This window comes from Falco biarmicus, chromosome 8 (assembly GCF_023638135.1).
Source record: "Falco biarmicus isolate bFalBia1 chromosome 8, bFalBia1.pri, whole genome shotgun sequence".
In the NCBI taxonomy this organism is placed as follows: Eukaryota; Metazoa; Chordata; class Aves; order Falconiformes; family Falconidae; genus Falco; species Falco biarmicus.
The window spans coordinates 61065493-61205964 of NC_079295.1; the positions used below are offsets into that span (position 1 = coordinate 61065493).

The 140472-nt window shown below is 43.9% G+C and overlaps 5 protein-coding genes and 2 long non-coding RNA genes across 12 annotated transcripts; 3 read left to right on the forward strand and 4 right to left on the reverse strand.

The window, feature by feature from the left end:
• Positions 1 to 4781: 4781 nt before the first annotated feature.
• On the reverse strand, positions 4782 to 8350 carry WNT8A (Wnt family member 8A). The gene is made up of 6 exons (XM_056350542.1): positions 8280 to 8350; positions 8155 to 8188; positions 7803 to 7941; positions 6713 to 6838; positions 6447 to 6589; positions 4782 to 5420 (listed from the first exon to the last, which is right to left on the reverse strand). Exons 1-6 carry the CDS (start codon positions 8348 to 8350, stop codon positions 4860 to 4862), a joined length of 1074 nt encoding a protein of 357 aa, XP_056206517.1. The 3' UTR covers positions 4782 to 4859.
• LOC130154452 (uncharacterized) lies at positions 6846 to 16030 on the forward strand. Its single transcript, XR_008823743.1, has 3 exons — positions 6846 to 6961; positions 7183 to 8452; positions 14101 to 16030. It is a non-coding gene; the product is annotated as an uncharacterized LOC130154452 (long non-coding RNA).
• A 7001-nt stretch (positions 16031 to 23031) lies between these two features.
• Positions 23032 to 25452, reverse strand: LOC130153957 (thymosin beta-12-like). Of its 2 annotated transcripts, none has more exons than XM_056349465.1 (3): positions 25386 to 25452; positions 24383 to 24490; positions 23032 to 23366 (listed from the first exon to the last, which is right to left on the reverse strand). In XM_056349465.1, the coding sequence occupies exons 2-3, from the start codon at positions 24480 to 24482 to the stop codon at positions 23329 to 23331; spliced, it is 138 nt and encodes a 45-aa protein (XP_056205440.1). In that variant the 5' UTR covers positions 24483 to 24490; positions 25386 to 25452; the 3' UTR covers positions 23032 to 23328. The 2 variants fall into 2 exon arrangements, with proteins under 2 accessions (XP_056205440.1, XP_056205439.1); XM_056349464.1 differs by lacking the exon at positions 25386 to 25452 and adding an exon at positions 24967 to 25351.
• Positions 25453 to 35561: 10109 nt separating this feature from the next.
• Positions 35562 to 86681, forward strand: FAM13B (family with sequence similarity 13 member B). Of its 5 annotated transcripts, none has more exons than XM_056349101.1 (25): positions 35562 to 35832; positions 46705 to 46871; positions 47855 to 48046; positions 48498 to 48710; positions 52593 to 52770; positions 53381 to 53525; positions 56122 to 56279; positions 62743 to 62784; positions 63798 to 63953; positions 65921 to 66056; positions 66299 to 66322; positions 69870 to 69940; positions 70689 to 70743; positions 71184 to 71331; positions 73870 to 73935; positions 75005 to 75215; positions 77061 to 77190; positions 77663 to 77744; positions 78021 to 78250; positions 78606 to 78689; positions 79863 to 79958; positions 82252 to 82335; positions 82453 to 82625; positions 83059 to 83160; positions 84314 to 86681. In XM_056349101.1, the coding sequence occupies exons 3-25, from the start codon at positions 47890 to 47892 to the stop codon at positions 84435 to 84437; spliced, it is 2865 nt and encodes a 954-aa protein (XP_056205076.1). In that variant the 5' UTR covers positions 35562 to 35832; positions 46705 to 46871; positions 47855 to 47889; the 3' UTR covers positions 84438 to 86681. The 5 variants fall into 5 exon arrangements, with proteins under 5 accessions (XP_056205076.1, XP_056205077.1, XP_056205080.1 ...); XM_056349102.1 differs by having other exon boundaries at positions 69873 to 69940; XM_056349105.1 differs by lacking the exon at positions 79863 to 79958.
• Positions 86682 to 89472: 2791 nt separating this feature from the next.
• On the reverse strand, positions 89473 to 101347 carry PKD2L2 (polycystin 2 like 2, transient receptor potential cation channel). The gene is made up of 14 exons (XM_056349392.1): positions 101034 to 101347; positions 100595 to 100696; positions 100110 to 100243; positions 98697 to 98953; positions 97707 to 97928; positions 96880 to 97108; positions 96156 to 96332; positions 94470 to 94648; positions 93113 to 93233; positions 92367 to 92468; positions 91145 to 91221; positions 90983 to 91034; positions 90093 to 90214; positions 89473 to 89649 (listed from the first exon to the last, which is right to left on the reverse strand). The coding sequence occupies exons 1-14, from the start codon at positions 101089 to 101091 to the stop codon at positions 89532 to 89534; spliced, it is 1950 nt and encodes a 649-aa protein (XP_056205367.1). The 5' UTR covers positions 101092 to 101347; the 3' UTR covers positions 89473 to 89531.
• Positions 101348 to 102262: 915 nt separating this feature from the next.
• Positions 102263 to 116051, reverse strand: MYOT (myotilin). The gene is made up of 9 exons (XM_056350566.1): positions 115885 to 116051; positions 111263 to 111413; positions 108725 to 108826; positions 106628 to 106677; positions 105919 to 106051; positions 104559 to 104766; positions 103925 to 104090; positions 103277 to 103410; positions 102263 to 102860 (listed from the first exon to the last, which is right to left on the reverse strand). The coding sequence occupies exons 2-9, from the start codon at positions 111398 to 111400 to the stop codon at positions 102688 to 102690; spliced, it is 1104 nt and encodes a 367-aa protein (XP_056206541.1). The 5' UTR covers positions 111401 to 111413; positions 115885 to 116051; the 3' UTR covers positions 102263 to 102687.
• Positions 102660 to 106756, forward strand: LOC130154470 (uncharacterized). Its single transcript, XR_008823751.1, has 3 exons — positions 102660 to 102749; positions 103973 to 104072; positions 106644 to 106756. It is a non-coding gene; the product is annotated as an uncharacterized LOC130154470 (long non-coding RNA).
• Positions 116052 to 140472: the final 24421 nt, after the last annotated feature.

Here is a 140472-nt window from a genome sequence, read left to right on the forward strand (position 1 = left end):
GACGGTGATGAATTCTCTGTCAGATCCATCCTTGCACTCCCTTCTGGGAGGGGGAGCAACAGCACGGATCCGATTTCTGTGCTGGGTGACACCCTCTGCCCGTACTGGTGGGTCTGTGCCCGGACCGATGGGCACACCAGCCTGCCTCCGTGCGCTGGGGCTGCCCCGAGGGCACGTGGTCCACCCCGATGGATGGCAGGCTGGTGTGGCACATGCCTGAACTTTGCCTTTCCTCCACGCAGGGATGGAGCCGACCCAGCCAACACCACACATGGGGTTGTACCCGTGTTCCTGCCTGCAGGAAGCTTGTGGGCTCGGCTGGGGCTGTTACCGTGGTCTGAATATCCCAGCACTGATCTTCTGAGACCCTGTTAGCTGAGCAGGCGCCTCTGACGTAAACCTGCCCTGGTCTGTGGTAACGCTATAGCTGGACTATGCTATTCCTTCCTCTAGATGTTTCCCTTTCTCATTAAAACTGGAATATAAACCAGACCTTTCCCGCAACCAAGGCACAGCCGCACTGCCGGGCCGGTGGTGGTAAGCCTCTGCAAAGCCAGCAGCGATTTCGGGCCAGTTCCACAGCTGTCCCGCAGGTTCCCACTGCAGAGGTGACTCTGGCCCTGGCAATGGCTGGGCACCATGAACAGCACCTCTGGCACCGCCGGATGAATAGTGAACGCTGTACCACTTATCTAAAGGATGACGCACCTACGTTTAGTTAAAAGTCAGGAATTGTCCAAGGACCCTTATTGCCACACGACGGATGTACAGACCGCTAAGTCCTCTGGGTCGGTTGTCTTTAGAAGGGACATTTGGTCTTAGATTCCTGTTGTACATGCAACGTGGCGAAGATGAAGACTTTAAACATGGCCGTTAAGGAATAGAGCCTGCGCAGAGGTAACTCCTCAAGGACATTGCGCAGGCACGAGATATGTAAATGAATTCTCAGAATTTTAATGAATATGTAAATGATTTATTGGAAAACTAATGAATAGGTATGAGTAGCTTGTATGAAGGGGGGACTGAAAAGTCCCCTCGGTGTGCGTGACTTTGGTGGAGCGATCCCCCATGCACCCAGCGCTGCCGAATAAAGATAACCTGCGCTCACTCGAATATTGGCGACTGATTCTTTAAATCACGGATCAGCCATGAAGGTGCTGCTCCAGGACTCTCCAAGCAGCTCCACAACCCTGCCTGATGAAGCTGTGCCTGGTGGGGGGTGCCCGCCCCAGGGCACCCCAGCACCCCCGCCAGTGCCCCAGGGCACCCCAGCCAGTGCCCAGCACTGAGAGGAGCCTTCGGCCCCAAAGAGGAGAAGCAGCATCGACAGCCCTTCGGGGGCAGGCAGCAGGGTTTTGGTTTGAGTTCATACAGTACCTGGGCCAGATTAAGATTTTTACTCTGTTTTGGTAATTAGGATCATTACTATCACTGTGGGATGGCAGGCAGGTTCCTCCCCAAGGCATCCTAGGGCCAGTCCATCCCTTCCTCCAAGCACGCCGTGAGTTACAGGTGCTTGGGATCAGCGTCCCCAGCTGGAGTTAACTGTGGGTGCTCATGAGCGAATACTTTCAGGTTTGAAGACATCAGCAGTCCCTTCAAATGCTCCTTGGCTGTGGGTAAAGAACCAGCCTTTACAAACCAGAAGATGACAGGATTTTGCTCTGCTCTGCATGTTGTTATTTATTTTGAAAGCTGCTGTGTGAGGGTTTGCTGCCCAGGTAAAATCACTGCTGAAACGATGAAATCAGCCCGATGGGCTGTGTCCCGCAGGCAGCCTCGGGGTCTGTTACCCTGTGCCACCCTGGGCACGTGGCGTTTCAGTGTGTGGTGTTGCAGAAACCCAGTACCAGCGGGCAGGGGTGTAGGGGCTCTGACAGTGTCATGATGGATTAAGATGATCCTGAATTTCCATTGTTTTGTAGTGAATGTAGTGAGAATTGATGACTGTTGTATCCAAGCAACAAGGGGAAGGATGAGAAAGCTTCAGCTTCTCCAAGACCGTAATATCTCTGGCAAGGTGCATCTCTAAGCCGTAGAGTTAGACATTTGTTCAGACATGGTATTATCTCTGTGAGCTACAAAAAGAGGATGGGAATTTTTATCATGGGATGGTACATAACTTTCTCTTGAGTTTGCTTCAATTTGCATTTGGTCTCTGGCTTTTGCATATGCTCGTTGCCTTAGTCTGGGGGGCAGAAATGTAAATGGATTAAAAAAAGCAATTAGACAAATTCAGAGAAGAACAGTTCATCTCCAGCATTTAAATGCAATGCAGTGGATACGTGCACTGGCTCAGCAAGCCTCTGGCTGCAGGTTGGTGGGAACGGGAGGGTTCATTTGGAAGACAATCGGTCTTGGCCACAGCATCTCTGCTCCTTTCTACAGCCCCGTTTCCCCAGGACAGAGTCTGTGTGGGACAGAGATCTGGTCTGGTACCACAGGCACCTGCAAACCTGTCGCTTCTTGGTTTCTGCAGTAATGTTAGTTTGAAAAGATGCTCTAGAGAGATGTGTAAAATGATACACAGCGTGCCCTGAATGTGCCGGCTCGCAGGGAGTCCTCATCTTGCAGGGTTTGCCTGTGCATTTTATTAACCCTGCTATTGGCATATGGCGCGATGTTTTTTATGTGTGCCTGGGAGTTAGCCTGGTGAAATACTATTTCCCTCCTCCAAGTGCACATCAGTAGCAACTGTCCTGTGCTCTGTGTGTCCTCGCTTTGTGGCTCTGTGGGATCTTGGCAGCTCCAAAGGCAGCCCAGGCATGGGGCTGATGCTGCTGGGGGCAGCAGCAGACTGGGCAAGGACAGCAGGCAGCACAAAAGTAGAGCCTGGGTTTTTTAGTGCAGACAAGCCGGCCACTGCACAAGATGCAGGCAAGGGGTTTTGTCTGTGTTTATTGTTTCTAGTTCAGCCTAAATTTTGGTGGGTTGCAAGTGCTGTTGTGGCAACACTGTGCAAAAATCATGGGGTTTTTTGCTTTGGTGGTGTGGGCTATTAGTTGTGGAAATTTTGGAAGTAGCTGTTCCCACGGCAGCAAAAAAGGCCCCCAAGCTGACGGCCCACTGACATAGCCCTTTGAGCTTTAACGAAACTGCGCTTTGCAAAAATAAATGCATCAAAGTCAGCTGTGCTTCCTGACTTGTGTGTTTTACACCTTGAGCTTCCTGATTTGGCTCGAGCGTGTGTCGAGGCTGTGTTTGCACTAGGAGCCATAGGGATACCCGGATAAAATAGCATCAAAGCATTTGTAGTGTGGGCGCAATATGCTGGCAGAGCTGTAGTTTTTTGGTTTGGGTTTTTTCTATTTTTACTTGTCTTTCCTCCTCTTCCCCTGGCTGGAAAGCAAACCTGGTAGAGCATCCTTTGCCCTGGCACCACGGGCACGGGCAGCGGCACACCCTGACTCCCTTGGGAGCAGCGCTGTGGCTCGAAGGAGCAATCCGAGCTGAAGTACAGCCCTGTGGAGGCCAGGAGAAGAGCAGGACCCGGCCAGGATGGCAGCAGCCAGTGCGTGTCCCCTCCTGCCCTCCCCGCCGTGGTGTGGGTCTATTTGCACCCGGAGCAGCAGGGAACCAGCAGACACATTCACAACTCTCCCCAAGTTTTCTCTCCTGTCCCCAGTTCAAAGGGCTTCTCTCGTGCCTCTGAGAATTTTGCAGTGAGTGCTGATGCTTTCCACATCAAAGCGGGGCAGCCTCGCATTGTCTGGGGGATGTCGGGTCTGAGCAAATTAAAGAGGCATTGGGAGCTTCAGAATCGGCTTTAGCCAGGCAGTGCCTGCATACTCAGCACTTGAGAACGGTTAGATATTACGGTGATAGGTATTAAAGGGAACCCTCCGGGGGCTGAAGGCTGGAGCCAACTTCTATTGAAGTCTACGAGAACAACCTCGCTGGCTTCAGTGGCTTTTGGGTTAATGATGAGAAATCTTGGAAATGCTGGGTTTTACAAAGAAGGGGATATTTTTGCACCTAAAGTCTGCTAGGAAGACAGAAAGGAAAAAGCCAATCCTTTTAATTCTGGTGTTTATTGCAAAATACAGTCCAAAAATCTAACTCTTTAGGGATACCTTCAAAATACATAAAGAAAACAGATTGTGCTAAGCAATAATACAACTTATTAAAAAAAATCATTAGGCATAAAGAATTCAGAATTCTTTATCTGCTAATTTGAAAAAAAGAAAAAAGTATAAGAATTGCAAACTGCTTAATTTCATCCAGTACAAATATGTGAAGCTACTGTCTACTGGGGGCAGGGGCTCTGGTACCAAAATACAAAATTTAAAAAGGGGGAGATGGGGAAATGAAATCTGTAAACACTGGCTGTAAACTTATCAAAGCCCTCAAAAGGCTGCAGTCATCGTGGTACACACCAGGACAGTGCAAAACCTCCTCTCACATCAGAAAGTGCATTAATTTTCCATTAGAAACGATGCCAAGCGGCTGCTGTGCATGAATGCCTGGGCTGGGGCTGCCGGGATGGAGCTGCCCCCCAGGACCCGCTTTCGCCCATGGTGCCCGTCCCCACCTTGCCGGCCTGGGGCTGAGCCCCACCGCTGGCCTTGGTGACCCACTGGCGGTGGCACGCGGGGCTGAGCCCACCTAAAAAGTGAAATTCTCTGCCCGATACATAGATAAAGTGACTCCCACCCAGAAAGAAGCTACTGGTAAGTTTTGAGGAAAACCCATGGAAGCAAGAAGGACGGTGGTCCCTCAGCGCCCGCACCTCGTGCTCCCTAACCTCACAGCATCCCTGCGCACTGTCCCGCTCCCCAGGGATGCTCCTGCCCAGCTCCGCTGGCAGCTGCCGAGCGTGGGGCCACCAAAGCGTCCTCCTCGGGCACCACGGCTGCTCTCTATCTCTTATGGCCCTTGTTCCTCTGCTTGATGTGGTTGGGAGCTGCGGTGTCGCGGCGGGAGCAGAAGTGCTTGGCCACCAGCTGCCGGCACTGCTCGCACCGCACCGTGCAGCACCAGTGGAACTTGCAGTTGCAGCTGGCCACCACCTCCGTCCTCCTCTCCTCTACTCGGAGGCCGCACTCGGTGCACAGCCGCCGGCAGCTCCTCTTCTCCCACTGCGAGAGGTTCTTGCCGGTCTGCAGGCACTCGCGGCCCTCGGTGCCGTGGTGGCCCAGGCTGGCGTTCCTCGTGCAGTAGTCGGGAGAGTCCTCCAGGAAGACGAGCTCCGTGGCGTGGACGTGGTTGAAGGTCTCTGCTGTGACCCCGCGGCTGTCAGCGCTGTTGCCAGCTCTCATCCGTCTCTTGTCCATCTCCAGCTTGTGGGCTTGGTCGTATTTTATCTTCAGGTAGTTCCCGATCTCACGAAACTCGGCAAGCTGAAGCCAGCAGGTCTGGATGCTGCAGCTGCCCGACACCCCGTGGCACTTGCAGGCTCGCTTCATCGTGGCTTTCACAGCCTGGGTGGAAAATGTGGTGAAATTAGGAGCAGCAGAGCATCATCTTTTAAATCTCAAAATCAGGCTCTATGGCACCCCTAATTTGGAGGGCAATGGGTCAGAAGTAGCTTGTGCTCTGCTTGACCTCAGGTCCTTTCAAGACAGGAGCTGATGCTCTTATTTCAGTTCCTGGAAAACATCTGTCCCTTTTCACTAATTTTAAAGGACAGAGATAATGAGTGGGCACAAACTATTGTCTCTAACCCTCTCAGGAGCTCTTTCTCCAGGCCAGGAAAAAAGCATCCCTGTCAGGTCATGCCCTTCTCATTCTGCTCACCTCCCTTGTTGCAGCATCAACCCATCATCCCTCTCAGAGGTTTCATTCAAAATGTGTGAAGCTGTTTCGGAATAATCATACCCAACCTCTCTGCATCTCCTCCAGGCCAAGCACTTCACAGATATTATCTACCTATCTCCCTCTGGTATTTATAAGGTCCCAAATCGCTGGTATCTATGTGAGATTAAGCCCTGACACACCCTATGAGATAGGTATGTTAAGTGTCGGGGTGTTTTTACAGAGGAGGTTTGGCGAGATGCTGAGTGCCTCCGCCAGCCCAGGCGGGGAGTGGGGGGTGAGTCTGGCAGCTGGCTTGTGAGCCTGGCCAGCTCACACCTGGCTTCCCTGGCCAAATGGCTTGGAAATGCATATCGCAAGAAAATAATGTGGTTCTTGCTTTGTTTTACAGAGCAGCCAAGCACTAGGTGAGTATAAACCCCATGCGTTTCTGAGTAAGTGGTGCGTGCTAGCAGTCAAGTGCATTACACGCAGCTGCAGCAGCTGGGAGTGGGAACAACTCTTAGTGCCGTTCCTTGTCATCAGGTTTAGGGCCAAATTCTGGCTGTATTTTGTCCCCCATGCAAATATTCCAGGGCTGAGATTGTCACCGAGGGCTGGAGATGGGGACCTCAACAGCCCACCGGACTCTCAGATTTTTGTTTTCAACAGACGCTATTATTATTATTATTATTATTATTATTATTACTTACGAGTCTCCCAACTTCGTTGTTGTGCAGGTTAATCAGCGCACGGGTGTCATGTCCTGTTTCCAAAGCATCCACAAAGAGCTTGGAAATCCTTTCCCCAAACTCCACGTTGTCGCTGCATCCTCCCCAGACCCAGCCTCGGCCACCTGCAAGACAGATGCACGCTAGGCGCAGAACTGCCCCGTCGGGCCAAATTCTGCCCTGAGATCCAGGGGGCTGCGTGTGGGGATGGGGAGGCGATGTCAGCCCATCTAGAGATGGCAGCTCACCGACGCGGCCGTTCCTGGAGTCGTCGCAGCCGCAGCTCTCGAAGTCCCCCATGCTGCAGTTCCTGGTGAGGGTGTACATGACGCCGGCCGAGCTGATGGCGTGGACAAAGGATGTTTCCCGGGTAGCTGGGGAAAGGGGAAAAAAAGCTGTCACATGCAAACATAGACATCGGTCCTGATTTATTGGGAATGAAGATCTACTCTGCAAAGGTGTGAGAAAGCAAAAGACCCCACCAGTTTGTGCAAAAGGTAAGGTGCTACAGAAATTAAATGTGCATAACTGGAGTCTTTTCAGGCTTCAGTGTCAAAGGTTTCAGCAATTTGACATAATATTATGCATGTGCCCATGCACGGGATGGAGTTTCTTAGGAGTAGGATCCTAAGGCGATGTCCCAGCCCTGCTCTGGCCAAGGCCAGTTACCACTCCCCTCACCTGGTGCTCAGCTCCTCTCTGTCCTTTCCTGCTCTAGGGGTATGTTCCTGCTTTGATCTTGCCTGCTGGGGATAATCGTCACTGATCTCATTTCAGTCGGTCGGTTGTTGAACCTGCGCTAACAGCTGCCTGCACCCACGCTTCTAAGGTAGTTTCTTTTTTGCCTTTCCTAACAGATTCAAATAGAGATGCTGCTCTCGGGGAAAAAAAGAGATGTCTGCTTGTTGAAGCAGATTTGAAATAGACCCACAACTTTCTTAGGAAGACAGTTTCTTTGTGCACATCCCTGGTTTCACCCTCGGTCTCTCCTGTGCTTCTCCCAGCTGCGAGCTCAGGTGCCTCTGGCATCACGCTCCCTGGGATGCCGCACACAAAGGGACAGGAGCAAGCCCAGGGAGCGGCACCGTGGGCAGGACCCAGCATGGATAGAGATCCAGAGAGAGCCTGCCATTCCTAGAAAAACGTTAGTGCTATTTATTACACCAATTAATACAGATAGAGGAAAACCAGCCCTGATTTTTAGGACACTAAAGCTCTTCTCCATCAATCAGTTCAATTAGCAGCACCAGCTCTCTCCGGAGTGCATCCCGGCTCGTACCCGACGGCATCCCGGGATGGGACGGGGATGCTGGTGCTGGCAGGTAAAGGCACACTCACCGCTGCGGAGCCGGTTGTGGGTGGAGAGCTGCAGGGCGCTCTCGGGGCAGTTCCAGCGCTCCCATCCGAACTGGAACTTGCACTCCTCCATCCCGCTGTGCGCCCCGGCCGCCACGCTGCTGGAGTATGTCAGGTAAGCCTGGCACAGAAACAGCGGGGTTGAAACCCACAGCGTTTTACCATTTATCAGTGAAAACAAACATAAAAGGGCTGCGAGTCCTTTCCCCTCATAACTCAGCAGGACTTGGAGCCGATATGCTCTGGCAAGTCTGGTTCCTTGGAAAAATACTATTTCCCATTCGCAAAACAAAATTGCTCTACTTAAATTCCTGACAGTCTGCGTGTTAATTACCTTAGGTCCTGTCATCAGAAAGTTATTCACAGACCTGAAATGGAGAAAAGAAAATGAATTGCAGAGTTTATCACAGGTTGAAGAGCATCCCTAAAAGATGCCCTTTCCACTGAGTTGGACCCTACCATGCTGCTGCGTGGAGAACGGCACTGTAGACCCCCGTGATGGAGAGGATGAGGAAGGTGCTTCTCTTCATGGCTGTCACAAGGAGCTGGGTTGGATCCTTTTGCTGATCCGTAGCTCTCCACACTGCAGGTCCCCGAGTGAGCAGGGCCGCCTCCCTCTGCTCCTTCCCAAGGTGAGCTGTCGGGATGGAGGGAAGCTGCAGGAACCTACAACCCTGATATTTATAAGGTGAAGTTGTGAATAGTCAAAACCCCCCATTCATTTGCTACCCAATGACTTAATGTGATAAAAAAGCTCCCGCTCCAATGGGTGGCAAGGAACCGCCTAAGGTTGCACTTCAAAAGGCGGCGCGGTGTCCCTGGGAGCGGGATGGTCTGAAGGAGAACAAACTTCCCTAACAATGGGACACTTTTAACTCTCTTCTCCACCACTGGCCATCCCTTTCTCTTGGCCCCAAGTCCGCTTGCCTCCTCCTTTTCATTCTCTGCTTGCCAGCGGAGGCTCAGTCCCTGCGTCCCTTCGAAATAACAAGCTGATGCATTTCTATAGTTCCCTTGCTATCTGCCCGCTCCCTCCTACGAGAACTCCCTGAGGAGTTTTAACAAGTGTTCTGTAAAGATCTATAGGGGATAGACCTCCCAGGCCTTCTTGATTTGAAGAGATGCATTTAATGGTGGGACTTTTTCCCCTTCTTGCCTTTTTACGATGAAAGTTTCTGCATTTCCATCCTGATAACAGCGTGCACAGTTCGGGAGTGTTTGGAAATTTCTCTAATTTACGCGGCTGCAGCTTGGGAACACTGTGTGAATCATTTATGTGGTTTGCTGCATGCTCCAACGCTGTAATTAGGGGAACGGTTTTCTGGGGTTAGCAATTTCCCTATGGTGAAGGCTGCTGCAGCAAAAGCACGGCTGCTCGCTGGCTCTGCAGGCAGAAGCGCTGCCCATACCCCCTGAGCAGAGCGAGGGGCCTCCACCGCTGCTGAGCCATCACCTCTGCTCAGGAAAGGAAAATCCTTATCAGAGGAAACCAAAAAAAGCCTCTTAATAGTTACGGCCAGTGTCATTAGGGGCTGTAAGGAGCCTTAGTGCTGCAGATGGAGCAACAGCGAGGTGGTGTTTGTGGAAACCTCACGGTCTGTTTTCCTGTGGCTGGATGGTCCCAGCCAGGGGCTGGCTCACCCTGGGCAGGGGTCCTGCCCGCTGAGCGGGGCGCAGTGGGTGCTTAGCCTGAAAGCAGTGCCGTGCTGTGCCGTGCCAGCAGTGCCGAGCAGTCCCCCGGCTCTGCCAGGCATTGCTCTGTGGTGCAGAGGTGCAGCAGCTGCCCGGTGTTTCAGCATCTGCTGGCTCCGTGGCAGGGCAGAGGTGCTGCCTTCCTCCTCCTCCTCCTCCTCCTCTCGGTGCTCCGGCTGACCCCTGGGTACAGCTGTCTCCTGCTGTTAATTGCCGCTGCTGCAAGGGCGCTCACGAAGGGGCTGCCAACGTGAGGTTCAGGAGCATGGGGCTGCACTGCACGCGGCACCTGGGGGTCTGCGCCGCCAGGAAAAGGGGCACAGGGTGATAAACCCCATCTTTGCACCCGGCTGAGCCAGCGGCACTGCGGTCCGGCAGGAGGTTGCACTTGAAACACATTTGTGAAGGGCTTTGCTGTCTTGCCATGAGATGCATGAGAGCACTGCGATGCCAGCAGCCTGCCCTGTGGTTTCCCACCTCGCCGCGCTGGACAGCTGAGGTGCGGGTCCCAGGACCTGGGGACTGTCACTGCTCTCCCTCCTGGCCGGGAGCAGGCAGAGGAGCTCCTTGCTGCTCCTGCCTGCAGAGAGCACAGGGGCTCTCCCTGTCCTGCTGCACACACCAGCGAGCGAGAGGAGAGCCCTCTCCTTCCAGACCCTGCCAAAGGGAAACCTGGAGTCAGCTGGGCAAAGCCACAAACAACTGTTTGCAGCCAGAGGATTAAAATTGCAGATCGGTTGAAAAGCAGGGATGCAAAATACCTTCCAAGTGAGCACAAAGTTGGTGTGGCCCCGCCAGCATGGCAAAACCCTCTGTGAGTCAGCATTTTAATCGTTACCATCCCGAACAGATCCTACTTGTTAGAGCTGTCAAAGAACAATTACTGGGAATAAAGTCTTTCCCATGTGTCAGTGAAGTTCATTGATTAAAGCTCATGCATATGGTTTGGAAATCTGCTGTGCATTTTCTATATGCTCAGGTAATTTTGGGGTTTGTGTCTGGCTGTCCCTGGGGGCATATCGATGGTTTTTAGTTGGTTTTTTTTTTTTTTTCTTGTCTGAGAGAGAGCTCGTACAGCTAAAAAAAATGTTGGCGTGTCTGCTATGTCAGTTCACACATGATATTCCTATCACACGCCAGAAGAATAACAGCGTCTCTGGGCGTGAAGCTCTGCTGCGAGCAGGCGCTGCAGTTGGCAGGATCACACAGCTATTTGCCTGGGCTATTAAAAATGTCCTTTCCAATTAAAGTCACAGGGATCTTAAAAGTCACTTTTAACGTTGTCACTTACGCTAGTTGTCAGCAAACAAACCAGCGTGCTGGGACAAGCCTTCCCATGCTGCTGCAGTTTTTATCTGCATTTACAGCTCGGTCCTGGTGAGCGGGAGCCAGAGCTTCTGTGGGGTCACCCAGCCCAGCAGGTTGATGGGACTGCAACGATCCCAGTGGTACTGCTCCTGGACTTTCCCACCTTAGGCAAAAGCAGGCTTTGGTCTCGCTGTGTTAATAAATCTTGCACTTATAGAGCGCTTCATGTAACATCCTTGCAGTAAAAGGGATTAAATGTAGCTGTCTGTTTGCAGTTGGGTAAACTGAGGCACGGAGACGGGTGGTATTGAGCTCTCAGGGTAGATCAGTGGCAGAGCTGGACTGGGTGTAGCTGTTTGGAGGTTGATTTCGGTGCTTTGCTCTGGGCATTGCTGGGCGTGTGTGGGCGAAGCCCAGCCGGGCTCCGGAGGGCTGCAGGGCTGGGTGCTCCCCCATCACCCATGAGAAAATCCTGCTGGTCCCAGCCTGGGTCACCTGAGCCGTAGGTCCCATCTGTGAAACGATGCCGAAGGAGTTTCTCTTTGGTTTACCTACCGCCTAGAAACTTGCCTTTGGTTCGGTTTTGGATAGGGGAAAAAAACCCCAAAACATCTGAAAGGAAAATTCTGTTGAATTTACCTGGTTATGCAGAAAATGGAGTGTCAGTCGTTCCGGCAGCCTCGGACCTCGAGGCGCGGTGGCACCGCCGGAGCCTGCGCTGTCTCCATGCTCTGGTGCGGGGCAGGCTGTTGGGAAAGCCGTGTCCTGAATGTCAGCCAGAGCCCCTTGGCTTCACTGACAAAATGTCGATGCTTTGTGTCTTATTTTCTTGCTACGTGACCAAACAGCCAGTGCTTTTCATGAGATGATCGAAATCCTAAAATATTTTGGGATCTGCTCCAAGTCAAGAGGCAGTAAGAGCAGATACAGCCCCATGCACCCAAAAAACCCTCTTCACATTAGAATATGGATTGAAGGGAAGGCAGACATAGGATAAATCAGTTTATATAAGTGCCACACACCGCCCGGCGGCAGGTCCTGCAGGGATGGGGTCAGAGCTTGTCGGGGCAGCAAGCCCGTGGCTGTGGACAACAGGAACATAAAGCACAGACCACTTGCTAAATTGCCCTCGGCAGGCGACACATTCAGACCCCTAGCGTCAAATCCTGCACTCTGGCTTCATTACAATAGAAATCCACCTGGGTAATTAGAAAGCCACCCCCTCACTGGCGAGGTGGAGGGTGTTTTATGGTGCTCTCCCGCACCGCTCGCCCTGGGAAGCCGCCCGAGCTCCCCGCAGGTGATGCCGTGTCCTTGATCTGCGCGCGGCCAGCTGCTCAGCGAAGGGGGACGTGTCCCTTGGCTTCAAAATACTCCGTCATGGAGGACTGCAGCCATGGGGCAATCCTCCTCCACGCTCAGCTGTAAGTAGGAATTGGTAGGATTTTTTTTTTTTTAGTCTTCCCGATTTTCTTGAATTGGGGAAAATATGTCCCTGTTGCTCCGCCTGCCGCATGGTCCTCGTGGGCTGCTGCGGTTCCCGGTGGGAGCAAACACCAGCAGGACCTGAGCCCTGGACCCAGCAACACTGGTGGGGGTTTTGCCTGTATAATGAATATGTTTGGATTAATGAATGGTAATTGAGGATGGAGGTGAAACTGAAATCAGGTTTTACGCCACACCTATCCCACGGGCTTAGTCCTCTTCACTCCTCTTTTGGCACATAGAAGCGGCCTGACGTTCACTGAAAACAAAGTTAAAACATCCACCAGTGCCAGCTCAGGGTGTGCTTCCCTAGAGAGAAAATGATGCCGGGGAGTTCCTGTCTCCTGCCCCCCACAGCACTCCGTTCCCCCTCAGCTGCACCGATGCAACCAGCTTTTCTGCCTTACTTTTAATCCTGGCTCCCGACACAGCCCACGTGCAGTGTGAGGGGGCGAGCAGTGAACTTCGTTGGAGGGGCCAGGATCCAGCAAGTCCAAGGTAAGAGGCTCTGCTCCCGAAGGGAACACATCCTGGACTAGAATACGGGACCTCCGGATGCCCAAAACCAGGACCACAGGAAGCTCCAGGCTGCACAGTTTGGGAAAAATCTTGCGTTTGGAACCAAATTCTGATTTTTCCAGCCACAGACTGGCTGGGGACATGGATGCATCCCAACAAGGGCTGTCAGGGTGGTTCTGGAAGAGCGTAATGTCCCGATGGGAGTTGTTGAAATGGCCCCAGCGCGTTGCAGAGCTCTTGGGCCTGTGTTGGGTTTAGGCGAGACACGAGCTGATGGAGCAGATGAGGGAGGAAACGGTCATTTTTCCACCAGTGAAAGGCTGAAGGGGTAGATTTAACGTGCTGAGCTGGTCGAGCGCGGCTGTGCCATGGTGGGGGGACAGGCTGAGGGACGGGTCGGGGTCCTTCCAGCCTGACCCACTGCTCCTCCATCCTCGGGGGCAGCGGCGCGGGGGTCGCCCTGCCAGCAGCACTGCCCATCCTCTGGGCATCGCTGCTTGCTGACCTGTGGGCTCCCACGCGGCACTGCCAGCCCTGCCGTGCTGCAGCCGGCCCCTGGCCCCGGGCCATGGAGCCCAGCGGTTCCTCTGGCCGGGAGGGCTGCTTGTTGGTGAGGGGCGAGCCGGGGGGCTGCAGCCCCTGGCCAAATTGTCTGCGGGAGGCTGCAGGCACCGCTGCGCCGGAGGCGGGGGGCGAGCTGCGCGCCTGCTGGAGAAGAAGCTGGCGTGAGCGTTGGAGGCAGCAGCCTCGGCCTGGGAGCCAAGCCTGGACATCGCTCACGGGAAGAGCAGGGCTGTTTCACTTGCAAGAAGATAAAGGGCATTTCTTCCTCTTCCTTCCCCCTGGTTTTGCATTGCGTGCTCTAAAGTTGGATTTTCCCGCTATCTTCGCGCTCCAGTGACTTCCCCACTCCCCTCCTAAGCCTCTGTCTCCCTGTCCTCACCCGCTTCCAGGCTCCCGAAGGCAGCTCCCCTGCCCTCCCAGCGTGGGGGCAATGAGCAGACCAGCCTGCAGAGTCAAACGTCTCAATACAAGCTCTGGCACATCCCTCGGCCGAGCCACAGGCAGCGGCATCCCCTCTGTGCTGGGGGGGGGTGTCCTGTCTCCTGCCCCATATGCTCCCGGCCCTTCCAGTGGAGCAAAACTTCTCCTTGCTAAGCATCCACCCCTGGAAAAGGGCTGTTGTGGGGCTGTTGTGGGGCTGTCGTGGGCTGTTCGTCCATCCTGGCTGGGTTTCCGAAATCCCAGTGATTGCTCCGTGCCTCTGTCTCCACAGCATCCAAAAATGATGCAAAGCTACTTTTGGGCAATGACATGTCCGTACTTGGTCCTGCCACATCTTGAGCTTCCACAACAAGCGGGTCAGAGTGAAACACCCATGTGCAGATCGACCTTCAGATCCCAGTGGCTCCGAGAGGACTCAGCTGCCCGGTCAGCCCCAGAGAGGCATCTCCATGACCCGATCTGCCTCACCTCACCTGCCTCCTTCAGGTGTGTCCTTCAAAGCCTACGGGGCTGTTCACACAGCAGCATTATAAAGTAGGGACAAGTGTTTTGTTTTTCTCTCCTTCTTTAGAGGAAGTGTCATGCAAAGCGGTGTTAGTGCAGCGGGTAGTTACTGCCTGGGCATCAGCATGAGGGGAACGCATCTTTGTCCTGGCAATGCGTCACCTCAGCAGATAAAAGCCTGTCCAGGAAGAGATGGGGCACTTGATATGGAGGAAAATTATCACCTCCTTCTTAATCATTCCCGGCCAAACTCAAGTTAAATTAACTGATTACAACCTGGCTCATGTGGTGCTCCCCAGCCTTCCCCGGTGTGGTTCCTGGCACTATCCCTTCACGGCTGTGGTTCGGTCACTCCTCCTCTCCCCCATCCCCTTCGTGTCATGGGGGACAGATTAGGGCCAAAGTTCTTCATTTCTGAGCTGGAGGATACGTGTGTACCCAGTGCTGGCTGTGTCTGCAAACCGAGTGAGGGAGGTTTTGAGACTCTCAGAAGAAAATGGTGATTTAAGCTACAAATATTTTCTTAATTTTTTTTTTTTTTGGACAGAGGCAATTCTGAGTGTAGAAAGCTGAGGCTTCCTTTGGGGGATCCTGCACTGGAGAGCAACCTTGAAAGTTCTTTGAGTCTTGGTGGGAGAAGCAAAGTGAGGAGAAAACTTGCTTCGACACCTGCTTTGCCCCATGAAGGCGGTGGGGAACCCGCACTGTGCGGGGGCTCGCTCCCCCCGTGCTGCCCGCTGCGGCTGCGGCACTTTGCCTTCCTCCCCTCCAGGGAAGCTCGTCTTGCCTCGCCTGTCTTTTCACAGGTCTCGAGCCGCATTTTTCCATTTCTTAATTGAGAAATTAAGTGGAGCATTGATGTCATGTTCGTATATAGGCTTTAATCAGCCTGTGGATGAAGGTAACGCTATGCATTTATTAATCTCTGATGTGGAAGGGGACATCTCCAGTACTACCTGAGTTCAGAGTAAGGTGACAACTTGTGGCAAGGTCTCTGGCTTCACTAAACCAGTTTTAGGCCTTTACTGTTTGGTTTAAAGTTGACATGGTGCGAATCTGTAAGGTGGGGATCTGACTCATAGATCCAGCTTGTCAGCATCCTCCAGGCATGGAGACCTGTTAGGACCCTCTGTGGGATGAATTTTTCCCAATGACACCCTTTGAAAACAGATTTCCTTGATCATATTCACTCTCTAAATCCCAGATCAGCTCTGAAAACACTGAGAGGCAGTTTTGGAGGGAGCTTTGCCCAGCCCCACTGAGGATGAAAACAGGACGTTTTGCATCCGTAAATTCAGAGATGGTGGAAACGGAGCAGAACCAACAGCGCCGGGATCAAACACAACGGTGCAGCGTAGCAGGAGCAGAGGGTGCAGTAGCCGGGGGGGGGGGATGCCGGGGTGATGTCCTGGGGTGATGTCCCGGGGCAGTGTCCCCCACAGGCTGGTGACAAAGCTCCCCCCTGTGGGACGTCCTCGCACCGCACACCCATCCCAGCCCATCCCAGCACGGTTCCTGGTGGCAGAGGCGGGCTGGGACACCACCGGCGCTCAGGTGGCTGGTGGGTGCGGATGGATGGGACAGGCTTGCAAAGTCCCCCCACCCGAGCAGCTCAAGTGGCAGCCAGGATAACAGCCGCCCAGCCATCCCGCCTGCCAGGACAACCTCCAGTGATCTGATGCTCATTGCTCAGGTTGGCTGGCCTATCTTGGGTTTTTTAAGCTGTATTAAAAAAAAAAAAGAAAAATAAAATTGTATTGTGGCTCTCTGGTTATTCTGGCTGTGCTTGGAACAACAAGGAGCAGTATTTTTGCAAAATGTTCTTCCAGGGACAGGAAGTCTTGTCTGCCCACAGCTTTTGGGAAATAACGGAGACGGTATTCAGGGACTCTGCATTGCAACGGGCTTCTGCTGCCTGCGTGAGCGGGAGGGCGGCTGCTCAGGCATCGCTCCCAATTCACACGTGGTGGAACCAAAGTGTAACGAGATGATGAGACTGGCTCAAGGCGAGAGGCTTGGCACACAGGTTTCCTAAATCCTGCCTGGATCACCTCCCTGCCAGCCCCCCTTGCTTAAATCCCCCCTTGGTGCAGTCAGCAGCGTTAATATGCATTAACCGTGGGGCAAGCTGGGTGCTGCTGGTCCTGAGCACTGGCAGGTCTGGCTGGAGGCACCTGGTGTCTGTGGGGAAACCCAGCCCTGCTCCCATTGCTGCTTTGGTTCCTACTTGGCTTCTGCAGGATTTCGCAGTGCCTGGGGGGTTCATCTCAAGGCTCAGAACCCCTCCCCAGGGACCCAGTGCACACTGATACAGAGACCAAGGTTGCCGATGGGTGTTGCTGGTCAGCGTATTTACCTCAGCGTGACAGAGAGAAATAGCATCCCTGCCATTTGAGCTTGGCTCTGGGATTTACATTTTTTTTGCCCATTCTGAAAACCGAGTGCTATTTTTGGTTAAGCTCTTTTATTTCCACCTTGGTCATGCACCACTGAATGCTTCAGACATAAAGTTTAGAAAAGCAGGTAAGTTAAAGCTCTATTAGTCCTTTGTACAGCTAGAAAATAGATGAAGCTGGGGTCAGCGCCGTAAGGAGCCAGCGCTCACATCGGGGCAGCTCCTGTCTGAAATAATCTTCCATTCTCTATTGTGAACAAGGAGGCAGATTCCCGCGGCTGATACAGCCAAACCAGTGTCCTGACGCTTCCAACTCCCCGTATATTCATGAAACACATTAAAAGAGAAGTAAAATTAAATTGGAGCCCCAGCCGTGCACATTGCGCTTGGGATGATAAAGCGGTGATAATGAAACGGTGCCGGAGGTATGTTAAAACAGGGATGCGATGATATTCAGCTGGGTGCATTAAGAGAAGCGATGCTAGCGCGGACCCAAGCAGGGTGGCACATCCCTGGGAGGCAGCCCCGTGCTGTGCCATGCCGTGCTGTGCCACGCAGCCCGGGGCTGGCCCGTGGCAGGGGGATGCCTGGGCAGGACCGTGTTTCCCGTGCCATCATGACAAATCCCCACTCACTCACACAGGGAGCGGTTTCCTCCAGGTTTTCCCCTCTCTGAAGCCCTCCGTAGAGCAAACACCTCCCTTTTTTTCTGCAGCCGGGATGTGGGGAGCACTGGGTGGGCAAGAGCTGTTCTGCAGTGGCACCCGCAGCCCGCCCGTACCCAGGCTAATATGATTTTAGCTGCCGCTGTCTCAATCTGGGTTAAAGCCACCAAAGTCATTAGTGTTACTGGGGATGTCAATGTCTGCCAGTGTGGGACAAACTGCAGCTGGCACAGAAGTTGACACCTTCTCCCTCCAAACGCCCTCACTCCTTGCCACCCTTGCTGGTACCAGGTGAGGTCCGTGATGGAGCTGGTGCACGGTGGTTGATGGCCAGAGCTGGCACGAAGCAGTGCTGTGGGCTCCGGTTACCCAGCTCCCACTGACACAGGAGCCTGGACCAGACAGAATTAAAACGGGCCAAATCAGGAGGAGCGATGGGGAGGCTGGAGCTATTATAAAGCCGTTATGGAGCTACCACAGCTCTCTTAGCTCTTGCTACCCCTTCTCCCTGGAGAGAAGGATCCCAGGAGCGATGCTGCTGCCCTGGAACATCCCTGCTGCCTCCATACCCTGCCCTTGGGCTCAGCCCCAAGAAGCTAAACCTTCAGCCAAGGCGTCTCATGGCCGATTTCCTCACCGCTAAATGAAACATGTGATATAGGACCTGCACATGTGTTTCTTTAACACTTTGAGGTGCTGACTCGGGTGCTAGCAGGGATGGGGGAACCAGCCATGGTCCCGAGTGACCTGGGGTAGCTCCCATGATGAGACAGAAAAAGAAAAGCCCAATTCTCTTCTCTGAGGAGGAGAATTATTTCCAGCATCACGAGAAAACAAAGCAGACCAAGAGGGATTATTTTCCCCAAACAAGATGCTGTTTGAAAACACCCACTTGGAGTCACACATCATTTTTTTCCTCCCTGCTTGTTGCAGCTTTGCCAAATCAAAAAATTTTGATACTGAGTTAGCCTCTAAATTCACGAGGCCAGCTTAAAATTCCTGAGATTGCTGTTTCATTTTGAAAAATCTCATTCTTTTCATTCAGTGCCTACTGCTGGAGCCCTAAAGGACCCCATTTTCACAGGCCTCTGATTACAGCAGCTAGAAACCCTCTTTTGCTCTCCCCTCCACCTCCTTTTTTCCTGCTTCCCCATCGATTGAATGAATTCTGGAGCAGGGCCTCGAAGCAAACACAAAGAGAGATTTGCAGTTGATGGTAGGAGCTGTCAAGAGCTGTTGTCAGCACAGCGTACAAGATGTGCGTGAACCATCCCCAGCAACTGTTCCTTCCCAAGCCAGCTCTTCTGACAAGACAGAAAGCACACGAGGCCGCCTTTGCCGGCACAGATACCCACCACAGAAGATGCAATGAGAGCTTACCCTGCTGTCAATTTGAGCGGCGTTGGGTTTGAGCTGGAGAAACACCCCCGCACATGCACACACCTGCTCCCACATACTCTGGCTCAGCCCCAACCATCCCCGTGCCGCGTTTCACGTTCCAGGCTCAGTGGGTTTTGCTGCTGGGACATGTCTCGGTGCCCAGGATCAGGCTGGGACGGCCGGAGTTTGCCGGGGACCCACGGAGCCGCTGGGTGGGAGCAGGTGGAGTGGCCGGGGCCGGCTGCCCGTGCTTGGGCGCCGGGAGGACACAGCAGCTTTGTTTGCCCGTGTGCGGTGTGGGAGGCTCCCCCAGCTCGGCACCAGAAGGTTGGTGCTTTTTCAAAGGCTATTTATTGTTTTCACCCTGTGTTTTTGGAAAAAGAAGGGGTGAGCTGAGCAGAGGCACAGAGCCACCCCAGCTTCTTCTGCCTCCAGTTGCAGCTGCACTCCCGGCCCCCGACCTCCCCCATCCCGCACGGCTGCGGGTCAGACCCCCGATCCTGCTGAGTCCTTGGGCCCCCACGTCTCCCCCTTGGTTTTTCCCCCGTTCTCTCAGCAGGAGAGGTCTCTGCTGTGTCAGGAGCAACGCCGATGGCAGAGCGAGAACACAGAGGTGTTTTCTCAAAGCTGAGAATTCTCCAGCCTTGGCCTTGCATGGGCATCTCAGCTTTCGCTGTGGGAAACCAGCCACCCGGCCAAAGCCGATTGCCCTCATCGCTGCAGAGCTGGACCTAAAGATTCGCTGTGAGATGCCTCAGCAGCCAGGGGGCTGATGACCCAAACAAGAGAGAACTCCCAAATATGTTTGAATAAAAACCCCACATGTGCTCTGGGACTCGGTCTGTGGTACCCGAGCCAGGGTTGGCAGGATCTCCAGGGGGTTTTAGTTGGGCTCCACCTGAGATGCAACAGAGATGTGCCCTTTTCTTAGGAGAGCTACGTTCAGGGTTTGCCCTCCCTGGCTTTCACTGTTATCAAATGCCTGCCTAACGAGATTTATTAAATCAACTAACTTCTATATAACACCGACAGGAATGCAGATTTCCCCTGCTCAGCCAGGGCTCACCGTGGCTGTGCAGAGCAATTAGAGGTGACTCACAGGGGCAGGCAAACTTTGCTGGGATCCCGAGGGGGCTGGCTCTGTCCCTGGGATGCAAGGAGCAAGATTGGCTTCGTGGTGATGCCAAGAAAGCAGGTGTTTATCTGCATGTAATGATTTTTTTGCTGTAACTGGATTAGCATGGAAACTGTTTTCCTTTGGGGGAATTGCAAGGTAGCATCTCATTATGTAAAGGATCCGAACAGCAAAGGGCTGTTGCTAATTGGCAAAAATACTTAAGTTTCCCACCTGAAGCTGGTTGAGTTTGCTGATGAAGTTGTCTGCAGCTCAGCTGCCCAGCAGCACGGAGGCTAGGGAAGGGCCCAAGCTCCTGCCGTGGGTGGCTATGGGCAAGCCCCAGTGCTGGAGGATGCTCCCCCCAGGAGTGAAGGTCAGGAGCAGGTTGACACCCAGAGGCTGTTCCCAAGGTGTGGGTAAGGTGTTTGGCTTGTCTCGTAGCTCCCGTCCAATGGCAGGAACAGATATTTCCTTGGGATGGTGACTAGAATGATGAAAATTCACTGTCTTAGCCTTAAATGATGAGCAATTTCCTGGTCTGTGCCCTCAGCTCGCCCTGCAGATAAGGGCTGTAATGCTCTTGGACTGAGATAACGGGCAGCCAGACCCAGCCCTGCTCTTGCCAAATTTGAACCTTGTGATCCAGTTCCTGGGCTGAAGTGGTTTTGCACAGCAGCGGAGAGTGATGCTTCTCAAATGGGGGTACTGTAGCTACACATCTTTAACTTTAAGCCTCTCTTAACTGCTAATGGTGAAAGAAAGTCTCCAACCCCTGCTGCAAAGCCGTGTTCCACCTGGGGCAGGTGGGGAGATCTGGACTTTAACCTTGAGGAGTTTTTCCTGGTGTGCTCTGCTGTAGCTTGACAGCTTTTGCAGCCTGACCCAGGGGTGGGGAACTCAGCTAAGGTTTCTGTTGTCTACACAGCCTTTCCAGCGGGGCGAGACACGAATAAAAGGACTGAGGCTTTGGGTTTATGGTGTCAGGCTTTAAATGCAAACAGCTCATCAGGAGGGGCTCTGAGCCAAGGGCTTGGACAAATCTGGTATCTCCAGAGCTGTAGACAGTGCTCTGGTCTCTAGCGTGGATCCTTAGGGCTGCATTACTAATCCTTTGTATCCGTGCAAACACGACAGAAGAATATCTCTGTTTTTTTCTTGCTTTGGCCAGACCTCCCTTCCCTTCTGCCAGCAAAGCACAGGGCTGAGGACACAGTCCTCTGGGAGAGTCTCTGGGAGAACCTGGGGTACAGGCACCAGCCGCTGGTTCGGTCGTGCCAAAGCGGTTCTTGGTGATTTACGGTGTGTTGTCCGGAGCGAGCTGGCAGATGCTCTGAACTGGCAGGGTTGGAAGGAGATTGTCACATGGAGCAAAACACTGTCTCCTGGCAAAAAAAAGGAGAAAGTCTGGCCTGTGGGCTTACCCGCTGAGTGCAACGCGGTGCTTAAAAATCACCCTGTGGAAAACTGACAGGTAATCTGGCTGAATGGTATTAACTATATGAGTTTGCAGTAGGTGTTGTTGCTCCAAGTGCTATCTCTGAATGCTTTCTTCACGAAGGAACCATCACTAAAGCAGATTATTTAAATAATGTTGAAGGCTCAATGACCCTGAAACGCGTTGAGGTGAGGGTGTGAGTCACACAGAAAATAGCAACTGTTTTCCTTGTTGCTCAACCTTTCGTGTTCCTCACCTTTTTAAATAAAAAAGATTTAATTAATACATCCGGCAGACCCTAAAAACCCCACCCAACTCTTAGGGTCAAGTCATGTGCCAAGGGGAATGAGGTCCTCAAAGGAGAATGTGTAAAAAAAACTTGGTCGTGAAAAGAAAACAGCAGCAATGTTGAACTGATGAGTAGTGACTGGAACAGCAGTCTTGGCCCTCTGAGTACCACTGACATTAATGAAGCTTTAACTGGAATCACTGGTCCTGTATGCTCTGTGTTTTCCTTTGGTTTCTTGGCCACCTCTGTTTACTTCTCGTTGCCACTGGAAGTCTCCCGTTTTGTGGCTATGCTGCTACTGTTTAATTGCAGTTCTGACTATTCGCGTTAAATGTCAAGTGTCAAGCAACCCTTAAGTAAACGAGAGCTTTCTAAGCACCATCCCAACCATTCGTTTCTGTTTAGTGAGGCTTGTAGGCTGGTTTCTGCCTCGCCTTATGCAGGTATAAGCCCAGAGTAACCCCATCAAAATACACAGAATTGTTCCCGTTTCACAGCGCATGTAGGATCAAACTGAAGCTCCAGGGACAGCAGTTTATCTTCCCAGAGCAAGCATTTGTTTTTCTAATATGATTGCAAATTAATTCCAGAGATAATGTGATACCATGTAATTGAGAGTCCCCTTGAGCTGGTACCAGAGCTTATTTTTGCCAAGCCCTTGCAGAGCAGCGAGGATGCTACTGCACCTCCAATAATGAAAATTTAGGGAGTCCTTGCTTGCTTCCTTGTGTCCTATGCCCCTGTGCTGCTGAAGGTCTCTCTCTCTCATCCCAGAAAATCATTGCAATAAGAATTTTTCATTCCTTTTCTCACCTTCCTGCGTTCCTATATTACTTGATATTAGATGGGCCGAAGGCCACGTGTACTGCAGTTGCCCCAAGGCTGGTTGAATCTTGGCAGGCTAAAGAGAGGGGAGGAAAAAAGGCTGTGGAGAGGGTGCTGCAGCCCTTCTCCTATCTGGGATGCAAATTTGAGTATTTCTTCAGCCCAACCATCAATTTTTCAAGGATTTTGTAAGTAGGTATCTGCCTCTGAGACATTAATTTATTGTTGGCCAGAACAGAAGCAGGCCAGCAACGTTCCATCTGATTTGTGCCTGATGCCCAGCTGGGGGTTTAAAACTTTAGGAGCTACTAGCACACAAAATCTGCCCCGCTGTGTTGCCCTGAAACCCTCTTTTGAGTGACACAGGGAAAAGGAGTGAAGTCTACAGGCTGCTGCAGAGGCAGTCAGGGGTGTTGGTGCCATCTGGGGTGACACTAGAGGGGCTGTGTGCCGGCCTCGGGGACCTGTGGGTGCCTGGGGTAATTCTTCCCAACCTGGCTGTGCTCTCTAGGTGCTGTGGCAGTGCAAAGTGAGAAGGATGCTAGTAAGAGTTTAGTGTAAACTTATTTCTGCAAGGCTCAAAGACAGCTGATCAGAAGAAACCTGTTTATTGTGAGGCTTAGGGAAACAATTTTTATGCGAATTGGTTTTTTTGGGGCAAGTAACGGCTTTGATACAGAACTTGGAATTACAGTTTTAAGAATACAAATACATGGTATCTTGTTCAACAAATACAAACCAAACTTCTTTCCAGGGGAACATTCAATGAGCCAATGTTTGCTAAAATAAATGGGCAACAAACACGGAGGGGGATGCACAAAACAAAACAACCCAACTCTGAAGCCAAAACCCCACTGAAGAAGCAGCAGTCACATCTTCAATTTTATGCTCAGGCTGTACTTTCACTTTGCTTTTCCTGTTCAATAGCTGCCAGAAAAACAGAGGAAACAAAACCATCATCAATAAGCATTATAATGATTCTGCAGGATACAGATTTCTACGGTCATTCTTAAAGCCGGGGGATGGTAAGTCCGCACTTGTTTTCTTTGGCCACCTGGAAATGGCCCCTCACTCCCACAGCTGTGGAGCTAGTAGGGTGCAGTTCATGATGGGCAAAGTTCCTCTTCCATTTACAGCTTTAGCATTGCTAGGGATAATAAAGAGGGAAAAAACCCATATCTTATGTCGAGGGACAACGCATCTCCACGCCTATCGGTACTGACACATCCAAAGTGGTTAGTGGTACTCTTCTGAAGGAAACTGCTCGCAAAATCTGGTCCAAATGCAGAGAAATGACCTTTTCACATCCAAAGTTGGATGTGAATCGCAACCCTCACCTGGCTGCCTGTGCACAGTGCGTGTACGGGAGAGGACCCTGCACGAGAAAAGCTCAGGGGCGCTTCGCTAAGGAAGATTGCCTGTTAGGCAAGGATGATGACGGGTTTTTCTTGCAGCCTTATTCCCGGAGAAGGTGCCTGGAGCACTCCAGGCCAGGGCTGATAGCAGGTGCCAGTGGGGGGGCAGCAGCTTATCTGCCTGATAACACCTTAAATCCAGTGCCCGGGCACCTTCTGGGGATGCTGCCTGGCCTGCCAGGGATGTGCAAGGGTTCCCCTGGGCACCTGTGCCTCCGAAGGGGCTGGTGACATGGTAATTACAAACAGTTTGATCCTGTTAACTGCAACCAGCAGAAAATCTGGTCTTGCTTTTAGCAGAAACAAGAGCAATCCCATCAGAAAGGACTTTTCAGACAAAATGCACCATAGGTTATAACCACTTGTATCCTTGGCCAGCACAGAGTACAAGTCTTAGTATTATCCCCAGTTAAATTCAGGGATGAGTTTGAGCCCGTAATCCTATGATTAGTATTCATTTTGCATATGAACTGCAATACAGATTGTGTCCTTGCTACTCATGGTTCAAATAGCCTCATAAGTACTTACTTTCTTTAGTGGGCAATGGATTTTTCTCTCTGGTTTCTGTCTTCTTCAGCTTTGTCTTGTCAAATGTTTCAATTTCTGCAAAATCTGGTTTGTCGGACATGATGGGTCCTGACAAAGAAAGGAAAAACACACCCGTGGCTTCATTAGCTAGTGCTGCGATATCAGCCATCTGCAAAGCACTTTTTGCTCAAAAGAAAAAACATGAAAATACCATAAAAATGTTTATTCAGAACCCCCCCCACAAATCTAACACCTCAATCTAGGACCTCTCCCTGAGGCTTGGCTCTTTCAGAGCAAAAAGGAAAAGCATAAATAGAATTTTATCTAGATTTTTCAGATGAAATTTCTAAAAATCATATATTGCACATGAAAACAAAAATATTTCAGTAAAGCAAAGACAATGCATTAACTGCCAATAATCCACGGTGCCTCCTGACGTAAACCTCTATTTTAAGAAACGCTGTTAACCAGAAAGGCTACAATAAGCCCCAAATCCAATATGAACAAAGCTTCAATTCTGATTTTGTTTTAGTTAGTAAGATTTGTCTTTAATTCTGAACACCCTGTCCTGAGCACATACATACCCATATCTGGATGAGCTGCTGTGGACACTTGTGCCTAACAATAGAGGACGGGTTCACCCAGCCCTTTGTTTGCTCTCGCACTCAATATCCCAGTCGCAGGCTCAATGGCTTTGATTGTATTCATTATCAGAGAAATCCACAAAGCACACCGGCATTCAACACTTCACCTGTCAAAACTTCCCTAATCCCACTCCTGTTTTTAATAGAAAATCAAGCTAAAATCCAGCCTGGGCACTATTCCCCTTATTTCAGTGGAGCTTCCCATCAAGGCGAGGTTTGGCCCGGAGATGACTGATATAATTTTTTCCTTCCTGAAGACAATCAGATTTCATTATATCTGCACTGAGACAACAGAAGTAAAAATTCACATGAAAAAAAAAATGAAAAAATTAAAAGCCACTAAAACCACATGGCATTACCGTCTGGCTGCTCTCTCCTCAGCTGCTTGGTGGCCGTCTGAGGCAGTGTGAGTTGAAAAAGGTCAGGGTAATCCCTCCTCTCCTCTCCTCTCCTCCCCCCTGCCTGAGCCCATCGCTATTAATATTGATTAGTTTCGTGCCGGGATTGCTCAGCATTTAGGGAAAGGACAGATTGCTGCTGCAGAAAGTACATGAGGGAGGGAAATGGGAAAACTGACATGGAAAACCGCTAAAACACATCTTGGTATTTTTTTTTTCTCCTCCTTTACCAAGGTGATGATATTTAAGTTTCCCTTCCTGCCCTTCTTTTACATTGCTGAGGTTTGGAGTTCATGTAAGGGCTGCTGCTGCCTGATTAGTTTGTGGGGACGTTTTAGGTGCTTCCAGCGACGTGCCTGGGGATCACCCCCACCCACCCAGGCTGGCAGGAGCACGAGGGGCTCCGGGAGGCTCTAGGCACAAGCATGGTCAATTGCTGCAATCATGGGCCAAATCTGAGATAAGCACAGCCTGAGCACCGCACTGGTGTCCAGGAATGTGTCCTGAAAGGAATACCAGGACTCTTCATTCGCTCCCTTTTCGGTCAGCCTGATGGCACGTGGACGCCCGCAGCCAACCTTCCTGCCTTCGCTTGGCAAGAAGCCGTGCTGGCCCATCCCGCTTGCGTGGCTGTTCCCTGCATCCCACCCTCCCGACGGTGTGGACCACCTGGACTCTCTTGCAGCGACCCTCTTCAGCTGCAGCAAAGGGAGAATGCGCTGCAGGTGCCGAGCGATGCATTTCACAAAAACCTTTACGATGGCCACTAGCCCTTGCCTGTGTCTGCAAGACATGTCTTGTTTTAACGTGGGCACCACCTGTAGCCACCTCCTAGAGCTGCTGCTGTCGGGGGCTGTGGACATCCCTGTGGCTGTGATGTGGCTCCAGCTACATTGCCCAAAATTATTTGGGGAATCATTTTTCCGAGGCCCTTGGGTTTGGGAAGGAAGGGCTGTGCGCATCCTCCTAGATGCTGGCGTGGGTTTCCTCTCATGTAACTTCAGATGTCTCCATCTGAATTACTTGTCTAGACTCCGTGATAGACAATAGGGAGCAACCAACCTGGGATAAAATTAATTGTGCCCTAGGAGTATCCAGGTTTCTCTACTGACAATAGAGGGGCGGAGGTGTCTGACAGCTGATTGAGAGCCCCGGGAAGGTGCTGTGGATCTTTCCGTTGGCATAACAGGCTTAGGTAGAGTGGGTTTGAGTCTGGTATGTGCATGTGGAGAAAATGGTTTTAATACGTTTTAAGGACCTCTTCTTCCAACGCTTGTTTAAATTGAAATAATGAATAGGTTTGCAGTTAGATCTTAAAAGTCTTTTCCAACCTCAATGATTCTATGAAATGCAGGAAAAGAAATGACCATTCTTCCTCATCAGCATTCATGAATAGCGGTTCTTTCCACCCAGTGATTCTTTCCTTATTCCATCCCGTTTTCCCTGTCTTCAGAGAATGCAGGGGTTGCTGCGTGCCCTGGCAAACACTAGTCTAAGAGCATTTTTGCCCTATAGCCATGTCTGCAGTAGCTGGGGTAAAGGAGGAACCTGGCTGTGCTGCTTCTGGACCTACGACCATCCTGGCAGCAGTGCAGCTACATTTTTGTTACACTAAAAGCTCGGTTGAGTTGTGCAGGCTGGCTCGGTTAGCTCTGCATCTGCACTGACTGTCCACGTGCAATCAACGTCCGTGCGTACCAGTCGTATTTAGTGTCAGGGCTCAGTTCCCTTCTTTCCACCCCATTAGTCCAACCAATTGTCAAAAATAGAAAGCTGTGTTCTTGACCAAAATCCCCTGGGAATAAGCAGGAAGGCAGCCACTGGGTGAATATTCGATGTAAACTGTAGCCGAGACTTGACACTGAACGGTCTTAGTGTCTGTTTAAAGAGAGAGCATTAACTACTTCTTGTTAGGCTGGACACCAGATTTAGAAGATCAGAAAAAGACTTTAAACCCCAATCTGAATGATTCATGAATTCAGGAAGTTCATGACTTTCAATTTTTAAATTTTTTAGAAGTAACAATTAGAATTCTTATTATGAAGAGGGATTACAAGGGCAAAACCTCTTAAACTTTTAGACTGGCACAAATTCTTTCAATATGTAGAGAGCAAATGAAGTACTCAGGACAGCAGAGCGGGAGAATCTCACTCCTGGCTTTCTGATTGCAGTCGTGGGCTTGGCCCCTCGCACCCACAGCAGAGCTCAGGCTCTTCTAAACACGGTAAGACAGGGTGAGCATGCTTGGTTTTTCACCACCACCATTTTAATTGCCTGATTTATTGGCAGACTTAGTATTAAAAACAGTCTGGCATATGTTGTTTGGGTTTTTAGGCTGAAGATGACCAGGGTTTTAATTGATACTGGGTTGGGTTTCTGAGGAAGGTGCAACAGCGTTAGTCCACGTCACATAATGTTGAGAAATTATGTGTTCTTACCCTCAGCTGAAATCAGTAGATACTCATCTCCCTAACAAACATCTCAGCCATTGCATAAAGTGCCTGTCAAGTTCCTGTAGCTTGTAAGTTCAGTACTGTGGTCAAACACTGCTCACACTGGATTCAAACCCCGTGTTTACATACTCCGTGCAGGACAGACAGCTGTATGTAGTTTTCATATGGAAAGTTTGGAGCCTGGCCTGAGGGTATTGCATACAGCATTGAGGCTGGTCACGGGAGGGAAAGATAGGGAATATTTTACACAGATGCCTTTTGCTTTCACTGGGAACTGAAGTATTCTTGCTATATGAGGAGCAAAGCAGTTATTAGGCAGGTTTTTAGTGGCAGGATTTTCAGAGTCACCACCTTCAGTAATGGGAACATGGCATTTACCCAGCCTTGGCAGGTTTGTGGCAGCAATGAACCTTCACGGGCTTTGGGGTGCACAGAGGCATCTGAATGGTCCAGCACACAGAAATGCAAAAAAAAAAAAAAAAAAAAAAAAAATTAAAAAAATAGCAAGCCAGCAGAGGAAGCAGACTATGGGATCTTTACAGATCCTATACACGTAAAGCTATATTGGTATGGTTGTTTCTGAAAAGCTGCCTCAGATACAAGGGGAATTGCATTTTATTTCAATCTGCTGCCAAAGGATGAAGGGCTGAGTCAAACCTGCCAGGGCTGACACCTCTGATACCAGTGAATCACCTGCCACTGACAGCATTAAACTGTGCCTGGCAGCATAAGCCACCGAGTGTCTGTCAGACACCCACAGAGAAACAGGGGAACACAAATACTTGCCACCAGAATGCAGTCATAGGTGAGAGGAAATGTTTAAAGGGAGATCAAGGGCAAAGGAAAATTTGGAGGAGGGTCTAAGGAGCGAGTGGCACAGAGAGAGAGAGGGGGAGAGGGGCTATAGCCCTTCACGGGCTGGGGGGATGCTGTGCTCACATTTGGCAGAAGAGATGCTCTGGAAATGCCATGTTTTGTGGAGACTAGGTGGGCAAATGCGAGAAGAAGGGGTTTCTTTCTCTTTGGTGCAACAGTGGGAATCGGATCACATCTATTTCTGTACGGGGCTGAGGGGGGACAAAGCACCCTAACGTGAGCAGCCTGTTCGAGGAACAGACGCTCGAGCAGATCAGTGTCTGTAGCTGAGCCAATAAGCTGACACAACTGATTTTATAATCACATTAGTGCTGTCTCGAAATAACACACCCACTCAAATATAACAGTGATTTCATTTTCAAAATGTTGTGGTATTTTTGGTGCTAAAGGTAGGGGATTAATTTTCCAAGGTCAAAAGGTGGGCTGGAATCTGCAAGCACCCTAACTCCTTTAGGTCCCTATGAGCGTTGAGCACCTTCCAAAAAGGTAGCAGGATTTGCATGTGTTATAAGCTGTCCTTAGAAGGCTTCCCGTCCTTAGGGGAACAGCAAAAAAAAAAAAAAAAAAAGACTACAGCTTCACTGAAAGGGTTTTCTTAGTTCTCTTTGTGCCTTTTGTTCCGTCTTGCTGCCAAAAAAAATATCCATGTTTGGGAACGGAGACAGGTTCCCAGGCTAAGAGACAATGAATCCTGGGGGTGTAAGGAAGGCAATGATCTCTCTTTGGCAGCGTTTGCCATAACACTGCACTGCTGGTGTGCAAATACTCGATACTTGTCTTCTGTTGTATGTTTTATCATTACCTAAGGTGTTTCATTTTTCTTATCGAGACCATTGAACTTTTAAATGTAGGTGCGGTCGGAGGATGAGGGGAGAGGCTGGTTGTAGATAGTCCTTCTGCTGGGGCTATTTTTTCCAACCCTGTGTTTTCCAAATAGCTCTGGAGTTTAGACAGTCTATACTAGGAGTCCCATTGCAGCAAAGAGCAGCAAGAGAAAACATAAGCTAGTGGGAGTGGAAATTTCCTCTCTCCCTCTTTCTTGGTCTTAAAAAACTCAGCATGGGGGTGAATTTTTAAAAGTTTAACCAGATGGAGATTTTTGCAACAGAACTTTCTTGAGAAATGACCTAAAAGTGTGTCTTCCAGCATAAAACACTTGGCTTTGGCCTGGCCTTTTCTAGCAAAATGCAGTGACACATGCATGCATTATTAAAGGAAAAAAAATAACTACAAAATGTCCATGCACATGCTTCTCTCCCAAAGACAGGGTGGGGAAAGAAGCATGTGATGTATTAGTCACATTAGTTAATATGCTATAGAGCACATGACAGTTTGTGATGAATTCTGGTCTAGAAATGCTAGTTTAGCATGACTTTCAGTCTTTACTAACAGTCCTTTTGTTTTTATCTCTCTCCTTTCTGTCTCCGGACAGAAGCATCTCTTGCAAGCAGCAGCTCTTAGGGAAAGAATAAGATGGAGAAGCCTTGGGTGAGTGTTGGGAGTGTGCTTAAACATGGCTCTTCTCAGTGCAGCTGGCTGCTCTGGAATTAAACAATCCACTGTTGAATTTCTCGCTCTCTGCTATGAACAAAAGGAAAATCGCTATTCCTTATGAAGATTAAATTTTGGCACCAAACAGATAATCCAAGAGAAGATAATAAAAATGAAATCCAGGGATCTACTAATTTTATATTAACTTCAGATTTTCTTTTTGTCCAGATGTAAAAGGACAATAGGTGAGTCTGTTGCTACAATCTGCATGGCGCTGGGGTAGATAGATAGGGAGTCATGGTATCCTTGACTTCTGCAGCACAGGGTTGTGGATGTAGTTTTGGTGGGAGCCTGACCAGCGCTTCTCTTTGTGTAGCCAAATCATGCCACTTTCAGCAGCCTGGGACCTCCTGGAAGCTTAAGTCAGTTTTACATTTTGGGGACAAGATGATAAACCCTGATGTTTTTCAGCTGCTCGATGAAACCAGGCTGCTGAAGCAGAGCAACAGACTAGGCAGCCAAGTATCTTTTTTAGCTGATCTCTGAGCAACTTCCAGAACAAAAACTTGCATTTCTAATTGAAGGGTTTCATACATCATCATTTCCAAAAATCATTTTCCAGTTTTATAAGCTTGCTACACAGAATAAGCCAAACACATATGTATTACATGCTGTGTACAAGGTCAATGATTATGTAAGAAAGTGGTAATCAGTAAGTTCCACCTCTGTTAACTTCTGCCAGTTCAAATGAAAGCTGCAAGTATGGTATGTTAAAAGCTGTTTTTCTTCTCTAAAATGTAAAAAAAAAAATAAATAATATAAGAGACTATTTTCCTTTCACAGCATCTGAAGTGAACAGCTATCTCTTCAGAACCTGACTGAACTACAACGTTTCCAATGACTACTTTTATGGCTTTTTTTCTTGCAAATATATGTGAAGAAATTAACTTCAGTCTTATTAAGGCTCTGTCTTCAGAACAGGGTTAACTTGAGCTCTCTATGCTCAAACTGACTCCTCTGGAGTTAGTATACTTGGAGTGTGAGTGACCACACCATGAAATAACAGGAGAGCAGCACAGAGTGATTGTGTTGGCAGCAGACAATTTGTGCTGACTTGGACTGTAGCCTTTCCTCAGCTCCAGTTAAAAGCGCCATGGAGGCTCAAGTATGGATCCTTGTGAGTGCAAAGAATGGGAATTCAAAAGGGATGGGGACATCATTCAAGCATTTCAAGTTAACTTCTAAGTGGAGGCTGGCTTTAGGGCATGAGTTCATGTCTGTCCACAGCCCGAACCAGTGAACGCAGAGGAAAGCAAGTAGGAAGTAAAAACCAGAAGTGTGCAATATTGTAATTTTTGCTTGTCTGATGTATACATCGAATGATTTTTTCTCTTTGGATGAATACTAGCTTGCATAAAATTCAAATAATTCGGCTGTCTACAGATGGGGGGGGGAGTGTGGGAAGGGGAACAGAAGGAAGGAAATGGAACTGAGAAGACTGAATTAACCTTTCAATGTCTTCAATTTCAAGAAGGAAAGAATTATCTCCTGTTAAGTCTGCAGCCATGCAATTAAATGTGAACAAGCCTTAGAAGAACCATTCGCCCCATTTTCCTAGATCTCTATCTTAAAGACAGATCTTCCAAAACAAAGATTCAGATCCAAAAGGTATTCAAAGTCAGGGGAAAAAATCTTATGCTGTAAATATTTATTTTAATCACGGAACTCTGGTAGAAAAATGAGTAAAAAATCTGACATTTACGTAGAACACATGCCTTTGGTATTGAATTCAGTTTAAAAAATTCCTTACATATGTGTCTGGTAATGGTAGACAGTCTTTGGAAAGTTGAATGTCTTTCTCTGTGCTGGAGTTTCTGTTTCCATGAACCAAGTTCTTTCCCTTCTTTGCTTCAGCACTGTGAAGCTTCATTTGTTAATACAGGGCAAAGCTTTAAAAATGGACTTTGATTCTTAGGTGCCTTTTTGACACCGTGAGTCAGAAGAACTGGATAGTTGCTGATTCAGGAGCCTCCATGGAGAGTTACGGATGTCCAATATGGCCAAGTGTCTTGTGTGGACATCCTGAAACAAAATGTTTTATTAGAAAATTTTATAATGCTGGAAAAGAGAAACGAAGCAAAGACTCGGTCTGGGGACATGTCCCTGTTTCTGGATGAAATATGCAGGAAAGGAAAGCATTTTGCAGAGCAACCAGCTGGAAAGTGTTACTGTTTGCTAAATCTTTGGTGTTGAAAGGACTCATGTTTGTCAATATTTTTGCAACATACCAATAGGATCCATTTAAGACAAAACCTGATCCATTAAGACAACGCTTCCAAGTCCAGAAGAGAGGGTATATCAAATAATATTTTTGTGGATGAACAATTAAACCCAAAAGCAAATACTTTGCTGACACATAGAAAATTGTGTGTGTCCCCTTCCAAGTAAAAACTGTTGGCGTGTAATATACAGCAGCATACATACAGTATTACACCAGATGGTGTCTTGCTTTGCTATGCATCAGATTTCTATTTCCTTCTAGTAATGTAACGACCCAGTAGGAAGGTAAAGAATTGCACGACAGGCTATCAGTGTTCAAAGGATTGCATGGCATTGCAAAATTGATTTAAGTTCTGGAGTATTCTAGCTCAGTTTGTACTAAGTCCTGTACCACAGTGAGCACAGCTGGGACAGGGCTATTTTTCTTTCACTTGCTTCATTTTCTGGTGAGGAATAATGTAGGGCTGTTGCTGGAACTAGACTTAATTGGAAACCAAAGTGTTCAGAGTGTATTTATGCTAAAGTCATACTAGGTCAGGACTGACATCAGGGACCCATGAAGGAAACATGGCTCCATTTCTTCTGTGACATATGCTGGTAACAATGACTTGTGCTCATGAATAGCTCTTCCTGAAAACAAGGGAATTGCACTAGTAATTAGATACACCGGGTTACTTTATGAGCACCTAGCAGCAGAATCTCTGCAAAACTTTTAGGCTGAACAATTTAGCTGGATGTGTAGGAGAAACTGAGCTGCAGAAATGGCTCACCCTTTGTCATTGTGGCTCTGGACATGGATTTACTGATGGCACAGGGTTGCTGTGGCATTCTGGCTCTTCGGTCCTAGGAGCCAGATGCTGACCAGATGCATTGGCCAAGCTTCTGGAGCTGTGCAGCAGCTGGGGAACGGGTCCTTCTCCTTGTGAGCAGCCTCACACCAAGGCCTTGTCACTGTGCAAGGCAATGCATTGTCATACGTCCCGAAATGTGGGTGACAGTCCTATGTCACGTGGTGTGCCTGCAGCCACACACCTGCACAGCTCTTGCTCGTGCTGGGGCTGCTCTGCATGTGCCTGCAGGTTCGGAGCGGGTAAACGAGACTGTCCATGCTGTCTTGTCTAGACTGCCAAAACTGGGCTGAGCGTCTGAGCTGTGCGGCGGTCTGAGTATCACGTTAGTGGGAGAATTACAAAATGATACTATAAAATCTGAGCTGTGCCCTGAGATTGCGAAAAATGGACAGGGACAGCTACCACATTGCTCCTTGGTAACTTTTAGCAGTGATCCAAGAGGCAGATGCCTTGAATAGCTGTATTTCAGCAGTGTAACCATGCAGATGCTCATTAAGTTGTTGCCTCCCTTTCCTCTATATTTACTATCTTGGAAAGAGTGGCTGAAGCGCCCGGACTCCCAGGTTCTCCTCAACCTTTTAGAAAAAGGCAGCGGGAACACAAAGTGAGCAGAAAAGATTAAAATGGCAGCCTGGGACTGCATATGTCTGCCCCCTGCAAGGAACATTGGAAGCGTTTGAAAGGAGGTAGGATAAGCTGGCACGAAATGGCGTACTCGGAGCCAGTTCAGAGGAGGGAAGACACTGTCTTGGACTCAAAACCAGCGAACAGGTGCTGTGCAGTGCCTGCCTACCTGCCTGCCTCTGCTGTCTGTCTCCTCGCGCTGCGTGTGTTTTCTGTGTCAGGTTTCTTGCAGTTTTATTCCTGTCAACTGGCCAACATATCTGCTGGAGAGCCAGCTGGAGTCCGCTCTCTCCCATGTTTCATCAACAAAATTGCCAGCTTGTTCTGATTCAGTATCTTTATTGTTGTTGATGAGGCTAAATGAATCAGAAAGAACACAGCTATGTATACAAAATACAAATTCAGAAAGCTCATCCTGATGCAAGGAAATTTTACTAGCTGTTCGAGGAGAGAAATCTGCTGTGCAAGTGGACTGACAGCAAATACAGACCTCCTGAGAAGTTGTTTGCCCTGACCCCACACACTTTATTGTTTTTGTATGGCACCTCCTAACTATACCAGGATCTTCTAGCAGGAAAACACAGTTTTAGATCTGATTAAAACCAGGCTGATTTACCGAGGAATTGTGACTCTCCCTTCTTCGGATTCTAAATGCAAAACCTCTTAATGAGTCTTACAAATGTATCTCTAGATAAAATTTAGAATCCATGTTGGAGAACCTGAAATAAAAACCCTCCCAGCTATCGGCAATACAGAAGTTTCAATGCATCCCATCCTACTCCTACCGTTTTCCTGCTTTCATACGTTCTTTTGTCAGTTTTTCACGGGAAGAAAAGCTTTCCCCCGAGAGCTTTTTTTTTTTAAACTAAATCCAAATTTCCTTAAACGCTTTATTAAACCCACCACCTATGGCTGCTGGCACCGCATGCCAGAAAAAGCTGTTGTAGTTTCAACGTGGCATGTGGGAACACAGACTGTCGGGCTCGGCTCTTCACACTTCTGGCATAAGCTGGCGTCTCCTCGCTTGTGCTAACTCGGTGTAAGGGTGCTAAATTTTGTCTTTCAAAACGCATTAGCTCTTTGTCAAAGGGCACTGGGTTACTTCTGGCGCGCCTACGCTCGGGAAAAGTTCGGGAGCGATCGCTCTGGATGCTTTAATTCAGAAAATCCGCAGGGGCTGCTCCGACCCGGTCCTGGGGGCGGCGGCGGCCGCTCTCCGGGCACCCCGCGCCCGCCGGGCCCAGGGCTGAGTCACGCCGCGGGTGAACCGAGAAAAAGGAGGTTAATGCCCGGCTCGCTGCCCGCGGCTCCCGGGCGCGGCGCCGCCTGCAGCCGGGCAGCCCGGGGCCATAACGGCCCGAGGCAGGCCGCGCCCCCCGGCCTCCAGCCCCCTGCCCCGGGCGGCTTCACCCGCCGGTGCGGTGCCTCACCGAGGCGCGGGGGTGCCACCGCCCCTCAGCCCGGGCCCCCCTCAGCCCCGCCCCGCGGCGCCGCCAGCGACCCCTCCCCGCCCCGCAGCACGTGACCCCGGGGGAGGGGGCGCGCGCTGCACCTGTCAGTCAGCGCGTCACTTCCGCCAGTTGCCGCCGCTACCGTTGGGGACCCCCCGCTCGCGGAGGCGCGCTCGAGCGACCGAGCGGCTCTGGGGACGGACGGCGCCCGGGTCCGGGCAGCGCGGCGGCCGCGGCAGACGGCGGGGGCGGCCGAGGGAGGAGGCCTGCGAGGGGAGCGGAGCGGCGAGGAGAGGCCCGCGCCGGCCCCCGGGGTAGGAAGAGGCGGAGGAACCTGCTGCTGGTGCTGAGGACGGCGGGGAGGGCGAGTCACCCGGCAACGGTGAGGGGCTGCGGGGCGCATGCGCGGGGCCGCGCGGGCCGGGGCGGCCGGCGGGGGGTCGCCCCTCAGCCGCGGGGGCGGCGGCCCGGGCAGAGCCCCCCTTTCCCCCGGGAGGCGGCTTGCGGGGCAAGCAGGGTGCCGGGCGGGCTTCAGGAACCTTCTGGGACCGGCGCTGAGGAGGGCGCGGGAACTTCCTCGTCCGGGCGGCGGAGGTGGCGGGGCTGGGCGCGCTGCAGCGCTGCGCCGGGCAGAAGTTGCTAGAGCCTTTGGGAGGGAGCTGTCAAGTCCAGAGGCTGCGCGCCCCTTTCCCAGCTCGCACTGGCGGCTGTAGGACCTTCGAGGCAGCCCTGACAGCAGCAGGGATTTCTTGGCTCTGCCAGCGGAGTTGTCTGCCGAGCCTGTTCCCTCCTCCCACGGTAGATCAGCCTTGTCCCCCCCGCGATGGGGCTTGGCACGCTGACAGCATTAGCCTGGCAGCTCCCTGCCAGCAAAGTTGCTTCCAGAAGTTAAAACAGTGTAGTCCCTAAATCTGTGCGTACGAAGGCAGCGCTAGCGTTAAGAACGCCAGCTTATGGATTTGGCGCTTCAGCCTGTGATCAAATGTATCTTCTGAAGAATCTGTCAGTGTGGGTTTCCATTGTTCTTGGAAACTCCTTAGGGATTTAAACGTTTGAGCGTAAATGCTTCTTGCTCCCAGAAAGTTGTCTTAACATGAGATGTTCTAGTCCAAGGGTACTTCTTCCAGGTTTGAAAAAAAACCCACAAAACCTAACCCCTAACGAAAACCGACAAAACACCCAACAACAAAAGCACCACAATCGGACGCAGCAACTTGAACTTCTAATACGCAATTCTCGAGCTCCTTGGTCTGGCTGTGTTTTTAAATTTCTACTGCTGTCAGGCTCAAGGTGGGGGGGAAAAGGAACAAATGAAAATAGTAAATACCACTTAGTGACTGGCCTTTTATCTTTTCTTTAAAAAAGAAACAATATATCAAGACCTACACAGCTGTTTATTTTTTCCAGGCACATATTCCTGAGCGTCTTCCAGGGTAGAATAGTTAGGGTGTGATTTTGGGGTAAATTGTTGAACTGGATTAGCATTTAAGTGTGAATGTTTACTGCCTTCTGTACAGTTTAATCTGCTAGTGTAAAATAAAGAACAGTCTAGTTTGTTGACCTATATTATAACAAATTCAGTTGCCTTGTTCTTCTGTTTTCTATCTTGGTGGGGGTTTTTTTACTGCTCATTGCTGGTAAATCGATTTTTGTGTTCTTCGTTGCACAGATTTGAAGGTATTTAGGATCTTTTTTTTTTTTTTTTTATCTGCTTAGTCTGTATTTTGTATATTGTCTGGCACTATAGGGATCCATTCCTTGTCTTGACAACAGTTGCAATAAGGAATCAAATATCTGAATGTTTTGAAAGCGTCGGACTGGAAATTTACAGTATTATTTTAGAAAAATCAATCAAGTAGCATGTTTCATGGCTATGTTTAAAGAAATTGACTAGGAGTGGCTCCTCATAATTTCTAATGCTTGCCAATTTTGGCATGGACAACGTGTCAAAACGTCTGAGTTTGGCAAATGATAGTTCTTATCTGCTCAGTCTTCGTCAGTTTGGGCTCTTGCTGTGTACACTACTAGTCGTATTGGAGGACCTTCTAAACAGCTCATTAAAAGGCTTAATTTAACATTTGTCATCTGTGGCTCGTAATGCGAGACCTGTGCAAGCAGTGAAATTTTTGTTTCTAATGTATGTAACAGTGTGTTTGCAGAAGCAGGTGAGGCTGAAGAAATATTCTATGCATTTGGAATAGACACTAGTAAGTTTTGTGGAAGCCCCTGCTTTCTGTGCGTGAAGGCTTTTTGTGGCGATTTTTTCCTTTTCGAATACTAACCTTTTGATCTCTGGTCAAATGTTTATAGCTCAGCAGTGATGTCTTTTTCTAGGGCTCATTAGAAAGTGAGTAAAACCTGCCAAGTCTGAGGTGATTTTTTAGTTTGGAATATTTTTTTTTTCTTTTGGTGGTGGTTTTGGTCTGTTCCCCAACCCCCCCCCCCCCCCTTCTGAAGGTGCAGCTCTAAGGAAGAGGAAGTGATGTCGGTAAGAGAATGCCTTCAAGTTGTCCTTAAATTCTGTGCATAACACCAGGTTATTTTTTGCTGCCATGTCAGCACACAAAACAAAAATCTAGTAGCCTTTAGGATGAGAGCAAATGGACTTCTTGCAGGGCAATTCAGTATTTGCATTTGTAAGGATGAAAGACAGTAAACCCTTTTAACTTTTTTTTGTATTGCAGGCCCTGTTAGGCATTTATTAATCATTTCAAGTGTGAGGACTATTACTTAAGAACCAATATAATAACACTTTATCTAAACGTCTCAGGAGGAGATGCAGAGTTGAAGGAGTATTAAATCCTCTGTGAAGGGCTATGAGGAGGGGAGATTTGTTACTTGTCATGCAGTAGTTACTCAGCAGAGAGGCTGTATGTCTCATGTCAAAATTGTATTCAGACAGAGAATATAAGAATTTTGCATTGCTCCCTGGAAAGTTAGTAAAATTGGGTAATTAATTTTTGAGTCTCTTGCTGACTGTTGTTTTGTGTAAGCTCTAAATTTTACCTGCAAAAACTTTGTTTGAGAATAATGACTAGCTGTCTCAAGGCTTTATTAAATGCTGATTTGGCTTTGTAGTTTTGTGCTGGCTTCATAGCCAGCTTGCAGGATTTGTGAAAGTTCAGTCAATTTAGGTGGATCCTGTATTCTTACAGTCTAAAAGCTAATGTATTTGTTACTGCATCTTCTACCAGGCTTTTTTTTTTTTTTTTCATACACCTGATTTGTTTTGAAGTCTTAAAACCCATTGTTTAGAAGGCGATTATGGTGCTGAAAAATTGTTACATTTGCAACATATGGGTGGAGTAGTTAGTTACTATCACAACAAAACTACTAATTTCACTATACTCAGTATATGGCCCTAGGTGCAGCTGCAAAATATTACCTGTTTCTTGTAACGAACAATGCTGCTGCTTGGTCTCTTACCTGTGAACGCATGAAATTTTATCCTGTATATTTGTCTTAAAAAGAAAAATATGACAAACGAGCTTAAAGTAAAGATGCTGCATTATGTTTATGTGCAAACAGCTTGTAACAAAGTAGTTGCAGAGGCTTTTTTTGTATTGAGAGGTTTAAATGGTTTATTTTCTTGCCTATCTGGACACTGGTAAGGACGTTTGGGTGGGGCTGCTGCTGGGTCAGAGCAGAGTACCTGGTGGGAACCCTGAACTGATGTTGAGGTTCTGGTCTCTCTAGTAGCTCTCTTCCTATGTCTCTTCTGTTCCACGCTCCCTGCAGTGTGTTCAGGATTAAAATTTGTGCTCAGCTGTGTAGGATAATAATACCTGGACAAAATTGAAAAGATGAGAGCTGGAATCTTATGAGTGTGGCTCTTTCTTCCTTTGTACTCTTCTTTTAAAGTGTGTATATTTGAAATGATTTCCCCCCTTTTTGCTGAACTTCACATTTAATTCTTTTGTTGTCTTATCATTTTTTAATGTAATTGGGTTACGTAATTTTAATCTGCAATGTAATTTTTAACCTTGGGATTTCTGGTGTTATCTTCACATTTGGTCATGATCAAGTTGCCACAAGAACTGGTTGTGGAGGAGACCTTATTAGTAGTCCCGTCCGTCCCCCCCCTTTCCCCCAACCCCGCTTCTCCCTTGCAATTCAAAGAGTCATTGCTACAGAATTGAACTCTTCATTGAAATGTCTTACTCCTTCAGTGGGGAGGCTAAGACTGTCCTTTATTTTGGTGGCACGTGGTCATCGTTATGACAGAGGCAGTGTTTCTATAGCTAATGGGCTGTGTGTTACGTTTCGTAATACGTTGAGTTCTGATGTGTATTTCTGCTTACCTGTTTGGGAGGGGGAGAAACAAGCTGATGATAAATGTATGAAATAGGATAACTTATGTATAATAAATTAAGTGCATTATATATTTATAGTTTGCTTTTTTTGGTGTGTCTGAGGTAGCTTGACTTCTTTTCCAAAGTCTGTTTTAACAACAGTGACCGTTGTTAAGCTGCTTTGGTTTTATAACGTGAACCTTTCAAGTTGCATAGTTTTACTGATAATTTCTTCCTGTCTGTTACCTTACTGTACTTTTATAATGCCATTGCACTTAAGTTCTGTGTTATCTGATGTAGTGGCAATTATATGTGTGTGGTTGGTGGAATACAGCTTTACTTTGGGGGGAGGCAAGTAGGATGAATACAATTAGCTGTTACACAAGACACAAAAGCCTTTTTATTTATTAACTACCGTTGTTAAGAATGTGATGGGATCTGTGTGAGCAGGAAGTTTCCTTATAATTCTGCACATGTGCATTGGCAGCAGCAGCTGAGAGCAAATCTGGCAGTGTTCGGTGGTGGGTGTGAAGCAGTGAGCAAACATCCATCTACTTTTTTCTGGTATCGCTGATGGTTTTATTCAATTCCTCTTGCTACAATGTAGTTGTAGAAGGATTACGAGTTGCTGTATTGCTGTAATGCTGTTAAAAAGCCTTTGGATTTTATCTAGTAAGTGAATATAAAATGTTACTTTGCATATCAAAACACTTGAAAATCAGCTAACATTTCAGTGATCTGTCAGCTTGCTCTTTCAAAATGTAAAATTTTTGGAATGTTGCTTAAATCAGTCACTATTTGAGGCTTTACTAATGTTATTGCAATAGAGTTGCGAAATGTTTGATTTTCTTAAAATTTGAAGTTTTGTAGGGTTTTTCCCCCTAAATTTGGCATTTAGTCTAACTAAAGCCTGTCCACTTTTCTGCCTCTCATGAAGAGGCAGATAGGATATGCCTGTCATGAAGATCAGTATTTGATGATGGCTTTTTCAGAGAAAGTGTAATCAGGTAAAAAATCGAATTAAAAATCGAATAAAAAAATTTATCAATTTTACTAGCATCTTTTTTTCAGAGGGGCTTTCATGAGTTGCGTTGTTGCTTTCTTTCACAGTAATGACATAAAGGCTTAATCTGAATTATTCCAGTTTGTAAATTAAAAGGCTTGCTGCTACATTTCCAGGAAACAAAAATGGCATCACAGTTGCTTTCTACTAAATCTGATACTTTATTTTTTGTGCTTTTATTTACTCTGTCAGTATAACCAGGATTTTGTCAGTTGAGTATTTTCTGAGGCTCTCAGAAGTGCTAGTGGCAGATGATGGAGAATTTCAACTGACTGAGTTGAGGTCGTGTGTGTGTGAGAGAGTACACTCGTGAAGGCATATACATGCAAGTAGTGAGTTTATTAATTAAAGAACTGGTGTTCAGGCTTCTACTGACTCCTTTTGTGAATGTGTGCAAAACTGCAACAAGCTTGTTTTCTTTTGATTCCTGTTTAACCAGGAAACAAACATGTCAGGGAAGAGTTAGTAACTGTTGTACCAAAAAATGAAAGGAGCAGGGAAGGGAAGTCTCATCTGCTTGAAAAGACATCTATTCTACCATAGTTTCTTTCAAGACTGCAAGTTAAATTATGTCATTCTACTTATTTTAAAACATCATGCCTTTATGGGGCTGGGGAGTGTATTCTGGAGAAGACCAGCTTGTTGAATTTAAAACAGTAACTGAGCCCAGTTGTCTGATTTGCCAGTACAGACTCTTATACCAAAATGCCTTTCAATAGCTGATCTCACTGGCAGTCAAAAAGAGAAAATTCTGCTTTAAGAATCTATTTTAAGCTAATCTTGCTGGTTTTAAAACTTCTTTAAAAAATTTTTGTTTTGACTACTCAAATATATTGCGTACTTAAATGTAGCTTTAAAATTGATCATTTTTTTTTACGTGGAGGATATTCTGTGTCTTCGTATTCAGACACTTGGACAGCACTGCATGCTTTTAACTGTGCTCTTGACAGAAATATCATTTGTCTTTTTCCATGTCCTGAATTTGATGTAGTGTTCTGTTTGTTTGCTTAAAGAGTGGGGTGGGTTTTTGTCAGGGTGTGTGTTTTTTTTTATTTTCCTCCAAGCCGTGTCCCCTACCCCAACCTGGTCATCTTTTCACTTTTGACTGGGTTAATTCAAATGGGCAATATACTCTGTTTTTACCTGTTAGCTGAACAAAAGGTGGTAATCAGGTGAGCAAAGGCTCTTCTGCCCCAAACCATTTCATCCATCGGGAATGCCGGCAGTAATTTGGCTATACAAATGGCACAAAAATAAATTAGTGTCAGTTGTTATGATCATGACAGTGCATTTTAAAAAAAACCAAACAATTTCCTTATATCTCAATAAAACTTAAGAGCTAAGAGAAGAGTGCTGGTTGCCATTTTTTAAAAACCAGAAATTAAATAGTGTGTAGTACAGCAGTTGCCAGATGGGGCTATATGTTCTACAGCGAGCTGGTACGCAAAAGTTTCGCAGGCAAGCCTCGCTCATGCTCACACCTGGCAGCTGACTCTGGATGATGTCATTACATGAGGAAAGTTCCTGTGATTCCAAATTGGAATCTGTCATAAATTTAGGCTATAATTTAGAAATTCCTAGAATCTGTTATAACTTCAAACATCTCAAACTTGGTTAAAAAAATAATTCTTTATTTGGATTTAAAAGTATGTGTACTATACGCATCCAAAGGGACATCAGAGTTTTGTCTAGTTATAAGTCAGTCATGTAAGTAACATAATATGTTCTCTTTATTTATCAAATATGGAGTAAGAAATTAAAAACTTTGAGACATGTAAATGTTTTTGTGGAATTTGATTTATAAACCTCCTTATATTGCAGAAAGTGAGCATTGATCCTCGTTGTACTGGAGGATGTATACATTTTGTGGTAGGACCCTGCGTGCAGGCCTGTGGGTGGCTCACAGGATTACAGCACAGCGTTCTGAAAAAAACAGTCTGAACCTGGTGTGTATTTCCTGAGAAGTAGGGACAAGCGATTTTTTTGTTCTATATATAACAGTATTTTTTCCTATCTAAAAGTCTTACATTTAGATTTTACTTTTCATATGTTACAAAAGAAAATGTGGGATTAGCAGGCAATATCAGTAAAATAATACATTAAAAATAGAGCAGAACAGCAGTCGCTGTTAGCTTTGGTTTTTGGCTTCACAGATGATACGAAATTCTTGCTAGGTAAAACAGGCAAGTAAAATAATTGCTTACATACCTGAGACTTGTGGCACAAATTTTATGCACAGAATTAATGTTTTCATTCCTATGGCATGGTACCAGTTTGTTGCTTTTTTTTATTTTTTTATTTCTACTTCTTGTAGTTTCATTTTTTTTTTTTTTTTTTAAGGAAAGGTAGGGGAGCCCTGAGGACTTCAGTTTAAAATGACACCCGTATATTTGTAGTTCAGCCAGCAATGTAAAAGCTGAACTAAATTTAAGTCTAAACTTTCATATGTATTCCTCAAATATTAACAGTTAGGCATGTATTCTGTGTTTTCTTTAGTGGCATGTCATATGTGGGTGTGAATACTTCAGCTGCCAATAAGTGAATGCTATTATGATGGCAAAATGAAACTCATGGTGCTGTTTTCCCAGCAGACTCTGTGAAAGTCCTTGCCTTATTTAAAAAAACAACCAACAAACAAAAAACCCCCACCAAAACCTAACCAAACCCCTAAGAAACAGTTGTTTGTTTTTTTTTAAATAACAGATGAGAGCACTGAAATACAGAATACATGTTTTACCCTTGCTAAAGATGCTTGGGCTCAAGGTGTTGCATAGGACATAGCATGATGTTTTTCAACCTCTTGTAAAATTGTGGTATAATATGTGGTCACAATAAGGTGTATTTTTATTTTTCTGTAGTTCTGTAGAAAATTACTGTAGCTTAGGAGATCTTTATAAATGTTTGTAGTAACAAGGAGGGAAGGTAGGTGGAGATGCAACAGAATATTTATAATAAAGCATGAGGTAGTTGGGTTTTGGTGTGGGTTTTTTTTGTTTTTTTTTATTTTTTTAAATTATTGTGTTTCTCTTGATAGGACTTATGAGGTACGTAGGCTATGAAATTGGGAGGGGGAAGCACATGTTCAAAAGGGTCGGGGTAATACGGTCAAAATTAGGAATACTTGACTGAATGGATCAGCTCCTGGTTTCTGAGATATTTGATCATGGCAAAAAAAAAAAAAAAATCAACCCCCCCCCCCCCCCCAGTATTTCCAAAAGACTCTAGAAATAAATTTAAAGGTTATATATCTTGTCCTGGTTTTCTTACTGTGTCTACATTGAAGTGTACATCCTGAGTCAAGGGAGGGCAAGTGGGAAAGCTGTTGATCAATACAAGAAGTGGAGATATAGTTAATTATTAGCAGTTTCTGAGCCTATCCTTCAGTTTTACAGTGTTGGAAATAACAGGGAATAAATCTTCTGGAAGTCAGACCACTTTTTAAAAGTTTCTGGCTTTTTCTAGACTTTGTAAATATCAGATGCATTGTATCACAGCCTGTGAAGATTACACCAAAGCATGTACTAAAAGGCAAAAAACTTAAATGCTCTGAAAAGAAACTGGTGAGTGTAATGATGTATTGAAGTGTGTGTATATAACAATATGTGTATCTGAGAGGGTGAAAAGTAGGCTTTCTTTCACTAATTCTTCTAGGTGATGATAAGCCATATAAAACTTTGTTTAAAGTATAAACTTGGGTTGTAAATCCGGTTTTGCTAACAATGAGACAACTGGGCTGTTTCAACTTCATTGTTATGTTGCCAAGGGAGTTAAAATAGAATTGTCTTTTTTATTTTTTTCATGTGCCCTGAATGAAATTGATATTCAGGTAGCCTGTTTGTCTGCAGCACCTGATAAAAATGTTATGCTTTTATGTCAGCTAAGCTGGAAGTTATCTTTGCTAAGAAAGCTGGACCTCAATTGCTCATTTGGTGCTGAATTATAAAGAAGTGGTTGCTTCTAATTTGCTCTTTTTATTAGGTGATGTTTGTTTGTTTGTTTTAGCTAGACAGCCTGAAGCATTGTGGCAGATCCAGCAAAGATTTTTTTTTTTTCCCAGCTGCCATTAACCCCACAACTGGCTAACATGAGTCTTGCTGGTTTATTGTGGATAGGTTGACTTCGATAAACTTGCGAAAATAGACTTTGTGCATCTTCATATTTCAAAAGTTGCATGATATATTTGGATTGATTGAAGTCTGCTTGCATGCAAAGATTATGTTGACTGTCACTGAATATACCATAATAATAAGAAAAATGGCTGGGCAGTGTCTTCATAAATTGTAGGACTCGTGAATTGCAGCTGCTTCACTGTTGAAATCTGGCAGGATCTTTTAGTAACCCAGAATACACAATGACAGATTTGAACATGATTGGTTAAAAAAAAAAAAAAAAGAAAAAGTAAAGTCTGTTGACTGGATATAACCCTTCATTTTCTGTTGTCACCTCACCTGGAGTCCTGATCTCAGACCAGGATCCAGTTGTGAGACACATAACAGATTTACAACCTTTGTGTAATACAAGCAATAGAAAGATGACAAAGAACTGAAAGAAATATTGGTCAGTATTGCTTATATCAATAGGAAAATACAGAAAAAACTTTTGGGTCTGAAATATTTTTTTCTCTAGGCATCAATGCAAGAAAGTTTTGAGGAGGATGAAACAATCTTGTATAGAGCTTATGGCCAGCTCCCTAAACACGTGGGTGCAGTTTTGGGGAGGATTAGGAGCAGGAAATGTTATTTATTCAAACAGTTGGAAGGAGTCTGCATTCCTGATGTCATAGGCTAATGAATGGACTGGCATTTTGGTACTGAGAGTGCTAACTTGTCAGACCTTTGGAAGCGAAGATGAAGTGGATTTCTTCTGATGTGGAATAGAAGCAAGAGCCAATGGGGGAACAAAGAGAGGGAAGGTACTTTTCTGAAGTCTGCCAGCTGAATTCTCATATTGATCTCAAATTGTGAAGCAGAAGGTTTCGGTATGTGTACTTTAAAGCCAAGGAAAGCCTTTTTATTGTCTAGTTTTGGTGATCTGTGTTATGTTTGTGTGTGTATGTTGCAAGTTAGTTTTGCCCAGTTACAGTTGCTTGAGTTTAATTAGAACATGTAATGGGTGAGATCAAGGGACTTGAGATGTCCCTTTGACTGTATCTGGATGTGAAATCAGCTCCATTGTGTCATGAAGCTGCAATTTAAATTTTTAGTACCACAGAAAACCAAAATGGGTATTGCTGTGGTTTGTAGCTCTTTTGAGAGCTGACAACATGAAAAATGTCCAGATAGTTGGAATTCTAAAAGGTGTAAAAAATGTGGGTGGTTCTAGGGAATCTGATTGGGAGGAAGTTGCCTCCTGTATCAAGATCTGATGATTACATCGACTTTGAAGTGGCAGTTAGGACACATAATCAACTTTCTAGAAAAGGTGATCTGTACCACTGAAAGCTGGTTGATTCTCTCATGTTCTGTAGTTAGGACTTAGGTTTTGGTCGTGCCATTTAACAATGATGTGTTAAACCAATGTGTGAGACCCTTCTAAAAATTGTATAGCCATTAAATGTTTTAGTATGGTAGATACTATAAAACACTTCTGTCTAACCCACTTAGCCCTTTGTGATTCTTTGGAAGAAGAATGAATGAGTCTGAAAATTACTTTGTAATTGTTAAGGCTTAGATGTCCGGCAATAACTTTTACTTTGGTTAACTCCTAGGTGAAAAAGGGGATTTACTTTTTTTGCGTGCTCCTCCATGAGCTATGCTAATGCGGTCTTTTTGCTTGCTTGTTCAAAACAAGAAACTGATGATTTGACAAGGAGAATTCCTCAGATGTGATGTGTAGACTTGTGACTGAGTTTACAACTGCTGAAAACTTTATGGTCTAATAGTACTTTCCTTATTTTTAGATTAACTGCTGAAGTACTGATCGAGTTCTGCTATTCTTCAATGAGGAACTACAGGCTGATCTTTTGCCATAATCTTAAACAACCATAAATGACAAAAGAATGCTTGGTCAGTGAGGGCAGCTGGCGCAGAAAACGTTTTTCAAACTCGGCTGTTTAAGTACTCTGAGGTAGGTTTTTTAAACTACTTTACTTGGGCTATAAAAAAAAAAAAAAAAAGGAAGTACGGATTTCAGTATGTCTAATCTATTAGAACTTATCAATCCATTAGTAAACAGAGAATTAAGTTTGGTTGCAGTGCTTTCACTGCCAGTATGTATTTCATGTTCTATGTGCCATCCTGTGTGAAAGCGATTGCTTGCATTTAAGCAAGTATGTTTTCGTTTTTTTTATTATTTTTATCTTGAAGCGACAGTTTCTTCTTTGCTGGAAGAAATATTTTGGTTTTGACAGGATAACAGTTTAACTGAGTGACTTACACTGCCTTTGGTAATACCTTTGTTATCTACCGAGATCCTTTATCAAGCAAAGACTTGCAAGTAAAGCTTGATCTTCTGCATGATAGGAAGATGGTATCACCGAGCATCTAGAAACTAGTTTTGGGGGTTTTATGTTTAGTAAAATTTTTAATTTGATGCAGGTGTTGAAAGCTTTATTGTGTAAACCAGAAACTGCCAAATATAGTAGAAGTTGATTGCATATCACAAAATACTTAATCATTTCATGTAACTAAAACTTGGGCTTTTGGCTTGGTATGATCCACTAGTTTAATTTCCTCTCGAGAGGCTTTTGTGTTGAATTTTCAAAGCCTGACTGATAAATACTGTCAGAAAATGTACTGAAGAATCTAGTTCTTCCACTGTACCTTAGAACTTAAATAACAATGTTGTAACTAGAATTTTCTGAATTTCCTTTGCTGCTATATATGTTCTTCTCAGTCCTCTGTTGAGGATTGAACAGAATACCTTGGTAATTGTAATTTATCTAGTTAGCTGTATTTGGAGTCATTACAGAATTTTTAAGTCAGTGAACTAATTAAGAGAAACTGGAGAGTATTTGCGTTAGGTAATTAAAATGCATTGTGTTACAGAACAATATATTCAACAGCATAAACTGAAATACGCTTTTTGTTTTAATTCCTCTTACTTGACAGAAAAGACAGCTTTGATTTTTTGGCTGCAAAAAGATATGAGGAAGAGCTCCTCCCCTTCCTTGAGTAACTGCAACTCTGTTCTTGCTAACAAAATATTTGGAATTCCACTTGATGAGCTGCAGCAAGAAGGGCAACCAGACAATGAGGTTCCATTCATAGTCCGCCATGTTGTGGACTATATTGAGGAACATGGTATGTATTGTCTTACTTTAAATACTATATTTAACTGGTTTTTTTACAGAATAAATAGTGGGTTTTGGAGAGTACTTGTTTTCTGAAGTTACTTATATTTAATTGGATGTGATTTGGTTGGGGATTTTTTTTGGTGATGCATGCTTCTTTGCTCCTTCTGTTACGTTTGATTGTCACTTTTCTAGTTACCACTAATACAGTCAGCTCAGCAGGGTACTTTATAGGAAATGGTGTGTTTTAGGTACTTACTAACATTTACTTTATTATTGTATTGTTAGCTGGGCCTAAGAATGTGTTTGCTGGGAGAAGGACTGCTGGAAGTCTTGCAAAACTATTGTCCAGAAAGTGTTCCATTTAGTGTGTGAATTGTGCCTATCTGATTATCAGTATTCTGATATATTTGTCCATAGTAGATCTACAAGTTTGTTTCTGCAACTTCTTTCTAACTCAGGGGGTCTGGAACAAGAAGGACTTTTTCAAGTCAATGGGAATGCTGAGACAGTGGAGTGGCTTCGGCAGCGATATGATAATGGAGAAGATGTGGATCTGGTTAAAGAAGCAGATGTACCCTCAGCTATTAGCCTTCTTAGATTTTTTCTTCAAGAACTTCCAGAGCCAGTTATCCCAGGCAGTTTGCACATACATTTGATGCAACTTTCTCAAGGTAAGAATTATTTTTTGATTCTGTATGTTTATTATTTTAAGAGTATTAAATTGAGAGTGTAGTGACACTAGAGTGTCTTTGTTCTGCGTAATAATGTGGATACCAGGAGGCATTCAAATATACCTTGTCTTAGCGCAACCCCCAGATAAATAGGTCTTTTTTTAGTAAACTCAGTCTGGGTTCAAAGACACAGTTTATCCTTCATGCAGGAAAACAGTGAAGCTGCCACATGTCATGCTTATTGGTTCTGAATATTCCATGTTCTTGTATGTGAATACTGGGACACTGGTCAAAGCCACTGGAATCAAAGTTGTTTGACAATTTCCCCCACTGATGCTTTAAAAGTGCTAGGGAATGCATTTATCTGTTTTTCTCTTACTGCCTCTGAATCTCACTTACTCTGCCTATGCTTTCATGGAACTTAAAGCTTTTGTATACTAGAGAAGAGATTGCAAACCCTATTCTCATGTGATATTTGCTTTCCTACTGTGGAGATTTTTTTTCTATTTAAAATTCATTTGTAGGAGGAAAAAAAACCACCTGTCACCAGCATATTGTTGTTGCTAAGTGTGTTTCTTTATATAGTGCAAAACCTTGCCCTTTCAAATTGATACCCATATGCTGGCACAGTATTTTCTTTACATAGTCCCAACTTGTCTATCTGTATCTACTCTCCTGGGTCATTTGGCCTCTGCTGTGCTGAGTGGTGTTGGTGTTGATACATAACTTGACGTAAAACCGCTTGTCTTGCAGCACTACACTACTAAACGCCCTCAAAGGGTACGTTGATGTTTGAGCTCCGCTCCGTATGACATAACTGAGGATTTTGCTGGTTGTCACTCTGCAGGGCTGTTGCTCGTGTTCCTGTGTTAGTTCGTACTTCAAGTGCTGGGCTTGTTTTGATTTGTAAGGTGCACATTTTTGTTTGATTTAATTTCCTGTTGAGTTTATTTCTGATAAGAACTTGATAGCACTTGAGATAGCCCTGTTTGTTCAGAGTGGGAACTGGTTTGTAGGATGAGTAAGTATAGCTTAGCTTTCATATGCTGTTCTGCTGTTATTTACCAAGTGCTAAACTGGAGGGTCATCTACAGCAGTGTGAAGCTGCTTAGTTTTCCTCCCTTGGTAGCCCATATATCCTGAAACTTTGAATGTGGGGTGGTTATCTGGGTAGCTGGTGAGCAGAGGCTGAACACTGATGTGTGAGGTGCTAAATAATCTTGTGCTGGAAATAATTTTTTGGAAGCTGCTGACCAGAGGAACTTGTTAACACTGAAGTTCTGTTTGTTTGTCCTGTGCAGCAATGAGAAACTGAGGTGGATAGGGAATTTTATCAGTGATACATCTGCTGTTTGGCTTGTGTTGCTAACATCACGGTTCATTGGACCGGAGGAGCTAGCAAACAGTTGTGGTTTTTTTGTTTTGTGTTTGGTTTTTTCTTCCTGAAAAAGATTGTTAAGACAGTAATGCAGAATGCTGCTGGTTGCTCAGCTAGTACTGCTATACACCTTGATTTGCAACGTTCACTGTCAGGACTGGAAATGAGATTGAGGTATATTCACTTGGTGTGACAGTGCAATTCCCTTCTATGACTTGTAGAATATAGCAAGCAAATTGGGTTTTTTCCATCTTTGAATAGATGATGACTGTAGAAGAATTTACATATGGGTTGTTTTGGGGAAAGAGTTGTTCTTCAGCATGCTGTCTTTACTGTCTTTTTGAAAGTGTAAAATAAAGTGATTTCAGAAAGATTTAAAGTTATCTGTACCATGGAGATAAATACACGTAACATTTTAAACCAGTTTCCTTTGGCTTTTGGTATTTTGACTGTCTGATAGACATATCTCAGTTGGTTTCCAACTCATGGTTACAGCATGAGTTGCAATTTAGACAGAGAAGTTGCTTACAGAAATGCAGAAGGTGGTAGTAGTTTTGGACCCATAAGGTATTTTCCCTCTTTAGCAGGCCTTCTGTATCGTTAGGTTAAGCGTAGTTCCCAAAACAACTTTGTTACACGACTAGGTGTGGCCTTTATACATCTTCTGAGGCTCCTTCTGTGCAGGCCTTAAGGGTGGTTCCTCACGGGCAAGTGCGTTTAGTACTTGGAAGTGTGATTTTGACACCAATGTGCTAGGCCATGTGTCCCAGAAGTGTATATCCATTTTTTTTTTTTGGTTTTACTGTCTACTGTCTTTTACTGTTTACTGTCAGAGGACTTCAGTTACAGGGACGAACATCCTCACTTTAGGTCTCTGGCTGTTTAGAACCTAAATTTTAGGATAGATTGGTTAGACAAAACATAGGTGTATGTGCTATGTGGTCTTTACTATTACCTTTCTCTCTTGCTGTCTGTCTTTTGGAAAGTCTACTTTGTGAAAGCATTTTTAAAAGTTCTCTTTTGCTGTTCTGTTTTCTAAACACATTTCTAGAGTGAAAACTAACAATAATGCATTCATTTTACTGTGTTACCATGTTGACAAGTATTTTTCTGTGCCTGGTTACCTGTATTCAAATACTGCAGATGTTGACTGTGTCTGAGCAGGTTAAGTCCTGCACAGTTACTCTTTGGTATTACTGTACATACACAACGGGGAACTTAGCACTTTGATTTGATGTTAAGGACTGGGATGTATCATCCCCCCCATCTAGTGAGGCAAAGTGACTGCTCATCATCTCCAAACATCCTTGTCCCTTTCTTACTGATCTGAGAAGAGTTTCCAAATGGCTGAGAATGAAGGGGAGGCCTGTTAGTTTCAATTTTTCTCCCATTTTGCTTTGCTGACCTTTCTTTTACTTCATATGGAATTTCTCTGTTAGATACAAACAATTGTAAACTCTTTGAACCTTGTTGCCTGTAACGCTCATAATGTAACAAATGAGCTTTACGGGTAGATATTTTGATGAAGGATATACAGTTAAATGTGCGGTGAGAATGAGGAAGTTTTATGGTGACCCTTTTTCAGGTCTGAAACTGAATCATCAAGCTAGAAGCTAAGTAGGTGTTAAGATGATTGCATTAAGATTCCTCGTATTCATCAGTTAAGGATTATAAAAGGAAGTAGAGTGTTGAGAATGGAATGCTTATAGAGTATGAAGTGTCAAAGTAGCTTGTCTGAAACAGAATTTAACTAGCTTGTAAGTTAGCTCACTATCTCTGGAGCTGTCGCTGGCTCTAGAGCTCTTCTGCAAAGCGGTTGTTCTCTTAACGGTGGTAAAATGAAAGGATGCGGAGGAGGTAGCCCTATAATCAGAAACTTGAGCGAGCATTAATTGGGGAAAATATGCTGAAAACTACTGATTGGACTTGCAGAGGAGAATATGGTGGAAATAATTGGTTTAGGTTATCAATTCCTGCTTCATGGAAGAAATTATGTGTATTGTTTAAAATCTGATGGTGCTGTGCTATGGAAGCAGGACTGTGGAGAGTTTTTTTGTTATGTTCCCTTGCCACTTCACCACCCCTCCAAACCTCTGGCACTGTTGAAGAAGCGTGATGGAACAGGGAAATGAGTTATCAGGCTCTCTTGGAAAGTTCAGAGAGGAAGAGCCTAATCCAGAGGCTGAAATGAGAGGATGAGGTGCTGGGGCAGATAGGTTGTTATGAAGTACTACCACTGTAAATACTCTTCAGATCTGTGAGCTGGATGTTTCAGTTTTTGGGTTTGGGGTGGGTTTTGTTCTCCTTTTTCCATGGAGAAATTTAGTATGAGAATCTCAGACTGAACAAACGCAAGTGGAATTCTGACATTTTAGGCTGCGGTCTGACCAAATTAGTTGTACTTCAGAAGTAATTGTTGCCAGACTCAAAAAGTTGACCAGTATCAAATGTGAAAAGCAGTTATTTTATTTCCGTGATTAAAATATTTTTATTACATTTTTCAGATTATAATAATGAAGATGAATTTGGAAGAAAGTTGAGGTTCCTCTTGCAGCAGCTTCCACCTGTTAATTACAGTTTGTTAAAGTTTCTGTGTAAATTTTTAGCTAATGTAGCATCGCATCATGAAGAAATTTGGTCAGCAAGTTCTTTAGCTGCAGTCTTTGGCCCAGATGTTTTTCAGTAAGTTATTTATAAAAGTTCATGCAGTGTTTATGTGAATTTGACAGTGTACACCTGTAGTCTAAAGTCTTGCCTAGTCAATGAGTAACAGCAGCTAGTACATGATAACGTTTTGGCAGTATCTTTTTCTGTGTCCCTTGTGTGCCCCCCACCCCAGTTTTGTCTTACCAGTTTTTGCTTGGATTTAAACAACAGTTTTTCTATGATCTATGGCATTAGAAACCGCTAATTTGAGTGTTGCATTATTGTAATTATACTGAGGTTAAAAATTTTTAGAGATAGTGTGTGATAATACTATTGGTAGTGAGAAAGCTGTTAAAGTACAAACGTATACTGCGGTTTTCTCTGTACAGGAAAGTACTTGAATTTTAAATATTCCTCAGGAAAAGTTAATTGACTAAATAGTTGTTACCTCATCGCTTTTAAATATAAACGTGTAAAGCTTTATAATGCAGTAGTGTAAAAGCATGCTTAAAGTTCTGTGTGTTCAGAATGGGTTAGGGACAATGGCATGAAGTGTAGCCCTTAGTTGTAGATAGAAGTCATTCACAGGAGTTCTTTGGGAAAACAGATTTACATTTTTAAACTAAAACAGTGTTGAAATCTTTAGCATTTACACAGATGTGGAGGATCTGAAAGAACAAGAAATAGTTAGCAGAATAATGGCGGGACTTCTGGAGAACTACTATGAATTCTTTGAAAATGAAGAGGAAGATTTTTCATCTACTAACGATTTAAGCTCAATAACTGAGCAGGTAAGAATACTTTACATGGCAATATGTTATCACTTATAAATGTGCATAGCAGATTCTTGTTTATGAAAGATATGTTGAAATACAATTTTCTTTAATGTGCCTTTTGGTAGTTTCTTGCAAACTGACAAAACCTGGCATTTCCTTAAATGCATTTCCTTAACAGGTATGCTTGTGAAATTGTTGCTTTGTAGTAAGTATAGCTTATGCTATGTATGGGAACTAAACCAACAGTGATATCCTGCCCAACGTAGACATTGGTATGCTATATAAACAGTATAGCTTTTTAATTACGTTTTTAGGAATGGAGAACTGTTTTTTAAGCGATTGCAGACCCACGCTGCTGTTGGTCAATGATATTTCTAGGTGTGTCTTAGAGACACATGCAGGGTCTTGCACTCCACTTGATGATGTTATCAGTGGTGTTTCCCTATGCCAAAATTTTTCAGCGGTGTTCCTGATTCAAAGACTTCAAAATAATCTTCTTGACGTTAGTGGGGAAAAGTGTTGAAATTGGAGAAACAAAGTTAAGTAGACTAGAAATTCTCTGGGTCGTAGTATTTAACTGCCAGGCTTGGCAGATTCGCCTGTCCATGTGACTGATGGTATCCATTATCAGTCTTCTGCCTTTGCTCACAACAAATTTAACTTTGCAAAGTAAAATACAATGTCATGCTGGGATAAACAGAGATGGAGACTTGTTAGGGAAATGAAAGTGTGGTATTGTGATACAAACTTCTGTTGGCAAATATTTTTAATTCTAACAAGTCGTGGTATATAAGTGATAATGCACAGAAGGAGCACTTTTTACATCATAAAAGCCAGGTTCATGGTTTGTTAATAAAATTTTGGCTCAGGCTCAGGCCCTTGGTCAGAAATATGGGAAGGTATAAACTGAATTTTCTCATATTCAGTTGGCTTAAGAAATTACATATTTTCTTTAAAGAGGAAAAAGGGTAAATAACCAGCAGTTACTAAGGAAGGTGACGAGAAATGATGAATTTTTAAAGCCTGACTATCCCACGAACCCCTCCTTTATCAAGACAGGTAAGGCAAGTACTAGAGCAGCCAGTTGCTTCCTCTTCACTGCGGTAGACATGTCACCTGTTGGTCCGGTCTGCCAAGCGTGGGCAGCAAGGTCTGGATTGAGCAGCTTCTCCTCTGCTGGCTCTTGTAGCGGAGTGCTGCAGCTTTGCGATGTTTGCTGTCTCTAGCTCTTTGCAGAAATATGTCTAGCGCTGAGAACCAGCCCTGCTGCATGCAGGAAGCTGTTAAATAAAGCTGAGCTGTAATTTCTGCAACCAGAGGCTGAGGGCTGTCGCCGGAGGTTGGGATGACTGCTCTGCTCTTTAAAACGTTGGTTGGTCTGCGCTCTCAGGCTTTGAAATTACTGACTTGTCTGTGGGTTATTGTACGTGTTGGCAAAAGGGTTTCCCAAGCACAACTCTGTTTGGTGTGTGGTTTTGGGTTTTCCCTGTTTGAGGCCTGATGGGGTGTCCCTTTAATTTCGTGGTGTCTCCACCAGATGTCAACAGTGCACTGCCGTTGGGTGCTGCTCCCTCCGGGAGGGTGCGGAGCAGGGGGCAGAAGGGCTGCTGTCCCTTCCGGCTGCAGCCCCACGGCTGTGTGCGCGTGGGCTTGTCCCTGGTTCACTGGCACGTCCTCTTGCAGTTACAGAGGAAAGCCAAGGATAAATACGTTTCTTGCCCTGTATGTAGTACCATAGAACACATTACACTGCTTTTAAAAATAAACAAACGCCTCCTTTCTGCTTTTGGTGTAGTCTTAAACTTCCAAACTTTCAATTTTTTCTGATTACAGTGGTTTTATTTCACAGTCATGTGGCAGATATTACAAAGCATATTTTCTTGAGGCAGCTTCTGCTACTTTAATTTTTGAGTTTGCAGGTTTGGGTGATCAGTAATCAATTGCAGAGGTGCTTTGTGAGTTGAATAGAATCACTTTGTGGTGTTTATCTTTTTATGTTTTAGACATAGTTGCTTTTTAAAAAATGAAGGTGGCTGTATTGAGTTGTCAGTTGGATATTGTTTCACTTTTAAAATTGGCCATATCTTACTGCTTCAGTAAAAACATCTGTGTTTGGAAACCAAAATAGACATGAAGCTTCACAGAAACTTCTCATTACACTTACATTTGCCTTTATAAGCCTGGATTTACTTTAAAGTTTAGATTTTTAGACTCCTATGTTGCCTTCCATAGAAGGATTTGAAAATGCTTCTTGTGTATGAATAAGGCTACCTATGGAATAGAGGAGAGCTGTCTGTCTCTGTTTTACATGTAGAAGAAGAAAGGTTCTGTGCCTCGTGACTTAGGGGGTTTCTGTTTCTAGATTCTGCTTGTGTTCATTTATTGCATCAAAGATGCTTCTCCAGTTTTTGTCCAATGTTTCAAAAGCTTTTTAATGGCGTGGAACGTATGGTTTTACATAAAAGCAAGTCTAGCATGCCTGTCTTTTCTAAAAGTGAAAAATGTTTTCCTCTTACAGGTATCTTGGTTTTATACCTTTCATGGTCTTTTAATTCCCTAGACTTCTTAAAAGAACTTTTCAAGCCATTAACTGTGATTAAATCTTTTTTAGATCAATGATCTCTTGGAAGAGGAGGAAGATGTAAAGCTTGAGCAGTCTGAAGAACTTCCAGAAGATGGCACAGAGAAACCTGTTGAAAGGCCAGCTGTGGTGCATCTAGATATGACAGGGAGTCTCTCGGATTCCAGGAGCGTTACAGCATCAACAAGGTAACTTCTTTCTGCCTTGGAGCTTAGATTTAAAGTTTGGAATGTAGTTTGTTCTGGCTGAGAGAGGCGGGCTGTCAGGCTTTTGAGGTAAGTGGTGGGGTCTACAAACTGAAGCTTTAGAAGTAGGTGCGGTTCTTGTAGTAGTAAAATATGGGATAAAATAATCGTTTCCAAATTCAGCAAAGGAATGCCTGTAGAACTCGGGTTTGATTAGCTGTGGTACTTTATGCAGAAAAAGGGCATATTTTAGTGAAACTGTGAAGTGGTATTTAAATAGTTAATTTTGTAGCAGAAGTATGAAAAGAATCTGAGTATTGGTAGATATTTTTATCCATTCTGTACCATCTTTCTACCACTCCCTCTCAGTGTCCTAGCACTATTTCTTTTCATGTGTTAGTGAGATGTGTCTGTACATGACCCTAATTAATTTCTAAACCTGTGAGAATTCTGTTGTCCAGGATGTTTTTATCCTTAGTTTGGTTAGATGTAAAATGAGGAAAGTACTTTCTTTTTTCACTAGAGTACAGTGGAACATTTCATGAACAAGTGTAATGAAGACTCTGTAAATGTGGTAACTTCCTGAAAATATGCTAGAGAGAAAACACCAGGGATGAAGAGGAACTATGTATGATGGAAAGGACGGTGGAAAGCAAGTGGGATAATATTGACCATTAATGATTTTTGGTTTGATTTTGAGGTTCTAAAAAGGCCTTTAGTAGGAGCAACGTGGAGGAAATTTTGAGCACTTTAAAGATGACATTTTGTAAGGCTGAAGTTTAATTTAACTGCATTTTAGTAAAAAGATAGTATAAAAATGCATAGAAAGGCCAAGGTCTTGCATTGTCCAAACAGGTGTAAAGGCTGCTGAAGCTGGACAGACCTGTGTTACCTGCCTAAGAGCCAGACTCTGTAGCGGGATCTATTCGGATGGGCTCTGCTGGTAGAGAGCTTTGAGCTGGTTTGGAAGTTGCAAAGTGTAGTACAGACAGGAGTATTGTAGTGGGAGTCAGCTTTTAATTAAGACCAGTCCTCGTAAAGGAGATGCATAAACTTAAAATCGTACTTCCATTTGAGAGCTTATTTGCGCTTGCTTCTAATACACAGGTTTATGTTTTCTTGCTTGTAGTGCACAAGTTTTTATTTTTAAGTTTGCTTTACTTGTACTTTGAGTTTACATTTTACGCACGGAGGATTTTACTTTTTCCCCTCTGCTGCATGTGTTTGGCATGGGCATTGCATGTAAGAACTTGTAGGGAGGGGTGAGGAAGATAAAAGTGTGACTAAAAGCAGAAGAACCGCAGGGAAAATCACAAGTTTACTGCCTAAGACTGAGTGGTCTCAAGAATGTGGATTTCGGGTTGAAATCTGTTCAGCTGCTTGGCTGCACCCTTCCTTCTACTTCATTGAAAGAATTTGTAAAATATAAAACGATGCGAGAAACATGATTCTGTTTTGTAATTTAAATTATATTTTAATAGTTAATTACCCTTGTCAGCAATATGGCTGTTTGAGTTAAAAAAAAGTTGCTGCAATTTGAACTTCTATAAAAGCGCTTCTTCCAATTAAAGTTTTAAAGCAATTTAACTATTCACAAGTAATTTAGTTGCTTGTGGAATGTGTAAGCACAGCAGTAGTGACAAACTCAACATGTTTGAGAGTTTAAATTTGATAGCCTGAAGAGAAGAACATTTTTACTCTATGTTTAGGGTTAATTAAAAATTAATAGGCATTAATTATGGTTGGCATTTTACATAATTTGTGGGGAAGGATAAGGAGGAATCCTGTAGAAGCAGAAAGAGAATTTTGCCTGTAAAACGAGAACTACTGCAGGAAACATTTACAAAAAAATTACAGTGAATGAAAAAATATGCTTTATTAAACTTTTAACCACTATAAATACTATAAATATTTTTCCAGATTTACTTTTATAGTATGCCTCTAAAAGCCTTTTTTTGTTTTAGTTTCTTGATGTAAAAAAAATTAAAAAAAATAAAGAAGCAAATGTTAAAGCAGGCTTATTGGGATGTTTGTCTTGACGTAGGGCCTGCGGCAGCTTATAAACGAAAGAGAAGAAGAAGCAGACCTTGATCATGATTCTTACAGTTCCTTAACCTGGAGTTCTGTTGCCACTTTGCAGTTGTCAGATTTTGGGGTGTATGTGTATCTGCATATTTTGGTCTCTTTGTGGAGAAAATGAAAAGAACACTGAAGTTGCATGTGCGGCATGTTAAAGATTGGCTATCTTGATTCATGCGATGGGCTGTATGACCTTCCTTCTAGTTATCTGGACTACCTTAAAATTTTGCTCACTACCTTTTTTCTTTACTTGTTCTGTTTATTCTTTTGGAAACTTATGACCTTCATGTGCTGCATGGTGTTAATTTGACTCTGAGTTAGAGAAGGATCTGGTGAGAATGTGGATAGTCATTAATGCAGATTGATTTAGTGACTGCTTGAAAATGGTATTTAAACCTGTTGAGTGATCTTTAAGCCCGTTACCCAATCAGGGAGCATTTGTTGCCCAGGAGTTGACATTTTGTGCATAGAGGAAACATCATATTCTCTGTTATCAAAAGCTTTTTCACCACAGTTCTTTCGGTTTTGCTGTCCTGATGTTTGGAGAAGAGAAAAAACTGACTCAGCATTGCAGCTGACTCTTAAGACGTGCTGTTGAAATAATCACTTTAGAATCCTTCTCTGTCATTATTCCAAATTTTTCATCGCTGTGCTTTGCCAAGCAGTATTTGCTTTACTTTTTGCAGTTACTCAAGCACTGTCAGTCAGTAGGCTAATATAAAAACTCATGGTGTGTTCTTTGGGCTTTTCAAAATTATGTGTAAAAATATTAGATATGACAAATAGTAAGTTCTGTAAAGAGTTTGCTGTGTCTATATTAAATGCAGTGACAAGGGTGACATCCTCGCTGCTTTGTATGATATTTTTGTTCACCCTCTTTTGTTGTAATTAGCTCTGATCAGTGAGAGGTAATAATATTAACAGTAAAGTAAGACAAAATACATGTATAATAAGGACTGACCAAATATAACAACTGCCTGAATTGCTAGAAAATACGATACTGTTTAACGCTCTTTTTACAGTCTGAATACTTGTCCCTACTTCCATCCTAGAAGATCTGTGAGCAGTGTGTTAGGAAGGCTTTCAAGTGTTGATTGGGCAGCTTATTGTCAGGAGTGACCTCATGTTGCAGTCTATTTCTATTTAGACTGCAGGGTTTAGTGCAGCACTCCAGAAGTGCTGTCTGACAAGCAGCCGTTGGATCCCAGCAAGCAGCATGCATAACCAACAGCCAACATCACGCTTTGCTGCTTTTCAAATGAAGCATTTTTATCTGAAGTGCTCATTTGGGATAGCAAAAATAATCAGAATGGCCTGTAAAGTTCTGCTGCACAGGTAAATATATGAAAGAATAATGTTGCTTTGATATGATTGCAAATAAGACTTTTGAAACTTTGTGTGAGATTAAATATATATTTTGGAGATATAGTGAAATGAAATAATGTCACAACTGATATTTTTTTTTTTTTAACAAGAAAAAAGAATCGGTGTGCAGCCAGTAAATTACCAAGAAAAACTTTTAAATGTTTTATCTCTAGTAATGTATTTCTCTATCTTAAGGTATGTTTTTACTGGGACGTTTTATGGGTCGGGAGACAGTGCAAAAGGTATTCTCAGGAGTGAGTTAGTATTATGAAACAAAGATGTTTACCTTTCTGTGTCTTGCTGTGTCATGCTGCGTTAAGGCTCTGTGTAGCAGTATAAATTACAGCTTTTAAAAAGTATCCTTGAACTGTGGTACATGGCTTCGGAAGTTGTAATTTTTTTTGGCTCAGAGGGATTGACACATTTCTTTCAAAAAGTGCTTCATTGCTAAAGTGATTAGTTGAAGATGTAAGATATTCTTTACGTAGTAAGAGGATTCTTCAGGCTTTGCAATACTGCTGATTTATGCACGTCTTGTACTGAGTACCTCTAATGCATCTAAAGGTGTTTAATAAAAGCACTGGTGAACGATCCTGTGCTGGGGGCTGAGGGTTGCGCAGTAAGATGGAAAATTTTGTTGTGAACCATGTCTGAAATCTTCTGAATTCTTTGGAGATGAGTTTGGTTTTCCCCATGCTTGACACAGTTCCTCATTGTCTCAAGTGATAGAATAAAAGGCTTCCAGGTCATCAGAGTTTCTTATAAATAGTATTTGTACTTGTGCCCTTGACTGAGTTATTTTTGCTCTCTTTTACAACTAGAGTGTTGCAGTGTTGTATGCTCCAGTTGCCCTTCCCCCTGATTTGTCCTAGGTGTGACTGTGTTTTAATAGTAAATCGATTTCCGTGTGTGTAATTAGGTGATAGTGTTTTTAGAACACAAGCATACCTTTTTATAATGCAGCATTTGTGGAACTTGCAAAAATACTGAGGTTGGATACGTAAAACTAAGGTTTTTGTTTTGAAATCTTACTGGTCTTTTGCTGAGGTTCTTACTCATGCTCCTTCTCTCATCTTGTTTGTGAATCTGAACTTATTTACAGTTTTGTGTCTTCATATCTTTTTTTATTTCAAGTTTTGTCAAAACAAAGTGTGTTTATCAGAAAACTTCCTTTGTACAAGTAGTAGCGCTATGCAGGACTCCTGTGCACAGAAATGTCAATGAAATGTCAATATCTTAAAGCTATAAACTTTTGCTTACCATTTCTTTTGTTTGAAAGAAGAAAACAAAATGCAAGCATGTTCACCCTCAGTTGTTTGATCCAGCAGCTTTCAAATTAGTGGCTACAAGATCAGTCTCCTACATCAGGTGTTTTAATTTCCCAAAGCTATGTGGCAATGTATGTTTTGAAATAGTAGTTTAGTGCTGCCTGTTCTGTCAAAGCATTTGGAATAATCTGCTTTGGTCTTTTACCTCGGCAAACAAACAAATCATTAAATGAACTTGATTCCAAGTCATGTTTACATTAAAACAAAACCCAAACCAACCAAACAAAAAAAGAAATAAACTTCTGTGAGCACCTTCTTGTTCAGTTGTTACACGGTGTTGTTTAAATACAGTGCAGTTTGCTGTTGGGCCATTACAAGTTGTCTAAGCCAAAAGGGCGCATAATGATTTTTAAATAAATACTTTAATTACTTTCCTTATCAGCTAGCATTTAATTGAAAGTTCTTTATTGCTTGTGTTTCATCTACTTAGACGAAGGAAAAATAGAAAGACTGCTTGAGGTGGTCTAATTATCTTACCTCTCTGGTGGTGGAACTACTGATAAACTTGATAAGGTCTAACCAAGATATTTCTTGCTGTATTAAAACTATTCTTGGGTAAGCAGTGAGACTGACAACAGTCAGCGCAAGCAAGGCTGATAGCAGTCAAAACTATGTTGCAGAGGTAGTACCTGTTCAGTTATTTTCAGTTTGCTTTATGCATTCATGAAAATGATATTTAAAATCAACTTTGGCTGCCAACAGTGTTGTTGCATGGTAAAGAGTAGGCTTAAATTTTGTTTTTCAGCTTTTTGATCTTAGTTTTTATGTAACGGGAAGGAAAAAGAATTTATTTGCCTCCGTCCCCGCCTCCTAGTCAAAGTGAAATTAGTATTTATTTTTTTCTGAATAAGATACCTTAAGTTGCAACTCACTACCATTTATAGTGGAGTTTTCTTATTTTATTTCATTCTTAGTATATGTACTGCCACCATCTAAAATTCAAGTGTTCTGTTTATAATGAAAGATTTTGATCGTGTTATTGGACTGTAGAGGGACCACGTGCACACGTTAACTTGAACTTACTTGTGTTAGTTATGCTGATTTCTACCCTTCCACCCACTCAGGAGTTTAATATTCTAGGCTGAAGTGGCTTGTGCTAGGAGATTTCCAAGTGCTTTACAAAGAGCTAGCTCATGTCTCAAAACCTCTGGAATGTACCTGCCTTGCACTTGAAATGTAGCTGTCCTTGGAGACTGCTGCAGATCTGTTGAATGCTGCAGAATAGAATTATGCAACAGTCTGACAGGCAGGGAAGAACCTCTGTGAATTGCAACTGTGGAGGAAAGCAGAGTAATTTGGAATTTGCTTTAGGCAGCAAGGTTAAAATCTGCATTCTTAAGCAAGATGTCAGGAAATCTTTGGAGACTAAGTGATTAGTATTTCCCATGGGAAAGACTGTACATCTGAGAGCTTATAGTTTCATAATATACTGAGTACTGGCTCTTGAGAGACAGAAATCTGTATTGCTACTTCCACAACTTTCTGCCTTATGATGGCATTCTTTAAAATTTCTTCACCTAAATAATAAAGGGACTGCAAGTCAGTATTTTCTTTACATAATTTATTCTGCTTCTATTAGTCGCATTACATGCAGTCGTTAAGTGTTTTCTAAGTTGTTTTCTGTTGACTGCAAGACTTTTTAGTGTGATGTTTTTGCATTATGTTAACTTATTTCTTCTTCTTCTTTATTGCAGTGCTCATATCTCTCCCATAAGTATCTTGCCAGCCTCTGCAGAGTAAGTATAATGGAAATGTAAAATGTTTGATTTGCACTGTTGCTAGAACGTGCATAGAAGATATCTTTTTTCAAGAAAAAGAAATGCAGTAGGTTTGGTGATTACAGATTTGAATGAACATATTCTAGTGTGAAGGATTTTACTTATGGCATTTAACATTAATGCAGGAAAAATGTTATGTCTGTCAGTGTTGCTCGCTGCAGAAGCATGGGAGCACAGTATGGTAGAATCTAGATTCCAAAACACTTTGGTTTTATACTTAGATGTATCATAGGTGTTTGACTTTAAAATTATGATAGCATTCACATTTTTAGCCCCACTTCTAGTTGTTGATATTGAGTACAGTTCAGTGAAATTGTGTGTACAAATGCAGATGAAAAATAAACACACGATTCCAGAGTTAAAAATGGGGTAAAAGCATTTAAGATTCTTACAGGATGGTATTTTTGTAGGCCTAATTGCTAGTGAGCTGGCTAAGAAGCGCTGAACAGAGTAGTCTGTTTTTAAAGAATGCTGTTCTTTTCTTGATGTATCTTTGGGTGTATCCCGTGTCCTTGTTCGTTGTCTCTGCTGACTGTTGGCTCTTGCATTTTAAGATTACAGCCCTGTTCAGAGGGTGTTACAGCCAGCCATGCTGAAGTGGTACCTGCTCCAGGGTTGACTTTGACCTGCTTTGGACATGGGAACCGATTGCCACATTAATATATTAGGCATTTATGGGTTTTTTTTGTGTATAGTTATTAAAAAAATATGTTAGTCATTGTAATGTGTTGATTACTCTTACATTACTGCTAATAGACTTCATAATACTTTCTGTAAATCTTACAAAATAAAAGACAGTAGGTACAGTAATTTCGACTGCCCTTTTGGGAAAGTTAGTTTCTTTTTGCCTTGAAGTACTTGTCATCAAAGATTCCTGGTGTGTGTAAAGTTTCCTGTTTCTGCCTTTCTGCATAGTTAATCAAAGCAGAAAGAGTTATTAATACGAATTCTCTGTCTTTTTCCCTTTTTAGCATTTTAGAAAGAACAATAAGAGCAGCTGTGGAACAGCATCTTTTCGACCTGCAGAGCAGCTTAGATAACGATCTTAAACATATACAGCAACACAGACTGGGCTGTAACAATGAAGCAAAAAATCCCAGTGGGGATGAGGAAGGATCTAACAACCAGTAAGATTTTTGTTGCAGCTGTGCTGAATTCTATAGGACTGTGTATCTTAACTCTTCCAAAACAAACTACCCCAATCCTCAACCCAAACCAAAAGTTAATGACTTCTGCTGTTAACTCCAATTTCTCTCCATATTTTAAACCAAATCAACTTCCATCAATTGCCAGTAATCAACAGCTCTTGAAGCAAGTATTGTAAATTGATCTTATAGCTAAAAATGTCGTGAAGTATAACTGCTTCACTGCTGAATTCTGTGGAAGTAGCACAAGAACTTAAATTTACTCAAGTTCTTTCATTCTTACCTGTTGTTGCTTGTGACATAATTTTACCATATGAAAGCTATTGTAGATGCTATTGCAGTTTCTTTACTCTTATCTTTCCATGTCAGTATAGCTATTTTACTGCTCTGGCTTCCAGTGTCAACGAAACAGCTAAAAACAGATAGTGTGAGCACTGTGGGTCTATTTGCATAGTTTCAGCCTCATTTGATCAGCTTTTATAGTTACTGTAAATCTTACCATGTTATTAGTGTAGCGATTGCCATGGCAGCATTGAGAAGCTGGTACATTTTGGTGCTTTATTAAATAGTTGTGACTAATACCTAAACTCCAAAAATGCATAGTTAACTAGGACTTCAGCACCTAAGTTCTTTTGTTGCTTCAGAGCCTTAAATACGTGAATTATTCAGAGACAGATGCTGTTTTCTAAGTTGTTCAGTCTTTGCTGGCTTTAGCAGTCTTATGACAAAAGGTCAGACTAAAGTTAGCAGTTGATCATAAAAGTAATAATCATTGCTGGTAACGATCAATTAAAACTGAGTTTTAGTGTTAAAGATTTTATGTCTTTGAAGTAATTTTTAAGTAAGAGGGTAACTGTCTGAAAGACATGTTGTAGCCAAATTCCTTCGGTTACAGACTAAGTGCTTTAAAGGCTGGCTGACTTCACAGAAGGGGAAGCTAAAAGTACCATCACTGCAGGTTTAAAACCAATATACTCTTCTGGCACAGCGGCTATTTCAAGGGCTTCTTCCTGATCATCGTTCCACTATGGATTAACTGTAATAGAGGATACATGATAGCATTCTTCAAAGAGGTCATCTGGGTCCTTTAAAGCAGTGCTGCCAGCAGATCATGCACAAGGCAAATACACAGTTAAATGAAGAAATAAAACATACAGTGATCCAGTGCAGATTTCTTAGAATTAATTTAAAGTAATTGACAGAATTGAGGAAAAAAAAAAAAAGAGTTAAGATATCAGTTTCCAAACCATCTTGTTTAGTGTCTATATATCTGATAGAGGAGGAGCAGGTTTTAAAGTAGCTTGGAATTCTTTGTGAGCGAGGAGAAGGAAGGTAGGTTGTGATGAATTACAGAATTGTGGTAACAGAGGTGGTGGCATGTAAAGAATGTATGGACAAATGGTGTAAGCTAGTTTTAATCTGTTTGTACTGTTATAAGCCTTAAGTTGAAATCTAGGAAGATTAAATGTTGGAAATAATGGGATTTCTTACTGGAGAGGATGTGATACTAGCTATAAACTACCTGGCTTCAATATTGAGAGGAGTGTAGCCACAGCAACTTCATTGAGTTGTAGTAGTGTCAAGATGTCATTGCTTCTGGCTCTTCTGACTCAGCATAGTAAGTGGGGGGACACACGTATGCTTGACCATTAATACAAGAATCAAATAAATACATTTTAATATGTCTATCAGGTGCTGTTGTAGAAAACCTCAGAAGTATATATAAACTACATAAAAAATTAAATTTGCCTACAGGTGGTTGAAATTGCAGGTATTACTAGTATCTTTGGTCAGAATAATTTTGTTGAAGAAAAAAAACAAACACAAAACCCAAAGCCAAAACAACAAAACTGATGTTTGATATTGTTTAAGGAAAAATAGCGTAGTGTTTATTTTTCTTCTAAAGGTGGAACAACTAGTTCCTGAAGTCTTTCTGTTCTTATCTTTAGGAATGATGTTATTGAAGATAATGACACTGGTAGCAGTGAGAATACAGGAGACTGCTCTGAAGTATTGGTTTGCAATGATTTAGGCAGTGAAACTATGAAGCATGATACTGTAACTGAGGAAGAAGAAAGTGTTCAGGTGAGAGGAAGAGCCTCCAGTGTATGAAAATTATAACTTTCTGTGACTTTAGCAAAGTGCTTTAGAGATCCAAGTTTTCCTGATGGTTCTGATGTAGCCTTACATGGTGCTGTTGCTCTGTGCCATTCATCTTGTCTCTTTTCTTGTCTTCTCTGCTGTGCATGTTTTGTAAATATGCACAGAGATATTTTTGTGCAGCTTGTCTGGACTCTGACTAATGTTTTTCTGTTGGTCTTTAACAGGTACCAGCCCTTCCTTCTGCTCAGGTAAGTCAGTGTATCAGCAAGCACAGCACTGGTTAGAACAGTATCTGTGTTAGTAAAGGCTTCCTGAGGAGCAGAAGGTCTAGAGCTGCGATTGTGACCTGTCACACATTTGCCTGTATCAAGAAATGGTGGAAGTAGTAATTGCCTTGAGACTTTGCAGCCTCTTGACTGTGTTTGTAGTATGAAGGTGTGGTTTTGTAATTAGCTAATTACAGCCTTTTCTAGCTGTTTACAGTTTCTTCTGTGGTAGGCATAGATATCCTGTTCTTTTCAACATGTCTTCATCTCCTTTCTAGTTGAAAGAGGTTCTGTTACTTCTCCTTGGACCTCTTTGCTTAGGTATTTGACTTCTGCTGTGCTGATAGCTCGTGTCCCTCCATACTGATGTGTACACTTAAAATTCTTACACTCGAGGTGTTAGCAAAAGCAAAAGGAAAGAAAATTAGACTTGTGACCTCCTGAAGAGGTTCAGCGCTTAATATTGCCATCTTGAAAAGTATCAGGATTGACCATCTGTATTCCAAAGCAGAAAAATCTGTCTGAAGTGCTGCATGAGCACATATTGTGATGTGAAGCTAACATGCTTGTAGAAAATAAAATAGTTTTTCAAAAACTGTTTTGCTCAAAAAATGCAATGCTAATGGTACTTGAAGTTGCTGTTAAAGTTCAGAAAGCAACTGAAAACGTAAACCAACAAAGCACAGGGTAGTCAGGTGTCGTAGATGTAATTTTGGCTTTGCTTTTTTATATTATGCCTGAATTGAACAGCTTCATGTTGCTAGAAGAAGCAAGTGCTGTGTACAGTTTGAATGGAAGCCCAGTATTGTATCAACCATAAAGGCTGAAATAATTGTTTACCCTGTACAGTAAATGTGCCTCAGCTTTGCTTTGAGCTGCAGATTATTAGATCTTCACATACAATCAAATGTGAAGGTTTGTAGTATGTATGGCCTGAATTTGTAATGATGGCTTGAACTGTACCAGCATTTTTTATTAGTGAGCAGATGTCAGTCTCTTGTTCAGGGTATCTTTATGCGATCAAGCAATGCTGTAAAATATGTGCTGACAAAAATGAAACCAAGTATAACAGTAATATGCAAGAGAATATAGTTTCTACCACTCCGTACGAAATAGCACATATGCAGCTGTCAAATAAGCACTTCTAATGAAAAATTCAGATCTATAGTTCCTTATTTATTTGGTAAAAGTTTTGTTGTCATAAATCTAAATGATGAATTCTGTGGGTAGAGAGATTTGCTATACATGTGTAGAGAACTTTCTGCAATAGCTTTTAGCTTCTTGCCTGTGCATCCATAAATCTTTCTGAGGGTTTCCTGAAAGATAACTAGATAAGCAAACCTATTGTTACTAGACTTAAATTAACTAGAAGAATTTAATGGGTCTGTGAACTTGAAAAGATAGAAATGGATGCCTTAGCATAGTGAAACTGAGTCTTGTCTGGAATCTGTGTTTTTATTAAAACAAAAATGTTGCTGCAGTGCTTTTCACTATTGTAACGTATTCTTCTCCTAGCCTTCTGTTTGCTTTCATGGATCCCAAATGACTCTTTTGACACTTAACAAGCCCATTTTTTTTTCAACAGATCCTCCTAAACTAGATTATTATTTAAGAATTGCATTCTGTAAATTAAAATTTCACAGAATGTATTGATTGTCCAAGTGCTTTCCTGATGCATTAGTGCCAAATCTTGTTGTAAAAAAAATGGTTAGATTGTTTTCCTATGGTGCAAAATGCAAAAGCATGGTACTGCAATTAGTATTCACCTGAATTGGATAAAATATCCTTTATGTTAGCAAGGACCCTGTTGAAAATACAGGGTAGAGTTCTGTATTTCTGCTGTTAAGTCTTCCTGACTGGCTGTTGTAGATTATCTTTTATTTGTAGTAATTGTTCTAGGTTTTCAGTCTTTTGACAATGAAAGCCTTCAACAGAGAGCGAGTTTCTCATGTTAACTCCTAATACTTTACTTCCTCCTGAATTCCTAGTTAAAATACATGCTGAGCTTTAGAAATCAAAACTTGGAAAATGTAAGTGGAGATGGAGAAACAAAAATGGCAGATCGGTGGCTTTTCAGTGCATTTTATGCAGTTTCAGTGGTTTCAAAGAACAGCTGAGAAACGTGAATTACACTTCTTACGAAGTATGTGCGCTTCAGAGTTCCAAGCATGTTTCTGTGCTAGGAATATAAAGGGGAACACGATGCTTAGGAGCGCACAGTGATGCATAGATAGATGTGCTTTTGTTGCCATATCTGATGTCTTTCTTGGCCTTTTGTGCTTTTTGATACATTTTTGCCCATTGGTATCAGTGATAAGGTGGCATTCTGGGGTGAAGTTTCGGGTTTTTCAGTGTTAGTTTCTACCTTCGTAGAAACCATGCCATTTCAAATGTTATTGGAGAGTTGGATCTTTAGGGGAGATGTTAAAGGGAGATGTTGGTTTACCTATATGAAAGGAGTTTTGAAGGGGCGTGTAGGGTTGTGGGAAACAAGATGTGCGTGTGAGCTCTCCTATAGGTCTGAAAGGGAAACATAAGCAGCTGTTTCTGCAACGACAGTAACTGTGACTATGCAAGACTTGCACAGCTCACTTCCAGGGTGGAAATTATCTGCTGGAGTATGAGGAATGACATGTAATTAAAAATTGTTTCCCTGAACTGGAATTTGACTTGAAGACTGAAATAATGTAAACAAAATAATGGAGCTTTGTCTGATAAGAGTGAATATTACTATCAGCAGTGTAAAACTGGCAACTGTTATGTATATTTGAACTCCCCAGGTAACTTGATTTTAGATTCAGACACTTTCAAGATCATTTGTGAGAACTTCTCAAAGTCTAAACCCAAATGCAATCTGTTATTTTAAAATGACATTTTATGTTTCAAATTTCTTACATTCCCCCAAGTAAGGCGCTTCTTGAAGAAATCAAGTACTGGGCTTTGGTGTAAATACTTGAAGCAGTCAGGCTGGCTGTGCCAACTTTTAGTGAATAAAATAGTGACATGTGTTCATCTGAACTTGTTTTGTGAGATAGTGTCATAGAAATGCCAACATTTATTCCTCCCCTTCCAGTTCTGTTCCTGCTTTATTTAGTAACAGGGATTAGTAGCTCCTTTTAGAAAGTCTGTCAGACTTGTTTCATTTCATATATGCTGAGCACAAGTCTACATCCAACTCAGTTATTTTTCGAGACTGGGATATACTTATTGCCATGATTTTAGGCATCCCAAACTTCATGCTATGATTGACAATTTGTGGTAGACCTATTGGTGTTAATATGTAAAAGAAGTAATAAAAAATGGTTTGCCTGAAGAGGGAAAGTCATTGTCTGTCTTCTAGTGATTAAAACACCTGGTTACTGGCCTTAAATGTAAAAATACTGTGTGGTTAAAAAGTATGATTTCCATCCCCACGCAAGAAGCTGTCCTTGTAGTTCTTGAGAGTGTTTTTGTGGCCAGAGATGATTACAGATTTTTTTTTCAGCTGAGAATGCCGTTCCTAAATCTTTCTAAACATGCTTTTTGCCAGCAGACTGCAGACGTATTATTGAAACCATGTGATGAAGCTGCGGATGTTGGTGGAGAAGATAATAGTGAAGGGTATGTATTTTTCTTTAGTCACTGACATGGCAGAATGTGTAACTTCGGGTTTGAAATGTAAAGTGTACCAAACCGTGATTGGTGACAACACAGTATGACATGAGGGAGGTGAAATTAAACATGTAATTTTTCACACATGAAAACAGAGAGGATAAGATGGAGTTGCCTTTTTTATGATGTTGATATAAAAGACATGGAACTTTATGCACTTAAAAGAAAAAAATAAGTACAAAGCCTATATATGTCATGGCTTTTTTTCTGAACAACCCTATGTTCTGGGCAACAGAAACAGAACAAAAAAATTATTTTCTTTAAAAATTTTGGATACATTTTATTCCTCTTAATGATTGAAGAATTAATGCTGCTGGTAATAGTGACTAGCCAGAAAAGTTCAAGTTCTTTTGCAGTTTGAGTTCAGGACTGATTGAAATTTCAGTTTGAGTTGAATTGATTTTGAAAATATTTATTCCCAGTTTGAGAATGAAGGTCAGAGCTGGTTTTGTTTACAACTGGTTCAAGTCCAGTTGTTGTTTACATGCTTCAGCTTGAAATTCTGTGTGAAGAACAAGGGTGGGGAGGGGGGGAAGCAATGAAACTTTTGCTCCCCAGAATTTTAATTTTCAGTTTAAGGAAATACTTTGCATATATTCTAAAGCTGGACGAGGGAATGTAAGGGGAGTGTATTGTATTTACTGTCCATTAAGAAATTGTATTTAAAATCATAACTATGTTTGTGTCTGCTTTTTAGGCAAAATAGTATATTGCTTGGGGGCAATGATAGAATATCTTCAGAGATGTTTCTGGTAAGATGTTTCATTTATGTACAGACACACAGCATCTTATAAGTTTATATAAATAAACAAAAAAAACACCCCCAAAACCAAACAAAAATTAAAACCAATAAATTTAACTTATAACATCTTATGTTGGTTGGTCTGCTGCAAGGTTTGCAAAACCTCTGTTAGAAATCTCATCATGCTTCACGGAAACTTTTGGCAGCAGAGCAAGCTTGTACTTAAGCATCTCCTGTAAGGAATGTTTTGTAATGCAAATACTGACTACTGTTGCAGGTTGGGGGGAAGATTGTTTAGAATTCCTTGAGTTAGGAAGGAAGAGTTCACCACTACCCCCCCCCCCCCCCCCCCCCCCCGAAATATTCCAGAAGTGCTGGAACTGGCACTGATTAGGGACTTGATTTCCAGGTGCTAAATAATAATGAAACTGTTCTGTTATTTAAATACAGGATTCAAGTAGCAAGACTTGTGATCTTAATGCAAATACTGATTCAGAGGTGTCAGGGGATGGCAACATTAATGTTTCTGAGGAGGCTCTGGGTGTGCAAGTACCGCGTCTAGATCTGAAGAATGTATCTGATGGTGACAAATGGGAAGGTAATTTTCACCCTTTAGCTCACAATATAGTTAGCTAGTAATGATAAGTAGAACGCTTTACAAAGTAGAAGCAGCAGACAACTTACATTCTTTTCTGTAGTTTGAATAATATGTTCTATACACATGGTAAGATAGGTCCCATCTTGTTTCAGAACTATCTGCAACTTAAGGAAAATGGTAAAGAAAAAAAATCAAAGGAGCAACTAAAGAAAGCAAAAAAGCTTAAGTTTCATAACAGAGATTTGGGTGGTTTTGTTGTTGTTGGGTTTTTTGTATGTTTTTGTTTGTTTTGTTTTGATTTTTAAGCGGCTTTTGGTTCTCAGGACCCTGAGACCTTGTCCTTGAAAACATTTTCTCTAATTATGTCATATAGTTAATATTCACACTGGGTCGTTTGTTTTTCTTTTTTTAAAATGTAAGCTATTGAAGTTCTAATACTAACTGAATTTGACTTAAAATCATGAAATGCTAAACACAGCAATTTATATTTCATTTATTCTGAAAAATATGTTGGTTTTGTTTTAAACATCAGGAATGTCAGATGTTGATTTCAAGATGTCATTGGAGAATTTGAAACCGCTCTCAAGTTTTCAAATAAAATCTAAAGTTGCAGATGGATATTATTTCTGTGCCCCATCTCCCTCCGTTGTTTGGATTTTAGGAAAAGCAAAATGTTTGAAACATAGTTTTCTCTCAGACAGGATTCCTTGTTTGTGACCTTGATCTTCATGGCCTTCCAGGTTTAGCAAGCCCCTAAATTTGTGACTTTACTGAACTTTGTTGCTCAAATGTCTGGTAATAAGTGTTTAGACTGTTGTTTTTTTTGTGTAAAAACATAACCCCTTTGTAATCAGAGCAAACCACTCTTGTCAAGATCTACTTTCCAAAGCACTTACCTTTTCACATGTTCCTTATCCTGTTTCTTCTGCCTGATGTTGATATTCTGAATCATCATACCTTACAAAATCCAAGTGATACAATTTGCTAAAATACTGTGAACTGTGACCGACAGTACAATGGCCACAGTCCACCTGTTTCCAGTTTTATATTGTGAAAACAACTTGGTAGATACAGTACAGATTTACTACGCAGGGATGAGTTTTTAACTTACAGCAGGCTGTTCCAGTGACAGCTATTCTTGGAGATGTCTGTGTCACAGCTACATGTTAGTTAAGATGTTGGTAGCAAAGAATGACTGCACTTAATTTCTGGTTGCTGTGTTACAAATACCAAAGTTGGTGAGGTATACTTGGAATGTGTGTAGTTTTAACAGTGCAGGATATAGTTGTAGCATGTCAGCACATAAAGTTTTGTCCTGAAGCTCAAATGGTGATAATTTACTGTTAATTTGTCACCACTATTGATTATTCTCCAAATTGCCTGCATGAATCAATGCTTTCCTTTTAATAACTCTTTTACAAATGATGGGGGTTGCAACTTGTGGTAGTCTTGCTTAGATTTGTAAAATATTTGCTGTTTGGCCTTGAGCCCCTAGCAGACTGTACATTCAGTCAATTTGCAGGCATCTGAAGACACTGAGTCCAGATTCTCATTCTTGTTGCTCAAGTTAATAACTTTGTCTAAAGTTTAACTGCTTATGTTCTCAGTGTTTTATTTACATTAATTGCTTACTTGCAAATTACATTTTGTTGCATCCTCTATTTGTGTTAACCTGATTTAATACGTGTTCTCAGAAGGTTTGTGGCTTCCATTTTCATGATTTCCTTAAATCTGCTCATAAAAGTTGCTTTGGTTTTACTTACCCAAGTGGCTTTATTACCCTTACTTTGAAAAGAAAGTAGCATATCTGTATATAAATTTATATTATAAGCTTCTTGGTAGTAAAATCAGGATATTTTGCAAGCGGTGTTATTTCATTGCAACGTATTTTAACTTTGACTGTTCTTCAGTCCTGTTTAGGATGGTTATTAGGATCTCTGCCTTCCAAGGCACTGCAAGTCCTGGTGGCATTCCATCAAAGCAGATTGGCTTTGTAAAGAAGTCTATACTAGTCCAAATCTCATTACAATATTTGGGTTATTAAAGCCGATGTTATAGCAAACTTAAAGGCCTGTAACCAACAGTTCTTGAAAATGAACATCGGATACTTGCTGGCTTAAGACTAAAATGCAGATCAATTAATCTGTATTTATGAGTATCTTTTCTGCATTTGTCCTGCTTTTTGGAAATCACTGCCATCTCTATTATTTAAGAGCTGTGAGCAAAAACATGTTTAGAACTTGTCTTTTGTTAATGTGAGGATGCATGAGACCCTTGTTAAACTACAATAAGTCTTTACTACTTCTGTGTCAGTTCTTTGTAAACCTTTTCAGTAAAAAGTTCAAATTCGCTAAGGACTGAGCATCCTTACCTGCCATTGAAATTTCTTGGAAGCTGAGAGTGCTCAGAGCCTGGCCCAAAAGATGGGATGTTTTTCCCTGGTACTGTATCTTCCTGCTTTACATGTTATGTATAGTTTGTTCTGACTGTGCTGTGTGTTCACTTTAGTATTTTTGCCATTCTTTTTCATTTTATTAGCGCCATGCCCTATCACTTTTCCCCTCATTGATTTCAAAACAATGCATCTGCAGAGAGAAGGGGAGGGTAAGTATGGTTCGCCATACGTTCAGTTATCTGCCTTTTGATAGTTTATGGTTTGCTTTCTAACTAACCCTTCACCTGCTGTCCCTTATATCTTGGGAATGTTCTGATCTGCAGTTTTTTTGTTTACTTTTTTTGTAAAAGGTCCCCTTCTTGTACTGTGTAAACAGGCAAGATTATACCTTAAAAACAAAACAAAAAGTCCCAATAATACTTAGTAAATGTACAATGGAAAGCAGGTACAAGGGTTATTTTCTTTTAAAGATTACTTTGTGGGTCTTACTGTTGTTCTGCACACTTTGAACCCAGTTTTCAAATTTCTGATTTGAACTGGAAAATATAGGCAATCTTTCAAAAGGAAAAGGGGGGTGGGATTTTAAATTCAAGTTCTGGAAGGCCATGTCAGCCTTTTGTTAGACAGCGAGAAAACAATATTTAAGAATTGTAAGGGATGTTAGCAACTAAATTTCTGTAAGGATTTAAAATCACTGATTGTTTTGGAATCCCCTGCCTAAAAGAAATCACCTTCCACAAGTTAAGAAATCTCTTTTTCTCAGTGGTGTCAAGACTGATTTAAACTTAAAGACCCAACAACACTCTTAAGACTTAAGCCAATGGGCATTGTACCTAAAGAGGTATTGTGAGGCTTATCTTCTTCAAAACCAAGAGGACAATCTTTTGAAATACATGTGTAAGGTATGAAAATTAATTTCCACAGCAAAACATTGCAATGGACAAAAATATATTCTTCTAACTTTGGATTTGTGATACGTAAATAAGGCGCTCTCACACTGTTGAACTGCTCAGATACGCATACTCCCAAGATACACTTTGAAAAAGGGATCCTAGTGTGCATACTTCATTTCAGTACCTTTTTCTTTCAATTGTTACATGACAGAATTTGTAGCTTTCTGATGTATTTCAATGTTTTTATTCACTTTGTGTATGACACCACATCCTTTATAGCATACAAGACTAAGCATTGGGTACGTGTTTTTGTTTCCTTTTGACTCTTGTTTATAATTCTGTTAACAGAGAAGTACCATTTTGTGTCCCTTTTTTTATCTTCTAGATCCATTTCCTGCTTTTAAATCTTGGCAGGAAGACAGTGAGTCTGGAGAAGCTCAGCTTTCCCCGCAGGCTGGAAGGATGACTAATCATCCATTGGAAGAGGACTGTCATCCAATACTGTCACATCGTAGTTTGGATTTTGGGCAAAGCCAGCGCTTCTTACATGATCCAGAAACGTTAGATTCTTCATCCAAAGCACTTTCTTTTGTTAGGTATGTATTTTAATGCAATTTGGTGGGTGTTGGGGCAGGAGATGCTACTGCCAGTATGAAAAAACAGCTGTTTAAGAACCTCACGGCTTTTCATTATATGAATTTATTGAAGATCAAGGTAAAATATAGCATTATGTGGCCATTTGGCTGTTCTGCCTGCCCAGGAACTGCCATACTGAGTCAGACCAGAGGTTCGTCTGGGATGGTATTGTGTCTCTCAAAGGGGCCGCTGGCAGATGCTGAGGGAAAGAGTATAAAAATAGGGCAAGCTTGCACAGATTTCCCTGGCATTTGGTCAGGGCCTCTGATAACCCGCTGTAATGCCACTTCCTGGGCTGGAGGTAGTATTTATATCCTTTGTTTACCAGTACTGGACTGCTTGTCTATGACTTTGTGTAAGTTGTGGCTTTTTTTTTTTTTTTTTTTTTTTTTTTTTTTTTTTTTTTTTAGTAGCATGAATATATGCCTTCATGTTGCGTAATTTTGGATTTGTTTTGTGTAGCGTGTTGTCCACTGCCCGGTAAAGTGAGCCAGGTTACACAAACTATTGCAGCTAAAGCGTGTGGTAATGGTTTGGGCAGCTTCTTCGTTTGGGCTGCGGAAAGCCTTCATTCAAAAGGGGTGTAGGAAAGTATCAGCTGTTAGAGGGAGAGGCGTGGGACAGCAGTACGGTGCAGGGGTAGGGCTCTTAATGCAGGTCCTCTCCTGCAGATTTAGAGGATCAAGTCTGTTTAACCCAGTGTATGAAAGTAGAGTTGTAATTGAACAAGCTGCAAGTTACTTGTGTGACACAGCTGGGGAGTGTGACCCTTCAAAGCTGTAAATACCCTGTGACCTGTGCTGTCTGCTACCCTTACTATGGAAGGGGATTTAAGAAGGATTTCCATGCTTGTTAGGGAAGAAGCGAAGTCATAATAATGAGAACATCTGGAACAGGAAGGACCAAGTTTGCAGTCTCCAATTCTCTATGACATAGGTTTATTGAAGCAAAAGGACAGTTGCCCCAGTTTTCTCCACATAGCCGCAGGAGGTAGTTGACAAGTACTGTTAAAATGATGGAAAAGACTGAGGTGCAGAAAAGTGCTGATTGTAATCACTGTTCTCCTCATTCTGAAACAAATAAGGATCTATGTGAGCAGATTATTAGGTTAGTATTTCTAGTACCTTGAACTATGTAGATGTCACTAGCTGTGCTGAGGGATCTTTCAGGCACCTTGTGTAATAAGTGTACAAGAAAATTCTCATGGTCAGGCTCGAGGTAAAAAGGCTTTTCACCAGCAGCAAATGTCAGGGAGCTGAACAAGTACAAAAGACGATTTAAAACCGGGATCATGTACTCCAGAAATATATTAGTAAGGCCGACAGGTGATGCAGATGTTTTTTAGATAAGTATCTAATAACGTGCCTAAGACAGTTAAGTGGAGTTGTGTAATTACCAAGGATTGTTCAGCGGTAGCTCCTAGCCTAGGCTTTATTCTGTGCCCAATACTTCCAGAAGTACTGAGTGTCTGGTAATTTAGGTAAGTAGCCTAGCCACCAGAAAGATCTGAACTGTTTTAATGATATTGTAATGAATGGTAACATTAGTTTATTACACTTGAATTTCAAATACTCTTTTTCTGTTGGGGGTATTGCTGAAATTAGAGAGGAAAAAATAACACATACGTTTTGAAGGCAGCAGATCAAAGCATTGTGAATCAGTGAGTAAATAGCTCTGACTGAAAGCCTGAAAAGAAGGGATTATGAACTGGAGAAAAAAAATGAAGTTAGTCATCTGTTACTCAAACATACAAGTTCTTCGCACTCAATTATTTAAATGACATTTTAAAAATGTTTTTAATACAGAACACGAAGAGCATCCTTCAGCTCAAAAGATGACAAAAGGGAAGACAAGACACCTTATCAGCTTGTCAAGAAATTACAGAAAAAAATAAAGCAATTTGAGGAACAGTTTGAGAAAGAGAAAAACAGTAAGGTAAGTTTCCACTTCTGCTTTTACTCAGGATGAAGGGCTGTATGGTGGAGGTAAGGTACTTCTTGTAGTCCCTCACTGAGTAACTGGGGGTTCACAAACGAGAACAATTTTGTTGCACACTATCTGCAAAAGTGAGCTGAGCAACAGCAATACTAGAAAGTGTGCTGTAGCGCCTGGGCCCAAGGGAGGGCAGACGGTGACATTTACGCGGTGAGACCGAGGGGATATCAGATGAGGTAGTGGAGAGGCAGAAGCATCTTGCCGCTCTCTGGTTCACCTTCTGATGTCTTCTTTCAAGTTTATTTTCACAAGTGTCAGTTATGTCGGCACTGAGATCTGATCTGGTACAAAGAGTGGCATCCATGTTACTAGTCACATCCGCTGTCATAAATATTACCACATCTTGAAAGAAGTGTATAAACAAGATTGTGTGTGTTTTCATAAAATGTAGTTTGTTTGTATTACTTTTCAGCCCTCCTACAGTGATATTGCAGCCAATCCAAAAGTTTTAAAATGGATGACTGAACTTACCAAATTGAGAAAGCAAATAAAAGGTAAGAGATGCTTCAGTTTCTGGTTTTCTACAAACACAGATTATCTGTGTTTCTAAAATGGCTAAGTCATTCAGTAAAATTCCACAGGACAGTAAAAATGTTTCATTTCTAGATTCTGAACTATTCCAAACTAAAAAAGTATTCTTGTGGCTTTGTTTTTAGTTCATTAGAAGATAAGCTTTTCCTATGCGAACTGTTACGTTCCTTTATTTGTGGTTAAATGAACTGAGTTATTTCTTTTAAAACTCAGGATTTGAGCAAATTTTCTCATTTCAGATGCGAAGCAGAGGAGCTCAGATGGAGAATTCATACCTCAAACACGTCCACGAAGTAACACTCTTCCAAAAAGCTTTGGTTCCTCTCTTGACCAAGAGGATGAAGAAAACGGAGATGAGATGCGGGTTGTGCAGAAGGAGAAGAAGCCTACCAAGGAAGCTACACTTGAACTCATTTTGAAAAGATTAAAGGAAAAACGAGTTGAGAGATGTTTGCCAGAAGATATAAAAGTAAGCATAAGGTTATGGATGCTGTTTCTAAGAGAATAACAGGGAAACGGAGTGCTGTCAGACACTTCAGGTATCACTTCACTGACAGTGATGCCTTTGTCTAGCAGCCCTTTACCAAGGCCTCATATTACAGACTCTGTGAGGAAATGATCAAGATGAGTCTCATTTTCCTTGGTCACTCTTTAATAAAATATTTACAAGCGTGTGCTGACAACATCGGACAGCTTTAAATGGGTCAAGGTGGGACGTATGGTATTAACTAAGCTAAGTTTGGCGAAGGCATCTGTATAGCTGGTAATGTAGAAAACCTGTTAAAATGACGTGTTTGATTAAGTGGGGGTTATTCTTCTGACAGAAAATGACAAAGGACCATTTGGTAGAAGAGAAAACGTCTCTCCAGAAAAGCCTTCTGTATTATGAAAGTCAACATGGACGGCCGGTAATACTTGGTTTGCTTCATCAAACTATATTAATGTATGCATAGACAACAGTAACTCTTGTGCATAGTAATACCAACATTTAATACTGATGTGTGTGTTGGGGGGGTTCTTCTCCGAAACATGAAGTTACCTGTTGGTTTCCATGTTGCCATCAGAGGACGTTACTGCATTGACTTCTGAAAAACAAATAAATGGATGTATTAATAGCCCCTTTTTCCACAAAACAGTTATTGGAGTTTGCGAAGCGATTGGTGTTTGGTGCCTTATATGTCTGTGAAACAAAGAGAAAATCTTAAATGACGCTATTGAATTTCCTTGGAAAAGGACTGAAATCTTATTCTGGATTTCACAAAAACAGAAATGAAAAGACAGTTCCCCCCCCCTACTCCCTGTTAAGTCTGTGGCACGTATCTTCTCTAACTGGAGGTAAGGAAGTCGGAGTAGGAGACCAGCCATTAGTGCTTAAAGTTCTGGGGGTTTATCTTGGGCAGTGAATCAGCATCACTGGTCCAGTCATGAGATCTTTGCAGTCACTATTCTGTCAGCCTTCTGGACTTGGCACGCTAGCTTTATAATCAGCACTGCCGTATAAATCCGACCAAGCCTTTCAGCCTAAAAGCCAAGGAAGTATAGTGGTCTTGGAGATACTGGCACTGGTTCTACAATCCCCTTAGGGAGAAAATGCCACTGACTGATCAGGATAGCCTTTAAGATTCGTTATATTACACAGTGGCCAAGAATTGAGAGTAAATCAGATAAAATCTCTCTACAGTTTCATCTTTTTCTTTTTTTCCCCTGCCATTTCTGTAGAGTCATCATCATTGCTAGGCACACAGTCTTCTCCCCCAGTTCTTGGTCCCTTTTTTGCCTCTTTTCCATGGCTCTTTAAAGATAGAGGTTTTCCTTCCACCGAAGCTCCCATGTGTTTCAGGAAGTCTTTAAAACTTCTTCCTTAAAAATACAGGGAGTTAAAGTGAGAAAAGAGAGGAGGGAAAAGCACCCACTTATTCCCCTTTATCTGCATATACCCCATTTTATACACACAAGTTAAGCTAATTTTATGTTCCTAATTGGAATATACGTGGCCTGGCATGAGAAGCATACCGCTTTGTGTTTGCTTGTATCTTATTGAGTGACCGGTATAATTAATTCTGTGGTTTCTCTGCCTTTAGGTTACTAGAGAAGAAAGACATATTGTGAAGCCACTTTATGACAGATACAGACTTGTAAAACAAATGTTAACTAGAGCAAGCATTACTCCTATTCTTGTGAGTAAAACAAATGCTATTTCTGCTTTTTTCCCCTTTTGAACTGCTAGGCTGCCTTTAGAAGAGCCAGTAATACTGTTCCATAAAATACATCTTTCTTGTAGAAGACGGAAGATGTTGTCATTGTATTTGAGGCATTTGATTTTTGATTTACTGCTGAGAGCACAGCAGTTCAAAGCTGTCTGTGACTGTGGTGGCTCTCGGGAAGTAAATGGTTCTCAGTAGAAGTAAGTGAGCTCTTCTGACTTGCCATGGCTGAGATGTTCCCGAGTCGCTGTGCTAGGTGTGGATCCACAGCGCACACTGTACTTTCCAGTCCCGCCAAGAACAGTAACCAGTTGCAGGGAAGCTTGCCTCTCTTCTGTAACGCGGATTATTGTCACCAGAAGCATGAGTGGTAGGATGGCCATAAGAACTGTTCCATTCCTTCATGCTTCCCCAGTGTGAGACATCTTATCATCTGCAGCATCTGTACAACATCTGTGCTTCTTCATTGTGTTTTCGCTTCATTTCCTTCTAATTTGAAGTGCTTTCTGTTCTTTTCTTTCTTCTCTCTGTGGTCTTGTAAGAGATAAGGAAGAAAAGTTTTCATACTGTGCAAGGAGACGGATGTGACCTTGTTTATAGTACCTGTAAAAGAGTTGGGGAGTGATAACCAGCTGGCTGTCTTTGTTCTTCATGAGCTGTAATCAAAATCTTGCACGCTGACCTGAACTTGGAACAGAGCAGTTCTGATACTAGCTATTTGACCCTTTTAGGAGGAAGGGACTGCATAGCTGACATGAGATAATCTCTTTACCTACAGGCAGTTCTCTACCAGATTTACACAGCTGGGCAGTGGCTTACCCAGCAGGAACTTAATTGGCTGTTTACATTGACTCTGGTTCTAGCTATCCCCTTTAAGCCAAAGTATGTTGAGATAAAGGGACCAGTTCACTGGTACTCCTTTCTTGCACATACGTTTTAATAGAAAAACATGCTTTATGTTTCAGTTTAAGGGCTTTTATATCAGCATCCTTTTTTGAACTCCATAAACACAAGTTGCTTTTAAACATCTAAGCATTTCTACATGACTGGTGAGTCATAAGTTAACGTCGGTGCCCTTGACTGGTTGAGTCTCACCTCAAAAATTTGACTCTTCCGCTGAGATGCATTTTATGTTATAAAATACCTTATAACTATATTGTAGTTGTCCTTTTTAATTTTCTGTTTTGTTTGTTTCATGAGGGTTTTTTTGACTGTGAAATAAAAACATTGGGTGGGTAGCCAAGCAAAAGGATCTTAAATTCAGGAGAGATCCTGGTAACGTAATTCCTAGTCTGTGCTGTAGGCAACATCTGTAAAATACTTTTCACAGGCCGCTGCTTTTGAAACCTGTAAGAGATATGTGGAGCTCTGTAATTACTGAGGGTTGTTCAGTGATAGCTTCTAGGTAGGCTGTATTCAGTGCCAGGTATTTCAGAAATTGCTTTTTGGTTTATATGACGCTTGCTTCCATGAAATATCTCTTACGGTATCACGGTATACTAATCGCATACGCTGAAGCCTGTATGGAAATGTCCAAAGAAGTGGGAAACTATTTACCTTTCACAGACTAAAGTTGTTTGACAGCTCATTGTCTCTGTGACTTTTGTGTTTTACCTTCCTCCTGTTCAAAGCAACCCCCTGTTGAAATTGCTTCTGCTGTCGGGGGTAGGTAGCGGATGAGCAGGGCATGTGTGCAACAGGCAGCTAGCAGTGATACCTGTGCAGTGCAGTGGCACCTGCTTTGGGCTGAAGTTCAAAGGATTTTGTCTCTGAGATGGCAATAGATAACTCTGACATAGCACTTCCAGTTGTGGGGCTTCAGAGTGCTCTAGAAAAAGAAACTGGCAGTATTATTCCCCGCGTGTGCCTGGCAGAAGATAAAAACCTGCTCTGGCCTTGTGTAGCTTTATAATCCCCTTGTGGCTTGGTTTGGAAGGAACAAGAGTAAATATGGAATTCAGAGATACCATTGCGCTTTGAATTTTCTACAGAACAGGGGGGGAACGAGTGCTTTCGGTTTAAGTCTGAAGAAGAGTATTTGCACATAAGCTACAACATTTACCTCCATGTCAAGGCTACATTGGGCATCTGAGCTTTTTGGGTTGTATGGTTATTTTGTTTGTGCTCTGTAAGTATGTTTGTAGTCTTTTATTCTTCTGAAGGAAGAAATACCTTTAGGTACTAGGTGACTTGAACAAAATTCCGACTGCAAATAACGTTTAATGTCTAATTAATTGCACATAATGAAACAATTCAATTTTTGCAGGGGTCACCATCAACGAAGAGGCGAGGGCAGATGTTACAGCCCATTATTGAAGGTGAAACTGCCCATTTTTTTGAAGAAATTAAGGTGTGTGCAGTGCATTTGTAAAAGAAAAAAAAAATAAAAAAAATTACTTCCCAGCACTTGTAATAAGGACCTGAAATGTATGAAATAATTGTTTTGAACTTCTGCTTTGACGTTCAGGAAGAAGAGGAGGAAAGTGATGGTTTGTCTACAGACCTGAATGATATCTTAAAAGCCGCTGTCCAAACGCAGTCTGTTTTAAGCCCAGTTGAAAACTCTGAGTCTGATGTTGAAGATGGTCAAGAGAAACTGACCCGGGACCTTAGGCTGTCAAGCACCCGCGCTGCTTCTATGTACGTAAAAATAAGAAGTGGCTAGTTCTATCGGAGAAGTTGCAGTTGTTACGGTTGCAGTCATGATACCAAATATATAATGCCGGGTGGAGGGGAGTGACACGTTCAGCACTTCGCAGCAAGTGTTTGGCTTGAACGAGTGTTCTTTCCTCTGACATATCTGACTAAGATCTTTTTGTATTCAGTGAATTGTTGAGTATCGTCTAAACCTTCTTCAGCCTTACCTGAGCTGTGTAGGCAGCAGAAAATGTATACCCTTTTATTAACTACTAGTTTGTTCTCAATATTTCACCATCAGACAGATAGCGTATTCTTTCTGAGCAAGACAAATTTCTTACAAGTGCAGCTAGCTGAGTTGTTTTTGAGTATGCTTTGAGGAATTTAAATTTCATTGCATTACCAACGGTATTTTTCTTTCACTTGAAATTTTTAGGCCTGAATTATTGGAGCAACTGTGGAAAGCCAGAGCTGAGAAAAAGAAGCTACGCAAGACATTACGAGAATTTGAAGAGGAGTTTTATCAGCAGAATGGAAGGTTTGTTTAACACAAAAACAGATGCTGGACAGCAGCCTCATTTTGTAGCCCAAGTATATTTTTGTCAACTTTCTATATGAATGTTGCCAAATGGAGTCTGATCTGTTCTAATCTCTGCTATGAATAATCTCCTGAAGGAGATAAAATTGTCGTGTATTTTTAGTAGTGGAGGAAGATAACATTTTAAAATACTTTAAAAAAAATTCTTTTTTTTTTTATATTAACACTGCCACCCCACCCAGATTATCCCTGTTTTTAACACAGGGTGGGGAAGCTTGGCTATTGGTTCCTTGTTCCAGCAGGTCTGTCCTGACAGTGGTATTTGCTTTGCCCATAAAGGGGTCTATAATTTTTATTCTTCTCTGTATTGTTGAGTTCTTTTAGGCTTCTTATTTGAATATATATTGTCGTGAATTTGATTTAACTGCTGCCTGTTGTATGTAATAGGAGGTTTTTCGAGGTGTGTCACCTCATGAACAAAACTAACGACACTCTTTTAGGAGGTCAGTCACTTTCGTGACTGGCAGACGTTCTCATGTAACTTTACTTTCTAGTGTATTTCTTCTTAACTTAAACTCCTGGACCATTTGTCACGCAAATTCCACTAACGTGGCTTCATCAGGTACTTACTGAATTTGAGGCATAATTCCTTTTGACCTTAATGGCAAGTAATGAGGTTAATAATGAAGGGTTGATTTAAAAGTAAGTCAGATTAATGGATTAATTTATTATAGTCTAGCCTTAAACAAGTAGGAATAATTCTATGCTATCAGTTTGTGGGTCAGTCTACATACATAAAAAATCTAGATCAACTTAAATTTATTTGTGTTTTTCTGTAATGTGTGCACAGAATCTGAAATGAAAGTCTTCATATCTTGTTAATAAAATTTCCATAAGAACTTAAGACAAAGATGTATAAACAGTGCTGCAACAGCTGTGCTGCATAAATGCTGCTGGATTTTCTATTAAGTTTTTGGGGTGATGGCAGTTTTAACCACAATAAACTAAGACATATCGATATATCTGTTATTGGTGAGCAAGCTGCCACAAACGTTTCTATTTGCCCTAAGATTACTGCACGTAGCTACTTTTGTGTCTGGCTTGCTGCTGTATCAAGGATTTTCTTGAAACTGAGGTGTGCTTCTTTTTACAGGAACGTACAGAAAGAAGATCGAGTACCAATGCTTGATGAGTACAGGGAGTACAAGAAAATCAAAGCCAAACTTCGGCTGTTAGAAGTCCTTATCAGCAAACAAGATTCTTCAAAGTCAATTTAAATTATATTCCTCCAGCCCATTGAATAACGTGATATTTCCGTATGCTACCACTGTACTTATTGGGTGCTTGTGTTCATTTGTCATGCACTGTTGAAAGAATCCAGTTTGTGCACTTTATTGGGGTGCCACTATAACGTATTTGAAGGGTAAGTAGGTGCTGTCTAGAGAGCAAGTAAGATTTCTAAGTCCGAGACTGCTCTATCCAACTTTAGCAAACACAGTTTCCATCAAAGTTTTGTATTGCAGATGCATCCATCTTGTTCCAAAACAACCATAGGGTTTTTTTTTCTTTAGCATTCAAGAACTTGGAGACTTTTGTTATTACCAACTTTTTGCATTATTGAAGAAATTATTAATACCATAATGCTACACTGAACTACTTCTCTTGCCTATTTTTTATTATGAGGAAAAAAAGTCAGCAAATTAAATGTACATCTCTTTTTCCTGGAACACTTAAAAAAAACAGACTGAAATTCTTTTCAAAGGACTGCTGTGGAACAACTTTAATTTTTGGTATTTTAAATTGCACCTATAACACAGTAATAATTAACATCTATGGATTTTGCTCATTAGTGGTCACATTTTCTCCTTGATAAAGATGACGGTGGACAAACCAGAAAGTGACCTTGCTTAGTGTCTTTTAAAACTTGGAAAACTGAAAAGTTATATCACATGTTGCCTACAGGACTTATGTTACTCTTGTTCATTTTGTCATTTTATCGGTTATTGTTTATCAACTAGTGGTGACATAGTGTTTTGTCTGAATTGGATACTGCATCTCCACTTTCGGAAGATTTGAGGAACATAATGAACATCTCAGTGTATGGGAAATCTGATGGCGCTCAGACCTGTGTAGCTTCAGCAGAAAAGAGCTGGCTTAAGACAGTCAAAATTCCACTGTACCTGAAATAAATATGGTATCAAGGGCTAAAATCAGTGTAGTTAATGCGCACCACAGGGTGAACTGTCAGTTTTGATTGAAAAAATTACTGCTGTTTATCACAATTTTGTTTTACAGTTGGAGAATAAAAATAAGTTATCTAACTCTTACGATGTAAGCAAAACAGTTTATGGGCCTTGCATGATTTAGCTTCAGAGTTGAAACTAAAAAAATGTTTTGAGTATCACATCTGCTGTGCTGAATGATGATTTAGCTACTAGCTTTATGCTCTGCAACAGCCGTCAGCAGCTGGTTTTGATCTGGCAAAATCTAAGTGTTAATTTTAACTGGTGCTTTCTCAATTTTATTTTTTTTTCTTCAATGTATCAGTTTGATTGTGGCCATGTTTTGCATGCACCTACTCTCACTGCATGTTTTTATGACTGGCTAATGTCAACATAGCTGTTGTTCACACTGCTTTATGAAAGACCAAAAATGAACTTTCTCACAATGAAGAAACGGCTAGCATGTAACCTCATAGACTTGCTGTTCTGTCATGAAACATATGACATAGGTTGAAAGTAGGATTTTTAGTGCTCAGATTTCATCTGTGTACTGTAGAATACTTCTTGTTTTGTTTTACTCTGCTTGTAGGCATGTAATTTTGGAATTCAGAAGAAAAAAAAAAAGCACTAAAACTATTGAGCACTGGTGGTATGCCTTTTTTTTTTTTTTTTTAAACTGCAAAATGATCTGGGACCTTAGAGAATTATGAGGTTAAACTAGTCTTGAGACCATATGTCAATTTTATTCAGTTCCATTGTGCAATGTACACTTCAGTTACTTTTCTATCAGTCTGCAGACACGGGTGTATCCAAACATTGAAACTAATGTGTACTGTATAGTGTTGTACATGAATGTTTGTGTTTTATATACCACATGCAAAATGTCAATATGCACTATTTAAATGTTTTAAATAATATATTCCTCCTTTATAATGCTTAAATCTATATGATTCCAATATTTTTATAAGTGAGTGAGTGATCAGACTGGTTCCAATTCAGAATTAACAGCTGCTTTGTGTTTGTTATGCAGTGTTTGGCTGTTTATTCAGTATAGTAGATAAGCATGGCAACAGTTATGCCGAGTGTGTTTTGTGCCATCCTTGTTGAGCAATAAATAAATGGTAGAACTAGGCATTTTGTGATATAACAGTTTTACTTTGGTAAAAGCAAAACCTATATATCTATATGGATATATAGATATGGTATATATATAACTAAACCAGATATAATTGCATTGCTATGTCTGGTGCTCATTGTATAGACTTTTATAATAAAAGTACCTTAACATTTATTGTCATATATCTGTTTCTCATCATGCTTTCTCCTCCACTGCCATCTCTTACAAACAAGTGCCAAATCCTTCGCTATTCCTGTACGTATTTGTAGTTTCGGGGTGTTGCGGGGGCAGGTCGGAATGCCCGCAGCCTGCGAGCAGAGCCAGCGCGCTGCTGCTGGCTCGGGTGCTGCGACAGCCCTCTGGGAAGCCGCAGCAGTTGAAGCCTTATTTCACCTGTTTGGACTGTGCCTCTCAGCAGAGACGGCAGGAAAGTGGCCGCCACATCCGCTCCTGAACTGACAACTTGGCTTGTGGTGCTTCAGCTCCTGCTAGGGCGCCAGCCTGCTGCGTGGTGACGCAGAGCAAACTGTGAGTCTTGCTTGTTCCTGCTCCGGCAGTAGCGACTTTGGGAGTAGATGGGGCAGAGGGCTGCTCTAGCTGTTACTGGGCTAATGAATTCACTGCCAATGAATACACCTTCAGCTGATGAGCAGTATTTGATTGTCTTTCTATATCCGTACTGATCTCTTAGCCTTAGAATCAGTATCGCAGCTACGATAACAGAACAGCTACGGCTGTGTCTGTGGCCAGCAAACACTGTTACTGCACACACAAGAGGATGCTTCTCCTCTGGACCAAATAGGTCATTTTTTTCCCCCCATCGTATATTGATGTGAGTTCATAAGAAAAGTGACTCTTCTGTTGTATTTTGTGTAAATCCACCTTTCTTCAGCCTAAGGCCTGCCTGGCAGGGGACAGAACTCCTGAAGGGAAAGACTGCTGTGGGTGTGTGGTAGCGCGGGTAAATGGGAACGCAAAAAACAAGTAGGAAGTTGAGGGAGGGAGAGGACAGAAGGAGCCTCCATTGTGTTCTTCAGGGCTGGACAGAATAACCTTCCTTCTGATCACAGGGCTTTCCTCTGAAGATGGGGGGAAGAGAAAGCACAAATTCTTAGGGCACTGGCTGGGAGAGTGCACAAGGCTGCTGTTCTCCAATCCTCCATTTTTCCTGGGCATTATTTATTCAGTGAAGCTTGTTCTGGTCAGGTTGCTAAATGAGAGGACAAAAATCCCTCAGACAGTGCTTTAATGAGAACTGCTCCAAATCCATGGACAAAACTGATAATTTTAACGAAGGAAAAATAACCCTGTGTTGAACACCATTAGCCAGAACAGAGGAGAAACAGCTATTTTTGAGGGTGCAAAAAGCTTGGTGATACTGGGACCAATCTTCCTTGATGAAGAACCAGTTCTGAGACCATGCAAATCCATAGTATTCCAAGCTTTACCTCTTCAAAGAGGTTTGCCTGAGCCATCTTGTTGTGGGGCAAGGAGAGAAAAGTGAGGCAGGCTATTAAAAAGGGTTTCCTGTGCCCCAGAGGAGCAGAGCAAGGTTGAGGAGTGCTTGAAAGCTTTCCCGGGAAGTTCTGGGTAAGGAACAGTGTCTAAAGGTTTCGAGACTTTTTAGTATGAGAGGGGTTGCCAAGGAGGGGGAAAGTCTGGAGATGCCAGAGGCGTAATGCATCTGCTTTCCTGCGTGTCAGGCTAGAGAGTAATGAGGATACAGATCATTAGTCACCTGCGTTTTCTGGGACAAGTGTCGTGGGATACTGCATAGCAACAAGGCCTCTTTGGAAGCGGTGTGTTATTTTAAACTGTCCCTTTTAGAACAGCGAGGACGGCACGGCTTGGCTTGGCCAGGAGGCCGAAGAACAGAGCCGGTGAACCCTGACAGGCAAACCAGCGCGTGGCTGCATCGTGCTGCTGGGCGCCGTCATCTCCGGGGTCCCTTCGAATGCCTGTCTGCTCCCTCCCCCGTCACACAGCTCCTCCGCACTGCGGTTAGATGCAGAGAGACCAGGTAGTAGCTCGATGGTGCTTTGCAGGACAATAAGGCCTTATAATATTATAAATCCTTGTAGGATTGATAGAAGATTCCGGATACTTCGGGGGCTGGGGGTTACGTGTTGTGCCTGAGCAGCAGAATTTCCCTAGGACAGGGGCTGTGTGGTGCAGAGTGGGGTACTGCAGCCCGGGGTGTCTGACGGCGTGTTCAGATGGCGTGTGGACACGGGTTTTATTTCTTCCTGTGGCTGAGGCCCAGCAATGAACACACGTTAACGACTACACAGGAGTAGGTGGCTTCTGGTCTGAACAGGACACCGTGTCTCTAAGGCAACAAACGCGTGTAGGAATTAAAAGGATGTTCTGAAAAGCCAGGCTGGTGCAGGGGTGAAGCAAGGCGCGCTCTAGTGGCTCCACTGTTGAGGCTTGATCAAAAACATTTTTTTGTTTCCTGAAAGAGTAATTTTTTTCTCTGAAGGCAACAGTAACCTGTTTTGGAAGCAAAGGGGTGCCTGGAACAAGAATTGTTGAGAAATTAACGTTACCCTTGGCAGCAGGTGGACTAGCAGAAGAAGGCGCTGCGGGGCAGCGAGGGCCAAGGACCGTGTGCTGGGCTGTGCCACGGTGGAGGGCTGCGCTGGGTGCGCGGTGCCAGAGGGGCAGCGGGGGCGCGGGGCGGCCCCAGGGTGCTGCCCTTGCTCACGGTCTGCTCTCGGGGTGCACATCTCTCTCCCCAAAGCAAGGCAGAGGAACAAATGTTGTTCAGACATTTGTAGATGTACCCACCCAGAGCTCTTGCTAGTAAGGTTGGTCAGTTTTCAGAGTTAAAGCAGCACCTGAAACTCAGAGAAAAGACCCAGAAGCAACAATGGTATATACCTTTATTAACATCCCTGCTTCTCTTATCCAGAAATAGGAAGAAAAAAAAAAGGGGGGGGGGGGAGGGGAGGGGAGGGGAAGGGAGACTTTGGATTTACTTAAACTCTGTATAGAGTCAGGCCATCTCTGTTACCGGATGAGCTCGTGCATTACACTATGCTCTCTTGTCTTGAAGCATCCTTCAGTTCCATGCTTTTCATAATTCTCCTGATTTTTGCATTAGTGTTATCTAATTTGTTCTGCAACTCTACTGTATACCTGAAGAGCCTAGAACACACAAATACAGCCGCATAAACTTGAGATGGCACTTGCCCTTAAACTTGCATTTGCAACCTCTTTCTTTGCTCACTTGTGTCAGCTGTCAGGGGTCTTAAGTCCTGAAATGCTACTTCACAGGCACAAGGTCTACAGTCTCTGTCCCCCTCCCTGGGCAGCCACAAGGAGATGTTCTGGAAGAGCAGCAATATTTTAAATTCTAGTTCCACTTCATTCTTGACTAATGTCCTTACAAGCTTCTCTGCTAAATTCTTGTGTTTCCTTCTTCCCTCCCAGAGGGCAGCTGTTGTCAGCCAGTATAGGAGCACTTAAAAGATCTTAAAATCACTGACTTTGATCTTGTGTCTTTCAGGTCGTGCCTAGGTGAGGGTTTCAGCTAGGGCAGCAGGTGCCTTGGGATGGGACTAGGCCAGCAGGCACACACACACACTTACCACTGAAAGTCTGCGGTGGAGACGTAGCTCTGAGCTGTGACTGAGTCCGTGCCCTCGGTAGGTGCATACTTCTGACCACGTTTTTCTTTCCCTTTCTTTAGCTTCGATAACTTCAGATGGCTCTATTCATCATCAGAGAGATTTAAAAAAAAATCACAGACAAAGCTGGCATGGCTCATTAGAGTTCCTGTAACACAATCACTCATGCAGGGAGGGGCCATGCATGCAGGGAAAGATACATGCCGCTTTGGCGAGAAAAATGTTCTCTATCTGAAAGTAGATTTTCCTTCTGGCCCTTCCTAAAACCAGGATGTAGGACTACACACGTCTTTTCAGAGTTTAAAGAGACTGCAGGCATTGTATGTAGTAGTATTTACAGCTAGCCAAGGGGCTTTAACTCTTTCTTGTTGTAGAAGTAATTTTTTTAAAAAAATATTTTAGAAGTACTTGCACAGGCTTACCCCAGGTACAGAAGTACCAAAGACTGCTGGAATCTTTTTGTAAAGCAAAATGAAGCTACAGCAATCCTCCTTGCTGTAGAGGCAGCTGTGACCCAATAGATTGGTGTAAAACTTGTTTCTTTCCATACATCTGTTTCTGTTTAACATTTGGGCAAATGCCCAGCTCACTGATCCCACCCTACTGCCAGCTCTGCTGTTGTAGTTAGTGTATGACCTTGTCTGAACAAGCTTTCATTTGAAGTTTTGGGCATAATTAGTGATCTTTCTTTACTTATAGGTCTAGTTTTTACTATTCCCATGATGTTAAAAATAGCATCCTGTGGAGAAATATCTTTTGTAAGTAACAGTGGGGACAACTGTAACTCCTTTTATTATTCAGCTTCTGAAGTATAATCAGTTCCTAAGAATACAGGAAGGAATAAAGCCTACCTTTTCATTAGCACTGTCACCGTTGGAAAGCTTAGAAATATCCTTGCTTGTGCTGGCTGAAAATTCCTCGCTTGTCATTCACGCAAATGAGAAGAGACAGAAGTCACGTGAGAATAGGCCTGTGCTCGGTGCAGGGGGTAACAGCAGATGCTGAGATCCTACCTTCCCAAGCTCTCATCTGCTGGACTTGTATCCATCTCTGGTTTCTTCAGCTTGAGCTTGACAAGGGCCTTGCGGCTCTGAACAGAGACAGGGAAGGTCAGGCACGTTAAATGGCGTGTGTCGAACCAGAGGCACTTTTGCACAAGGACTTGAATGCAAGGAACAAACCGCCAGTGTAATGCCTTGGCAATTAAACAGAAATCCCACCAGTGTATCGCTTTGTTCCCTTAGCTCATCTCAAAGAACTTGTCCTGCTATATCTCAGATTTGTCATGAAATCCCTGAAGGCCACAGCCAACCAAAACCAGTAAGAATTTGTTTTCAGGCATATTCAGTGTAGTCTTACTGTAGTCCCTGATACGTAGGAGAATGACCTTGGGTAGAGTAATCTGAAGCTGGGCCTCCCCCTTCCTTTTCCTTCATGAAAGCCAGGCTTTGTAGAAGCAACGTAATGTGTATCTACGCCACTCATGAATTCCTACAGGAAAATGTCAGGTAGACAGAGCTGCCAGCCGCTCTACAGAGTGGTCAGTGCAGGCCACCTCGGAGAAGCACAGTCTGAATGTGCACGTCTCTCACCCCACACCTATCTCCATCTTATTTGTCTCACTGGTGATGCTGTATTCCCCAGTTAAAGTCAGGTTTCTAGGCAGAGGTACTGACTTGTCCCAGCAACAGAACTGCATGCAATCTCTTTGGCTTCAGTGTATGCACGTGGCATGAAAGGAGGAGGTCATAATTTCAAGTTGGACTGAAAAGTTAGGGAAAGATTTGTTCCCCTTTTGTACTCGCTTCTGGCACATAAAAATGGTCTGAACATGCGGAGTTTTAAAGGTACGTATTTCCACTTGTCTTCCCATGCAAAGAAGATCTTTTAGTTTCTCGGTTTGGAAGAGCAGCAACAAGTAAGCTCTGAAGGAAACTGATGATGGCACGTATCGCAAACCAGGCTGGTCTTAAATATTGCTTTTAAAAGGGGTGAAGTAAAGGTAGGCTCCTTGCCCCCTCACTCATGTGCTGCTCTTCCCATTAGGAGCCCCTGTGGGTTTGATGGAAGGATGTCTCTGTATCTGTCAAATGTTTATTTAAGGTGAAAAACCAAATATTGGGTGTTCTTAAATGGTTATGGCCCAGCTATTTAAGGGTCTTTGTGAGTGATGTAGTTTAGAATTCCTCCTCTTACCTTGAATTAAATGAGGTAGGTAGAGAGCTGCTTACTTACCTGTCTAAAGAAGTCTCTGATTCGAAGTTCTTGACTGGGTAGCACTTCAAAGTCTGCTTTGACTTCTGAATAGGTGTCATTTATAATAGCCAAAAACATGTTCTGCATAGGAAGGACACAGATATTTGTTTCTGGAAATTTCATTTGTGTTATTCTGGGACTGTTGTTTTTGGGGCTGTTCTGTGCTAGGGCATGTAACTAATGGAACTGAAGAACTTTTCTGGGTGCGGACATGCTCTAATGCAGTTAAATTATTTGATGGTTTTAGGGAATATTTTTGGGAGGCAAGTGACTTATTTCCCATCTGCAGTACCGGCTAAAAGGACACCTTGGAGGTAATTGATTTTCTGTGGTAGACTTGTAGCTTTTTCAGATGGTGTTTCAATCTGAAGTAATTAATGAAAACATCAATCTAACTGATAAAGCAGACCTGCACCTACACAGTCCCATCAAAGTCTCCCTTTAACCTTCCTAGCTGACAAGGCTGACATTATGCAGTTTTCAAGAGTGCTCAATTAAGTTTTCAGAAATTAAAATCTTGAGAAACGGGTGGTGCAGTAAAGTGAAAGGTGGAACGTGCTTGTTGTGTGGTGCAAAAGCCCCTTTCGTGGCTGTTGGGAGGAAGGGAGAGCTGTGAAATGTCTTGCCTGCTGGGAACTCCTGCAAAAGAGTTTGGACTCTCTCTGCCCTGGGGTTCTAAGGGGCAGCTTATGCAAAAGGGTAAGCATTTGTAAGATGATACCTACCAGCAATGTGAAGAACACAAAGAATACAAATGTGATGAAGTAAATAGGTCCAAGGACTCTGTTTGCTGCTTCTATGGTGTCAAAATTAAAATCTCCCAGTACAAGACGAAGCTGTGTAAAGCTGGAAGAAAAAACATACCTGAATGAGGTTGACTAACTTCTAAAGAGAAGTATTGTAAGTCTTATAAAAAAAAAAAAGTTAACAGATACATTTGAGACTGATTCACCATTACCTTAGTCACTGAAATCAAAAGGCAAGCCACAGGATAAGAGCAGTGGCAGATGGTGTATTTAGAATATATTTCATGATTTGAAAGTACAAAGGAATTTTTAAATGGCTTGCATGAGAAAATACTTTCATTTTTGATAAATCAACTGTTGTGGCTTTTCTTTTTATTTCTCTTCTGTTCTAGCTTTGTGATCCCTTATCTTCTGTTAGTACAGCAAGTATTAAATCCTATGAGGGATTTTATTCTTAGCTAAGACAAATAAATACTTATTTCTCTGTATTGCAGCACCTTAGAACTATCTCACATCCAAGGGGATCCAAAATGAGCTATTTTTCCGCTTTAGAAGCGCCTTACTTTTACATGAAAAGCTGCTTTCAAAGACCTGAAAAGCTGCTTTCAAAGACCTGGTATGCTACAGATCTCTAAAGCTGTAAGAAACATAGCCGTGGGCTAAAACACAGCGCGCACTGCAGGTGACAGGTTAGGGTTTCTACAAGGTGCAAGGACCATCAAACCCAGTTCCAGTTGGAGTCTGGAATTGATCCGATGATGTTGCTACAGTGAGTGGCTGAAAGCAGTCTGGGAAGGAAAGTAACAGAGCTGGCAGATGGGATATGGGGACTCTTGGCTATGCAGCTGGATGTTTTCTTAAAAGAGCAGTAATTCCTGTTTGCAAATGTGCTCAGCTTGTGCAGGGAGCCTCTTGAGTGGAGAAGTCAAGGGGTTTTCATGCTGGGGATGGTGTCACATACCCAGGGGCATGTCTGCTGGGTAGTTTCACAATCTTGCTTTTGAAAGAGTTAAAAGGGAACAGCCTGCTGCCAGGCCTGCCTGATTTTGCCTGCCTTACACATGGAAGGACTGTGCTGTGGGACTAATAGCTCCAGCGGGTGAGCTACTGCTGAGCTCCCCCTTCTTATGCTTCCCTGACCTATTCGGTGTACATGTGGTGTTTTGAACATTGTAAAGGCTTTGGGAAACAGATTCTAAGGCAAGAAAATTGGTTATACTCTGAAATAAGCTTGAGTGTGGGAAACCTGTACTCTTCTAAGTTCTGCTTGGCAGAAACTGGCTTGCACGTGCACCAGCTGGGGGGTTTGTATCAAAAAGTTTAGAAAGTAGCATACATGCAGTTTTGGAAAGTAGAAAAATCTTCAACTTGTGACCCAAAGATCAGATAGCCTAACTGGGCATAGGCAAAGAAAATGATAAAGAAAATGATGGCGAATCCAATGATGTCTTTGGCACAGCGAGATAATATGGAGGGCAGCCGCGTCGATTTGTTAAACTGTACATATTCAAGTATCTGCAAAAGAACGGAACGTGTTGTTATTGGGGGATCAAAATACATTGCAATTTCTTAACAGAATTTCTGGAATGTTTTCTGTAGTACTATGTAACAGGTTAAGTCATACCTAGAAATAGGTTGCATGGTATGTATCAGTAGGGAGAACTAGGATTGGGTGTGCTTCTGGAGAAGATTAATACTCTGCCAAGCAAATATGCTTATGTCCTAAAGCTAACAGTGTGTAGACAGGTCTTTGCTGGGTACTGGTACGTGTAAGCAGCTCTAGCAGACACGGAGCCCTGGTCAAGGAGGTGGCGAGCCATACCACCCTCCTGTAGCTGAGGGTTCCCTGCCAGGCTGAGCTGGTGAGGAGCTCTTTTACTTTGGGTCTGAAACAAGGCCTGAACAAAAGCCTTGTTCAATGACAGTCATTAATCTAGTAGCACAACTGTGTTTATAATTAACAGTCATCAGTCTGAGGGGAGGATGATGCAGGGGGAATGTGCAGCCGGGGTACAGAATGAATGTATCGAGGAAGACTGTCCACAGAACTGGTTAACAGTCAACGTTCCCCAACAGCTTCTTCCTGCAGCCTCAGCCTGGGAGGTGGAGGAAAGCCAAAAGCCTGTTTGTTTTGGAAGGACATGACCTTTCACGACAGCTTATGTTCAGGTACTTGGGGCATGACTGTAAAGCGTGGTATCTTCTGGCAGACATGAGCACCTCCCCTGCCCGTTTCGCAGCTGCTTTGTGCTGGGCATTTTACAGATACCTTGGGGGAGAGAGGGCCAGGCAGCCTGGGCTTGGGCAAAGCTCGGGGCAGTTTCATCTGGTTGCTGGGAACACTGGGGCCACCCAAACTGCAGTCACTGATGTTTGCTGGGTAGAGGGGAAGGCGTGCAGACCCCAGGCTGTGCCAGCAGGGTTTACTAGATCAGGGGCAGTGGCGTACACACCTGCAGGACTGGTCTGGCCCTAGAGCACCTGCTTAAGAACAAAAGTAGCCCCTAATCCTAGAGAAGTTTGCTACTCCGTCCAGAGACCAGCAAATCTCGCAAGTAAGAATGAAATTAAAGGTGTCCTGGCACAAAGCCACTTCAGAATCACGTTCAGACACATTTCCCTTTCCTCTGCAGTTGCTACTGTTTTCACAGCCTTTGGCTACAATAGCTATGAATAGCTTCACCTACTACAGCTGTGCTGTTGGTATAGGTCAGGCTGTGACCTGGATAATATTGGGTCTAGGAAAAGACTTAAGTTTAAAGGGGCTGCTTGGCTATGGTAATTTCCCAGCTGCTCCAATGGAGACAGCTGCCCATGTGCACAATTTTTTTTAGATGGCTTGGAATTTGTATGACCCGTGTTTATGAGAAGGAGGTAATTTTAAACTCTTCTGGAATCTTACAAACAAAATTCTCCCTTTTAGCTCCACCTCTGCAACGCATCCATGAAAAGGCAAAAGTGAACATTTATTTCATGCTCAGAAACACTATGATTCTTGAGTACAAAAAAAGGGAGTAAGAGCCAATACCTTTATCCAAGCAAAGAAGATGTTGACAGCAACGATGTTGTTGTAAAGGACTTGCCAGAATCCAAGGAAGTAGAAGTCTGGATATACATGGGCATTAGACAGCAGCTCTTCCATTAGCAGGGACACTGCTGCAGTGCAGTAGATATTGAGGGCAATGGCAAGGACAGATACCTGAAGAAAAGCAGAGACCAGTGGAACTGAAGTTCAGCTACCTGCCTTCTGTTCAGACTGTCAATTTGCACAGAAAAGACTGTATTGATTTCCAAAGGCTCTTGGTTAGATTTGAAGAAGCTAAGCTTTTTAGATGCTTTGTCATAAACTGTATATATGAGACTTTATTGGCCAAATCATTTGTAATTTTACTGTGATAATTCTGGGCCTGTGCTATGTAACATGCCGCATATGCTGTGGTTTTACTGTGTTAGCTCTGTTAGGCACTAGTACTTTCCCCCTCTGCAAAGATGAAGTCTAAAACAAATAGGGTGGATAACAATTAGAAAAGACATAGAGCTGCAGCAAGTTGGCAGCAGGGCTAGAGAAGAGTCGAAGTGTGCTGAACCATGGTGGGCCATGTGGCCTCTTCAGCGTAGAACAGCGGGTGACTGACCAACCAGACACAGGTCTGGGCTGTTCTGGCTCGCTGGCTGTCTCTCCAGTGCTAGCCTAAGCTGGCAAGCACAGAGGTGAAAGTCAAGGTGAAAGTCAAGGGGTAGCTCACCACCAGCAGCAGCAAATCCAGCCAGTTCCAGGCACTTCTGAAATACTCCTTTTTCAGTTTTACTATTTTGATAGCTTTGTGGATTATGAATGTAATGATAAAGAGGCAAAAGGTGACTTCGCAAGAAGCCAGGAAGTAATCGTAGTATGTGATGTATCTGAGGAGCTTCACAGAGTAGATATGTGAGGAGGTGAGAGCACCCCCAGTAGCAGGGAACTCTACCACCAACCTGAAAAAAATTGGGGACTGGTGTTAGTTATCATCCCTTTAAATCATCTCAGCCCTTAATTTTCTAGTATTAATTATTCCTGTATTAATAATGCCTTACTGGAACTCCTACATCTGTAAGATATTACTGTAAGTGTTCCACTAAGTCCCCCAAGAAAAAGAGTATTACATGGTTGGGGAGGCTGAGGGGAAAACGAGAAGCTCTTTGGATGCCCAAGCTCTGGTGTTTCATTAAAAGTCATTAAAGAAACTGTGTCTCAGAAGAACAAATGTTCACCATCCCCTGAGTCTTTTCCCTCCGCTAGCTGACAACAGGACTAATAATCCAGTGTCTGACCTTGCAAAAGGCTATGAAATCTATTCCAACAGACAGCTGTGCAGACCAGATACCAACTATTACAAAAAAATGGAAAGGAAGGATCTGGGTCTGCTCTCTGCACTAACTGAATTTCTGCATTTTTAATGAATTGCTCTCTCGCCAGCCACACCTGGGAAAGGCGGCTGCATATGCCTGAGGTGACCAGCCTTTCCTTGTGCCTTTATGGAAGCATCATGCCTCAGTAAATTGGATTTCAAATGTAGTGAAAGTAAGAACTCACCTGATTATACAGAAGAGGTTTACGTTAGCATTATATGTTGAGAAGTCAATAAATACAGCTCTGGTTCCTCTAGTGAGCCAGCTGTTCTGTCTGAGAAACACCAACTTCTCTACACTCTCCTGCTTAGATTTAGGTAAGTTGAACATATATCCTCCACTGCTGTACAAGCCCATAGATCCCCAGTACCATGGGGATAATGAGGGGGCTGAGGTGTATTTCCATCTGTTAGAAATGGGAAAACAAAGGAGCTCAGCTTATGGAACCTGGACTGAAGTAAGCTTTAACTTTTATTTTATACAATTCTTGTTAGTTCTTGTGTTCTTCTGCATCCACAACTGACCATTTAAGCCAGACCTTTAAATAACAGTTTTCTTTACCCGAAATACACACAAGACATACGGTCTTAAGATATTCCCATTTCTTTTATATAGCGACTCAGTACATTCATAAAACAGCAACTGCTTATGAATTTGGATTTCACCCAATGTGGGCCAGACAGTTTATTACCTTAAAACCTTTATAAGTAAATGGAATATCTCTAGTTTATATAGTTCATTGTTACTGTGGCATGTTCACATGTTCTTTCATTGTGTTAAATCAGTGCTAAATGAAGTGTGTGAAGCAGGCCTTTTGGCTCTGTTTGCAGGGCATTTTAGCATGATTCCAATTTATAAACATGTGATTTAAATCCAGGCCTTATATAACTGAGCATTTCTCCAGAGATGTTAGTGGAGATAGGCCCACTAACGTGTGGTTCTGCTGAACTGGGCTTGCTGTTTCCAGTTTGTCTTGTCTCTCTGCTGTAGATTTCCCATGCCAAACTCTTGTCTATAATGTTGGCACAAAACCAAATCCACCATTTATCTCAATGTAAACAAGAGAAATCTCAGCTAATTGCATGCACGGTTGTGTTACTCACTGGAGAACAGTGGCATTAAGGATTTGGTTAGGTTTTAAAAAACATTTTTCTGCTGATGTAGGATGACTTACTCTGATTTGTTCCTTAGACCAAAGTCAGACCTGTCTTCAGCTCCATAACGATATTCACCGTAACAGTCTTGTAAAAAAGCACGGAAATACGGGTAGATGGAGCAAGTGTTGTTGCGTACTTTCAGCTGGCGAATCTGGGCTACTCCTAACAGCAAATTCTCATAGTAAATATGGCTGCTGTTGTTCTGGAGGGTTAACGTCGTGTTGTTATACCATTGCTCCCAGTAGAGCCCATCCAGCAGGGGCCCCTCTGCAAACTATGTGTACAAGTGAGGTTAAAGTTTCAAAAGATTTAGATACCACTGTTCCCACACCTTTTAACATACAAACCTCTACAAGGTTCTCAGGTTGCTTGTAGCTACATAGTCTAAGCTAGAATACAAACAATTCCCACTTCTGTGCTGTCCCATAATTACAATATATTTATATCTTTTTGCTATGTCCGTTCTATTTCCTATGCAATTCTATCAGAGATATGTAATGGGAATATTCAGGGGAAGACTATAACGCAACGTCTGTTTGGCGTTTCTCTGAAAAATTCTGCTGAAATCTAAGTGGATATGTTTAAACACAAACATTATATGTTGTTTTAACAAAATCTGTTGGTTATCTTGGTCTCTGAAGATCTGTTTTGGGATGTATTTCTCACTGGATTTTTAGTCATCTGAATCTAAATGAAGTATTTATTTTTGAAAGCAGGGAGAAAATCCGTCTTTTTCTGGGTATTTCTTAGTTGCAGATAAAGAGCATTAAACTTAGGGAGAACATTATTCTGAGTATAAAACAACATGCTGCCATGGTTTGAGACCATCTGAGCACGTATTACAATCATTTCTAGGACCTCAGCACACACAGTGTTCAGCAAGGTCTCACTATTTTATGGACTAGCAATAAGAGACATCCTGATAAGAGTGAATACAATTCTTCCAAATGAATTGTTATAACCAGACATTTCCATTTCTAAGGGGGAGTAGGGTGAGAAAGTTTGCCTTCCGTTGCCAGCTGGGCAATGTTTCCTGGCTGCCCCAGTAGAATCATAAAAACCTTTTTTAAAACTTGAAAGTCAAAAGAACTGTAAACCAAAAATCTTTGTTTTATTGAAGCTCTTTTCAGACCAAGCGTAATATGATGCAGCAATTAATTGGCCTGTTGTTTTCCTCAACTGATTACTCAGAAGTATCAGTATTATTGTTTATACCCAGAATTTCTCCAAATGCATTTTAAGATGTTGTTTGCCTTTCTTCAGCCAAAAGCAGTATCTAGTACATGGTTTTTAGGAGAACTGTGAGGAGACTGTACTGGTCCAAATTACACACTAGCAGCTGCTTGGCTCATTTGCTCTCTGAGAGCAAATAGATTTTTACAACCAAAGGTTTTTTTTACAATGAAGTTGTTTTACAACGAAAGCCGTACCCTCCAGAAATCAGCTCTGCTTCTAATACTGCTGAAACCACTGCTGTTGTCCTCAGAGGAGGAGGGCTCCAGGAAGAGACGGGACATAACTTTGTTCAGGTAGTACATGTCTGTGCTCACCGTGCTGAACGTCACTGGAAAGAAGGGGTAAAGAGGGGATGCTCGCAAGCAGAAATGAGAGGATGAGAACAGCTAACCTTGCTGCTTCAGCTGTCACTAAGGCATGCTGCTAGAAGAGGGCCGTCAGAGCGATTGTGACTGAAGTGCCTTTGGGTAGATGTCGGGTGGAGTGAAGAGTAAGTACTGAAAGAGATACCGTTTATCACAGAATGGTTTGGGTTGGAAGGGACCTTAAAGACCACCCAGTTTCAACCCCCTGCCACGGGCAGGGACAGCTGCCACTAGCCCAGGTTGCCCCCAGCCCTGGCCTGCCACATTAATTATTTGTAAACAGCTTAAGTTGCCTTGGTCATTTGTTGACTTACCGATACAGAGGTCTATCAGGAAAATGATGTAGATGACCAGCTCCCACAGGGTGGTTTTCAGTTCCAGTTGCGGACTGCAACTGACCGGGGGCCTGGTGGCACCTGGTCGGGGAAATGGCGGCAGGAGCTGAGGGGAGTCAGGGGGCAGAGCCTGACTGAAGGGGCCCGCAGCCCCCTGCCCTCTGTGGGGATGGTGGGCCCAGGGCCCAGCTGTGCTGGGGGGCTCCGGCTGGGCCCCTGAGGGGAGCGGTGGGGGGCGGCCCCTGAGGGGAGCGGGGAGGTGGGGGGTCGTGGTGTGTGTGGGGCGGCCCTGAGGGGAGCGGGGAGGTGGGGGGTCGTGGTGCGTGTGTGCTGGCCCTGAGGGGAGCGGGGTCGTGTGTGGTGGGGAGCGGGGGGTGGGGGGGGGCAGCCCCGAGGGGCGCGGGGCCGCCTCACGCACCGTTGCCGCTCAGCCTGGGGTCCACCGCGGGCCGCTGCCGCGCTGCCGCCGGCTCCATGGCCGCCCCGCCGGGCCGGCTGCCGGCGCTCCCCGGTTGGAATCGCCGGCGGCGGGGGGGGGCCGGGTCCCGCCTGCGGGAAGGCCCAGGCCGGGGAGCGGGGCCGCAGCGGGCACAGGCTGCCGGGGCGGGGGGGCCGCGGCCCGCCGAGCCCCTCAGCTACAGCCCGGGTGGGCAGCCTTCGCGGCGGAACGAAACGCTGAATTGCATCATCTGGTTGCTTCCAGGCTAAATGCAGCTGATTGGGAAATCCCCTTCTTGCCATGAAGAGAGGCAGAGAAGGTAGGGTACGCTCACTGAAACGTACGCTAACGAATATAGATAATTAACGGTGCGAGCTCAGGCTGCCAGGCCTGACGGGGTGCCCCTGCCTGCAGGCGAAGCCTTTGGGCCAAGGGGGGCCCGGAGCTGGAACCTGCAAAGAGCACGGGGGGGCTGTGTGTTTCGCTATATTCCATTGCTTGGGCAGCCCAGAGGAGAAGCGCCAGGGCAGAGCTGCAGGATTTTGCTGGGAGGTTAATAGTTGGTGACATGCATTTCAGGTTTGGGGGTTTTATTTCATGGTAGAGCAGTGTGGAGTGAAGCCGAGCCCCCATTTTATCCATTCTAGAAGAAGCTGGTGGGGTTTGCTGACCAGCAGCGGTGTTACTGTGCGCTGCCCGGGAGGAGCTCAGGGTATTTCCACCCTCGCAAATTTCCCTACACTGACTCCAGTTGAAATATCTTCAGAGACTAGGTTTGTTGCCATTCAGCAAAATAAAGTTTCACGGGGTTTATTATTATTTTGAATAGCACGCTGTGGATTGCAGCATGCTAACCCTTTGGATGATTTAAGTCAACAGCCGGTTGAGAGCCAACAGTCAGATAAGTCACAGCCACTCCTTGAGTACAGGAGTAAGGAGAGAAAACATGGTCACCTTAATGCTTCATGTTATACCGGGCAGCCCTTGGGTCAAGCGTGCAAGGAGAAAAAATACTGATGTCACCTCCCTGACGTGTTTTAGCATTAAGGGAACATCAGCACCTAGTTTGTGCTACATAGCTTACAGCTATCAGATGACAAACAATTGGGGAAGCAGACTTAGTAGGAAGAATCCATCTTTGCCAGGCTGCAGCTAATGCCAGACAGCCATAAGCTGGTTTTAACAGATCAAGGAAGAGTCACAGCTGATGTTGGTTATTTAAAATTTTATTTACCTTAAATTTATTTTCATAAAAACACTCTAGTCTATTTGGTTTTAGTATTCAGACAGTACAGACTTCTGATACTATCAAGAGCGATATTAGAGAAGCAGTACAAACCAATCTACTTTAGCATGTAACCAAGCACAGGTGAAACCAAAACCACCCACACTTGTGAGAACTAATTAGCCTGCTTTCTTCGGCTTTATAGTTAAAATACAATACTCAGTAAATGGTTATAGTCACCAAACCATATAAATAAAACCTAACATAGTAAAACGGGAACAGCTGAATGTGCAAGAGTCAAAGTAAAAATATGTAGATGGGTATTTTGCTAATTAGAGCAATCACCAGTTAACTGCATCTATGCTGTAATTGTCTCTTACAGGTGTGAGTTTTCCTCTTCATTTCCAGTTAAAGTTCATCACTTTCATACAGTCCAGACTGCTCAGCCAAACGCTGAAACTCTCCTTCTGGTGAGAAAGCTTGTTTCACATCCAGTCCTCTTCCATTGAGTGCCAAATACTTGCTGAAAGTTGGTCGAACCCGTAACTGCTTTGGGGCTGGAATTGGCTTGTTTGCATGTGCTAGAAGAGAAAAATAGCCTTTTTCAGTGTTTCCCAGACCATGGAAAGACCCATGGTAGAGCAACCTAATTGCTTTTTATCTTCAACCAGCAAACCCTTAGGAAGAATTTAACAGATAAGCCCATATCTCAGACACCAGAGATTTATATTCACCCTCCTGCTTGGTATCAATCAAACTGTAGTCTTTAAACAGTGCAGACAGGTGGTGTGCAAAAAGATAGTGTGCAAAGACACATCACAGTGTCTTGGTATTCAACAAAAAAGAGTTTTTCCCCAGAGACTTTTTGTCTAGTTCTGTAGCTCTGGAAAGAAACCCTCCCAGTGGTCTAGGGTTCATTAGGTTAGTTTTGAGGGTCTGTTCTGACTCTCAAGTGCCAGTGGCAGTTTCAGTTGTGGCACCGTGATGTGGTACTTACTTGCAACCTCCAGCCTCGCATGGCACGTGGCCACACCTGCTCCATTGACAGCAGATACAGTGTACCAGCCAGCATCTTTCTTGTTTGCATTATGAATCAGGAGGCAAATCCTTCCAGTATTGTCATGTAACAAGCTGAAAAATGAAGGTGTTTACATGTTAAGTGCTTGGAAGGGGAAGGAAAGACGGCATTGAAATCAGAGTCAGTTTACATGCTGAGGAGCTGAGAAAGCCCTAGAACAGTCCTTGCAGGGCACTGCAAAATATTTAGACATAAAAACTGCATTTGTGTTACCAGTGATTCACATTATGATACCATTCAGGTGGCATCAAGGTCCTTCTGTAGCCCCAGAACCTCAGAGCATGATGAATGCATTGCACGTTTCAGTCCTAAAGCCATGCTTCTCTGTGTGCCTTGTAACTGCTGCTAGAATTCAGTGGCACCTGGTCACGGTTTTCTCTCTGTACCCTCAAAACAGGACTCTAAGCATCATGCTTGTCCAGCACATGTTCACCACGTGCCATAAAGGAGAGGCAGATCTAGCTTTCCAGCCTGCTGCTTTTAGAATCCAGCCAATTGAAATTTGACTTAACAAATACTGGTTATTTTTTTTCCAACACACCAATGGCCAACTCATTAGTAGGATACCTTATTCGATCTGTATTATATTGTACCATTTCGTTGTTTCTTTTCCAGTAAATCCGGGGTGTTGGGATAGCAGAGATCTGGCATTCGAGTCTGGCTGTATCTCCTTCAAAAACCTTTTTGCTTTGTGGCTTGAAGATGAAAGTTGGAGGTGTGTGATGTTCTTTTGCTAAATTAAAGAGGAAAGATAAGGAGAAGTTATTGTAAGTATTGAATGCTAATATCAGGCTTGGTTTTTAAGATTTCAGAATTCAGGAGGGCACACATTCCTTACTGCAACTCCTTAGGCTGCAGGCAATTCCCGTAAGCATAAGGCTATACTAGACACAAGCTGCTTTAGAAGGAGAGTCAATCAACATATGTTATCAATCCTGGGAGATTAATAACTCCCAAATTCTGGACATCCCACTACTTCTAAATATCCTGCTAGAAGTGCTTTGAAGAAATATGGCCTCCCAGATGTATGTATTAAAATAGCCTTGGAAAAGGTAGGGTGTTTGTTATCGTTTGAGCCTGAATATCTGGCAATCTGCCTCTGCTTCTTATTTGTTTTATGTCCCAAACACATGGAGGAAGGTGTTAGATTGCTGAGAGTTTCCATATGTGGCCAGGTGATTATCAGTGCTCTCAGTCTTACCAATTACTTCCACTTTTACTGCGAAAGATGCTTCTCCTGCACGGTTGACAGCCACACATTCATATGTCCCTGCATCTGATGATTTGACTGCTTCAAAAATAAATGAGTGGAATCCCTTTTCTGACACTATCATTTTGTGGAACTGATCTTGATGAACCATCCTTCCATTCTGATACCACATCACGTCTGGAGTTGGCAGCCCACTAACCTGTGAAGGAAAGGAAAGCAGAGTTAAACAGCTTTGAGATAATAAAAGCCCTTCAGTGCTATAGGGAGTTTGATGCTGATAGGTGATCAAATCATGATCCTACTGCAAAATTTTACAGTCTTGCCTAGTTTTGAATATTAATGTGGTATTGCACAGAGAGGAAGGCTCATGAAATGCCATGGAAAGATGAGATTTAGCTACAAGACAGTAGATGCTGTTCCTGCAACCCCCTGTTGTTTCAATCTTGTTAGACAGTTTTGATTAAGTCAAAGATACTCATTGTGCGTTCATAGAGGGGGGAACGCACCCTTTTAGTCCCACAGCTAGCACTGTCAGCAGTACTGACATCCATGCTGTTTTGATAGTAATAAATATGTAAATAAACTGTCCTTCAGGCATGCTCCAGGTTGTCCATGACATTCAGAAGTTAAACAATTTGCAGCAAAATGGCTAAAAGTCATGCTTAAGTCGGCAAGAGTTTACTTAAGGAAAGAGATTGGATGTGATTAGGAAAACCCAAGCCAAACCACAATCATCAAACACCCTTTGCAGTGAAGCTGCATGTGCAGAATACCTAGGTTCTTCCTTACCCTAGGGTTGGTTCAATTGCCATGCAGTTTCAGGCCATACTGGCTTTTTTTTTTTTTTTTTTTTTTTTTTTGGTAATTAGGGCATTTCCTTGCCAGAATGTCTGCTCCAGCAAGGCTGCAATTACCTCAGAGAAGACTCATTAAAGGCAGGCTAGTCCTAAACAGGCCATGTGTCCACTGAAGTCAGTGGAGTCCCAGTCCAAAGCACAAGGTTTCCTCCCAAAATGCCTTCTTTCAGCAGGGCCTTAATATTCATTCATCCCAATAAGGTCTAGAAAGTGTTCTGTGGTCATCCATATTTACTATATAGACATTTACCATTTAGCTTTAACCATATTCTCATGTAGCTAATTCTGTTTACATTTTCCAAGGGAAAATGGTGAAACATTTAGCCGTCTCCTATTTTTTGGTTTACAATGTGGGGAGACCCTGCACCATCTGCAGAGACCCTGAACCAGTGCTCTGGCTTATTAAAGTGCAAAGGTACTGCAGCTCAGAGACCTCTCTTTAGCTTTGTGGGGTGTCTGGCATAATGGAACTGAAAGTGAAAGGCTGGTATTACTTTAAAGTCGAGCCTGCAGAATCTCCCCTCTTCAATAATCACGTCTTCAGGCACTTGTGTAAAACGTGGCTGAAAAAACTTTTCCTGGATTGAGTCATGTCCATGTTCATCTCCTCTTGAGGACGGCCTGCTCCTAAAAAGCAGACAGAAACAGTTAGTTGTGTAAAAGTTACTGTAGCACAAATGACATTGAAGCAACGATTGCAGGTAAAGTCCCTCAATGCATTTAGAAATCCAACACTACAGTTCTGGCTTGTTTTTCAGCTGTAAGGCACGGGTTTTGATCAGCCACTTATCTTGCTCAAGTTGTTCAATTCGACACAGAAGCACAACATACGAAACCTTCATCTTTGGCCTGATATCCAAAAGAATTTACAAGAGCAATGTAGGCCGTGTTTCACCACGCTGTTTCATCATTTACAGTGTCAGACCTTGCTCTGACTAGAATTAATCTTCTAGGATACGAAGCATGTTTGCCCTAGGTAGATGGGATCTTTATACCTCTAGTGTTATGCTTAGAATTGACTGGATTCACATCAGAGGCATCATCAACCATCCACAAGTGGTAGTGTTTTAATTGAAAGGAAGTGAATGAATTTAGTAATTACTACTTTACAAAAAGCAATAAGTAGTGAAGTAAAACTAACATTATATAGAAACATTTGAAATAAGGTCTTGAAGAGTAGCGCAGCAGAAGTTTATGCATTACCTTACGTGTGTTGTAGGAACCTGCAGCCTGATGTTTTCTGCATTCTGGTGCTTGGAAAGAGAAAGAAGAGAGATAACTGAGGGAGAAGGTTTCATCTATAAACTGAACAAAAAGCCATTTCGAGTTCATATACTGACTGCTGCTTAAAAGCAAATGGAATACTTCAGAAGTCATTGGGATGGGAGGTAAATGAACTTGCGTCAGGAGCTAATACACTGTTTTCACCCCAGGCTTTGCCATGATAGTAACAAGTACTATTAATAGAACAGCACAACTTCTCATCACTCTGCACAGGTGATAGGTGCAGCAGTTTTGTTTCACATACAAGGCTTTGGGCCAGCCAGTAACCTTTGTTAGAGAGGGTAGTACTACTGACAGTATCTAAAATGAGAACTAAGTACACAGTGTCCTTCCCTATAGCAGGAATAGAAGTGGAATGGCTGGCAAGAGCACTGTATTGTGCCCACTTAAATATGGTACCAATAGCAATGGACACATGCTGAGCTGGAAAATATTTTTCTTTCTAGATCACAGCACCAGCTAAGCTCACTGACAACTCCACAATCACATGAGTAAATCTGCTAAAGTACCTAGGATTGATTCCTGCTAGGAACTTGGATGTTTGGAAAATGCAGGCAGAATTTATTACCAGTGACTCATTTTAGCAATTGAGTCAGATAGAGGAAACATTGTGTGGAAATTTCTGGGGTGTTTGCATCGAGCCATTATGATGCTTGTTCTGTGCTCTGTAGCCCAGTCCTGTGGAACATTTAAGCCTGGATTTAAACTTCAAGCACAGAAGCAGTCTTCAGTTCAGGGGAAGCATTACATGAATGAGAGTTTTGCTGGACTGAGTTCAATGATGAGTCCAAAGGCAACTGCTTGTATCTGCTCATTTACACAAGTTCTGTACAATTATTGTTTGACTTGTGAATTGACGCTGTAGTAATGAAGTTGATGATAATTCCAATGGTCTCTTATATAGACTGACTGTGTAGTTAAGTTCCTGAGGAATCAGGAGGCTGAATGAATCAGTGACTGCATTATTTAAAAGTAAGACTGCAATGGAAATAAGATCTCCCAAATCTAAGTCAATCTCTCCTTCCAATACTCCTTTTTATGCAGTATTTCATTCACCCTGAAATATTATCAGTCATCCTGTTTTGACTGAATGTTTCCTTGTTCTCTGCAAAAGCTGCGGCTTCCCTTGCTTTCTGACATCCATAATGTTCCTTTCTTGCCTGCTGTTGTCAGGTGATTGTTGTGAAGAAATAGCTCAAATTGTGTATTCCTCCCTTGCTGTGATTTTAAGTGTCTCTTGTGTCAAAGTGTTTTGCTAACTGCACTTTGGAAGGTGCATGCCAGCCTGCTGGCTCTCTGCATGTGTGCAGCCAGAGGTATGTTTCCTTTGGCTGCACAGGAACCCAGTGCCACATCACAGATGTTTCCACTAACTTTGATCACAGAAGTGCCAAAAAGAGCTTTTAACTGACCTGAATAACCAATGAATGATGCAAGTCTCCAACTAGAATGCTTTTGAAAATGCCAGTAGTAATAGACTCTTGTCTATCAGCCTGTGGACTGCTAAAATAACTGCTTTGCCTTCTCTTAATGATCACAGGCCCCTGGAAGGGCTAAAACCCAACCGATCACACCCCAATGCCCTGACCTATGACAGTCAATGTCACTTGTTCCAAACAGTGACAGGTGTAAATCTTGCTGTCCTGGCCAAGTCTGAACTCAGGCTGTTGGGGCATGGGTACCTGTATCCCTCGCTGTGCTGCTCCCTGCCTGTCACAGGCAGGGTGTAACGTGCTGTGCAGCAGCTGTTGTAATTCCTCCCTGGAGAGGTCATTCCTACAGATCAGGCCCAGCAAGGGGATGGTGCTTAAATTCCACCCCACTGTGCCACCCCCCACCACCGAAAAAAACCTGACCCCAAATCCGTACTGTGCAGAGCTCTGCCAGTGAGAGCAGTGCCCTTCCCTCCCCTGCACTGAAACCAAATAACCCCCATCTCTCTTGCCCGTTCAGGTACAAGCAGGTCACAGCACAATCATGAGGAAGTCATTGTTCTAGAGACAGGTCCCCGTTTACCTGTGTGTTCTGCATGTTGTCTTCACTTTGTGTTTCCAGCACAGATGCAGCATTTACTGGTCCCAGCAGTCTACGAGCCATTCTTTCTTCATAAGTTAATCGCTTAAAGCAGAGTGGAGAGGAATTCTAGTCAGAAGTCCATTTACTATTCCAGATCAGCTTGTGAGAGCACATTAATATGCCACAAATTCAGGGTGTTGTCAATAAAAGCAGCGGCTGAATAGACACCATGTCTGTTTCAGAGGGTTTGCAGTCTGTGATGCCTACTGAAGTCATCCTCAATATATACAGTGCTGAAATGCATAAAAGATTAATCTGCCTGTTCATCAAAGCCTCCCTAATGCCATCTGTGGCCTTCCACTCCTCCTCTTTCTCCACTGGGATTATTTATGGGTAACTGATGGCATTATCTCAGAAGCCAGACTAAGTCCCAGGGTACCTTTCTGTCAGTGCTGGGAAAACTTCCCAAGTCATTCAGCTGTGGATTTACTTCAGGAGCTAGAGGCATGATGGATGCTAGACTCCTAAAAAAGCAAGAGCCACACCAGCAGCAGACACAGCCAGAGAGGAGCACCACTACTCTGAAAGCCCAATGGAAGTTTATGCCAGCGCAACAGCCACCTTACAAAATGCTGCGTGCTACCTTGAGAGGAGGCAAGAATGCATTTCAGTCATGTAACCTAAGTTCCTACAATATGGACGCAGCACACGGGGATAAATGTGAGCAGAGTTAAATTCAAGTTCTGACAGTTGGGTTACTTCAGAAGTGTGTGTGAGTCCCCTGAGCACCAGAATATCTAACCCTTTGCTTCCCACAAAGTTTACCTTGGGTTTGGATTTTGTGGCGGGAGGACAAGCTCTGTGTACGGGACAAGTATGTGGCTACTTCTGGGTAGATGGGGGTTTGGGGAAGTGTGTGGGGCTTTTCTTTAGAAGAGAGCCAGAGACCTTTTGTAAAACCTGTGAGAGGAGAGCTGAATATACCTGAGGTTGTTACAGCTGTATCAAGTGTGGTTGAGACTGGCTAGCTGGTTCAGATGTTGTTGGAGGACAAGGGGAAGAGGACAGAGTGGCCATTGCATAAGCCTTATTTTTAGCCTGGCTTCCTATGGGAAGAAAAGCCGGCTTGCAATGGCAAACTTTCTTACAGCACATAGGACATTCCTGTTAGGGACATGTTAAGTCAGATTTGACCTAATGCAATTTTTCCTTCAATATTTAAAATTACACAAACCTGTTGTTCCCACTGATAGTAATGGAAAAACTCCTTTCTACTGCAGGGGAAAGAAGATTGAGACTATAAATACTGGGCTTTTACCAGTCTGTCTCCAGCCAGCAGGAAGATTCCCACATTAGAGACCTGCTTGCTCTAGCTTGCTGTAATGTGCTTCCCTACCGGTAAGCAATTTTTTCTCCCAGATTTGGATTTCTTGGTAGAGGGGATTGTATTTTGTCACTCTGCAGAATAAATAAGTACTGAGACTAAAAGACCTTCGTATAGGAGACAGACTTTATGATAAAAGCTAATGTAATTTCTTTGATTTGTTGTTGTTCATATAAAAAGAAATCAAAGAGGTTTACCAGATGTGGTGATGGTCTCTAGAAAGAGCTTTCAAGTGTTAGTACTTCTCCATGTTTCTAGTGATTTGGGGTGGTTTATTAACCCCAGCATTGAAAGCCAGGGTGAAATTGTGTGTGGAGAACTGAGGGATTTTCCTTGGGTTTCTAGTTATCTGTGGATGTGATCTTCAGCAGGATCCCCAGCAGAGAGTTCAAGTTTGTACCTTGGCTCTAAACGTGTACTTTTCTCCCAACCCTAGCCTTGTTATTTGATTGCACAAATTCAAAGACACCGTGAATGGTGTGTGCTGGCCAAAAGGTAGGATAAGACAGAAAGGCAATAGCAGCTCAAAACCATCTTGCTGCATCAGATGGCTTTCAGAAATCAGTACATCCCTTGCTGAAGTCACAGGAGATGCAGACGTTCAGTTGCCACAGTAGATGCCTACAGCCAGACTTACAGTGACTCTCTCGCCACACATTCAGGCCAGCTTTCATCATGCACTAGCCTTGTGCTGCTCTTCTTCTGGGAAGGGCCTTCTCAGAGCTGAGCTCAGCCTGGCCCACCAGTACCACTATTCACATTCTAATAGCAAAAATAGCTGTGAAGAGGGTGCTGGGAAACAAAGGGGCTGGATGTAAATCTTTCAGAACCACACCTTTTACACCAGCCCTGAGCCATGATTACAAATGGAGTCACTGTTGGAAGAGATATTTTTTTTTGCGTTTCTAATGGAAAAATTCATCCACTTCACACTGAGAAAATATTCTAGTCATAAATGGCTCAAAGAATTCTTGCTGGGATTTGTTGCGGTTCTGAGTAAAGGTGTTTGGATAGTGTTGCTCCTGCATTTCCTTCTGCTTTCAGCTCAGTTTGGAGGCTCCAGCCTCTGGGGCGCTACAACTGGTCTCTGCACGCCTGCTTGCACTACTGAGAGTCAGAGCAAACTGGTTCTTTAGTCAGCAGGTTTCCCTTACCTGGTTGCCATTCTGGAGGAGGTTGTCTTTGCATCGGAGTTTCTTTTCCAAGTCCTGAATGAGGGCCTCTTTTGTTCCTCGCATTTCTTGGTCTGATGTCTTCTGCATAGAGTTGATGCTAGCTTGTTTGTTATACATTGGTTGTGAGTAACTACTCATGCAGGAAGAGAAAACAAAGTTATTCCTGTAGGCCTGCTTGACTGTTTGCTACAGCTTCATAGAATGTACACAAAAATGTGAACCTGCTACCTAGAAACCGTGGTACAAATGAACCCATAAAGCATTTGGGAGATAGATAGGCTAGGTGGTGTAATTGAGCATCAAAAACTTAAGGGGAAGCACCATAGTCTAGCCAAGTCATTGCATGTCCTCCCACAACGGTCCCAGCAGTTCGCTGTGGGTCACAGTTCAGCATCCCTACACCCTGCAGTGGCCCTTGCCCTGACTCAGATGTGTGCAGTAAGGCCAGCAGTGTTTTGAGGGAGCCACTAACTCCACTGAGCAATGTGAGTCTGTCCGGGAGCAAGTTCTCCCTCAAAAACTGCATTCCTTTCAAATTTCAATTGTTAAAAAAGACCTGGGTGCCTCGAATCCAGGGCAAGGTCACAGACTAAGTTGATTAGGTATCAACAAATAGCTTACTAGCTGTCCTCTTCTTGGCCCCAGAAAGTAACTTCATATAGCATTTCTGTCCAGATGTTCAATAGCCGAGCTTATCCCAAGCCAGGCTGGGTCTTTAGTTGCCCTTGCTGCAGCTCCCCACATAGCCTGCTCCTGTAATCCATAGTCAAGAGACACAATCAAGTCTTGGAGTTAGACAGTAGACTTTATTCTGAAAAACGCTAGGAGAAGAGAAGCATCCCTCAAAACGGGTTGCAAAGGTCTGCTAGAGGTCACAGCACTCTGCTGGCAGGATCTAACCTGGTTTATTACACGCAGTGGGGCCTCATATGCTGCAGTTGTGTTCAGCTATTATTTCTATTCAAAATCCTCTTCCTCCTGTTGCTTGGGAATTTGTTCTGCTGATTAGAATATGCTAGAAGGGTTATAATTCTGGTACATATTCCCAGCACTGCTTGGACTTAACTTGCCCAAGTTATAACTTTAAAAACTTTAATAATTTGCCCAACAGGTTAATATGTCTCATGTCCCCATTTGCCCATTTGTAGCATGATTAGGAAAGTAATTCCTTACTTCACAGGATATTGCATTTAAGAGCAGCTTATATGAAAAGCATAGTGAGGCACCAAAGCCCTTCGCTATGAAAACAAACAACGCCACGCTACATACACAAAGCAGAGTGGTTACTCCAGATGCTTCCCTAACCCACACACACTCCTTCCATACTTTAAGAAATGTTCCTGAGTGCCCCAGCTACCCCCTGTCTTACCTTTCTGCTTCCCACAGTGCTGTGATTCAGACAAACCCCAGAAACATTCAGGTTTCCTGAATACAAACTGACTCTTAAACCTGAATTTATATCCAAGCCAGCAGGACCCTCCTGCCCCTATCAGCTTTCTAATATCCTCAGCTGAGTATTTGAGGCATATTCTACACTGACTTTCCCCAGGACTTCCAGCTAATATTGGCAGGAATACAAGTTGGTGAGAAGGCAGAACCCAGCTCCCTTTGAGATCTCACTGACCTTGGGAGATATTTGGATTGCAGCCCAAAGGCAAAATGATATAATACATATTCAGGAAAGAATTTAGTCTTTGGTCCGAAGGGGTAAAAATTTCAGGTGGCTGCCTTTCTGTTAGTGCGTATAATTAACAAAAACAGTATTGTAGGTGAGTGTAGAGTCTCATCATGATGTGGAACCTGAAAAATACTGCTGAGACTTACTAAGAATCTTAAAGTTGCTTATATGTGGGAAATACTGCCTTCCCTCTGCCTCCCTGTTTGCTGAGAGAAATTAATTTGAGATGGGTGTCCATCTTCTGTTCTGAATACACTTAAATAAGAGATTTCCATCAAATCAAACTGAACTGTTCCAACTGACTGCAGAAACCCTGCACAACAGCCTGCGACATGACTGCTGTGCAGTGTAATTCCTGGTGGACACCCATCTCTCCCACACAGACACCAAGGGCAAGTGCTCAGCCTCCTAACCCGATTCATGCAGAGTCCTGCCTCAAACATCAGAAGTCAATGGGAATTGTACCATTGGCTTCGGCCAAGCAGGTTGTTTCACCAGACAGTTGGATTTGGGATGGTCAGTGCACAGGAGAGGCCAGGTCAGAGGAAAGCAAGGGGAGGTTAGAAGCCTGTATGTACTTACTGAGGTTCCATAGGAGAAGGAGTTTGGCTGTTATAGTCGGGCTGCGAGGGTAGCACTGAGCACAGGAATGCTGCGGGGGGTTGGTTAGGCATGGATATAAGCCGTTGCCCAGATGATGAGCTAGCAGGAGACTGTGCAGATGCAGGTGTGACGGGATATGTGGATTCCTTAGGGGCATTACAGGAAGGTGAGGAGAGTGTGATTGAAGAGCTCAGCGATGACGAGGAGGAGAATTTCTGCCCGCTTGGGTTACGAGGCTGTATTAGGATGGAGGACTGTTTGATTTGTCTGCTTGACTCTGTAGAGGCTGTGGGTCCAGGAGGCTGCTGTTGCCCTTGACACACATTCTTAGACTGGATAAAATGTTTTGGACGTTCGTAGTTAAACATGGTTGGTTGGCACATAGAGGAAACAGATGGGAAATTAGGGACACTCATAGGAGAGGTTTCACGGCTGTCCTGGGTTTTTGTTGGTGATAATTGGCTTTGGATAGGTGGCTGGTAAAAATTAGGTGGTAGGCCACGAAAGCTTTCTTGGCTGGGCTCCTGGATAGAATGGAACCCTTGCCTTGCAGAATAGAGGCTTTCTTGGTGTGGATTTTCCCTTAAGGAAGACAACACAGATAAAATAAGTTGTACGTCACCATTTGAATCACAAAAATACTGCGTTGTGAGCAGTCATTAGCAATCCAGAGTATGAAGTTCAGGCAACTGACAGTTAAAGCTTGAGCTTGAAGTAAAGACATTTAAGATTGATTAGAACTATTCCAGAGTGTATGAACATTTTGGGTGACAATAACAAGTCATGCACTCTATCAGACTCAGGTGCAGTGCTCACTGCAGCTACGTTATGTGTAAGAGCCCAGTAAATTCCGAAAGAAGTAGCAATTGGTTTATTGAGACGAGCCACCACCTGCATAAGTCTACAGATAACCGTAGATACTACTGCTAAGCAAGGTAATTTGCCACATATCATCTTAACTAAAGACCTCTGGATCCTGCAGTTTTGTGCCCTGTCAAAATACTAAATGCACTATTACTCAGAGAATTGGCTATTTGTGCCCAGAAATTCCTTACATCACAGGGAAGCATAAAACAGGTTCCACTTTCTTTTAAGCCTAAAATTAAACCTTTGAAACTAAGCATCCTGATTTCTTCTCTAATGGATTTTGAATTCAGAGCTTTTCATATCCAGTTGAGATTTGGGATTGGAGTGGCAAGGACTGTGCTTCTCCATTTGAAGTGATTTCCCAAGATTTGCTGTTAGGGCTAGTAATTGCCAGAGCGACATAGCTGCAGGATAAAGCAGGGCCAGCTGAGCTGCTCAGAGCTTCTGCATTTATTTTGCAGGTCCTTGATATCTAAACCAGGCTTTCCATCAGCTCAAACCCCAGGAAAGTTTCATTAGAGCGAACTGAGCAAGCTTGTTAAAACTGACAAGCAACTTCAGCTCCAGGATAAATAACTAACCCCCCAAAATAAACGTAAAGCTACTAATAAAAATTGAGAATATAAATCCACACAGTTACATGTGCTGGAAAAAATTGTAATCTTGCCCCACTGAGGTCAGCTGTTTTGCTGCTATATATACACAGTATATTGTATTCCTTTCATTGGAGAGCTCGAAGAAGGGCTCCAGGAGGTCATAAATTCCCCTGGGGAGGAAGATGAACCGAAGGCATTGCTCTCCTTTTAAAGATTCAAAGCTTTCATTTCCTAAAGGTAATTATCAATATTGGTTGTAAATTAGCTGTACATAAACAGAGGTTTTCTAGTAAAAAAATCCCTAACTTTTCCCTTGTCATGCTCTTGGAATTTGAAGCTGGCTCAAATTTTTGGAGCACATCCACACTATGTTCTCACTCAGTGGTGCAGAAAACTCATTGAATCTTGGTTTTGTACCATTTTTATATCGCTGCCTGTGTACAGATTCATTCATTTTACCTACAGGCTGTGCTCAGAAGCCAGCATCTACTTTGCTTTCTAGAATACTGGACTTAAACCACGACACACTGCACAGATTCACTTGTCACTTTAGCAAGGGCTAAGTTATGTTTCCCTCCAATCATTCCACCATGATTGGGGTGAGAAAACTAAAATAAATCCAAAGAGACTTTTGACCATAGAAGACAAAAACAGTAAGTACTAACAGAGACACTCCGCTTTTTAAAAAAAAACGCTTTGTTCTTCCTTCGTTGCCTCCCACGCTACCTGTGACACACCTGACGGTGCGTTTCCACCTCCGCACCGCCCGGCGCCTTGCGGCCTCTCCTGCCGGCTCCCTCACCAGCCTCGGAGTACGAGGTGACGTGGAACCAAAACCCCCAAACGCAGCGCCTTACCTACAGCCTAGGAGTTGTCACCTGGGCTCTAACCAGTGCTTTGGGACGGGGCGGTCACTCCGTGACCCGGACTGGCATCGCAGCCCCGCTGCGTAGCGCTATAAGCGGCGCGGCGGGCAGGCGCTGCCAGCAGCTGCCCGGGCCCGGCCTGCCCCGGCCCGCACCGCTGTCACAATAAGAGTCTCCGCGGGCCCGGGCGGGGGGGACGCGGCATTTAAGGGCCGGACCCCTCGGTTTGGACAGGTGCCCGCGGTCAGCAAATCACCCGCCTGGGCTGCGGCAAGGCCCGCCTGTCCCTGCCGCTGGGCTGGCCCCCGGTGCGGCTCCCCCCACCACGCCGCTCCGGGGCTCGGCAATGCCGCCCACCGGCCCCGGGGCTCCCCGGGCTGGTGGGTGCCTGCGCTCGGTTTTTTTGGAAACTGCAGCAGGTTTTTTTGGAAAAGCGGTTTTTTTTCCCCCGCACCAGGCGACAGGGAGCAGCGGGGAAGGACTGCTGCCACATGCTTAAACGTCTCTAAATGCCGCTTCGTTATCCCCGCGACATTCCTGGGTTTTAATTCATTTACTGATAGGCTCCGGCGAGTTGGTGATAACCCGCTGTTTTAAGGCTGTGTACTTGAAGGCGACAGATACTTGCAAGCCAGATGTAAATGTTTAATGCCACACACGGTCCCCGGTGCAACCCGCACCTTCCCTCTGGCACGGAGCTTCCCCGAGAGCAGCGGCATTGCTCCTGCAAGTGTCTGAAGAGTCGTAAACTGAGTAACACGAATACGATCTAGTTGGTGGTAAAACGTTCTTTGATATTTTGTTGCTTGTGTTTTTTATTACAGGAATTTACTTGGATTAAAAGATGCAACTGGGGTATCTTCACCAGAACAGCAATAGATCCTGCTGGCAGATTAGGTGATTTGTATCCCTTTAATCAAAGGCTTCAACGCTTAATTACGTCTTAAATTAACATTATAGCGTTCTAAGTATCTTAATTATACTTTGGCAACTCTTGCCTAACGTGCACGCTATAAAAAAAAAACCCCAAACCCGTAAGTACCGCAGCTCGGCTGTGTGGTCCCTCCCTTGCCTCCCTTCACTGTACCGGTGGGACTATCAGCACAGCGATCTTCAAGAGTTAATCTACCTTTAGTGTTTGTTTTCAGACGTCAGCCCAGCGTCTGTGAACTAAATGTACATAGCAGGTGTTAATTGAGTGCTAACTTATTTAGATTCATCCTCATGGAAATGATTAAGGGAGAAAGTGTGTCCCTAGTTGTTGGAGAGGTTATTTGCTTTTTTGATTAGGGGGGGAAAAAAAAAAGTGTGGTTTGCACAGAGAGTCGAGTACTTAAAAACCGGTGACTGTAGCATGATCATTTGCCCTGTAGGAAGCGGTGGGCATGTTAAAGGTCGGACTCTGGGCTCAGACAGGCTCCCTGGCTTCCCATCGACTTCAATGAGAGTGCAGTATGCTTGTTTCAGAGCTGAAGTTGGCTGCAAGGCATCAATTTAAGGACAGTTTTCTGCACTTAAAAGGCTGGATGCAACTAGAAAAAACTTGTGTGAAAGAGAAGGAACAGGAAAACGTGAGATCCAGAAGGTAGGAAAAAAATTGAAAGAGCTAGAAGCTGAACTGATAAAGGCAGAGGAATAAATCTCATAGCCTGTGCTAGGGTAACTTAATATTACTCTGGCCAGTGCTGTGAGGTGTTAGAAACATTTTTTTTTACTGCTTCACTTTACCTTCTATGAATGGTGACCTGTTGTGTATGGTTGGGTTCTTCTAGTTGCTTGAGTCTTACAGCAAAAAATGTTTAGTAAAAAAGTTAAGAATGTTTTGCTTACTTATTAAGGACTCTTGAAAACTACCTAAAAGACCTGACAGTATACTTAGTGCCTGAAGTCTCTTCTTTTGCTTGGATTAAGTTCCTTTAATAAAGTTAATAATTGTTATAGATTTTGTTCTGCTTCTTTAAGGCTGTTGAGGACACTGTAAGCTGCAGATATAAAGGGGTTAGAAAGGAGTAGCTGGTAGTGACAGTCTTTTAGGATTGCATTTTCTAGCTTTTGTAGAGTGACTGTTACTGTTGACTAATTTGGAGAATTAAGAGTACAAGGACTTAATTCATTTTATAGTTACTCCCAGTAATAGCTTTGTTCTGTCATCACTGTCTTTGTTGGTATTTCTTTTTGTCTTTGGCAAGACAGTTGCGACCATATACACTACATGAGAGAGTTATATGGCTAAATCTATCTAACAAGACAGTTATTTTACAGCTATTCATTAGAGATTGCTTAGTTTGAGGTAACAGCATTTACATTTAATGTTGAGTCCCATTCATAGTGATGTTTCAAAGCACGTGGCCATAATGTTGTGGGCTTTAAAGATACTTAAACGGTCATAGGCGGGTATAGCTTGAAATGTTAATAGTTTTCACAGTGTATCTTGAGATGTGTAAATGCCTTCCAAAATCTGGGTCAGCATTGCTGTCAGTCAAAAGTACTCTGCAGCTTTATACACTAGTTAATGTTTTATATAATCCAAATTTTTACAAGCTATAAAATAGCTGATTTTAGTGGTATGTTATTTCCCTTCACGCAGGATATCAGGTACTGCATTTTAAACTAACCAGAACTTAAAAATAAAAATGCAGCTACAGTTCACTGGTACTGCTGCAAGTAATAAACTTTACAAGTAGTCACCCTAAGCAGCAAGTATCATCTAAAAGAGCTTCCCCACAGGTTGCTTGTTAGAAATGCCAAAATACAGGCTTCCTGCGGCCTCTGAGACATCTGGAGAGAGGTTGGAAAACTAGTCCTCTAATAGTAGGACAGCTAGCAAATGTCTTCTACAGCTCCCATTCCTTCCAAGAGGTCATTATGCCAGAGATTTTGTAAAAGGCTTTCATTTTTGCTCAGCAATTGATAGTCTGCCCTTGTTTAAAAGAATCATCAGGTAAAGATTACAAGCAATGCAATGTTGGTCTGCATTAAATACTTGCAAGCAAACAGCTTTATCTCTGGACAGATATCTCTGGACCTGGGGTATTTGAGTATGAGTTGGCTTGAAAACAGTGCTGCATTCACATGCTTGGCTTGTGATGTTTGAAGACAGCAACAGTACATTGGACTCTATGATCTTAAAGGTCTCTTCCAACCTAAATGATTCCCTGGTTCTATCTGTGCATTCACTGCAGGCTGCAAGCACGCCCTTTGCAACTTTGCAGTGCTGCAGTCTCCTAAAGTCCATGCAGAGAAGTTAGCTTTAGCTGAGGCTTTGATTCTGCAGTGGGGTCTGCTTAGAGTTCCAGCTGATTTCTCCTGGAGCAAGCCTGGATTTCATGGAAAGGCTTGAAGCTAAACGGAGGACCACCTCTTAGCGATCGGCAGGTTTTTGAACCAAGCCCATTTTTACTCCGTGTTTTAGCAAAAAAAATTCCTATGCATGGAGAAATCTGTATTGAAATATGATCTCTGCTGTAGTGAATTTGGAGGACGGTGTTCAGAACTGTTAAAATAACCAGCTTAGTTAAAGTGGTGGAGTACCTCCAAAAATAATCTGTCCCTGACAGAAAGCATTCTCTGTGTTATAACCATTTACACACGATGTAACAGTATCGCTGCAATGCAACACCGGCATTCAGCTGAGAGAGGAGACGCATGGCTGTCTTGTAGTTCTTGCCTTCACAAGCAGGTCTGAGGAAACTCCTCTCTAGTACTGGGCTTGGACCTCTTAGCTGTCACCCTTTGAGGTCTTCCTTATGCCTATAAGAACCTAAAAAATGCTGCAAAAATCTGGGATGGAATTGCTAAGACGTGCATTCTGACCTGTTTTGTTCTGCTGGAATGAACAGGATAACTAATAATGCAATAGGTACTACTTGAGAGCTGCATTTGGGACAGAAGTTGGGTCAAGTCTTGTTATAAGACAGAACACTCCATTCCTGGGGGAAAAACTCCTTCTCCTGAGCGGGGAGTGTCCCTACCATGGCATGGGACAGTTTTTGTTCTATCCAGTGGGTCGCTGGTTCAGTATTTTTCCTCCACAGAGTGCTATTTGCGCCACGCTTGCAGGATCTTGAGTTTTATTACTGTCTTTCAGAATGGGAAACAGAAACATAAGGTGATGCCACTTGGTCAAGGCTACAGAGGAAGGTGGTGGCAAGGGAATTGTAACTTGAAATTTCCAGGCGCTTTGACCTTTGCCTCATACTGTGCTGTGGAGCCAAAGGTCTTCTAGAGGCTAATTATTTGGGGTGATGCTTTAAAGCCACTTACAGATAGGCTATTCTGAAAATGCCATTAGGTGCTTACCTGAGCCTTTAGATAATTACATGCTTTGTAAATCGAGTCTGTGCTGTTCTGTAGCTGGGCTGATGTTACATGTTCCCATTGTCATGCAAACAACTGAGGTTACTGCATGTGCGTGTTTCCCTGTTGGGGTATGGGGCACGGGACCTCTGCAGTTGTATTGCTGGGGTCACTAGAAAGTTCATCCGCTAAGTATTGTACAAAACTAACCAAGGGATGTGATTTTGTCTTACCGCAGAGGTGAATTCTCATAAGGTCCATGAAAATCTTCAGCTTCATTCTTGGAGTTCATCTGGCTGAAGTTTGTGGCTTCTGCTCGACTGCCCAGCCCTGGGGTCTCTGTGCTGTGGGATGGCAGGCCAGACACATCTCGGTCCTTGCCTCCTGTTTGACTGTTCCGAGGGAAGGTGGGTTTCTTCATGGTGACTTGCACAGTTGGCCTGTGAGCAGCACCCACAAAGCTTTCCAGCTCTTTTACTCCTGCAAGTAGAATCGTCCACAAGTCAGGCAGGAAGCAGTGGTGGTTCACCAGTACAACAGGGAAAGGGTAACGGGTATGTCTGTGCAGGTGGATAGAGTTCAGCGTGCATAGGCTCTGCATAGACCAAAACCTGCACAGCTGTGTTAGCCAAACCTGAACTTCTCGCCAGGGCTGGTGAGCTTTGGTTTACATACAAGGTGCTATTCTGTTTGGAGATGGCTTTCAGTGCAAGCCAGACAAGTCATGTGTTACAATAAACAAGGTATAGGTACACCCCGCGTGTTGGACTAAGCTGGAATCCCTGAAGGGATGGAGCTCAGGGATGAGGAGACTCTGTGAGAGGGAGTGGCATCTCCACCTTGTCATCCCTAACCCAGGAGGAAGATGAGCCAAAAGCAGAAATGCGGAACAGTCCAGCTTTAAGAGGTGCCTAAGCAGACTGCCTATTTGGGGCATTTCTCTTCTCTTGAGCCTACAAAAGTGTTTGGATCTGGGTTCTGCTTGGCAAATATCTGTGACTGGGCCTGATGTTGAGCAGCGGTAAATTCTCTTGTGCTTAGTTGCTCAGGTCAGAAATAGATGTGCTTACCTGGGGAAACACAGAGATGTGCACTGGATGCTGCAGATCCAAATTCATTTTCAGCAACACATTTAAATATTCCAGAGTCTTCCGGGAAAGCTTCTGTAATAACCAGGGTGCAGACTTCCTCTGAAATAACAAATTCAGGCATGCCATTGGCTTTTATGGTACAAACGTGAACTTGTGGGAACTGGTCTTTGCAGAAGGACTGTTACTTAGGGATGGGGCTTGGCAGCAGTAAAGTGCAAAGAAGTGATGGTAAAGGGCACGGGAAGTCAAGGGGTTCAGGAGGAGTGAAGCCAAAGGAAGAATCTTTCTTCCTGTGACTTGAATGAAAGGCGGCAATGAATGTTTTGCTAAATTCTGTTTTCTCATGCACAAGTTTGAACCCAGAAATTGTAATAGGTCAGAATGGCTGATAAGTTTTCCCTTAACATACAGGGTACTCTTCATTGACTGAATGTACCTTTTTCGTAGTGTTGTGAAAAAAATCAGAGCCTTTTAGGTTCTTGTGTCAAAACTAAGAACTTGAAAGCTTTTAGCCTGACACGGAACGCTATCTTCTGGCTACCCTTTGAACATTATTGTTTTCTCTTGGATGAGGTAGGAAAAACTAAGTGTGGGGTAATTAAGCTATGAGATGTCTAACAAGAAATGCACACACTTACCAGGAACTGCTGATGAACAAGCCTCTGCTCAAAATAAGAGAGAAAAAAATCAAATGGTTACAATGCTACAAAGGAAGAAAGACCTTCAGCCTTCACTCCTTTTCCCACTTCAGCTGTCCACCCTGGTTACAAAGGGACCATCTTCCTTTCTGTCTATCAAGAGAAATACCATCCGGATAGGAGAAGCTCCGGTGTGGCTGGGGAGCGTGATGGTACAAGCATCTCTCCACTGAGGTGATATAGAAAGAGCTCCCCTGACTTTGGAGTAGCTGCTGTGAATTTGGCCCACTGAGCTATAACCTCATGCCTGGGAGTATCATAAATTGTTTTAAATGTCTTCCCCCTCCCTGAGTTCATCAGTAGTTACGCGGTGCCAATGCCTCCATGGCTCAGTAGTACTGTCATTAATAACTAACAGCATGGCAGTCTCCTCCCATTGTGTCTGATCTGCTCACGCGCTGCCGGAGGAAGCGGGCTCTGCACACCAGTCTGTGACTCTGTGACTCCAGGTCATTTGATACTTGCAAATTTGACTCTGCCTCTACAAACATGTATGATCTCCTAATTTTTATAGCAGTTCTTATTCCTGTCTTATCACTGTCCCAGTAAAATCACTGTACATCAAACAGACAGCGCGATACCTACTTTTTCGTAGTATTCGGAAATCGGCAGAATCTATGATCTGATCATATTCTCTGTACCAGTGTACCTGTAAGGTGGGTGTAGCGCGAATGCGACACTCAAATACCACCAATTGACCCTTGGTGGCTCTTATGTTTTGTAGGCCCTGGAGGAGAAAAAAATGTTATTAGATGGCTGATGTAAGTATTTCCCCATTGAAGCAATTATTAGGGAATGATACACCCTTCAGTGAGGAAGATGATCTCATGCCCTTATTTTTATTTTACTTATGATAGTTGATTTAATTCTAAATGCATTTGCAGTGCGTTGTGAGTAGAGGTTTTTTCACCTGTAGACCAGTGGTCATTAAAAGGCTTTAGCTTGCTTATGCACTTAAATAAAGATACAAATGCAGGAAAAGCATCTGTTCCAGTGGATACAACATAAGGGAGTATACTGTGAGAGGTTTCCACTTCAGCCTCCTTCGTAGGAAATAAATGAGATGAATTCATGTAAGTGGTTCTGTCTGTCTGGATTGTTTACCAGTTAAATTGTTAGTTTGATAGCATCACTAATGAAGCGTGCTGGCTTTTTTGAATTGTGAATGAACCGATGTTCCAGCCTCAAAATACCTTCTGATGGAGCAAGAAAACTCAAAATCTAGCGGTAGTAGTTGCAGAACAAGTTATGTTGTTCAGACAACCTGTGAGCTTGCCTTCCTTTTGGCTCGGAAAGAGTTAGTTTTCTTCTTAGTAGCTGGCACAGTGCTGTGTTTTGGATTTGTGTGAGAATAATGTTGATAGCACACTGATGTTTTTAGTTGTGGCTGGGTAATGTTTATACTAAGTCAAGGACTTCTCAGCTTCTCAGGCTTGCCAGTGAAAGGCTGGAGGGGTGCAAGAAATGGGGAGGGGACACAGCCAGGACAGCTGACCCGAGCTAGCCAAAGGGCTGTTCATACCACAGAACATCATGCTGAGTGTGTAAACTGGGGGGAGCTGGTTGGGGCCTGGGGTTCGCTGCCCAGGGACTGTCTGGGCATCAGTCACTGGGTCGTGAACAATTGTATTGTGCATCACTTTATTTCTTTCCCTTTTGGATCTTATTCCTCTCTCCTCTCTCCTTTTCATTACAATTGTCATTGTTGTTACTTTCTTTTATTTCAGTTATTAAATTGTTCTCATCTCAACCCGTGGTTTTCACCTTTTCCCTGGTTCTCCTCCCCATCCTGTTGGGAGGGTACAAAAGGGTGAGTGAGTGAGTGGCTACGTGGTACTTAGTTGCCAGCTGGAGTTAAACCACAACAGCTCTTTACCTTTGTAAACACAGGTGTGCTTCCATAGGCAGACCCGGTCAGGCTCGCCGAGGGACTCTGCATCTATATGGCAAAGAAAAGTGATTTTTGTAGCTTGAATTTCTCATGAGCAGAAACCTGGCTGTGTTGCTGGCACTTTAATTTGAAACAGAAAAAGATGTCAGAGTGTTTTTTATCTGTTGTTCATGTGCCAACCTAATAAATACCCTGTGGAGTCCCCCTTCAAGTGCTCCAAGAGGAAATACCTCCCTGGACTGTGAACACCGGCTTAGCGGAAAGAGGAGCTGATAACCGGTAAATGTTGCTGACCTTAGAGCTATAAGCAAATATGTTGCCCACACCTTGCAGTCTCTATGTAAAGAGTAGTGTTGCTTGCCCATTCTACAGGGATCCCTACCTGGTTTAGCTGATCCCAGGTCTAGCTCTTCTTGGCTTGTTTGGTCTCCAATAACCACATTGAGGCTGAATGTAGAGAAATGAACAGGAACTTTGGTACTCTGTCCTGACATCCTCCTCTAAAGGTCAGCTGATGCAGAGGTTACAATAAAGTCTCTGATTAAGCAAGAAGGGCAGCTTTAAGATGGTCAAATATTTGCAGTGCAAGGTATGTATGTTCTTGTTCCATGATGGAATGTTGATGTGCATTCATATCTGTCTCATTTACCTTTTGAACCACGTGTCTTGCATATAAATATGCACCTAAAGTGCTTGAATTTGTTTTGCTGTGGCACTGGTGTTTTTTATAATCTGTCTTTTCTCTGAAATAACCCAAGTTATCTTTCCTGCCCAGCCTGGGTTAAGATGTGAGTCTGTCTAGGCAGTCTGACTTCCCCAGCTCTTGACCCAGTGTGTGCTCTAAACCAACTACCTGTTCTGAAGTGAATCTTTGAAGAAGGATGACAAATGGCTAAGCTGTGTGGCAGCCCCTTGAGCATTCCCAGCCCCGTCACCTGCTCCATCAGTTGTCTTAGCAATTCTGGCTAGGAAACATTTCAAGCCAGAAAGCCCTTCTGCTAGGGTCCAGATCTTGCTATTCACGATGACCCTTGCCTCTTAGCCAATTGTTGAAGATGTGCTTGAGCTGATCATTGCAAAATATTTCTAGAATACTATAAATAAGAATTTTAAAAATGTGTAACATACTCAGGTAATGGCTGAATTCAAGTGGTGCAACTGTTGAACTGAATGGCTGCCAGAGACTTCACTGGCTGAGGAACCAACGGTCAGCAAAATGCTGGCAGCTTTCTACTTTTCTAGTGTGTGTGTGAAATAAAACAGGGTGGGATGGAGACAGACTTTAGGAGAGTGAGTATACTTGACCCAACAATGTCTGCACTTACTGTGACATTCCTCTGGCCCTGCCAGGATGCTGAGACTTGCAAGGAGCCTTAGCCTTCGGATTTACCCTATGAACCTGGAGAGACAAACATAAATCAGTGTCTGGAACTGTCTCCTTTTCCTTACAACGCAGTGATGGCTCTGTTGTGAACTGAGCATATGCTGGTTTGTAGAAGAATGAAGCTGGGTTAATTAGCATCGATAATATCCAGCTGTGGACTGGCTTGGGGGGGGGGTGTTGGCGGTGTAGATAAGGTGCAGCTGTGGCTGGTTCCATTAAGAGGTTGGACAGCCAGTGAAGAGGGAGCAGCCAAAGAAGAGAGCAAGAGGTGGAGAGAAGAGGGAGAGGGTATGTGCCCTCTGGATGAGAAGAGACTAGGAGAAGGCAGCAGAGGGACTGGTGTGACGAGTATGTTGGTATGAGACGGTAAAAGACCTTGTTGCAGCCAGCTGGTTTGGAGAGTGCTGTGACACTCGTTGGAGAGCAAGTGGTACGTGCCAGAGAAAATAGAAACATCCTTAGTATTCGAGAGTAGGCTCAGGTCATCACCAGCGCATGGAGACATTTAACCAAGGTTGATTGATACAGACCTTTTGTAAAAGACCCATGTCACCCATGAAACCTGGCTCCATGGTGGAGCTGGGGGTTTTCTTCATTTGAATGCAAGAGTCTGAAGAAAATTCTTGTTAATTTAGCTCAAGTGAAAATAGTACATCATAAACCTGCTACCAGAAACTTCTCACGTAAGGATGGCAGCATACTGAATTGACACAAACACATACTTACTGATAGCTTATTAGCTTACATGGTAATCAAAGCTTTACAGAATTCATCTTTGTTTCCCTTTTACTATGGCAAGAGAGATTTTTCTTGGTGGAGTGCTGCGGACTAACGATCGTGCTTCTCCTGTGCCCAGCTGCATCAGTAAAAATGCCAGTCTCAAGAAATAACTTGCAGCAGCAGCAGTGCTGTTGTCATACGCTCTGCTTCTGGAGTGAACGTTAAGAAAGTGGCTCTCCTACCCTTAGCACCTACAGCTTCAAATTCGGAGCCTTATTCTGTGTTGTCTGGTAGCTGATGTTGTCACATACTGCCAAGTCCTATGTTTGTGCCTGCCTCCTGTGGCTGCGGTCATGCAAACAGTATCTTAAGGTATTAGCAGATGGTTACAAAGCTGTTGTTTGTTGTTTAGTGATCAGTTGCTAAGGCCGCTGTAACTGTCCCGTTGTGAGCTCCTCACGTATTGAAACGCTGCCTCTGTGGCCGTTTTGCGTTGTGTTTGCAGCCTGCTAAGAACCAGATGTGAGTGGTCATGGCTTGGCAGGTAAGAAGTCTCTCCTTAAGGTTACAGGTGTTTCTCTGCACCCCAGCAGTGCTCTCAGGTCAGACAAATGTGTTTCTGTAGGGTCTGATTCCTATGCTTGATGCTTCCAGTTCTGTATGGTATTGTTTGGTACTTAAAGCATTTGTAATATGACAGGTAGAGTAACTGCGAATCTGGGGTCTTCTAGCTGACTGTCACCCTGTCTTGGATTCATATTTGTAGCAATCCAGGTAGGTGCCTCACCAGGCAGAGAGATGTGGAGGCACCTCAACAGATGAGGATTTAGTTACTTCAAACAGGTCATTAAGCTACGAAAGCACCCATCTCATCAGATAAAATCAGTAGATGCGTCTGAACTCTTCAGCGGCTTTGAATAGCCTTTGGTCCAAGTAACTGATTTGAGGTCTGTTCTCTCTCTCTCCCTCCTGCTTTCTGTCACTCCAAAACAGTCACAACTGATTACAGTGAAGGTTATTTTGCAGTCTAGTTGGATTTGACCAGTGTAGCCATGTGACAACTGCAGGCAGCCACGTGAGACAACGGGCTGCTTCAAGGCAGTCAGACACCCCTGATGAGGACATACCACTGTGTCTCCCATTCAGACCCACAGTAAGTTACCCTTGGCCCCGAGTACAGAGCCTCAAGTACAGTTACACATGTACTTGGGCCGCCCATGGCCTTCATATTTCTATCTGCTGCTCTGGAGTTATAAGTATCTCTCAAGCAGTTCAAGGATGGCTCCTGTCCAAGGTTATGTCACGTGGCCATCAGCAGGGCTCTGCCATGATGCAAGGACTGCTGGATAATCCCAAACTCTTTGATGTGGGAGGAGAGCCTGGGAAGCCAATGTTATTGAGTTGCCCTGGGCTCCTGCTGCAAACTAATCCTGGCTGTACTCCGGCACAGGTCCCTGTGATGCTGTTTGCATTGCCTCCTTGCAGTCTATCAGGTAATGGTCAGTATAGTCAGTTTTCAGGACCTGTAAAACTGGTTGATTTGTTTTTTCTGTTTTTCCTCCAAAGACAAAGGGCGGTGAAAAATCAGGCATGCAGATTATGAAAGGAGTTCCTGGGCTGACACGCCTGCTTTAAAGATCATTCCACTGAAATAGCATTAACAAAACTGCACTGGAGGATCTATGCCCCGGTTTTTTTCTGTAGAACAAACTGAATTCTCCTGTAAACATACCATCACTCTTGGTTGTTCTGGTCTGTTTCCAAGTCCAGGATCAGTTTAGAATCAGGCAAGACATGCACAGAAACAGAAGGCACAGACGTGTCCCTTAGCGAGAGTAAGTAAGGTGGTCAGAGGGGGCTGTGGTTTAAGATCAAAGCCTGGCGAGGTACTGCAGGAAGCTGGCTCAGAAGGTCGGACACAGCATGTCTGAAGGAGAAGCACAATCTTGGAGAGAGTTTGGTCTACAGAACTGAAAAAGAACAGCTTCTGACAAGTTTCCAGCCATGATAAAACAGGCACTGAACTTTAGCCCTAAGCAGGAATAGCACTTGTGCTCAAGACAGTTACTCAGTTGCACGGCATTAGTTCCTCAATGCGATGATTACTGCTAAGACCTTCTGACATGGCAGAGACCATGGCCAAAGATGATGGCTATCAAAGTTGCAAGTGGAACTGGACTGATGCCATGTAACACGCCAAGCAGTCAGTGTTCACACAGTAAATACAGGCAGCTATATATGTGATGCTGCAGCAGCCAGTGCTCGAGGAAGGCTAGGCCGATCTCTTGCCAAAGCAGATCCTACTAGTTCAATTGAGAGGAGGTGCCATTGTTGGGAAGTCTGTACTTGGCTGCTCTAGGTGTCTGCTGTTTAAAGCAGAAGCCATCCTTGAAATCCACATTGCTTGCAGCACCCTGGTTTGTAGACAACTCATCCTTCACATGGGTACTTCATGTTAGATGCTCTTGTTCTCATCTCTCGTTCCGTGGTCCTTGCATCTCACAGTTTGCTCCTCCTGAGTGTGTTGAACTCTCCATGTTAATACTGGGTTTGGATAAAGGAGAGTTCATGGGAACAGATAAAAGGCTTATAAGCCTCATCGCTGGAACAGTCACTGGTTTAGTCTGAATATTCTGGTTTTGATTGAGACCTAATGACATTGGGGTGTAGGATATTTTGTGAACCAGGGAACTTCGAGGTGTGCTGAATGTGGTGGCTGGTGCTGCTTTAAAGGGCATAGTGAATTTGGGAGAGTACATGTACTGAGAGCATTTGGACACTGGCTGCAACACTGACCAGCCCTCACGTGATTGAAATAGTGGGCTTCTGTGTGAGTGCAAAGCTGTCTTGTGTGTGGGGCTGTGTCTGTGGCTGTCTGACTTAGCAGTAGAAATGAAAGGAGGTCATTCAGCCTCCAAGAAAATACTGGAAGGTCACTCTGAGATAGCTGCTTTCTCACTGATATATCTCCTTTTCATTATGAGCGATGCTCCAGGCTTCTTTAACTATCTGAGAACCCGTTCCTGAGTCTTGCCAAGCTCCGCGTGTGATGTGCCCGTCTGTCTGTGTTTGCCTTGCTAGGCACGGAGGCTTTCTACAGCAGGTCAGTGGACCTTCTTCATATGAGAGTGGCAAGGCACGGGCACAGTTTGTCCAGAGCAGCTGTGGCTGCCCCATCCCTGGCAGTGCCCAAGGCCAGGCTGGACGGGGCTCTGAGCAACCTGGTCCAGTGGAAGATGTCCCTGCCCGTGGCAGGGAAGTTGGAACTAGATGATCTTTAAGGTCCAAACCTTTCTATGATTCTAGGGTTCTATGAAATGTTGGCACTGCACAGCTTACGCCCTTGAAAGAATATATAGCCAAGGTTTTACCTTGGTGAGTCATTCTAGCAGTCCTAGTGTCTCATGTAAATGTCAGCCTTTACTTAGTGTAACTCTAGATCTTTGTGAAGAGGACAGAATTAGACTCAGCCGAATGAAGAGTCCAAGGACCTTTGCAACCCAACACCAGAATGATTACAAGGTACATACAGATCATGCTGTTGACACAAACCATAATGACGACATTCTAGCATTACCTGAATAGTTGACATGGCTGCAGAATTATGCTATATGCAACACCAGGACAAATTTAACACAGGGTTAGGAAAGTATTAAAGCTTCATGGAGCCCTTTTGCCAGGTGTTTAGATCATGGAAAACCCATTAAGTCTGTTTTAGGAAAAAAATGAGCATCTGCTGGATCTGAAATACATTGCATTATAAAGAGTATGTGTAGGGGGGAGGGGTAAATTTTAAAGTTTACATTTAGAAGTGAGGCAGACCTAGACTGCATCATCTTATTAATGTACCAGTATGTCTTTTATTTAGAAAACAGGCTCAAATAGTTATATACAATGACAACCTTCAGTCAATTTGAAAGCGATGCATTTTGCAAGCCATCTGCATGTACCTGATGGTGTTACTCATGTTCCTAGGGGTGTTCAAGCTTTGGGAGTGTATGCTAGACACTTGGATATCTCGTGGCACTACCCTGTACGGCTTAACAGTGATATGAACATAGGGCTGCAAAGGATGAGGCTTTCCCAAAGGCAGTGGGCTGGAGAAAGCTCCATCTGGAGCTGAATTTCTTCTGTGCCATATGGCTAAACGGGGAAGTTGTCACCACTTCAGTAGTGAACTTTCTAGTAGCGAGTTACTTGGTGAGGGGAAATGTGATTTGAAAGTGGCTTCTCTGTTGCTCCTGGGGTGTGAATAACAAGCCTTCTGTAGGAAGTGAGAAAAGAGTGATTTTTATTTGTTTCTCTTCTCACACACGAAAGATCCTGAGATGACCGGTTAGATTGCAGGGAAATTTATGATAGATTCACAAATCATTGTGGAATGATTTCTTGAAATGGCTGCTCTTTGGGTGGGGAGAAGGGCAGGTTTGCGTTGGCTAAGATATTCTGAAAATAAGCAGATAGCTAGAAGAGGTTATTGTAGCCATTGACAAGGTATTTACAGAAACTGCAGAATCCTGATTGGATTTAAAGCTTGCTGAGAGTCTTTCTAAATTGTAGCAAAGCAGCTGAACACCGAGTATGTTTCAAAACCAATTTTTTGTAGCATATTTTCAGAACATGTAGCACTGTTCTAAAGTTCAGAAGTGCATTATTTCAAAGGCTCATTTTCTGTGCAATAGATTTTTAATGCCTCCCTTCAAGCAGGTAAGATATTAGATTTGCATCTCAAAAATTGCGCATGACACTCCTGTGGCATTTCCATACATGCTGTTCAGGAATGGCAGAAAGGTGTGCTGGCTTTCAAGGGCAGGCTCCCTCTGGGATTAACAAAGATGTTCAAGCATGGAGAACAGCACTGCTGCTGAAATATGCGTGCTGTGCTCCACGCTTGAAAGTCCTTGCTAAGCTTCAGATGAGTTCATCCATTGTATAGAACTGAATGTTGCACGGAGAAGAACATCGGCAATCTGAATGTAGTGGCATTTGAGCAACAGTGGGCTTAATGTAGGAAAAAAGCACATTAGAAAGCTTGATCTTGGACCTAAAGGCATGTCCCTGATGGGGGACGTTTGCAGACACACCCTGTGCATGGCTCATGTGGCCGTGAAGTCTGTGGGATGTTGCTGGCTGTGGGCAGTGTGCAGGGGTGCACATACCAGGGGGGTGTTACTGCTCATGGTACACATCCCACTCCAAGCGCAGTGTGAAGAGATGGGGCCTCAGCATCTCACCTTTCAAATCACCTTTTGATTGCCTTGAAGGTCCCCGGGTCCAGCCCTTGGAGGGGAGCAGAGGTCCCTCCTGGCATGCCGCTGGAGCCGCCTAGCGGGGTGCATCCCGTGTGGCCCCAGCAGCCCTGCGGGACCCGTTGCAGGAGTCAGGCTGTTCATCCAAAGGCTGGGAAGGGCTCACAGACCAGGGCTTGAGAATGAATTAAATTTTATCCCTTGCATTACATGCCTCTTCTGAGTACAGCTGTTTCTCAGGGCTGGAAAATCCTGGCTTTCCCTCCCCTTATTTGGATAACAGCTGAACTGCCGACAGATATTGGACACTTGAGTCAAACTGGAGTTCCTAGAACCAAGTGACTAAATCCCCTTTTAAACACCGACATTAAAAGACGCCTAGAGCTTATTTTAAGAGATGCTAAGCTTCCACTTGAAATCATGAGGCTCCATACTTGTTAAAGTAAGTAGATTCATGTCAAACAGAGATCCTGGTCATTTGTTTCCTTTCTTCCCTATAAAAACCCCCAACCCTGCCGCGCCTCTTTGCATGCCAGCGCGTTACCGGAATGTGGAAGGATTTTGAGCCCAGACTGCCTGACACATGAAGACGGCAGATCCTGAGCAGTGTAGTACATGAAAACTGGTGCCTATGGCTATAACCTGCAGAATACATGCAGATGTGAGTAAAGGCAATAGTATCTGTGGAGTCCCTGGGCACCCTGACACCCCTGCCTGCTCTCTGCTGCCTGTGCCCCGTGTACCTTTGGCATTCATGTGGCACAGGCACATCCCAGTGGCTGCATTTGGAGGAGGTTGGGAGCTTTTATGTGGACCCTAAGGACAAGTGTTAAGTGCCATGGAAAGAATGTTATTTTTAAGAACTGAAAATGGCTATTTCTGCAGTTAGGATGCTATACAGTAATAAAGCTAGACAAAGTTATTTCCTGAAAGCTCTGTGGAAACACCTACAGGCTCACCGTCTCCTGGATTAATACTTCCTAAGAACTGTCTGTGTTGTCAGTGCTTGGATTGAGAGCTAAGGTGCTGGGGCAGTGCTGAGCTGCTCTGGGCTGGTTCAAATCTGTGAGCCATATGACTGATCAGTTCCCTCCTTGCAGCCACACGGTGCCAGGAGCCAGCAGCTACTCCTGCCTGCGCGAGCCTGTGCATGAGGAGGGCATGAATCAAATTCCAGCTCTCCCTTTCACTGCTGACTGCTGGAGGATGCTTTCCTCATTCCCCCATGGACACCTTCAGTGAATAATGAAACAGAGCCTCAGCCTTAATACGTAAGACAACCCACAGTCTTTTTTTTTTTTTTTTAAAGTACAAAATATTGCAGTACGCTCTTCAGTCAGAAAGTAAGTTAGCCTCTCCACCCTAGAATACTATGATGACTCTCCTGTGAGTCATAAGGAGGATTAAGTTAACGGGGCCAAAGAGGAGAGAGAGCAGTCCAGTCAGCTCAATACATCATGTGGGGCACACCTTCCGAAGAGGTGCGTATGTCATTCTGGCAGGCTTAGGAGAAGATTGGAATTGTGTGGTCAGCGCTTGTAACTGTCTGTGACTCATGGCTTTGCTATCCGGTGCTCCAACGATGACTTGCTGTTTCTGCTGTCAGAGGCTCTACTGTTACGTTTGCACTTTCTGCAGAATGCAGCGTGTTCTGATCTTTGCTGTCCCCAAACCAGACCTGTTACATGTGTCCCTTCTTTGTGAAGAAGGAAACTTTGCGAACAGCACTGTATGAACTGTGACTGCTATAGCATTCAGAATAGCGAGGGGTGGCTTTACTACATTAGTAATTACCAAAATGGAAAAAGAGCCTGTCCCAGAGCCTCTTGCTTTTACTTAGCTGATTTAAATTGTTTTGAATAGGAATAAAGAGGAAGTATATCCTCAGGTGGGGACGCTTTCAAATGGGATGTCTATAGACTGATAGCAGTAGCTAAGTTGCACTCAGGAGCAAATAGGAATCTGGGGTAGCTTTCACAAAGACTGCAAAGTATTTTTCTCTGAAGTGCTATGCAAAGCAGCAAGTGCCTGCTATAGCTTCTGTCATCCCCTGTCACACAGGTGTCTCGGGCGGTTGTCCCACAGCATATCCTGACTGGTGGTCTGATGCTTCTGCCATGCCAACCTGATGTCACCAAAGCTGGTGGATCCAGAGGTGAACCAAAGCTCCTGAGACCTCCTGCCCTTTTGTCCCACTGCGCGTGAGGCCCCTGAGCTGCCCGTGGTTTTGCTGTGCGGTGGAGAGGGCTGCAGTGAAAACGGAGGTGAGTGGCTGGGTTTCATGCACCTTGTCTGATCACTAGTGCCATGAGAGCTGCTTCCAGCCTGCACCCTGGGCAGGGGAGCCCCGGCGATGAATAGCAGCACGTAATCCTCCAGGCTACCCATCACTGCGCTTTATCATCTTGCATCTGTGCCCATGGAGAATTCTGGCCTAAAAATCTTGTCCTGGTTCAGCTCCACCAGCACTGCTCATGCTGGGCACATGTTCATATGGAGCTGCTGCTGGGGGCTCTGCTGCTGCCTGGTCTGCCCCCGCTCTAGTGTGCCAACCACTGACACCCAGGGCAGGCAGTGCCAGCATTTCCACGAGTGGGACAAGTCAGTGGGCGAGATTTGAACTTGTACAATTAAACAAGAAACCCAGGACCCCCCTGGAGACTGTTTGTTGAGGGGCATGTTATTTAAAGCTCTCTCATCTCCAGTTTCCCTGACATGCCAGGAGATGTTTTTAGCTCACTTGCCTCCTGACAGAGGAGTGTCTGTCTGAGCTGCTGGGGAGAGCTGTCCCCATGTCCCTGTGCTGGCGGTGCGAGGATCTGACCAGAGGCACCTTCCCTGAGGTGGCACGCCATCGCTGTGCGGTTCCCCCAGCAGCTGCGGGGTTTGTGGTGGGCACGTGAACTGCAGGGGCTGCTGCTGGTCATCAGAGATGGGTGAAACCAGTTCCCTGGGCACCGCTGCGCACAGTGCCTTGGGGCGGGCAGGCGTGGGAGCTGAGCATCTGAAGGATGGGGGTCTTTGCCCACCTCCTGCTCACGCTGGGGCAGGGCTTTTCCCTCCACTGCCATCTGAGCAGCAAAGTTATCTCAAGTGACTTATTGTAAATTGATACCAGAGTATGAACTTTGTGCTGTGTGGTGTGAGAGTAGTAGTGGGGGAGCAGGGGGATGCAGCTGGCATTGATGCCAACACAAGGAGGGGTTTTTCAGTGTTTTGGCCTTGTGTGACTCTTGCAGAGGCTGGAGGGCTGCTGTGTCGTGGGGCAGAGCTGCGGTCTCTTAAATACTTGCTCTCAGTTCCTATGTCTAGGCCAAGCCCTGCCGCTGATCTCTTCACCAGAGAAGCTGGGGCAGCTGTTGGCAACTTAAAGACAGTCTGTACCAACAGCTCTGGTCCCACCAGTGCGGCTTGTAGTAATTATCCAAAACTGCTGGGACCCAGAGTGCATCATATACCCAAGGGTGGAAGGCCCGCAGCAGTCAGAGTACTGTCTTCCCTTGCACATGCTGCAGTATCACCATCTAGCTCACAACAGGGACCTACCTGTTGCATTGTAAAACGTGGTAAAAAAAATATTCCAGCCTCAGAGCTTTTACACGCAGCATAAATCATGCTTGCAAAGTGCAAATAATCAGAATATCGCTGAACACTTGTAGTTTAGAGGCATGTTTGTAGCAGTAGGGCGTAGACTGTGAAGCAGTTAAAAGTGTCAGTTCTCAAAACTGCCATTATTCAAGTTATCTAAATTAAGCTGTCACTGTACAGTCAAAGGAAGCTTTTTATAGGGAAATAATTTTTCAAAACCCAAGCCATTTCACAGAAAATTGAGCTGGCAAAATGTGTTGATAAAATTAAATAACTTGCACAGATGTTTCTTGAATGAAAAATAAACATACACCTGGTCTAATGGTTCTTTTCTGTCTCTAGGAAGCATCAAGACTGGACTGTTTAAACTCTCACAGACACCTCTCAGTGACATGTGCCATACCCTGTGTCCAAGGAGGAGAAAAGTTTAGTTTAAATGAGTAGCCATGGCATTTGGGCTTCCACAAAGTACCATGTGCCTGGTTTATGCTGAGCAGTGAACGCTTCATTGTTGGGGGGCCCACGCACAGGCTGGCAGGGGACTGTAGGGCCGAAACCCCTCCAGGAAATGTGATCGGTCTAATTTTAACTACGTGGACAGCATTTGATATGGAAACAGCTGGTGTCATACAAATCTGCAGGCCTGTCAAGCAACCCGAGCGCATCACTAAAGCAAATATGTTCATTTCCACCCAAAGGCAATCTAGAAAGCCAGGCTCGATTTTAACTTGCACTTGACTCAATATAAATCAGAGCTATAGCTTTGTAACCGTAGATATGCAGTTCCCAAACTCTTAGATTTTATTGCCATTTCATTAGAAAAGTGAGGCATGAGTTAATTATCTTCCCCTGTATTGCATTTCATGCTAGTACCTACCTGTTTCTGTTTGCAACTGGTGGAAAGGTTTTTCTGGTCATGCTCTCTCTGTTCCCCTCTTGTGAAAAGGTTTTCTACAGTGAAAAGTTTATCTAATGGAAGTCAGCAGTGGTCTGAGCCTAAGCTACTGGTGGTCTCTTGGTCTGCTGGGCATCATATTAATCGTTCAAGAGTATATGTAGATAGTGATCTCAGTGGGTGCTCAGATTGCTGCCTTTTTAGCAGCTGAGACACAAACTTCCTAGGTAGAACCCCCCTAAAAATACAGCAGGGCTTGGGTTTTCTGTCTACTAGAGAGTGACAGAGACAGCATGTCTGATAAAGTCCATCTCAAGTGTCCCAAAAGCAAGCTGTATTGCTTGGTTACTGTGAAGTCTCGGGAAAACAAAAATGCCTAATCTAGCGTGCACCCAGCTGCTCTGGAAACAATTCACCTGCCCACGTTCAGCACCAAACGCGACCGTGTCCGGATGGCTGTGAACTCCAGCTAGTGCTGCAGCTGGAGCCTGCAGCAGCCTTGGCAGTCAGCGAGGGGTTGTCCCCTGACAGCCGTAGCCTTTGGAGGTTAGGAAATGAGAATATGAAGGCATGTGTGCAGTGCAAGACACGAGGGAGCCAGGGCTTTGCCTCTGCCTGCCCTCCTTGCCAAAAAAAAGTTTGCTTCTGTTTAGAGAGCTGGTCAGTAAATGCATTTAAAATGTTTTATATTAAATAAGCAACAGAACTGGAGGTGAGTTGCAGTTCTTGTTAATAGTATTTGTGGTAAGCGGACCAAGTTCCTCTCTCAGGCAGTGAAGACGTGCCACTAACTTTCTTGCTACCTTTTGCAACAACAGCTAGGAATTTCTCTAGGAGAAAACACAGTGTTATGGGCAAAGCTCTTGGATACCCCAAATCTACTAGTTAATGCACCTGAAAAGCAAAATATGAAAAGGAAGAGTTGATATCCAGGCAACAGAGGGAATAAAGTTCCTTTCAAGGGCAGATCCTGCCCCCAGGTTTGCCTCACTCCCTGGTCTGCTGAAGGAAATGCTTGGTCCTCAGCTGTTTTGTCATTTGGAGCTGGGAGACCTCAAACTCCTGTCCACACCTGGCCCTGGTTTTCACAACACTCTGGGTTAGGCCTGCAGATAATGTGCAGGATGTTTATTGTGCCATAGGGCTGAGGCTGTGGGTCCTGCACTGCTGGGAAAGGAGAAGAGGTTACTGCCCCAGCTGTGCCTATTGCCTGAGGTCACCCTCTGGGGCTGCCCTGTTGCAGGGGGCGCAAACAGGGTGTCCTGCCTCCTGGATATTCCTCTGCAGCCGCCAAGGTGATGTGTTTTCGTGGCACATGATGGTGGTAGCTTTGGGTTAGCTTGCTGGACAGTGAACCTCTGGCTGCAGACGATGTGCTGTCAGAGAACGGGAGCAGTCTGTGCTGCTGAAAGGTGGAGCAGGGTGAGAGGCTAAATCCAAGTCCCGCACCTGTGGTTCTGGTTACCCCTTTACGTACAGTTCCCAGTGCTATGGAAAGGCTCTTACTGAGGAGATGCATTATATTTTCTGGCCACTTTCTTCCCTTAGCATCTCTAGCCCTTCTCTTTTTCTTTTTAATCTGCCTGTGATCCACGTTTAGGAGGAGGCCGTGGAGCCTGGCCAAGGCTCTGCTGCACAACTGAGCCTGCATCTCAGCTGAGTGTCTTGTGGACCGTTTGCCTCTTCTCTCAGCCCAAGACATGTATTAATGGATTGGCTGCTTGCAAAATACCTCATTAATGTTGCGAGATGTTCAAGGGGGCAGAGCTCATCATGGCTTCGCCCCCTGTTACACGTGCTGGTTGGCACTGAAGTCCTCTCTTGCTTTGGAAACCACAGTCTTCCTGGGTTTCCTGGGTGTGAGGCTCAGAGATGCTCATGCAGGCAGGACTGCGCCAAGTGTGCTGTGCGGTTGGAGCTGCTTTTTTTTTTTGGTTTGCCAGCATGCTGAAATGACCACCCTTGACGAGCCTACAGGTGAAAGCAGCTCAGTGTGCCAGAACGGGGAACACTGGTATCTGAAATCGAAAATCATATCCCTGCCTCTCCTCCGCACCCCCTGAAAAGCCCTCACGTAACCTGAGAACATGATTAGTATGCTAGAAATTAAAGTGTTACTCACCTCTCTAAGCCATCAGTTTGGTTTTGGGGCTCTTGCTGCCAGCAGCTTGAGTCAGTGCTGACTCTTGAAGTGGAAAGTCTCCTCTCCGCCAGCTCCCCTCTGAGGACTGCAGGCTGTCTGGGGTGGTGGGTTACATTTCTAATGTTCGGATCCCTGCTTGTGAGTGATGGCATGGCGGGAATGTCAGCTGTATGGGAATAAACTGCAGCAATTTATTCTCTCCAGCCTGTTTGAAAGTCAACAGAGAGGCACCGTTAGCTGGAAAAAACCAGGCCCATTGTTGTGAGATACAAAAGTGGCCAGATCTGTAGTTGGTTATATTTTTATCATGCTAGTAGTCTTGAGCGCTGGAAAGATGCCAGCTCAGGTCGATTGTGAATCTCCACACTGAAAGAGAGCCAAGAAAGAGGAGTGTAGCAAAACTTCATTAGAAGCAGGACTCCTATACAGATCTGGAATGTAAAGAATTTCCTGTTGGGATATAAAGAAAACTTGAGCTTTTCCCCTCTCCCCAAATGCTGATGAATGCAGGGGGATGGCTTGGGCTTGGTGGAGCCAGCGTCAAGTCTTGCTGACTTGAGCAGTTTCACATTAGCATCCTTCAGGCTTGGAAGAAGAACTGTGTGAAGCTCATTGGGAGCTGAAGTAATGTCCTGATGATGGCAGAAGCACAGTGCCATTGCGCTGTTAAATTTCAAGCAAGATGCGTTATTCAGTGAGGTACCGTGTAGCGGAGGAGCTGGAGTGAGGGCATTGCTGAAGTGCAGGGTTGTCTCTGTGCCCAGTGTTAGTGCAGAAAGTTTAGTGGAAATGCCTGTGCTCCAAAATGCTCGTTAACAGCTCGTTTAAAGGAATCGTTTTGTGTAAATGCATAAAGGGTAGGAGGAGATATTCCCAGGCAAAGCTGCCCGTGGCTCTGAAAATGTCTAGAAACAAACTGAATCTTTTCTTCCACCGTAGCAGTGCACGTCCACAGGCTGAAGGTGTGTTAGGCAGTTGAGTCTTGGCATTGTCAGCCTTCGTCAGTTTTGTGACCATGAAAACAGCTCAGCTACTTTGCAAAGTCCTGCCCAGCAGTCTAAGGTACACTGAGTTAGTTACCTCTCGTGGGGTTCTGGAGGTCTTTCCCAGATTCCCAGTTTGAAAATATGACTTGCAGTTGGGTTTCCTGCAAGCATGAGCTCCTAAATTTTTCCAGTTACCTGCTTGCTTCATTCATACTGAGTCCCAGAAGCTGTGTGAAAAGGTATAACTTACTTTTGGCTAAAGCATCTCTACTGGCACGGTTGTTAGTGGCTGTATAATTTTTATTGTGTCACTGCAAATTGTATCATGGCCATCCGTGCCCAAGGACGGGTGGATCCTGCCCTTCAGCACAGACGGCAGTGTAGGGATGCTCTGGGAGCTGCACCTGCTTCCTTTGGCTGTTTTTTGCCTCTCCGGTTCTCATCTGTGCCTGAAGACCTCTGAGGAAGGGGTCTTGAACTCCAGGAGTGCTGCTCGCCCTTTGCTGCAAGGCAATGGGATTTACTTGGATCCTGCAGCTAGACAATCCAGCCTGAGGAATTTAAACTATTATTCACCTCTTGATGGCGTAATTACCACGTGAACTTTTGACGCTGGCTTGAATGCAGGGGTGGTGGGAAGAGACTGGCTATGCCAGCCATCTTAAACCCTTCCCAAAATGGAAAAGCAGCTGGCGCAAAGGCCGCAAATGCTGGGGCCCTTCTTCCTGAAGTGCTTTGTCAGGGGCCTCTGAAGTGACATTTCAATTTATACCACATCCAACTCTTGAGACAGATAAGTAGTGATTTGTTTTTTGGGTTTTTTTTTCCCCCGAAAGGGATTTCTGAATGGAGAAATGAGGGTAACAAATGGTCTTGGTGTGAAAATGAATGGACCTGCTCTGTGGAGAAACTAGGCATCTTCACTGGCAAGTTGGTGTCTAAGGTAGTTTTGACAACAAGAATTGCATTAATTCCTATGGTTGGATTCAGAGTTCAGGCAGAAACTTCTTCTGCGAGGAAATCCAGCACATCTTCCCATTCTTAGGTGAAGAAGCTGAGCGTAAGCTGGTGTTTATGTCACAAGGGAGCTTGGGGAAGGGAGGGAGCCTGGCAGCACTATGAATTTCATGAGGGAGAGGAGCTCCAGGTAGGCTGGCAAGCTCCAGCTGGTCTTGCCCAAGGAGCGGTTTGCCTCTGGTAGTCAGAGGCTGGTTGAGGCTAGCTGCTGGAAGAGAGGGTGCTGAGCAGACAGGTGTGCAAGGACGGTCTTCTGCACCTGCAGTACATGTTTGATGGTGCCCATTGCTGGTGACAGTCAGGGCTCTTTTTCTAAGAGGTCCTCAGCAAAGTGCAATGAACATGACTGTAAGTTAAAAGTAATCATCTGCAAACAGAGGAGGAGAGACTTGGGGAGGTTTAAGTCACACAGAGGTGCCATTGCCAGAAGGTGTCACAGCCTGCCTGGTCCAAAGGCAGCAGAGGGGCTGTGAGTGTGTGTGCTGGGAGCTCCTCAGGCCTTCCCTCCTGTCTTCTCACCACCAAAGTTGCCAGGTGGGTGGTAAACACTGAGAGACTCAGCCAAGTTTGACTGACTGCACTTAGTCAAACCTGTCTGAAACTGGACTCACCAGTAGACTC

What these genes read in the sequence shown, in the direction of transcription:
- LOC130153957 (XM_056349464.1), bottom strand. An exon ending in TCCATTGCCCACTAAAGAAA is followed by an intron (nt 23,367 to 24,382) that starts GTAAGTACTTAT and finishes TTTTTCTGGCAG; the next exon opens with CTATTGAACAGGAAAAGCAA.
- MYOT (XM_056350566.1), bottom strand. Translation starts at nt 111,400, where the DNA reads ATGTATAACAAACAAGCTAGCATCAACTCTATGCAGAAGACATCAGAC. An exon ending in TCCTCCAGAATGGCAACCAG is followed by an intron (nt 108,827 to 111,262) that starts GTAAGGGAAACC and finishes CTCTGCTTTAAG; the next exon opens with CGATTAACTTATGAAGAAAG. An exon ending in TATAATACAGATCGAATAAG is followed by an intron (nt 103,411 to 103,924) that starts GTATCCTACTAA and finishes TTCATTTTTCAG; the next exon opens with CTTGTTACATGACAATACTG.
- WNT8A (XM_056350542.1), bottom strand. Translation starts at nt 8,350, where the DNA reads ATGAAGAGAAGCACCTTCCTCATCCTCTCCATCACGGGGGTCTACAGT. An exon ending in GTTCTCCACGCAGCAGCATG is followed by an intron (nt 8,189 to 8,279) that starts GTAGGGTCCAAC and finishes TCTCCATTTCAG; the next exon opens with GTCTGTGAATAACTTTCTGA. An exon ending in CCACAACCGGCTCCGCAGCG is followed by an intron (nt 6,839 to 7,802) that starts GTGAGTGTGCCT and finishes CCCTTTCCCCAG; the next exon opens with CTACCCGGGAAACATCCTTT.
- PKD2L2 (XM_056349392.1), bottom strand. Translation starts at nt 101,091, where the DNA reads ATGGAGCCGGCGGCAGCGCGGCAGCGGCCCGCGGTGGACCCCAGGCTG. An exon ending in TCTACTTTCCAAAACTGCAT is followed by an intron (nt 93,234 to 94,469) that starts GTATGCTACTTT and finishes TTTTTCTTCCAG; the next exon opens with CTTTACACAGCTTCGTCTTG. An exon ending in GCAGATGAGAGCTTGGGAAG is followed by an intron (nt 91,035 to 91,144) that starts GTAGGATCTCAG and finishes ATTTTCAGCCAG; the next exon opens with CACAAGCAAGGATATTTCTA.
- FAM13B (XM_056349101.1), top strand. Translation starts at nt 47,890, where the DNA reads ATGAGGAAGAGCTCCTCCCCTTCCTTGAGTAACTGCAACTCTGTTCTT. An exon ending in TTTGATGCAACTTTCTCAAG is followed by an intron (nt 48,711 to 52,592) that starts GTAAGAATTATT and finishes TACATTTTTCAG; the next exon opens with ATTATAATAATGAAGATGAA. An exon ending in AGAAAGAGAAAAACAGTAAG is followed by an intron (nt 77,191 to 77,662) that starts GTAAGTTTCCAC and finishes ATTACTTTTCAG; the next exon opens with CCCTCCTACAGTGATATTGC.